The 143,208-nt window shown below is 45.1% G+C and overlaps 3 protein-coding genes across 6 annotated transcripts in view; 2 read left to right on the top strand and 1 right to left on the bottom strand.

The window, feature by feature from the left end:
• Positions 1-44,449: 44,449 nt before the first annotated feature.
• On the bottom strand, positions 44,450-96,768 carry FZD3 (frizzled class receptor 3). 2 transcript variants are annotated; one of them, XM_062489594.1, is made up of 6 exons: positions 96,076-96,768; positions 70,450-70,646; positions 66,732-67,749; positions 46,365-46,513; positions 45,436-45,669; positions 44,450-44,663 (listed from the first exon to the last, which is right to left on the bottom strand). In XM_062489594.1, exons 1-6 carry the CDS (start codon positions 96,280-96,282, stop codon positions 44,450-44,452), a joined length of 2,019 nt encoding a protein of 672 aa, XP_062345578.1. In that variant the 5' UTR covers positions 96,283-96,768. The 2 variants fall into 2 exon arrangements, with proteins under 2 accessions (XP_062345578.1, XP_062345579.1); XM_062489595.1 differs by having other exon boundaries at positions 66,732-66,983; positions 70,515-70,646.
• A 12,706-nt stretch (positions 96,769-109,474) lies between these two features.
• On the top strand, positions 109,475-134,472 carry FBXO16 (F-box protein 16). The gene is made up of 8 exons (XM_062488371.1): positions 109,475-110,209; positions 114,698-114,733; positions 120,923-121,129; positions 122,035-122,199; positions 123,164-123,369; positions 129,273-129,378; positions 132,224-132,422; positions 134,405-134,472. The coding sequence occupies exons 1-8, from the start codon at positions 110,114-110,116 to the stop codon at positions 134,470-134,472; spliced, it is 1,083 nt and encodes a 360-aa protein (XP_062344355.1). The 5' UTR covers positions 109,475-110,113.
• A 7,701-nt stretch (positions 134,473-142,173) lies between these two features.
• ELP3 (elongator acetyltransferase complex subunit 3) overlaps positions 142,174-143,208 on the top strand; it is a 112,472-nt gene continuing 111,437 nt past the window's right edge. For 2 of the 3 annotated variants that reach the window (XM_062489592.1, XM_062489591.1), the window contains exon 1: positions 142,174-142,352. In XM_062489592.1, coding sequence (XP_062345576.1) covers positions 142,325-142,352 — 28 coding nt within the window. In that variant the 5' untranslated portion in view covers positions 142,174-142,324. The remainder of the gene's footprint in view (positions 142,353-143,208) is intronic. The other variant, XM_062489593.1, reaches the window with a different exon arrangement.

Genomic DNA, 143,208 nt, shown 5'->3' with positions numbered 1-143,208 from the left:
CTGAAATCCAGCTGTTGGAAGGCAGCACATCCCAGCAGATCTCGATGCCGTGAGTCAGCGCCGGCTCTCACAGATGTGATCCCTCCCCAAGTGCTGCTTTCCAGAGCAACAGCTCCAGCCCCAGCGCAGCGTCAGCACAAGGCGCCCTCAGAGCTTTCTGCCAGCGCTGCTGAGAGGAAGAAAAACTGCTGAAGCCACCCCACATGCCAGGCTGGGTAATGACATCCCCAAGAAACAGGCTCAGCCCAGATTGGGGCAGCTTTTAAGATGAAGCTGCTCTGAGTTCGAAGATGAGTGTTTTTTGCTTTTCGATAGAAAAAGCCAGAGAAGATGAAAGCAATTCCTTTAACTGTCACTTCAATTTCTCGTGTCACATCTTCCCTCCTCCATCAGACACTGCAGCTCCTGGATGTCTCTAACCCTGTTGTGTGCCCTGGTTCATCCTGCTGGCTGGCAGAGTTTGCTGTGCTTACACAAGGCCTGGGAAATGGTGCCAAAATTGAGGATTAAAGGAATAGGTCAGTGAAAAATTCCAATAAACAGACCATCCCAGGGAGGAAGAGGGGAGTGTTGATCCAAACCTCCCTCTTCCCCAGCCAGCCAAAGTCCCCTCTTGTCAGACAAGAAGCACTAAACAGAGCAGAGCTCCCACCAGCAGAGAAAGTTGCTCGTGTATTTTTTTTTTTTTGGGTGTGTGAAAATTAAGTGTTCCTTCTTTTGTACAAAACTGGGTGGGAGAGGAGAGTCCAAACACCAAGTAAATAATTCACAGGCAGCCCAAAGCAGCTGCAGAACAAGGAGACTCCCACCCAGCAGTGCCCAGGGACCATGCAGGGAGTGAATCTTGCTTGGCCAAAGGAACGTGCCTGCAAAGAGACAAGATCCAAATTCAGAATAAACCCTGTGCTGCAGCTCAAAGGGATGGCTCAGGATTTTAATTCAGTCACAAAGTAAAACTTCAAACCAAAAAGATGCATATCAAGGTTTATAGCAACAAAAGGTTTACAGCAACATTTTCTCTTGCCCCTGGACAAACTCTTTGGCTTCAGAAGCTGAAGGAAACCACACAGTGTGGACACACAAACGTACCCTGCATTTGAAAGCAAAAAGAACAAAGCCCTGGTGAATGTGGGAAATTAGAAAGCCTGACAGATTTCACCCTGGTTTATCCCCTGGCAAATTAGCTACTCTTTAAACATGGAGCTTGGGCATTACATCATCTGTTTGCAGGGGAACGGTTTTTTTTATTTATTTTTTTTTTAAAGCTAAACCATTCTTGTATTCACAGCTTGAGGAGCATTGCTCATTCCAAACAGATTCAACTAAATGAAAGGGTGGATCAAGCTTTTTGCAGGAACCCTGAAAGCAGGGAAGCACACACCTAAACTGCTTTGCAAGTTCAAACAGTAAAAGATCTTATCTGGAATTTAGCAGGAAATATGGATCCCCTCAGGTTTGTCTATTCAGATCCAAGGATGAAAAACCTACTTTTTCAAGTCGGGATGTGCAAAAGCAGCCTGATGAGGAGGCTGAAATCACACAGACTGCTGCTCACTCAGCTCCAGATCACTGTGGCTGAGTCCCATTTGTTTCTTCCAGTGATTTCTGTCCCCTGTGGAAACAACTTCAGGTTTCAGTCCTTCGGGACACCAAGTTGCCTTGAGGGATCAGCCTGAGAGGAAGGGAAACTCCAGACTGAGCTGCTGGACACATTTCTGGCATCTATTGTCTTGTTCCAGCTTGGACACTCATTTTGGAGCCTTCATTTTCCCTTGAGAGAGGCTGATCTCCATCAGTGCAATTTTCTCCAAAGTTGGCAGAAGCTGAATTTTGCAGCACCTGCTCCTTGGCACGGCTCTCACAGAGTTGTTTGGTGGGGTTTTTTTTTATTTTTTTGGTGTGTTTGGAGGACCAGGCTCTCACAGCCTCAACAAGTGCAGCTCCAGAAAGCACACTGAGCAATGGGCTCTCATGTGAAAACTTGAATGCTGAGAGGTTTCACACAATGTGCTTTTTCTCACCTTTCGCTCTCAAGGGTCATCAGATTTTAAAGTGGAAAAATGCCAGAATGTTCAAAAGGGAAAAAGCAAGAACCATTGGTCTCATCCCTGTGAAGAGCAGTTTTCACACAGAGTTGGTGTGGAGCAAGGCCCTCAGATATTGGACCTTTTCCTACAAATCAAACCCACAGTGGGCTCAGACCACAACCCAGTGGCATCGAGGAACCAGAATTCACAAGAGCTCTGCTAAAACATTTTAAAAAAATTAATTTTTTTTTATTTTCCTAAACCTGGCAAGGTTCTATGATCTCATCACATTACAAGCTCTAAAGTTGAAAAAGACAAAAATAAAAAAGCAAACAAAATACCCGAAAACAAAATAACACAAAATCAAAGCAAACCCACAAATAAAACCGACAAAAATCCCACAGATCTTTCATCATCACGTCTCTAGACATTCAAAAACACAGCAAGAATTTTCTTCCTTAAATTAAGAAATAAATAAATAAATATGTATTTTGTAATATTACCCAGGATAAGCAATTCTGGCCTAAAAAAATCCAGGCAAACAACCACACCAAAAAGTTTCAAAAGCTTCATCTGTGGAAGTGCTGTCAAATAGAGCTTAACCTTTAAAAAAAGCATAAACAGTAATGCACACAGAAAAATGGGCTTTGCTGTCAGAATGTAATTAAAAAGCCCAAAACAACTCTATTTTGCTCTATATCGAGATTGCCAGGAGCTGATCTGGGAGAAAGTCAAGCAAACAAATTTTCTCTCCGAGATTCCAAAAGGTCATTTCAAACAATTACTAGAACACAGGACTGCAAACAACATATGCCAATTCTTTTTTTTTTTTTTTTTTTTCAATTTACAAGACATTTTTACTGCTCCAGTTATTACCTGGAAAGAATAATAATCCCAGGGATCGTGCAGCCGATTAAATAATTGCATGAATTACCAAGGAACCATTAAAACTGTGTTTTCAAAGGGAATTGAGAACTGTTTGTTTCTTCTTCCTCTGCTTTTGCACAACTGTTCCCAAAACAGGTTTCATCTGCAGCTCAGCTTGGGCCGGGATGAACACTCCTTCCCATTGGACAGGAAGGAAGGGAGATTATTAATTTCACTTCTCAAAACAGAAAAACAGAATTCATAGCCAGGAGACAACGGAATAAAAAGTCAGGCAATAGAAACAAGCCCTCAAGTCTGAAAAATCTGTACCAAATACACATTTTTCCAGTCATCTCGCTACCAAGAACCTTCAAAACGTGGTATTTTCTTCTCTCAGTGCCACTCCAGCCCCACTGACAGGAACTGCCTGTGTCAGCACAAAGCTCTGCTGCACCCAGCAGCAACGAGGAGCTGAAAAATGAGCATCTGATTCTGGTGACCTTCATAGTCATACACAACAGCCAACTATTCTTGTCCATTCAGCGTGCTCACGTAGAACGAGTCCCTGTGCTTCATTAAATCACCCTCCTTGGTCCTGAGCACGCTGGGGAAGATGAAAGGGTGCTGGGGCAGCTCCCTGACACAGCACAGTGGCTGTGGCACTGTCCCACTGCCCATTTGTCACCTGTCCAAGCTCAGCCATTCCTATGACTGCCAGGGGAAGGGGCTAGAAAGCTGCTGGGTGGAAAAGGACCTGAGGGAAGTGGCCCACAGGCCATGAGCCCAGGTGTGGGTGAAGAGGCCAGCAGCATCTGGTTTGTCCCAGCTCTGGTGTGGCAGCAGGGACAGGGTAGTGCCCATCCCCTGTGCTGGCTCTGCTGGGGCACCTCCAGCCCTGGGGACAGCTCTGGGACAAGAAGGACTCGGAGCAGCTGGAGAGTGTCCAGTGAAGGGAACAGAGCTGGGGAAGGGGCTCAGCCTGGAGAAAAGGAGGCTCATGGGGCAACCTTTCCCTCTCTGGAATTCCCTGACAGGAGGGAGCAGCCAGGTGGGATCCAGCTCTGCTTCCAGAGAACAGGGACAGGATGAGAGGAATGGCCTCAGGCTGGGCCAGGGGAGGTTCAGGTTGGATAACAGGAGGAATTTCTTCACTTACAGGGCTGTCCAGCCCTGGCACAGCTGCCCAGGGCAGTGGTGGAGTCTCCATTCCTGGAGGGATTTCAAAGCCATGTGGATGTGGCACCTGGGGACATGGGTCAGAGGTGGCATTTGGCAGCGCTGGGGGGTGTTTGGACTCCATGATCTCCAAGTGCTTTTCTAATCCAAACTATTCTCTGATCCCCCTCCAAGGATACTCCAGCATGAAACCTCCCAAGGCACCAACCCTTGCCTTGTGCTCCCTACCACTAAGGGGACTCCCCATTTCCTGCCAAAAATCCCTCAAGCAGTTTGCTGTTGGATTTTCAAACTGAATCACTTCGCCAAGGCATCATCTGAAAGACAGGGACTGCAGAGCTGAGAGAGGGAGCAAGGCCACCCCTTCTAGCAGCAGGCTGTGAAATGAGTTCAACCATGTCACAAATCTCAGATTTAGAGGTCAGTGTCAACAAGTACCAGGGAGTACTATCCTGCCTCACAGACACTCTGTGATACACTCAGATATTATGGAAACGTTAACCTGTAATTCCTGAGCAGTTATAAAGCACAGAAGCAGGAGGAGGTGACAAAAAAGCTTGGATGTAATCCCCTCTCTTCTCAAAAGACTCCACATAAACATACAAACAGCCTGAATAGGGAGATCTCTTGATGCACATACAACAGCTTTTGGTAAACAGGCTAAGAATAGGTACAGGGACAGCGAAGTGTCCAAGTGAGACTCCCCTTCATGGGAACACCGAGCTCACAAGAAACATTCCCAATACTGCTCCTGCTTCCATCAGTTTTGAGCAGAGGAAATTTGCTTTGGTTCTTTTTACAACACTTGCTCCATTGCATTTGTCTAACAGCTGCCACTTTCTGTCCCAGGGAGAGCTGCTGGAACCCGGGGCTCGCTTGTCGGCGCACGCAGCAGAGATCAGAGGTGCACATGGAAACAGGCCCCAGATCTGTCTGCAAATTCCAAGTCACTCCTTCCAAGGCAATGGAATTATACAGAGACACAAGTCAGAGCAAAGCCTGGGTCATGCTGGTATAAACTACCCACGAAGATGCTCCTGGCATTGCCACCTGAGCAATGTCACCTGAAACACAAGCTCAGCGAAATATTCAGCGCGTGCAAAAACATCTTCACCCACATCTCGTTTGACAAGGGAGAAATAATTCTGTAGCTTGGCCTTTCTAATCAAAATCATCATCGTCCCAACAATGCAAAAGTCATTTCCAGAGAAAAGAGCAGATCTGATCCTTGAGGGGTGGGGGAAGATCAGCTTGTGTACAAAAACCTTGAGATACCTGCCAGCTGCAGCTCAATTGTTACTCCTAACTAACTGCACGCTTGAGACACAGCAAAAAGGCTTGGTGCTATTCATCATTGCCACCAAGTAAAAACAGAGTCAGAAGACCCTGGAGGCAAATGCAAGAAACCAACTGCAAGATTTCTTTGAATTTTTTTTTTTTTTATTACATCTCGGTTTTTGTTAAAAATTCTCAGATTAACATCAATAATGACACTTTGCAGATGTTACTGATTTACAGCTTTCCCTGTGAAGAATGGCAGCCTCAAACCTGTTCTAAAGGTAAGAAGCATAAGAAGTTTGCAGAATACGACAGAGCCCAGCAGCAAAAACACCCAAAATACTTCGGGATCCATCAAATCCGACCTGCTCTGCTGGAAGGGAGCCACGTCAGAATCAGCTCCACCTTCTGCTTTTAACAACCATCCTACAAGGCCAGCTCTCCCCTTTCTCCAAATCCTTGTTTTTGTTTGGAGATGCACCCTTGAGAACTTGGCAAGGAAAGGCTTAACAGCTAATTGTCAGATGCCACAGTAATTAGCGGCACTTTTCCAAGGCATCCATCTCTGGCTGCTTTTCGGATAGCTGGCTCCTCCTCAATCCCCACATTAAAATGTAGGTACACAAGGTAAATTCATTGACAAGCACCAAGGTCTTCCCAGGAGAGATGCCTAAACAACGCATGGGTTGGTTTTTTTCCTTCCTATTTGCTATGGAAATGCTATTTTTATTCATAATCTACGGTGCTAACATATTCCCCAACATGTATTATTAGATGTACAATGCATTTCTGAGACTCAATGGGCTCCTGTATCACGTGGCCTGCAAACTGCCTCTAAATGAGGAAGACAAGATCATTACTGTCCTGACTCCTGCCCACCTGCTGGTCACACATCACAGCTTAGATGTCACTACTGCACTTGCATCAACGGTTTCCGACCGGTTTTACTTGCAGACCCTCACAAGTTTCCCTGCAGACAGAAAGGCCCTGGTAGGGAATTCAGGACTGCTCTGCTTAGACTTTCCAGACCCCTTAGAAAAAGGCTCACAGCATTGCTCTATATATTTAGGCTCTACTCTCAGCTCGGAGGCTCTCCACTTGTTTGGCAGCTTCTTCTTGTCACAAGCTCCAACGCTTCCACGCCAACCTTTTCCAGGCATCATCTGCGTGTCAGCAGCACTCCCCAGCATATCCTCCACGCCACACCAACACAATCCAGAGCACATCACTTCCCACTAAGCGCCCACACAGAGCAGACCTGCAGCATAATGACTTCCTCGTGCCCGTAATAGAACCACTAAAAGACGTGCACGAATCCCAGCCCGATGTGCTCCTGCCTTACTCACAATGCAGAGGCACTGGATTGCGGGTGGGAAAGATAAAGAAGCCTTTTTCACCTTCAGTGACGTGCTCAGTTCCATCAAACCCAAGCCCAGAAGGTGGGGAAGAATATGGGATGGGGAAAAGGAAAGCTTCTCTTCACGTTGGAAATGGAGATGTGTTGATGACAACATAATGGAGGACGTTGGATGGTTTTAACTGTATTGTTTTTATAAGCGGTTTTTAATTTCCACATTAATGTCGAAACATGAATTCATCATCTCTTTGTCTGCATTTAAAAAGTACCCAACCTGTCAAGAAAGGCTCCCTGAGGAAAGCAATGCACAGGCAGAGCAATGCCTTTCCTGCTCCCTGGCACGGTGGCCTTTACACAAATAGAACTCGCTTCCACCTGAATCCATCGATGCCAAACATTCGGGCACAGATTTGAGATGACTTTGTGACACTGAAGAGTAGCACTGGACAGGAAAACAGCTCATCCAGAGGCAAATGTTGGAATCCACACTTCAGGCAACACTGGTACCAAAACACAACAGGAAGGAAAACAAACCTCAGGCTACCTGCACTGTCACTGTCCCTAAGACTAAAGTCAGATGAGGAGATACCTGTAAGTATTTTGAACCATAAAATAAAGCATTTTATGAGACAAGACAGGCAAAAGACCAAGCACTGTGCAAAGTAGGGGAATAAAAATTCTGCACTGGGAAATATTCTTGACATTGTCTATTATAAGAAATTTGAAAGTGTTTCTTAGAATCCAGTGGGTTAATCCCATGTTCTGATACCACTCTCAGGCAGGCATTTGCATTAGAAAAGTGGTACATTTCCTTAATGCACCAAAATTCCTAGGGAAAGGGGAGGGCAGAGGACAGCAGAGAAAACACAAACCCCTCACTCCAGGCAACATGATTCCAGTCATTTAAGAAGCTGAGTGTAAGAGCAGAAATTCTGACGCTCATTAAGAATACCTGCTTTAAAATAGTCCTTATTAGCGGCTACAGATTAACTGCTGGTTTGGAGGTTTAGGGTTCTGTCCCACCCAAAAAAAACCTACAGGATTGATTTGATTGATTTACATGCCTCAATTTTCTCTGTTTCACTCAATTCCACCCTTGAGGAACAGATCACTCTGTAGTGTTATTGGTTATATCAACATAGCCCTGAGAAACCATTATCCATTTACCACCAATTAGCAGGGACAGATCATCAAATCCCAGAATGGTTTGGGTTAAAGCTCATCCCAATTCCAACCCCTGCCACTGGCAGGGACACCTCCCCCTATCCCAGGTTGCTCCAAGCCCTGTCCATCCTGGCCTTGGACACTTCCAGGGATCCAGGGGCAGCCACAGCTTCTCTGGGCACCCTGTGCCAGGGACTCACCACCCTCCCAGCAAAGAATTCCTTTCCTAAAATCTAACCTAAACCTGCCGTCTTTCATTCGAGATGGATTAGTCAGACCTCTAAACTGCTCTTGCCGGTAACAGGCATCAATTAACAAACAGCAATGACTTCACAGCAACGGGATTTCAATTTGCACTTCAAAACTGGCCCTGCAAGTGCTGTAATAGCATTAATTTACCTGGTGGGCCAGCGCTCGAGGCTTCCTACGCCCAGGCAGCCCGGGGATCGATGAGCTGCAAGCCACGGAGCTGCACATGCTTCTGTCTTTATCCTTCCTGAACAAACCCCAAAACCTCAAACTGGCTTTGCACCTCTTCTCAGGCAGCATCCACCACCACGATTTGCATGTGCTGAGCTGCAAGAGCCAAACTCGACCACGACAAGCCCCAGTAAAAACAGCACTTTCAAGTGTTCTCCGAGAAGAAAATTCTGCTTTTCAGGATTGCAGCCCCACAACTGCAGCTCATAGCCGTGCTAGTTTCAGCCCAGCAAGCACAGCCTGTGTCAGCACGGGTTGTAGGAGACAACTGGAGGCCCCAGCTGCATCCCCCAAATCCCATGGGAATGCTCTCCCCACTGCCAAGCCACACAGCAGCAGAGATAGTTTTTTGTCTTTTCAGTATAGAGGCATATCTAAACAAGCCTGTGAGTTACACTTGTCTTTTTCACATGAAAATAAACAAAAGCCATCAATATTTTGCTTGTTGGGTGGTTAAGACATAGGAATCCTGCTCTGGGTTTCACTCATTAGGAGTAACAGCAAATATTCCACCCCGGGTTAAAATCCCAGAGTTAGGAGCTGCTTCAAAATGTTCACAGTTTGCTCCTTCTCAAAAAATAAACTTATTTAGTACAGATTGCAGGAAAAAATTCTGGTGATGGTCCCTTCCAGTTCACTGCTCCTGTGGGGTCTCCAAAGCAGAAAAATTGTCACTGGACCAGGAACCAATTCACAAAGGGCTGCCATGGTCTTGGCATCAAACAGGTAACATCTGTGGCTAGCTGCAATTCCCAGCCTGCTGAAAACATTACTGCAGGCAGCATGAGGAATGCCCTGGAAAAACAGGCAAGGCAACTGGGAGAGGTGATAGGAGTCACAGAGTAAGGAGGAAAAAAAAAAAACAGGCAACAGAGACTCGAAGGAAAAACACAACAAATACACAGAAAATATACATGGCCAGAAGGAGAGACAAACTAAAAGCTTAAGCTGAAGGTGTCATGACATTTCAAGAAGCAAACAAAACTTGGGAATGCATCAACAACATCCAATTCATCAGCTAAACAGTCCCAGAGATCCACAAATATTCAAGGGAAGATGATGATGATGATCTCTCTCAGCCCATCTGAACAGCACACAAACAACCCTCCAGTTGAGACCCAGCCTAAGTGAAAGCAATTCAACAATCATGTTTTACTTGTTCCCGGCATTTGCTGCTTTTGCTCTGACTTAACAACTGCCAAAATCCATTATCACGTGTAAGCAAACATGAGAGCTAACAGTCCCCACTTGAAAAAATCAGAGAATTCCAGAAAACTGCTCTGGTCTTCCCTTCTGCAGCACAACATCCAGAAGTTCAAGAACTGTCTTTACCACAGCTGAGCTGGTGGAAAAATTTGCTCAATGAAGGCAGGCAATTAACCCAGCTCCAGAGCCCCTGAACCCCGAGCTGAACCCATGCAAATTCCCATTTCTGGAACGAGAAATGGAAAAGCAGAGGCATCCCAAAGGCCTGAGTGGGTACAGATAACACTGCATGATAACAACTGTGCTATCAGATGGTACCTGAAGTTAAGGGATTTGTCAGGGGGACATGAATCTCTCTCCCCACCATCACATAATCAGAATGTGGTTCATTTCTGATGCTATTTCTGCATAGAAACGAGTTTAAGATTACTCAGTACTTGATAAAAGCCGCCAACCCACGTTCCAAGATGCTACTATCTCGGATATCATAGATTTCACCATGAGAACAGAACTATCTAAGATAATCACCTGCATGTGACAATCCTCTAAGGCAACAAAGTTACTTAATCTTCTTGACACACATGAGCACAAGAAACCCAGGCACTTTAAAAGCCAGTTATCGTATCATGGCATCAACACACCCGCTCTATCAGAGTCAGGCAAAAGCAACAACAGGTCAGAAACTGGTCAATATTTGGATTTTAATAACAGCAGAACAGCTTATCTAAGGTGCTTCTCAGCATCTCTGTGAATCCTTAGTACCACCTGAACAATTTCGAGCCCCTTGAGCCTCCAAATCGTTTGGTTTGGACCAGCATTACAGGTCATTAGCCTGTTGGCATTAAGTTATTATTATCACCACACAGGTAAAATTTTTGGTAAAGACCCTGATGTTTCTTGAGCAAGAAGAGACCTCATGTGGGGAAAACAGCTGGGAAAAAAGAACACAGACCTCAGCAAATAACTAGCAAATAACTCACAGCAATAATTACCAAATAACTCACAGGAGGGCAATACCAGCCACGCTAAGAAGCCCAGAGCAAGGGCAGCCTCGTCCTTGCTGTCCTCTCCACCTCACAAGGCAGAACCCCAGCAGGAACCACAGGGACCACAAACCCAGGCACTGACTCAGAGTGAAAAGGGGCTGCACTGGCCAGGGTGGATGTGACGGTCCCTGAAACGCTGAGGATCCACAGGCGGGACAAGGAGGTCTCAGGATCCTTGCTGGATTCAGGAAGGAGGACAGGCAGGAAGGCTGGAGCCTGTCAGCAGCACCCAGGCACCACCGGCCAGCACAGCCCTCCCGCCTGCCATGAGGGTCCCCAGGCTTGTGGGGACCCCTCCACAGTGTCCCTCAGTCTGTGAGGCCCCCCGCAATGCCCCTCAGGGGCTCTCCCAGCCTTATGGGGCTCCCCCCTTGCAGTGTGACCTCCCCACAATGCTTCTCACGCTGTGAGGTGAGGGACTCCCTTCACAGCCTCACCAGCCCTGAAGGAGCTCCCTCCCGCACCGAGCCCCCAGCCCTGAGGGACACCCCTCCCAAAACCCCCCCAGCCCTGAGGGACACCCCTCCCAAAATCCCCCCAGCCCTGAGGGACACCCCTCCCAAAATCCCCCCAGCCCTGAGGGACACCCCTCCCAAAATCCCCCCAGCCCTGAGGGACACCCCTCCCAAAATCCCCCAGCCCTGAGGGACACCCCTCCCAAACCCCCCCCCAGCTCTCAGGAACCTCTCCCCACTGTGCCCCCCAGCCCTGAGGGAACCTCTCTCACAGCTCCCCAGCCCTGAAAGGATCCCTGCTCACAGCTCTCCCCAGCCCTGAGGGACCCCCATCAGATTCCCGCAGCTCTGAAGGACCACCACTCACGGCTCCCCCAGCCTCGAGGGACACCAGCTCAGAGCTCCCCCGGCCCTCAGGGACCCCGCGTCCCCCTCCTGCCCCTCAGGGACGCCCCAGCCGAGCCCCCCCCCCCCCCCCCCACGCCGCCGCTCCAGGGGGCTTCCCCCGGACTGTACCATTCCCGCCTTACCCGGCCCCACGGACTGCCTCTGGGGGGGTTCCGGAGGGGGGGGGTGTTACCGCTCTCCCACCTTCCTCCCCCTCTCCCCGTTCCGTGGTACGGTCCGCTCCTACCTCTCGGCGCCCTCACTGCGCCCTCCCGGCGGAGCCGCGAGTGGCTGGGGGGGGAGCCATAGCCGATGCCTCGTCTTCCCGCTCCGTCCGCCCTCCCCTGCTCCCCCCCCACGGACCGGACACAGTTGGTTTATTCCGAGAAGCCGGCCGGTCTTCTCCCCTTAAACCGCTGGGTCTCGCACGTCTTCGGCCATTTCCGACCGAACCGGCGGAAGTTGCCGAAGTGACGGCGGAACTTAACGAAGAGAGGCGGCGATAGCCGAAGCGGGGGCGGAGATAGGCGAAGCGGGGGCGGAGATACCCGAAAGGTTGAGGGCGGGGAGCAGCGAGACTCTCGTCGCCGGAATCTGCCGGGAACAGCCGAAGCTTCCCCCAGCTCGGCTCTCGCCACTGCGCACGCGCGCCGCGCCCGGGCGCGTTTCCCGCCTAAAAGGCAGGCGCGAGACCCCCGTCCCTCACACCTTCCCCTCCCCTCATAGAGGAGCTGCCATGTTGTCAGTGTCCGATGCCGCCTCGAAGGGGCAACCGCAGCCCGGCCTTGTGGTTAAGTGGCCTTGTGTGTCCCCCTAACACCCTGTCAGTGTCCCCTTGGAGCTCAGTCAGTCCATGCAGTGCTGCGTATTCCCCAAGAACCCTGTGAGAATGCTCCCATGGAGCTCCACCATGCCTCAGCACTATAGTGGTGTGGATGTAATGGTTGCCACTGATCCCCTGAGAGACATCCAGGTGCCTCTGGGCAAAAGGGGTTAGAAAAACAACTGTATTGTGGGAAACTGATCTGCAGATACTAAAACAGCACTATGGTTGGAGTTTGTTACAAAATAACATCCAGATCCAAGCTGGAGGATTGGCGTGAGCGGCATCAGTGCTTAAATGTGAAGTCAGGAGCCACGGAGAAATCAGCGACTAGTACCAAACATAGCATGCAACAGATGGTAACTGAAGGAAAAGAGAGGGGAAAAAGCAATGAATAAATAAAGGTGTGTGGGGGAAGGCGAGTAACAGTGCCAGCATCTTCTCGCAACAAAACCATGTCCCACAGGTCCAGTCCTCTGTTTATGCCTTCAAATTTTATATATTAGGAGCTTCATGAAAGGCATTTGTATCTATGGCAATCAAATCCCACACCAAAACACACAATATAACAAGTCTGGGGGAATTAGGGAATCTTTCTCAGGAGGAAATGGGGGTTTATCTCCAGCAATAAAGAGGGTGGTGCGTTTCTGACCAAAAAGCTCCGGGAATATCAGGTTTAATAAAACATGAGCACTTAAAACGGCAAAAAAACACTTTTCCATCACTCTGCACCTTTTAACAGTCATTTACACATGTGTAAAGAATGCAAGGAAAAACTAACTTTTATTCTGAGATGAAAAACCAGCGAGGGGTGAGGCAGGGGCACAGGTCTGCCCTTTGGTAAGGAATACAAAATCCAACCTCACCGCAGGGAACGTGCTGTACGGAAGGGCAGGAATAGGTCCTGCAGGTTCAAAGGCTCAGAGAAACAATACTTTTTATATTTTATCAGAACAAAAATTTTGAAAAGACTATGACTATGGCACGGTAGAAAGACTAAATTAACATTCGAATCACTGAACACGCCCACGTTGTCCTACCACACACATCTGTTCCCACTGTGCCACGGCTCGGGGGGTTTTGTATTCCACTCTGATCTACTTGGAGCTCTGCAGGAGAAAACAGGGAGACAATCACTCCCTTCAGGTCCTCATGGAGGAAGAAACACCAGTGGAGAATGTGCACTTCAGGGATAACTCAGGAGAACAGTTCTTCTCCCAGCTCCCAAAAGAAAAGAAGCTGTCAGGATCAGCAGCCGGTCTGGCAAGTCTCCCTTTCAGGAAGTGCTGTCAAGGCTATTATAGATTATATTGACAAAGACACCTTTGGATTTAATCCCTTTCTCTGTGTGTTTCCCCTTATTCCTCTAATAGGAATTGGTTTTAAAGAGGAGTTTTCAGCTTCCCTTCTACCAAGTGAAAAATCCACTGCTCTGCTGCCTTCTGCTTATCCCAAAATACTGTATACAAATACCCTCATTTCCCACCTTTTCTGCCATCTGGGCTTTTATTTCTCATATACACATAAAATTTATCAGAAATGGACCCTAAAGGGCAGGGTCTATAAGCATGATTAATAATTATTTAAACAAGAAAATAAGTTGCTGATAAAGTTGCTCAACAGTTTCCTGGCAAGAAAAAGCCTTTTACTCCTATCAGCTTCCAAACCTGTTTTCCCAAAGGAACAGACACAATTCACACTGCCAGTCCTGTTAGAGACTTGGAAACTTCATGGTGACCTTGAGTTGAAGCTGACAGGGTGGAAGACTAAAAAATCACTAATCCTGCTGTAGGGAAATGTAAAGCAAAGCCACCTAAAAATCAGCCACGGTTTAGATCTTGGCCTTCTGATCAACCTTTAGGAAGAAATTCTTCCCTGTGAGGGTGGTGAGGCCCTGGAACAGAATTCCCAGAGAAGCTGTGGCTGCCCCATCCCTGGAAGTGTCCGAGGCCAGGTTGGAGATGGGCCTTGGAGCAACCTGGGATAGTGGAAGGTGTCACTGCCCATGGCAGGGGGTGGCACTGGAGGACCTTTAAGGTCCCTTCCAACCCAAACCAGCGTGGGATTCTGCTCACAGAACAACTTCTTTAGACACCTCTGTATCATTTCAGGCTGGGAGCCTCCCTTATATTTATTACCTTTCAAGTTACTCTACACTTGGCAGCTGCAGCTGAACACAGGGAATGCCATCATACCCCTGTGTCCTCTCCACATAAATGACTTCCCCTCTTTTCCTTATCCACATCACATTCCCTCTTCCTCATCCCATTTCCTCCTGAGCATGTCTTGCAACCCGGTGTCTCCAATCTGCTCTAAATTACACTGAGTCATTGCAAGCAGGTATTAAGGAGTTTCAGAGCCAGCTAATGCACATTTCCATGGCACACTTCCATGACCTGAAATAAACCTCAGAAAAACATGAAGCAATGATGGTGGGGAGGACACCGAGCTTCCATCTTTTCCCTGCTGCATTCCTTTTGGTAGATCTTTTTTAATCTCTTTCTCCTCCCTTCCACAGGAGACGGTACCAAGGTCGGAGCATCTGTGGATTTTGCAAGTTCGGTGGAATGTTTTCAGACCGCACTCTTAACCTCAGACACTCCTATCGGATTTCATAGGATTCAGCCACTCTTTAGCCCCAGGGTGCTGTAGGTGCTAAATAGATTATCTACATCTCTCAGCCACTGTGGAACAACTACACAGCAAAGCTCAGTTTTTAATCCTGCTGAGACTCCGACTGCTTTTGGCCATCAGGTATCCTACAGCTTCACGAGAGGAAATGTTAATCTGGAATGCTGGCCAAACTCCAGTTTAGGTAATTATATTCTGACAATTTACATTTTCCCTGCAGTTTTCTAATGGATACGGAAATTTTTTTTTCTTCCCTTACTTTAGGACATGAAAGCAGCGGCCTGGTCGTTCTCCTGCTGTTGGAGCAGCCGCCAGGCTTTGCAGCTTAAGTAGCTGCATTTCAGTGGTAGGTAAAGGCATCTCAGCACAGTTAAATAAAGCCCTTTGAAGACCCCATGGGCACGAGGAGTTCTGTAACAATATACCCCACCGCTGGCCATAAAGCATGGCAAAGGGCTGGAACATGAAATGAAACACCCAGGAGCAGTATCTCCTGGCAGGAGCAGGAAAGGAAAAGTCAGCACAGGAATGGACACACAGACCCTTCCCTCCCAAATCCTAATTCTGCTTCGCACCTGGTGCAGCCCCAGCTGGGATCCAAAGAGCAAGCACAATGAACTGTCAGCATCCTGCACAGAAGAACCAGTTCCTGATAGCAAAAGAAAATAAGCCTATAAAAGTAGTGGAAGCTTTTGGCAAGGTGCTGGAGGATGCTGCCTGGTGCTTAAATGGGATGAGGAAAAGAAATGCTTGTTCCCTTGTTAATGAGGGCACAGTTACTGGTTTTATTTTACCTGGCTTTGTAAAAGAAAAATCATTGGGCAAGAAATGGAGTAGAAGCTTTTGTTCAGGGTGGAATATTGTGGATCACACTCTGAGTATGTAGAATTGTACTACCACATGCTTGATTAGGGACAAACATTCTAATACATTAATTAAATTACTGTATTTTCACAGAAACACATAGTGGTATGGGTTGGAAGGGACCTTAAAATCATCCTGTTCCAACCTCTTACCACAAAGCTTTGTTTATAAAACCATTCATCACCATTCTGAGTTCTTTTCTTCACCAGAAGCTTTCTAAAAGGCTCATTTTCCTATTTCAGCAACAATTATTTAACTCCTGAGAGATGAAGGCAGTGGTGACAAATAAACCATGAGATACTGGATGAATACAGACACGTGTAGCTTTCCCTCCTTCCCAGTATGTCCCAGATCACTGTCAAACAAAGGCTGTCACCAGTACTAGGTGAGTCTTTTTCACAAGTAGTTTGTTGATCAAAATATGTTTTTTCCCATCCCCAGGCTGACCAAAAATTTAATTTCAGTGTGATGGGTCACTCCTGGCTTTGGTGGAGCTGGATGTGGTGGGAGAGGGTAAAGGTAGAGCAGGTTTCCCTCTGCTTGCTCTGTAACAGCTCACAGTAATTCTACACCAATCCAGCATCAAAAGAAATTATCTAAAACATATCTAAATAGAATTTAACTACAGAAAAAAAAAATAAAATCCCATTAAGAAACTCCCATACTGCAATACTCCTGGAAATTCCATGGACTCTTAAGAAAGATGAGATCCAAAGCAGGAAGCATCAGCCCAGCCTGGTGACAGCCAAGCAAAACTCTGACTGAGTCTTGGCAGTGGCTGAGCAACAGCACAAAATACCAGCACTGCCTCTCTCCTCAAGCCTCCTTCCCCTGCATTTCAAGGGAAAATTCCCTTGAATTCCTGGTGTATTACAGCTAACCATGCTTCCCCTTCATCTCAGCACAGATACTTTGAAGTTTTCCAGAGATACCCAAGGAAGACACATCCAAATACCTAGACTAGCCCCAAACTCCACCCTGGAACAGATGGTGGGGTTCTAAATACAGACACATCTGGTATGTAAAAGCTGGCAGGCACCAGCTTATTTTATTCTGCTCTACTAAATATTCAATCATTTGAACTATATTTAAACAGAAGTTAAAAAAATAGTAATTGTTTTGGTTGTCTATAATATAATCCCCAAACACCTACATATTGTAACTGGCATAGCTCGGGCATTACACCCTTGTCTACCAAAAGCATTTTTATTTTTTTTTTAATTAAGCACTCAGCACTGTCTAAACTTAAATTAAAAGTGACTGCAAACCAAGCATTTGGGTCAAGTACAAAAGCATCGTTTTCAGCGTGTGCTTTGTTGCACCAGGCTACCAGACTCAAGTCTGTGATGCTCCAGCACTTCAGCTCACCCTCAAGTCCACACAATTTGAGGGGCCTTGACAAGCTGCCAGATTGCTGAGAGTGCTTGAAACGACTGGGGGAGCACAGACTCTGCTCACACAGACCTGTGTGCTTAAGACAGCTGTTCCATTTCTCCCTGAGTTCAGCTCCCACAATGTAAACCAGGGATAATTCTTCCTTGTCAGGAAAACAATCTGTTAGGAATTATCATCATCCTGTAGTAAAGGCAGCTGGGAAACACGTCTGCAGGTGGCTGGGGGAAACACCCACCCTCAAACCTCCACGCCAAAGTCACACTTTGAGCCTGCACACTACTCATGGTCACCCCAAGTCCAGTCCCAAAACCCCATTTAAATAATCCTTTGGGACATTGTTCCACGGTTGTTTCTGTGAGCTGAGTGAATCATCTGTGTTTGCTAAAAATCCAAAGCGATAGCAGGCATAAAAAGATCGTTCTGGATTAGAGTCACTTTGGGAAAAGGCTGTAAAAGGCTGTCTGCTGGGATTGTGCTAGAGGTCCACTGGAGACCCCACCGTCGGGTTTGGACACGTGCAGAGAGCTTTTAAAAATGGCTAGAGAGAAAGAGAAATACTCCGAGGAACTGGCTGATACAGGAGTCTTAAATTCCAGATACAGAAGGAAGAACAAATACCAACAGTGGGGCCCTGTAAGTCTGGGATGCAAGAGCCAGCAGACCTCAGAACAAAACAGGCACTGAGCAAACCAGAGGTGATTCTGCAGGAGACTTTTGCTAAATAGTGAGGATGCTGTAATAAAAGCCGCTTGTGATCACTCAATTCAAGCCTATTTCCCACAAATTGACTCAGTTTAAACAAAATAAAAGCAGGCCTGCAAGGTTTTCACTTTCAAAAAGTTGAGGTAATTAAGCGAACTAGTTTGAGAAGCTGAATGGCTGAAAGGCTCCAATGAGAAGACCTTGAAACCAAAAAAGAAAAACCATCTGCCATTTGCATCCTGAATAGAGAAAGTGAATGAGAAGCCAGGAGAACACGCTGGAGACTGGAGATAGTCAGGGTCAAGCCCCCAAGCTGAATAGAGATGCTGCTGCTGAGTGAAGAGAGCGTAGGGGTGGAGGGAGGGTGAGCTCTGACATCCTACAGCCATGTCTGAAAGTGCATCAGAAGTTCTCCTGTAACCACAGACATCCCGTATTTCCAGTTTCCCTCTGGAATCACAAAGACTTCCAGGCAGAATATTCCTGCTTAAGGACAGAGGACGGGGAACACTCAGCTCTCAATGCCAGACAAGGCTGGAGAAGCGAGGCTGAATCAGAACGTAAAAAGCATGGAAATCCTGAGTGCAAAGTGCCCATGAAATCAAAGTTACACCGTGATAAAATAGCCTGGCACCCATCTTTGATAAAATAACCACAGCCTTCTGACAAAAAGGCTCTCGGTCTTATTTATTGGGATTTTAGTAAAGAAACCAGAAATCTGGGGACTGTTTGTAGATGGGGAAAACGGGGATCGATAACGAGAACGCCGAGATCGATAATAAACACTCGTGTGCCTTAAGTGCTGCAGGTTTTTAAAAAAGCACCTTACAATGATAAATAACAATAAATAATTGTCAGCGTTTTGAGCACAATCTATTTCAAGGCCTAACTTTATTATACAAAAGGCTTTAAATTTTAAAAATCAGATATCTAAGTAGCGCAGGCCTGCTGCCAAAACCGGCCTCTAAAATAAGGAAGCAGGTGGCAGCTGCTGCTTTTTCCCAGCTCAGAAGGTACCTCCTCCTTTCCACAGTTCACCCAGTTCAGTTATTAGCACACTTGAACCAGTGAAACCCAGTCCAAGCTGAATCAGAATGAAAATATTTCTTAAAAATGTAAACCTTCCATGTTTTTTTTTTTCATACCTGTAGGATTCTTAAGTGTATTTGCAAAAGTGCAGGACTGGAAATCATGAGTCTGATCCCTTAACACTGAAGCCAACCACATTGCATAATCCCATTAATGCATTTATCAGGCTCCATCTTCACAGCAAACAGGTTTTTAGCCCTTTACACATTTCCCATTAGAAGGCTTTTCAAGCACCTCCCTTGGTCTGAAGCTATTCTGCTCTTTTCCAGTCTAAATTTTTTCAGAGCCTTTTGTTCTTGTGCCAGAATTGTCATTTAACTTATCTTCTCCCTCTGTGTTATTTACACCAGCATATTTATAGAGAAGGAATCTGAGAAGGAATTTTCTCTGCCTTTTTTTGTCACCACCTCACCATCCAGGTTCCTTTAATCATTTTGGGATCCAGATTCTCTGTTCCCCAGACCATTTCCACCAGATGTCCTCTGCTGCACCATTTCCAGCTGGAATCAATCTTTCTCCTATGGACCAGGAATGCAGAATCCATTTTAAGCAATGTCTCACTTAAACCTGTTGCAGTGACATTTGCATTTCCTTGTCACCAGTGGGAATAATTCAGTTGACAAATGTGATCCCAGAATGTATCTTTATCATCAGGATATCACAATTATCCTATGGTTGATTAATACATCCCAATTCCCACACAGAACCCCCAGCTTTCTATCAGAGTTTGCATTACAAGAACTCACATTTGCTTACAGACAAATGGTCCCAAAGTCAGTCATTCTTCTCCTGGGATCTCCTGTTTTTCCTCTTTTGATGACACCTCCAAATCACATTAATTTCTTTTCTATCATTAGTCAATAACTTGATTAACTCCAGGCTTGAGACCAGTCCATGAGGAACACTACTGCTAACTTGCCTGCCAATCCTTCTTCAACCATCCTGCCTTTTCTGCCTTTAATACAGGATTTATTGATGCAAAACAGGAGCAAAATACTTCAATTCTGATTGATTTAAACTCTCTTGCTTTGCATTTTTTGGTTTGGTTGTTTTTTTTTTTTCTTTAATGAAAGGCTGATTTTTGCTGGTGGAGAACAACAAAGGCATATTTCTCTATAAATCATGCCTTTGCCTGAACTGCAAAGCTGTCCTATTTTAACAGTTGGGTATCTGTACAAATTTAAAAACTATGCGAGTCAACACATTTGATGTTAAAAATGGTAAATGAAGTTTTCTTAATGACTAGTCTGACTTTTTCATTGTACTTTGAGTTAATGTCACAAATTTAAAAAACAATTAAAAAGACATGTTGAACTTGTAGTTAAATAAAATTAAGCTAAATGTGCTGAATACATAGTTTAAATTAAAACAAACTGGTTTACTGTACAAAGAAATTCTGCAGCCTATAAATAGAACAAACTTCTACCTATTCAGCATGTCTTCGGGTTTCCAGAACTTGAAACAAAATTAATTTCTATTCTGATGACGCACAAATAAAATGAAAAGTGGCAAAAACCACCTCACTAAACATTTTATTTAACCCACCTGTCAAGGAGAGAACACTCACACAACCCAAACACAGCCACTGTCCTCCTCTCATCCCGTTTTTCCCCTCACCATAAATCCATGCCCACACAGGAACTGCAGAAACACACCACAGCAATCTGAAATCCCACCAGCCCCAGGGCAAGGAAGTTTTTCCTGCTGTAGGTGCGGCCAAACAGAGCTCAGGGAGAGGAGCAAACCAGAGAATGAACATGGGAGTCACTCCTGCTGCTGTGGGGAAGCTTTGACCCAGCTCTGCACATGCACTGCTACAGATCAGCGACTGTCCCAGCAAGCATTACCTCAGTATCAGCCTCACAAAGTTGTCTCAGCTTCCTCATCAGAGAGGAAAGCAGAGGAAGTGATGACGTTGTCCAAATCTTCATTCAGCAGTCCTGAAGCGCTCTGAGATCCTCCAACACGTGGCAATGCTTTTGTTTAATCAATGCCAGTACTGGCTCCCAAGAGTGCAAGAGCAACCAACCATTTGCCCTTCCAATTACAGCACAGTTCCACTACAATCGCTACGTATTTTGAGATTTAAATTCAATCAAATGTAAAGATGAAGAAAAATCCACCCTTTCTCCCACTACCAGTGACAGAACAATACTATGCTCTGCCTTTTTTTAATTTTTTTGTAATTAAAAATAGATTGAACTTCAGAAGTGTTATTGCACTTGAATCAGTGGAATAAAGTGCATCATAAAAAGATGCCACTGGGATCGGTTGAAGCCAAGAAAATTGAAAACGTTTCAAAGGAACGAAGCCAAAAACACAGAACCAGATTTAAACTTGGCGTATGCTGTGGCAGGAGGCCAGGGGGAAGCAGAACCTGCTGGGGGATTGTGGAGAGGGAAGGCTCCATGCTGCAGCCCACGGATCAGGTGTGTTGGGCCAGGTAATGGGGTGGCACAGCTGGGGAAGGTCAGTGAAGCAAAGCCCACTGCAGGCTGCTGGGTTCCATCCCATCCCAGCTGAACTCGGCTGTGAAACATCCTCATCCTATTAAGCCATGGCATTAATAAACATTGAGCTGTTATCCACCACTTGCCATCTTCAAAGAGCTCTAAACCCAATGACTAATTCTCACAACCACCTCCTTAGGTGCAGGAACTGTTTATAAAGATGAGAACAAAGGCAAAACGGTGAAGTCATTTGCCACAGCTCCTAAAAAGCAATTTTTTAAACCAGAGGAGCACAAGGCTCCCAGTGACACAGCCCCCTCAGCAGGTGGAATTTCCCTCGTGTTTCTTCGACAGCAGGACACATCTACAATCTGAAGCATTTGTCCCCAAACCTGAAACTTCCCATATAAAGTTACTTCTCTAGTGTGTGGGAGACTGATTTTATATCTTCTCCATGCAGGCAGAGAGCAGCAGAGGAAGTAAAATGGGTGAAGTGATGCTACAATGGAGATCAACAGGAAGTTTTGGGCACTAAAATTGCATTTCAGCTGATATGGTTTAACCAAGGGGAAAAAAAGCATCTAGCTAAGCCTCAATAAAAGGTTGGTAAATCACAATTTCTAGATTCTCTCTTCATCTCCGTTTTTCCTCCAGCAAATAAAATTACCTTAAAATTTACAAGAAAGCTTTGAAACAGATTCAGTTTTATGGCAAACTCTTGGAGAGAAGATGCACAGAGCATCTCTGTTACAAATGCTCAGCTCAGCGGAGATCTCCAGAGGAGACCAGAACTAAAAAAAATATCTTAACAAAATGCCAGAAACAAGAATAAGTTACTAAAGGGAAAATAAACCCAACACACTTGTGTTTCTAAGCACCTCAACAACGTTATCAATAAACCCAGATGCAGCCTTTCCACAAAAGCTGCAGTGACAATCGATTCAAATGGATGGCACTTCTCTAATGCCCCTATATTTGACTCCCTCGAGCTTAAGCAGATAAAAATTCAAAGATTGGACCTCCTTGGTATTTTTATGTTAATCTGCACAGCTTTAGGGAAATTGTTGCGACTCAACTCCAATTCATTCCGTGCAGTCAGAGCCATTCAAGTACCTACCAGCAATTTTCATACCCCTCAAAGTCTATCTCATAAACTGCCATCAACCCAATGCATTATCTTTCCTGAAAAAATCTGTCAGGAGCACCAGGCAGGCTCCCCCTCGGCTCAGATAAGCAGAGCAGACCTGAGTCATCCTTTTTTTCCCCCCCTTTTTTCATCCTGATTTGTATTGTCTCCTTTACAATTTATTTTCCTGTATAGCACAAGATCAAGCTATGTATATGTATAATGTATGTGCAAGTGACAACAAGAGAAAGAGTGTGTTTTTAATCTCCACCAATCCCTCTTTCTAACAGCTCCTTTTACTTCATCTTTTTGGAGGCATTTCAGCATTAAATTCAAATGAATTCTCCATTTCTCTTGCTTTTGTTGAAAGAAAACAACAGGACATGTGAGAAACCCAGGTAAGAGGAAATGCTTTCCTGATCTGGAGCGCTTGGACTTGCTCAAGCTGTGTTTCTGCAGAAAGCAGACGAGCAGCTACACCTCACTCCAGGCTACGTTTGCCCAAAACTGCCACGGTATTTAAACTCAAAACTCAGTTTTAGTGCAAACAGAGATGGGCATCCACAGGCCTGAGGTCTGTCAGGGCAGCAGAGCGCCCCCGCAGATGGATCCCATGGAACAGCTGGAAGATCTCCCTCCCTCCTGGGGATTGTCTGGTATCCGCTCACGCAGCTGGAGCTCCACCCCTCCCCGAGGCTCTGTGAGTACCTGGGCTATCCCTCGTGCCTGGCTGCCTGTTTTTCATGAACTTACACAACCTTCATTACCCTTCAGCCCAGTGTCTCTTTGGCAGGCATGCCTGAAACAAACAGGCTGGCAGGTTCAGGAGTTGTTGGGGTGGCACAAACACATGGGGTGATCGGGTGAGATCGGGGCTCACTTTGCAAGAAAACAACACGGATGTTGGTTGTTGTGTCATGGATCTGAGCACAGATTCCAAGCAGTGAAACAACCTAAAGATTTAGGTGTAGCCACACAGAAAAGTCAGTATTTGGATGAACTTGGGAACAGCCAGATGTCTAAAATACCACTGTGATAAAGAAACCCCCCAGCCCAGGTTCTTGGCATCAGCCAGCACCAGAATGACACTGCCAAGGTCCCAGGGCAGCTGATGCCAGCCAGGACCCCTCACAGCAGTCAGAGGTTGGACCTAAAGGTCCATCCCTTTACTCTAGGCTGCACAAACTTTCACTTCAGTCATTTTCTTCCATAAGTCCACCCGAGATTCTCCAGGGTTTTTTCAGATCATGATTGTCAGGCCCAGGTCAGTGACAACCCAGGCAGAGCAAAAGCCCTAACTCATCAATCCTTTTAATTCTTTAGGCCTCTCTTTTCTCCAGCACTGTGATTATGTTTTCCTTTTAACAAGGCCTTCAAGGCAACAAGAAACACAAAAGAAGAAGAAGCAAGAAAAGTCCTCAGGTGGTCAAAGATTCATTACAACAGACAGAATCATTCCCTTTATCCTCTCTCCAGCCCCCTCTTAATTGAGTAGCCTGATAAATTGATGAATTACAGTTAAATGATCTTGCTGTGATGCCTCTTGCTGATGAATGAAGAATACCCTGCCAGAGTTCTCCTGGTTTCAGGTGATGGATTTGAGCCTAGGCTGCAACACAATTCCTCGTGACTGACAAGCTCAGCTATTTTCACTCTTAATCTTGATAATATTTGATTGAATAAATCCAAGGTCATCATTTCCCAGGTGGATAAATTGCTCAAAACATCACCAACCCTCCAATTACTTCAAACCGCATTAACAAAAAAAAAGGTGAAGAATATTCACATAAGAGCTGCTGAGGTTTCAGCCTCGTGGCTGGGAAATATCTACAACCCAAAACAAAGCTTTGCTGGAGCATGAACGAACAACTGTGGAGTTCCATTTGTCATCTCACGGCCCACAGCCCTTTTCCTACAGCCCTCAAACCTCAGGGACACGGACCCCTGGGAAGAAACATTGCTCATGTTCAGTCACAGCCCAGCAGATTCTTTCTTTTTTGTGTGAAAGTTTGATAGGAAGCAGCTTGGCTGAACTGGAGTGATTTCAAGATGTGGGAAGCTGGGAAAGGATAATTATTAATTGGCATAATTTTCTTTCAGCACATACAAACACTTTCTAATAGGGGGAAAACTTAAAACTCCCATACCTGATCTTTAGTAAGCACTTCAGGGATGCAACCTGATTTTTCCTTCCCATTTTCTTCAAGAGGCAAAAATGGAAGCAAAAACTTTTGCACCTTGGCTGCACAGAACTTTCACACAGATCTCTGCACAGCATCAGCTGGATCGAAAGATGGTGTGTCATTTGTGAAATATTCCAGTCCTTTATTGTGCAAGCTCCTAATTATTAATGTCTAGGCTCCGTATTTCTGCAGTAAGATTTATGATGTAACTCAATGTGGTGGATTTGATCTGATTTTCCCTCAAATCTACAGATGGGAAACCACAGAAATGTTTTTTATCCCCTCAACTTCAGTAGTCTCTGGTGCAGAAAAACCCCAAGGAACAAATAAGCCCCTCAAAGGAGGAATCTGAGGTGAAAATTGTCCTACTCTGCCTCCACCACCACCACAGTGACATAAATGTCTTTTAAGCAGCTCAACATGTCCCTTGGGGGCAATACAGACAGATTTTAGCAAAATTTATGTGTTGTGCCTGTTTTTTAGGGGATATAAACTGCACTCCTGCAGGTCTCCTTCCATCCCACTGAGGCTTTTCAGACCAGGTTCAGAATGGGGACTGCAGCAGGAACAAGACCCAGCTGGTGCCCTGGAATCAGGAGAAAAGAGACAACTGATGCAAAAGCCAATGGCCACACGTAACCTTTGAGGAGGGAGCCAGAAGCTGTCCCAGAAGCTGGAACAATAGCAGGAAATGCTGTCACAGAGCTGGGCATGGAAAAGTCCTGCAAGGGAGAAGCAGAGAACTTCTGGGGATAAAAGGTTTCAATTCCTCATGTGACTCCCACAGCAAACTGAAGGGGAAAGATTTTAAGCCTGGAAATTAAGATGGTTTTGGAGGTAAAAGCATGGTTGGAGAATCAAACAAAGTGAATCCATTTTTTCTCCAAGGATATGATACACTGGAAAAACATTTAGAGTGAGAAACCAGCACCTGGACTGGTGGCACACACTGCTCTTACTGGTCTAACAGGGCTTAACACAAACAGCTTGTGCTCCAGAAAATACTCATATTTATATATTCATGTACATATATATGTACATATAGACATGCTGGTCACATGTCATGCAAACAGATAATAAACCCACAACATCTCTTGGCTCCAGCATGTGGGATTTAAAAAAAAAAAAACAAAAAAAAAAAAAAAAAAAAACAGTCTGCACGTGCTACAGCATAAGTTGCATTAAAATATGCACTGCTGTTCCCAGTGAGTTATAGGTGCTTGCAAGAGGCAGCATAATGGGATTTCACCATGTTTGGTTCCCTCAGAGGTAACTGCACTCTTATCAGGAGATGCAGGATATGAGGCTGTGCCACTGCTCTGATTCATGCTTGGAATAAAGCAGACATTTGATGGCATCTGCATTGCTGACTCAGTTGCGTATCTTCGCTGCTGATCTTGTTGGTGCTGGGAAAAGGGATGGGGAGGGAGGGAAAAGTGCTCCTGTTGCCTGCATGCCACAGCTTTGCCGTTTGCCTTAGGGCCTCACCGGTGAAAATAGGTAGATAAAGAAAATAAATGTGTTCCTGCCTCCATCCCACACCCACCAAGGCAAGGCTTTCAGCTGGTTTTCTTCACCCAAACTTGGCAAAGCGACTTGAAGGAAAAAAGGGAATTCCAGCTACTCAGCTTCAGGAATATATTTGGAATTAAAAGAAAGTAAACCTTGCCCCATCTCCTCCATGTACTTTAGTCCCAGCCAGTCTCAGAAAAAGGAAGAAGACAAACATTTAATTGTTGAGGCTCATTCTACTTCCAAATGGTTGTTTCCCCAAGTCTGGATTGATGTATTTACTTTTAAAGTTTCAGCTCTAGCACACCTCATTCTCCTCCTTCTGGAGGAATAAACAAGAAAAGCAGCAGCCCAGCAAGTAATGAAACAGATTCTTCTCCAACTCTATAAGTAGAAAGCTGAGACCAAGAAGGTGACAAAGAAGATAAATGAACACCTTAGAGGATGCTAATCACACATGGGAGTGCTGATTTCCAGCAACTTCTGCCTCATCTGGAGCTCTGGCAATCCTTGGTGAACATTCAGAGCCCCACAGTGCCAGACCCAGCATGGAATAGCTGCTCCTGTTCTCTTCTGCCTTCACCACCAGAGCTGTGATGGATGTGGCTCCTCAGCCTCTTCTCACAGAGAGGGGCTATGACACCTTCTGTGCTTTAAAAATAGGTGATTTAGCCAGGAAAAAAAATCTACGGCTTCATTTTTATAGAATCATACAAACACGTAGTGGTTTGTGTTGTAAGGGAACTTAAAAGTTCATCTCATTCCAACCCCCTGTCATGGACAAAGACTCCTTTCACTAGACCAGGTTGCTCCAAGCCCCTCCAAGGTGGTCTTGTGCGGATATTCATCCCCATGGCATGACCCAGCCTGGGTTATCCACGCTGGACAAGGATAATATGAGAGAGGACTCTCTATGCCTCGTGTCCCTCTTGGTGTTTTACTCATCAAAGGTGCAAACAGGACTTCAGAGGGGTCAGGCTGAAGGTCCTCTGCTGTCCTGGTAGTGACACTGTGCAAGAGCCAGAGCCTTCCCCTTGCACCTCCTCCCAGCCTGGCTCACTGCAGCCAACACACTTGGCATACACACCACCCACGCTGCCTCTGGACACCTTTGGGATGATCCAGGAGGAGACATTCCCCACAGGCTGCTGAGCCAGCCCAGCCCAGGCCAATTCCAACTCCCACCTTCCCACGTGTCCTGTGGAAATGGCCCCACCAAACCCAAAACCTGCAATTGCCAGAGGATTTACAGCAAACAAGAACAGGGCTTGTCAGCCTCGATGCCCAGCACCAGGACTAAGCCTCCTTTCCAGGGAAGTCGTGTCTCATCAAGCTTTGGCTCAGCTCTGGCCAGGCTGGGGCTTGCCCAGCTTCCCAGGGCAGCCTGGCTGGTGACTAATTACCCATGACTAATAATCACCTCTTCCCTCCATCATGGCACTTCTGCTGGCATCCACTCATTGAGCACAAAGCCCCTTGGCCACCCCACTGCTCCAACCAAACGTGGTCAGAACTGGCCCAGAGTCATCAGGGATGGGCAATAAGGAGCCTCTCATTAAACCTCCAGGTTTTTGGGAGCTACAACCACCACCAGCTGTGCCTGTCTCCAGGCGTGCCAAGCAGCCAACCCTGCATTCCCGTTTGGAGGTCTGCTGAATTTTCCCCGTCCCAGTTCATCTCTGCTGTTTAATTAATTACAAACAGAAATTCAGGGGAGGGTGGGTGGCTGTTCTAGGACAGCACACAGCCATTAAATAAAATATAAACACCTCATCCATACTTAACAGCAGGTTTGATGGGCACTGTTTTCCTTTCCTTTTTCAAGGTGATTTGCAGTTTCTTTGGTTGCGTTTTGGGAAGGGGAGGGCTGACTTACTGCGTAATCTCATTTTTGATCTATTATTAAATGCCTGCTTTCTTTTTTCTTTTTTTTTACCCTTTCTCTAGGAAGCCAGAAGTCCCAGTAGGAATTACAGCCAGAAAGGAAGGCGAACTGTGAAATGAAAGCTGTGACAGAAAGAATTGCCTGGGCTTTTGTTTGATATTTTCAGTTTTCTGAAATTTTTGGTTGGAAAAAATCTCAGATTGGCCAACCAAGGCCAGAATCAAGACTCAGTGGAAGTCTGGGACATGACCACAGTACACAAGGGCAGTGGCACTCAAGGCATCCAGGAACACTGGATTGGATTTTACAATTTTGATACCATCTGAAGGTGGATCAGTTACTAAGGCCACACTGGAGATGCATCAGGGCTGATGAGTGATTTTCATCACCCTTTTTGCCTCCTTCCAGCCCCTCTACACTGCTGGCCGCAATTCCTCTACCTGCTGTATTTCAGAAATAAGGAGTTTCTCCTCCTTTGGCACGAGGACACGCTCCCACCTCCCAGCCAGATGAGTCGAAAGCAAGCCTGGCTTTGCTGCCAGCTCCTGCTGAGAGCTGGATGCTCCCCTCGCCACGCTGGCCACTTGACTGGCCAGAAAATGGTTCCCTTGTGGAGCCACATGGCCAAACTGGGTCCCCCAGCTCCCCAGTGAAGCCTCTGCTCTGATATCTGGAGCTGACAAAGGCTCGTACAGAGATCATCCACTGGCAGCCCCAGAGAAGGGCAGATGCTCGCTAGCATTTCCTATTAATTGAATTAATTAACAATTTCCTGTTAATTTCCTATTGTAATAATTGCCTTATTAGCTAATAGGAACAAAGATATCATTTGGCCACCAAGAATGTGACTCTGTTGACAGTCACAGTCACCAAAGCTATTTTTTGGGACAGGAATAGTTTTTAAAGTGCCTTTGTTTTTTAAAGTGTGGCCCACGCAAGCAGCTGAGGGTTTTGCAGCAGAGCTGGACAAGTTCAAACTTATTCTGAAGGAAAAAGCATCCCTGGGCCACATTCCATTGAAAACTCGGCTTTTTCCAAGGGAACGCAGAAAGGGCAGGGACGTGACACACAGCCCAGAGAGCAGCTCCATCTCCTTCTGCACCTGGACATGCCAGTACCTCCTCCCTGGAAAATCCAGGGGATGTTTGGGGAAAGAAATCCAAAAAATGCCACATCTGGAAAGAGCCATCCCTGGCTGGGAGCAGTCAGCAGATGGGAACATCCATCTGACAACCACCAGTGCCCACCATTCCTCAAGCACTTGAAGGGCCACAAGGACCTCTCCTGTTCCTGCTACAAGAACCAGAAAACTTCTGCTTGACCATTTCCAGGCAGCTGCTTCCAGGACCCACCAACGGTAGATAAAATAAAATAAAAACAAATGCTGACATGGGACTGGAAACTCCTTTCCTCATTCCTAACGGAGATAGAGAAATAGAAGAAATTAAGGAAGCCATGGTGAACCCTCAATGCCAACTCACCCAACAGTCACAAAATCCTTTTTGGGATCGCCAGTGACCAAATCACAGCTGCCACAAAATCTGACGTCGGTGACATGAGAGCAGATGTTCCCTCACCTTCGTATTTTTGCTGGATACGACCGATTCAAATTTCTGGGCACAGAACCAGTTGGAAAGAGCCTGTTCGTAGAGATGTATGCCTTCTAGAAACACCAGAGGGACACTGTGACACGAGGGATGTATGTGCCACCTCCTTTTTCCACCTCCAGCCTGAATCCCATCCTGCCTTCCCATAAACTCAGCAAAAAGCAGCCAAATCAAAGCAACTGTCTGCATTTGGCTTTATCTGCTACCGAATGTCAAACTCTTCAACTGGGAATTGCAACATTTCCATCCTCCCTCCCTCCAAAGCAGGAAGACTGGTACAGAAAAGCTGAAAACGTATCAGAAAAAAAGAAAGCATCACCTACAGGGGCTACAGACAGACTGAAGTTGGAGGTCCCCTCTTGGGGTCTTGCAGGGGAAAAACCCACTTCAGTTTCTCCTCATTCCCTTGTGTCACCTCTGAATTTGCTTCACATGCATCCACTGACACAAAAATGTGAGTGCACGTGTGGCATGCTGGAAATATTGTGACTAATGGATGGAATCTGTCAACATTTTCCCTCTCTCCTGACGTGACAGCATTTCACACGCACTTGAGACATTGGCACCTACATTTAATCTGTTTTCTTGTAAGAGGATGGAATGCATTTAATGAATTCCAGTGATTTGGAGTCTCACCAGTAGATTCTGCGCTGGCATCGCTGCAGAGAAGCCACAGGTTCCTCCAGCTTATTGCTATGGGATCAACAGGCTTGCATCCCCCCCTTATTTCTTTTGGAAGAGTACAACATATAATTTGATTGTGTTTGTTTTTTCCCTGCTAATACCCAATTTTTTCCATCTCTGGTCTTTGACTGCATCTCCTCATCACTCCTGCACACACACAGAGCTCACCCTGCATTGCTGGGACTGCACAGCTCTCCCAGCAGGGTAAAAGCTCTTGCTCAGGGCTTCTCTGGGACCATTTTTAGTCTCATAACAATAATATGTGCCAGCACCTCCAGCCCTGAAATCCCCTCAGCTCCTGCACTGGACAGGCACATTCTCATGATCAGCGGGACACAGACCCAGACCTGGCCAGGTCTGCAGGGCAGAGAAACAGCTCAGCACCTTTTGCTTTTAGCAGGGATAAAAGCATCCGTGTTTTCCCTCCTTGGAGCATCCTTTCCCTGCTGAGCTGAGCAGCGCTGGCCGCGGAGCCGGCGCATCCCTGGGCAGAGCAGAGCGCAGGGAGGGCTCCGGCTGCCGCACAGCCCTGCCGGGTCAGCCATGCTCACACTTTCCACGTCTGCAGCATCTCAGCCTGGAGCAGAAACCCTGCAAAGCCCCTTCCTGCAGCAACCGAGGCGAGAAACACCCGGAGAAAAAGCCCGAGGGAGGCAGAGGACAGAGCAGCCTCCGCGGGGAGCGAGGTTTGCACGAAAGGAGCAGAAGTTTCTTTGCTCGACCACTGAGGCACGTTTGAAGGTGAAGGCTGGACGGGGCCAGAGGGAGCTCAGACTGCCCAGAGCAGAGCGGAGCACAAAGAAACCCAGCCCCAGCATGATGAAATACAAGTTTATTTGCTTTAGCTCTGGTCCAACTTCCCTCCCTGGCTCAGGGAAAATTTCTTTCATGCTGCTCTTACTGGGGGCTTTCGTGCAAACCAGGTTTTCATCCAACTCAAAACATAACTCGAGAGAGATGGCGAGTCTGGAGCACCCCGAGATCCACGACACGAAGGGAGATGTGACCAAGGAACAGGGACCGGAGCATCCTGACTTCTCCACGTCCTTCTGCTTTGCCCTCACTCTCCTGGTTCACATCCCGGACACGGAGTTAACGCTGAACCATGAGAGGGTACCACGGCACCGGCGCTGCCGAGATGCCTCTCCAAGGGCAGCCCAAACCATTCCTCTGCTCTCGGGGATCGCTGCCCTCCTCTCTGACCATTCCCGCCTCCCTTCCCTGCAGGGATTTCTCCTTGTGCCACCCTTCCAAAGCCTCCAATTTTCCTTGCACTCCCCATGGCCTAAATTGCCAAACTCGAACGCAACTTTGACCGAGGGCAGAGCAGCCCCCGCCCGCTGTTTCATCGCAGCCATCACATTAAACCGAATTTATGTTGCACCATCCCGGCGCAGCGGGAGAGGAGCCGCTGCCACGCCAGGGCCGCCGGAACGAGTTTCCCCCAACTTTGGAGAGCTAGATAAAAACCCCTCCAAGAAGGCAGCTGCCGGCTCAGCCAGGGTTCATCCCACTGGAAAAAACCCCCAGTCCCCAAACACCCCCCAGCCCCAGGGACATGCCCAGCCCCCGGGACATCTCCAGCCCGGGATAAGGAGGGGAAAGAAGGATGAGGATGGGTCCCCTCCAAGAGGGACCCATCCCGGGAGGGGCTGGTGCTGCTCCCCGGTTGAGTCCGGGGCGCCCCTCCTGTGTGGCGGGGAGTGATTATAAAGTAGAATAAAACAAAGAAATAAAATATTAAAATAAATGGACGCGGGCAAAAAAATAAAATAAAAGCTAAATCAATCAACTAAAAATAAAATAAAAAAAAAAAAAATCCCACAACGACAGAAAATAAATCCAATAAAATAGCATACCATAAAATGAAATTAAATAATACCCTGCGGCCCCAAGTGACATGCTTACCTGGCGGAGGGGCCGCGCTGTCCCGCGGAGCTCCGCGCTGTCCCCGCGGCCGCAGCCCCGGCGTGCGGAGCCCGCGGAGCCCCCGGCCCCACTCACTGCATTCTGGGAAGCGGCACCCAAAAACGGGGGCGCGGTGCCCTCTGGTGGCACCTCCTGCGTGTGGGGTCCCCTCGGATGGGAAAGGGCAGGGGGGACACCCTGGGACCCACAGGGTGATTTGGGGTTCCAGTAGGGTCTGTTTGTAAATGCATATCGCTGTATGTCTATGGATGTATACGTGGTGTTAGATGTATATGTGTATGTATAGGTAATGTATATGTATATGTGTATGTGTATGTATATGTGTATGTGTATGTGTATGTGTGTGTGTATGTGTATGTATATGTGTATGTGTATGTATATGTGTATGTATATGTGTATGTGTATGTGTATGTATATGTGTATGTGTATGTATATGTGTATGTGTGTATGTGTATGTATATGTGTATGTGTATGTGTATGTGTATGTGCATGTGTATGTGTATGTATATGTGTATGTGTATGTGCATGTGTATGTGTATGTGTATGTGTATGTGTATGTATATGTATATGTGTATGTATATGTATATGTGTATGTGTATGTATATGTGTATGTGTGTATGTGTATGTGTGTATGTGTATGTATATGTATGTATATGTGTATGTATATGTATGTATATGTGTATGTGTATGTATATGTGTATGTGTATGTGTATGTATATGTATGTATATGTGTATGTATATGTATGTATATGTGTATGTGTATGTATATGTGTATGTGTATGTGTATGTATATGTATATGTGTATGTATATGTGTATGTGTATGTGTATGTATATGTATATGTATATGTATGTATATGTGTATGTATATGTAAATGTGTATGTGTATGTGTATGTATATGTATATGTATATGTATATGTATGTGTGTATGTGTGTATGTGTATGTGTATGTATGTAATTTTATGAATATCTGGCATGCATATATTTTATATGCATGTTTATACATACACGTGAAAAATATGCTTACCAGCTATCCATACTTATTTTTATTTTTGTATGTGTTAAAACTCAGAATTCCAGAATGTTTTGCTTTAGAAGGGATCTTAAATAGCACATTATTTTGTGCTATTTATTCAGTGTTAACCCCCTGCCATGGGCAAGGACACTTTCCACTAGCCCAGGTTGCTCCAAGTCCCATCCAACCTGTCCTTGGACACTGCCAGGGATTGGGAGGCAGCCACAGCTTCTCTGGGAATTCCAGTCCAGTCCCTGCCCAACCTCCCAGGGAACAATTCCTCCGTAATATCCCATCCATCCCTGCCCTCTGGCAGTGGGAAGCCATTCCCTGTGTCCTGTCCCTCCATCCCTTGTCCCCAGTCCCTCTCCAGCTCTCCTGGAGCCCCTTTAGACTCTGGAAGAAGCTCCAAGATCTCTCCAGAATATTCTCTGTGCCCATTCCCAGGGAAAACCCAAAAAGGTGTCTTAAAACACCTCTGGAAAATAAATGGGAAGCCCTGGTTTGGAGAGGAAGGAGCAGATGAGATGTTTGGAGAGATGTTGGGGCATATCAGCTCTTGGGGTGAAACGCATGGCTGGAGGTGTGAGGTTCAGAGTATTCCCCTTGTCAGAAAGAACTTAGACACACTGGTCTGAAGTTATAGAAATGTATGGACTGATGGATTGGGAATGTATGGATTGGAAATATATGGACTGATGGGCTGGATGTACCCCTGGGTGTTGCAGGAGGATTTGGGGCCAGGGTGGGTTTGGGGACTCTTTCTGCCCTGCTTTTCCCCACAGGCATCTCCTCTCCTTTGTGCCCAGGCTGCTTGGAAAGGTAATTAATGCATCTCAGGTGGGTAATTAATTCATCTTGGGTGGATAATTAATGCAGCTCCATGGCAGAATCACCTAAATATTAATGAGACTCTGTGGCTTGACCTTCCTGGGTCTGCTGCGACCAGCACTGGGATCCTGCTCAGAGGCCATCCCATAACTCACCAAAATCCTGAGGAAAAGTAATCCCAGTGGGATGATGATCCTACACCCAGCCACGGTGGGATCACCCCAAAAAATGGGATTAAAGCAATCCCAGCCAAAAACCAAACCTACATTAAACCACGACAGGCCCAAATACTGCTCTGAAAGTGAGACCTCACAAGCCTTGATCCACATTCCCAGTTTAAATTAAGATCCATTGATGTAATTCCTGGTTTGTTTTTCTGACAGAAGAAGCAACTGCAGGTCGTGGACAAGATCTGGCAAAGAGCCACCAGTGACAAGTGAGGAGAATTGCTGAAGGACTCTGAGGAGAACCAGAGGCACAGCAATCAGGTGTGTGCACACCTGGAGCTCCAACTTGTGTCTCTTCCATGGCAAGAAAAGCCTCACAGGAAGGACCTGGCTTTCTGATGCCACCTTGTGTCTGCTGCAGATGTGATGTGACATTTCAGACCCTGCCAGCAGCTCGTTCTGACTCAAAAAGCTTCTTTTTCAACCAAATTTCCCATTCTGCAGCCTCTATTTCCATGATGTCTTTCCACAGGCTCCTGTTTCTTCCCAGGAGCAGGGATGTGGCTCTGTGAAGATCAGGGTCCCTGTCCCAATCAACATTTAGCCAAATTCTAGGGTGGGCAGCAAATATTTCTCAAATCCCAGGAAATCCCATGTTTTCCTGGTGTGTTTGTCAAGTCTCATGTCCAGAGCAGCAATGACTGTTCTGAACAGCTTAAATAAAGTAAAACATTGTGAATGTCCCCGGGGAGTGACCAAGGATGGGGATAAGGGCTCCTTTGTGAGAAATTTTGCCTCTAACTGGTTTTCCTGGCACCATTTCCTCCAGCTTCAGGTGGCAGTTTGGACACAGATGATCCAAAGTCTTCAAAGGACCTCCTGGTGGAGCACAGCAACCAGGAATTTGTGGACGTTTCAAGGGCTGGAAACATTTCTGTTTCCATATCCATATCCAGGCCTGGTCAGACGGACAGGGAAGAGCAAAGCCAGCAAGGAGCATCTGCTCTCCATCACCTGCAGCTCCTGGGGTACCTGGAGGGGGTGAATTTAATCTTTTCACTCGATTTTAATCAGCTCATCAGCGAGGGGCACTGACAGCACACCAGCTAAGAGGTTTATGTCTGTTATTCCCCAAGGATTAGCATTTGGAATCCAAGAGAGGGAAGTGGTTGTGTCTCCAGCTCACAGGTGGTGTCACACGAGAGATTCCTTGCAAAACTGTTTCCCCAAACTGCCCTCTATTATTTATTTGTACAAACCAGAGACCCTTCCCTTCCCTTCCCTTCCCTTCCCTTCCCTTCCCTTCCCTTCCCTTCCCTTCCCTTCCCTTCCCTTCCCTTCCCTTCCCTTCCCTTCCCTTCCCTTCCCTTCCCATGTCCAACAAATCCCTCTTCCAGCCTGGGGATCCCACATGGACCCTATAGGATGGGGGGATTCTTTCCCAACAGTCTTTGTGGAGCCATACAAGGTGTGTGGATTTGCACTTGTGCCCTTAGGTGTGTGTGCACACTTGAGAAGGAACTAAAATACCAGAGCCAGACCCTAAAAATGTCCCAAAAGCTTCTTGTCCCCACTTGACACCCTGAAACAATCTGGGGTACGTGGCCATAGAGGGAGCTGGGATATGATGGGGAATTGAAATCTGCTGTGCTGAGAAATCCTGGGGAGCTGAAACCACAACAGGGCTGTGCTGCCTCCTCCTGAGTGCTCGTTTCACAGCAGCAGAGCTGCAGCTGGAGGTTCCCTCGGGTCCCCGGGGTGTCAGGGGGACACCCACTGGGGTGTTCCTGGTCTCTGGGGCGGTGGGGAGACACCCATCGCCCATGCTTAATTAAAATATTACAATTAATATATTATTTTAAAAATAATTGCTTCCCCCCAGCCCTCCTAGAGGCCACAAGTTGTGACATGTAAATTATCCCAGATATTTCACGGGGGGTTTCTCCCGGCTGCTGCTGCTGCTGCTCCGTCCCGGGGCTCGGAGGAAGGACACGGGACTCCTCCTGCAGGGTCACTGACGGCACATTGCTGTCCCCATCTCCCTCCGGGGCAGGACATGGAGCAGAGGAGGGCACTCTGTGGCCCAGGCACTGCAGGGCTCCAGGAAAGATGGGAAAAGCATAAACCAACACCACACTCCCGTTTGCAGCTCCAGGAAGCTCCAAGGTTGATGCGACATTCCATGATTCTCCAGCTCTCACGGTGTCCCTACAAACCCTTTGTCGGGACATTTTTGGCCCCTGCAGGATCCCAGCTGCAGTGAGATCGAGGGATTCGCAGGGAATGCCACCCTTTTCCTGCCATGGAAGTCTCCCCACCCCTGGGTGTTGATCCCCGGTGCCGCCGCCCCCACCGTCCCGCCTGTCACCCACCCGTGTCGCTCGGGCCGTGGTGTCGCTGGGAGCCCAGGGCTGGCGCGGTGCGCAGGGTGGCACCATTGCCTCAAAAATCCCGGCTGGCCTCTGGGAACGCCGCTTTTCTGGGCTGATTCTCCGCTGCCGTCCTGGCCCCCAAGGAGGGAGTCCCGAGGTGGGCTCCCCAAATCCAGCGGCGATGCCGGGCAGTGTCCCGGACAGTGTCACAGGGGGGGGATTTTCCTCTTTCAGAGCAACGCGGGCGTTTCTGCCCCGCGGTTTGGGTGGAAGAGCTGCGGTGGATTCTGCCGAGCTGCCCCACGGGTGGATGTGAGACATTGCCGGCACTCAGGACCCTGCACTGGATCAACATCGTGGCTTCTCCCATAACATCCTCCCAAATCTTCCAGCTCGGGCCATTCAAGGATTCTGCGAACATCCCAAGCACCACCAATTCCTCCCCACAGGCATCCCTGCGTCCCTGCGCAGCAAGACATCCTCCCTGCACGCCGTGCTGCTCCAAGAGCTCTTTGGAAAGGATCCCAACTCCCCGCTGTCCCAGCATGGAGGAAAAGCATTTAAGGATGGCTTATCCTTGGGAAAACAGGATACAGGGGAAACGAGCTCTGTTGTACAACGAGCTCTGACTACAGCGGGATCGGGGAGGAGGAGAAGGGGCTCTCCCGATGCCGGGAGCTTTTCCTGCTCCTGCACCACCCCTGATCCGAGTACTCTGACTGATGCCAAACCCCGGACGGTCTGGGACAGGAGCAGCACTGGGAATTCGATTTACGGCTGCTCGAGGCGGGAACGGAGACGTCCCTGTGACATCCACTGTCACCGCCGGGGCCGCGGGGCTCCTCCCTCCTGGCCTTCCAGCGAAAAACAAAAGTTTCAGTGCTGCCTGTCACAGCTTTTCCCCCAGCAGCTGCTCCGGACGGGGATGAGAACCCTCCCCAGCAGCTGCCCCGCGGACAGGTCGGGAGGGTGAGTGGCGGTGAGTGACAGGGGTCAGGTTTTTGGGGTGACCCGGCACCTGCTAGCGGCCGCGAAGCTCGGCACCTCCTCATTGTGCCGCTGCTAATTTCTCACAGCTCTGGAGGCCGTCACTCCAATTAGCGCCGTGTCCCTTCTCCCCGCTGCTCACGGACTAATGAGCTCTGGCAGGATTCGGGGCTTTTGCTCACAGTTCGACCCTGCTCCTAAAGACCGGGGTTAACCCTTCACCTGCCCGAGCAGCGCTGCTGCCGAGGTCGGGTGAGCCAGGGCTGCGCCAGGTTCCCTGCTGGAGCAAGCTTTGTGGAACAAGCAAGTTCTTCGGGGTTGCTTTTAGGGAGAAACATTTCGAGTGGAGAAAAGGAGTTGAAAACTAAAGATGGTTTCTGGTTTTCATTGAATCATTTTGGTAGGGAAAGACCTCTGAGATCATCGAGTTTCAAGTTTTGACTGATCACCGCCTTGCACTGAGTGCCACGAGTGGGATGGGGACTCCACCACCTCCCTTCCAGTGTTTTCTGTGAGGAAATTCCTCCTGATGTCCAACCTGAATCTCCCCTGGCACAGCTTGAGGGCGTTTCCTCTCACCTTGTCACTACAAGTCCAAACTCTTGGCTAGCCCCAGAACTTATTGCTCTTCCACGAGCCAGCACATCGATGCTCCCTCCCTCTGTGCATCGCTGCCATCGTCCCCAAGGGCACCTCATCCTCAGATGTCTCATCCTCAGAGTCTGGGGACCACCATGGAAGCCCCAAACCCTCCCTGCAAAGCAGAACTTGGGAGCTGGTTGCCTCCCAAAAAAATTAGAGCTGAGGAACAAGGTTAAGTTTTCCCTAACCTCCCTTTCTGCAGCCCAGCAGATGTTCTGTGTCTTTTGGCAGGGGCTGAGCCTTATCTGATGGTGTCGTTTCCATGGCACAGATCAGAGGGCTTTGAAGGCATCAGCGGGGGGAATGTCGGGGCTCGTCCCTTGTGAGGGATTCCAGGTGGGATTTGGAGCTGGATTATGTTGCAATTCAGGGCCTTAAGGGATCTTTTCAGTTCTCCCAAAGGCAGGAACCCTCTGCACCAGCACTGAACAGGAAGGAGCAGAGAATATGTCTTCACCAAAATATTTATATTTAAAATATTGCATTACAGCAGCTTGGGAAGAGGCTGGCAACCATTTGGCACTGCAGATCCGTTCTTCCTCAGCTTTCCCACCATTTCAGGTATCAGGATATCTCCAATTTGCTGAGCATCCATGCAGCACTTCCGTGGGAGACCCTGGCAATATTTTAAGCCATCTTCTGGGATGCAGAGGTTTTGAAATTCATCAGAGTGCTGCAGGGGGATGTGCGGGGGCAGAAATGGGGGCAGGAAGCAAAGGGGAAGGTGGGATCTCATAAAACCCAAACTCAAGGGGATGGGAGAGGAGAAAGTGGCTGTCCCCACCCGGGATGTCCCTGTGGGCTGGAGGGGGAGCAGGAGGTGCCAGTGGGGTGACAGCAGCAGGATGTGGGTGCAGGGAGAGGTGGCACACAGGTGCAGGCACTGAAACTGGAGACTGAATATCAATCAAAGGTGTCTGGAGTGTTATCATAAAAACCAGTCAGACCGGTAGCCAAGGGAGTTGGAAATGTGCAACCCCGGCCGGTCGTACTCCAGGGCTGGAGGTTTGATCCCACTGGGCTGGAGCTCTGAGCTGGAGAGAACTCCTTAAAAGAAAAGTTGTTGGTTTTTTTTTTTTTTTTTTTAAGATCCTTCTTTTTCCACCTATGTTGTTTCAGCCTTTTGTTACCAATTATTTCTTGGAGTAGGTTCAGATTGGATATTAGGAAAAAATTCTTCCCTGTGAGGGTGGGGAGGCCCTAGCACAGATTCCCAGAGAACCTGTGGCTGCCTCTGGATCCCTGAATATGTCCAAGGAAAGGCTGGACAGGGCTTGGAGTAGCCTGGGATAGTGAAAGGAGTCCCTGCCCATGGCAGGGCAACAGAATTACAAGATAAATTCAAGGTCCCTTCCAACCCAAACCATTCTGTGATTCAATGACTTTGTTGTCTTTAGGATTAGTGCATGGCCAGATGCTCTTCTCCCTTCCAGCTGGAGAAGAAATCACAAGGGCACGAGCTGGCAGAGCTGAGAGACAAAGGTGGCACCAGAACAACAACCGGGGTGTTAAGGTGAGTCAGAAATGTGATCGTGACTAAAATACCCCCACCCCTAATCCCAGCCCGGGGGTCTGAACTGACCTCGGCCTCTGCTCCCGTTTTCCCCGTGCTCCTCCCCGCCTCCCTCACCTGCGCCACCTTGAGAGGGCCAAACAAGCTCCAGGTAACTCCATCTCCTCCCCAAACCCTGCATTAACCCCTTCGGGACCCGGCAATGCAGCACAGAGGGGAGATAAACGCTGTGAGCTCCCATTCCTCATCCTTGAAAGGTTTAGCTGCAGTGGAAATCCTCGGCTGTAGGAGAAGGCTGCTTGACTTCAGAGCTGGGCACTCACAACCCACAACAGTTTAAATTCGGAGAAGATGGAGCAGACCAGCAGCTCCTAAAGTTTCATCCCTGAATTATTTAACGAGATCTAAACTAGCACGACTAATTAGTGAATTATTTTATCACCAGCCCTGCAAGACTCAGCACACAGCTTCCGACCCAAAACCACCACGTATCCGCCCAAATGCCAGACAGCTCCTTCAGATAAATCACTCATCCTGTCCTCGGGTTGGATTTGGCAATAAAAAAACCCCAAACATCCTTGGCATTGCTGCTCCCAAACCCGTTTGCTCTCCTCTCCTCTCTGCCTGTGAAGCGCTGGTGCTGTGAGCGGTCTGTTCTTGTCAAAGGGCGGAGCAACCCAGAGCCCAAATCTGCGGAGAGCTTTGTGTTTGCTGGAAGGGTGCCCGGCCTCCACGAGGGCAGATGCTGGGGGGAGATTAAGTCTAGAAAGTCTTTCTTCAAATTCAGAGAGCTGCTGGCCAGAGTAAAATCGGATCTTTAATTACTTAACCTTTATATCCTTTATATCTCAACTGCTGCTGAACTGTTGTTTTGTTTTGTTTTTAAGGGGGAGAGGGGTAGGATTATAGGTTTACACCCACAGGAGAAGAACTGAAAACCTGTTACCAGTTTTTTTTTTTCCCCATAGTTTTATTAAAAACTTCCAAACGTCTAAAATGAAAATGTACACCAACTACAAGGGAACCAATTTGTACACTCACAGTTAAAGTGCTAAAAATTAAACTTTACAAAACCGACACTGGACTACTGTAAACAAATCTACCAAGAGCTGAGTGCAAGTGGGGTCAGCCCACACATTCCACGACGTAGAGGATTCCTGGGAGCTCCTTCCCCTCTCCTGAGGAGCTGGGCGTTGTCACAGCACGGACACCGGAGTGCCCAGGGAAGGAAGGGCTGGCAGAGGCTTTACATGCACCGAGTTCCCCATGCACAGGCAAAACCCGGGAAAACACTGCGCCTCGGGGGGGGGAAATCAATCCTGAACCCGTTAGAAAAGAAGCACGAGGGGGTCGGGGTAAAGCTTCACATTCAACTGGACATTCTGCTGCTCAAGGTGGACCTGGAGAATCAGCTCCCCTGGAAGGGTGAGCACTGCTCCAAAGCTGGCCCGGCTCTTCTCCTTGTGCCCTTCCTGAGGGATTTTTTTCCCCTTCCATCCTTGCTGGAACAACTCGAGAGCAGTACTGGATTTTGCCGTGGCCGGATTTCAGCCGGAGCTTCCCGTGCTCACCACTGACCCCCCTAGAGCTGGTGGCTTCAAGCTTGCAGCACAAAATCTGGGTTGAAGCTGGAAGAAAAGGGAGAACACAAACACACTGACACCCAAATGTGGCTGTTTGCTGCTGTTGGGTTGTTTATGCTTTAAAAAAGAGGAGCGGCCTCTTCCATGCAATGTGAGCGCAAATCCGGGATATTTCACGGGAGCCATGAATGGATTAAGGAAAAGGGAACACCACAGACTCGGGGATCTGCTCTCAGCACAGTCAAGTTGGTGAAACAGGAGCTGGAGATCCCTGGGAATACTGGGAATACTGGGGATGAGGAGCCGTGCGTTTTGCAGCTTTGACGGAGCAATTTCACCGAGCGCAGTTTTGGGGCTGCGGCCGCCGTGTGCGTGGGAGGGACAGGGATGGAGTTTGGGGTGAGCTGGAGAACCAGGCACTGTCCAGCTTCCCTGCCTGCTTCCTAGGGGAGAGTATCCAGCTTTTGGTGGCTGCTGGGGAGGGACAAAGCACTGCAGGGACACGCAGGGAGCCCAGAGCACCTCAGTGACTGCAGAAACGCCCTCCTGGCCAGGGCTTTCAGCTCGCGGGGAATTCAAAGCTTGGCACCAATCCCACAAACCAGGCACGCAGGTTGGAACTCTCACTAGGCAGGAAAGCACCCCAAAAACACTCCTGGTGACCCTGCCTGAGATGCTGGTGGGGCCACATTCAAACTGGGATGCACTTTAGAGCTCCAGGACGTGATGATTTGGGAACTGAGGGCCTGTGAGCCCCAGCTGGGGAACTGCTCTTCCAGGGAGGAATCCTCTGCCAAGAGAGCACAGCACGCTGTCTCAGGTGTTGAAGGTAGAAGGGAGGGGCCAGGGAGGCAGAAAAACCCAGCCAGAACTCCAGTCAGAGGTTTAATCACCTCTCTGGGGTGGCACGAGCCAGTCCCTTTAGGATCCATGAGCAAGGAATGACTTGGATGTTCCCATCTGGAAGCAGTATGGGGACTGAGCCTCACTAATTAACAATATTTCCAGCAGGATCCTTCTCCAAGCTCCACCAGCATTCCTCTCCCTGTCTCTAAACAAGTCAGAGCATTGCTACAATTTATTAAAAAAAAAAAAATGTACTGGAAATTGAGCCAAGACAATCAACGTAAACCCTTGAGCTTATTTAGTTCAGTTCCAGTGTTTAGGAAAACTCATCTTCCACAGATCCAGATTTCTAGCAGATCACCCCTCTGGTGAGTCAGGAGGAGCTGAATTTGAACACAGCAAAGGTTCCACCCTTGGGGCTTCCAGGGAGTTGCAGCTTCTCCAGTTTAAGTCACTCCAAAGGATTTTCCTCAGCCCTGTGCTCTGGATGTGGGCAGTTGTCCCTGGGCCAGGCCTATCCCTGGGCTGACCCCAGGGCTCTGGGTGCAGCACCTCCCTCCTGGGCTGACAACAAAGAGCTTTGTTACTCCAGGCTGAGCTCCGTTTGTCTCCTGCGACCCGGTGGGAGCAAGAAAGACAATTTGGGATAAATCTGTCTGGGGAGCCTTTGATTCCACAGCACACAGGTTACGAGTTTTGCTGTTGTGTCATCAGCTGCAATTAAAATGAGTTAATTGTGCAGCAGCTCCTGCCCTCGAGGTCGGTGCACAAAGGCTTCTCAACGTGCCTCCAGCAGGTCAGGCAGGGCATTATGGAAGGACAACGCAAAAATAAGGATTCATTTCCCAGCAGTGATCTGCAGCAATTACTGAGGTAGGTCTGCACGCCACCCGCGTCTCCTCCTCGTGCTGAATGAACCTCCAGAAGAGCTCCAGCACCGTCCTCGACTTCTGCCTCCAGAGTATTCCAATGGATCCTGAGAGTTCTCCTACCACTGCAGGGGATGAAAACAGCCCCAGCAGAGGTGGATCCGTAACCAAGATCCCTGAACTGTGGATCCTGTCTCCTCCTCGAGGAATGCTGTGAGCTTCCAGCTGCCACATCCTCCTCCTGCCTCAATTTCCTCCACCCATCCACGAATTCTTGCTCAGCACAGAGAATCCTCCCCAAACCAGCCACGACATTACAGGGAAGGTGGGGCATCCTTGAATAAACTCCTCTGGTCCTTCTGGTCCCAACTTTCCTCACCCAGGCGCTGGGGTTTGTAAACAGGCTCAGCTCTGGCTGTAAGAACGGGCTGTACATTCCTGCTTGGGTGACAAATTCAGCTTTTCTATGACTTTTTTTTTTTTTTTTTTAAATAGATCAGGAACAGGCAATCTCAGCTTTTGTACGTGACTCTAAAAAATAAATGGCTGAATATTATCTAGGTAACTGCTTTTAAAACCCATCTCTTCCTACAGAAATTGTAAACGAGTAGAAAATTTAAATAGTCTTTTGTAAAAAAGCAAGGACAATGCAAGTTATAAAAAAATCGCTCTTGCCTGTCTCTCTCTTCCCCCCACCCTGTGGACAACTGAGCCTGGGCAGCTCTGGGAAGAGCCGGTGATCCTCAGGGGAGTTTTCCTTCTCCAAAATGCTCGAATATTCCTGTGGCGTTTCCAGCGTGACCAAACGTTTCCAGCTCGCACAGGTGTCCCTCAGGCAGTGCTGGACGTTGTCCCCTCGAGGGAGATGCACGGAGAGATTCCTTCAGCCATCAGGAGCTCCCTCAGGTTTCATCAGAACAGCTCCCAGCACGACCCCGACCCCGAGATTTCGGGGCCGGCAGCTCCCGACACGCGGAGCCCACGGGAGGAGGGGCAGAGGGAGGCAGAGAGAAGGAAGGGGAGCAGATCGTTTTCCACAATCAGAGAATCAGAAATTCAGCAGGTGTGTCTGACGAAGAACAGTTATCAAATAAATAATTACCTACAGAGAGGTTTCAGAGGAGACAACCAGCTTTTTACTCAGTGATTCAAGACAGCTCCGAGCCAAGCTCCAGGCAGGGAAACCAACCCCGGCTTCCCAATTCAGCCCAAACCGAGCACCTGAGGAGAGGCCGAGGATGATAATACTGAGCGTGTCACCTCGAGGAAGGCACCACGAGCTCCGCCAGCCCTTCCAGCCCATCAGGCACTGGTGCCATCCTCCTCGATGACGCGGTTCATGCTGGTGCCGTGTGTGATGTGTGTCATTGGGTTGCTGCTGAGGTCCCTGATGCTGCTGTGCCTCGACTGCTCGTTCAGCCGGTGCGAGCTGCTGTGCCTGGAGTGGTCGGTCAGCCGGGACATGCTGCCGTGAGGTAGTCGTTCCTCCACGCCCCTGTAGCTGCAGGGAGTGTACCTAATTTAGGGACAAAAAAAAAAAATAAAAAATACAAAACACGGGGACATTATCACCGCGCTGCTGAAGGAATGGAAATAGAGCTATTGGGAGGGAAGGTATTCCCTGCTCAGCTCCTGCAGCCCGTGGGCAAAGCGTTTTGGCTCCTCGTACCTCGGGTCTCGCTCGGTTCTTACTGCAGCGCTGGCTGGTATTGATAATTAAGGGAGTGAAACGCTCGTTGATTAATTACTCCGGAAACCTGAGCTCTATCTCAACTCAGAGAGGGGAGCTGGTGTCCTTGTTTACTTGGGCAGGGCCAGGAGTATTGACAGACACAAAATGGACTGGCACACGGACAAAAGCAGCCAGCAGAGCGCTGAGCTGACTTTGGGGCAGGCTTGTTTTCCCACGCGGTGGAACACAGATTGCTCCCGGGCAGGAACACCAGCGCTGGCTGGACACGGCCCTGCTGGGTAATTAATCCACCAAGGCCAACATCTAAAAATACCATGGCATTTTTTCCTCTTTCCACTAACGCTGACAGGGAGAGGAGACGCACCAGAACACCCAATTTTAGCAGAATAATGGCTGGAAGGAACCCATCCAATCTTCTGCACAAGGAAAATTGTGAGAGAAAACTCCCCACATCTGCAATTATCTGAGGACAGCTCGGACGGGGTTTGGATCAACCTGGCAGGGTGGGAGGTGGAAGGAGATGATCTTTAAGGTCCCTTCCCACCCAAAGCAGCCAGGATTTATTTATTTGTTATTTTTTTCGGAGCACTCGTACCGTCCGTCCCGCGAGCGGTGCAGGCTGCCGTGGTAGCTGCTGACTTTGCTGTGGATGCTGCCGGCTTTGCTCCTCTGCTCATCCAGCATGGCCAGCTGCGTGGACGAGGCGTGCGTGGAGGTGCCCTGGGTGGAAGTGCCCCTGGATTTTCGGATAATGGGGGTGTTGGGGTCCCTCAGGAGGGACTGGGCGAAGTCTGGCTCTTGCAGCACTTGGCGGCTCTCGTTGACGACTCTGGAGGAGGGTCAGAGCAATTAACGCTAATTACTGCGGTACGGATTTTGGAGCACCTCCCTATCCCGTTATTTTAGTTGAGTTGGATCCTTGAAGGATGGACCAAAAGCCACCGAAAGGCTCCTGTCTTTGTGGATCTGTTTTAAAACATCTTAAACACTGTTGATGAGGAAAGCACCTACCCATGCCGACCACAAAATCACACAGCTCGTCTCAAAATCGATGCCAATTAATCTAAATTAATTCCAACCTTACAGAAGCTCTAAGAAATTCTTGTCACTATCAAACTGCTCTTCAGCACCAATGCATAAGGAAGATTAAAAGCAGAGACAAACGCTTTCGGTGAGAAGAACCTGTATTTAATTTCAATTTAAAGCTCTGGTTCACTTGGCTAGATGCACATTTATAAATAAAAAGTTTCCATTCCACCTCTCAGTAAGAGGGACAGTAGTTGCAGTGTTTATTTGACACTTAATTCTTGTTAAAAACATTTTGAAGACAGACAAATGTCGATTTGGTTCTGGGAGCAAAGAATAATTAGGGAGAAACAAGGAGATTTTTTTGAGCTGTTGCCCGCCTTACCCTTCCTTGCCCCATTCTGAATTGTGACTTTTCCATCCATTCCTGCCTTTGCCTCCATGAAAAACCAACAGGACAGCAAGGGAAGGGTTTCTCTGTAAAATATCCATACTCACTCTTTTTTCCTGCGTCCATGGAAGAAGCTGGCCCACTCAAAGCAGGTCTTCTTGCTTCCAACCCAGAACACCGAGGGGATCCCAACCACCAAGGCCATCAGATACTTCATGAGGAACAAAATCAGGTCTGGACGGCTCATCTGAGTGACCTGGAGAGAGAGAAAAAAAGAGAGGAAAGGAAGACTCCACAACCCATCATTTATTTCACCCATTTAAATCATCCCTCCGTGCCTGGAGCCAAAGCAAACACGGTCAGGATTCCTTTGTTCCCGGGATCCATGGAGCATGACAGAGAGGCTGCAGGGCCCAGGGCTGGCTCAGACAAAAGGCTCAACTGCTGTGAGGTCCTGGCCTTTATTTGGATTTCTGGCCTTTTGTCCCTGCCCTGAATAATTGTGAAATATTTTCTAGTCTGCAAATCAGGAAGAGTCGTTCCTTTGATGGGATTAACTTATATAGGACCAGGTGCTGTGGCTGCTCTTGGGAAAGAATGCCAGGGGAAGCTTCATGGATGGTCAAGGCTGATCCTTTATTCCTTGGAGCGTTTCCGTGTCTCCCTCCCTCGGGAATTCAAGGCTCTGGCCAGGTACAAGTTCCTGGTTCTTATCAACACAGCAAAACTTTCTCTCTTGAGGGAGATCAGCTGAACTTGAAAATGATCACAGGATCTGTTTTCCCAAACGTTTTTGTACACAAGGGCTTTGTTTGGAAAAGAAGACAATTTTTTTTTCCTTCTTTTTTTTTTTTTTTTTCTGGGGAGGTCTGTAGGGGAGCTGCAAAACAAACACCCAGGGCTTTTCTGGAAGTGATAACCTGGCTCAGAAACTGAATCTCCAAGGAGAGAGAACTTCCAGAGCAAGCCTGAAGGAGCTGTGGAGGGAAGGGACAAACTCCTGGTGGTGTGAAGTCCTCTGAGCATTTGTGTGATCCCGTGGAATTCCAACAATTCCGGCAACTGGGAGGACTAGGATAAAGGCTGGGTGTGTTGGGAATGTTCACTGGAGAGGAGAAGGATCCAGGGAGAGCTCAGAGCCCCTTCCAGAGCCTAAAGGGGCTCCAGGAGAGCTGGAGAGGGACTGGGGACAAGGCATGGAGGGACAGGACACAGGGAATGGCTTCCCACTGCCAGAGGGCAGGGTTAAATGGGATTTTGGGCAGGAGTTCCTGGGTGTGAGGGTGGTGAAGGGCTGGGATGGAATTCCCAGAGAATTCCCAGAAAACACCATTTTCCCCAGCATTTCAGCCCCATCCTCCTGAGCTTGCCACAGCTAAAACATCATTTTCACCAAGCAATTTTGCCACATTCTCCTGAGATTTCCAGAGCTAAAACATCATTCCAGCCCCATCCTCCTGAGATTTCCACAGCTAAAACATCATTCCAGCCCCATCCTTCCGAGATTACCAGGGATAAAACATCATTCCAGCCCCATCCTCCAGAGATTACCAGGGATAAAACATCATTCCAGCCCCATTCTCCTGAGATTTCCAGAGCTAAAACATCATTCCAGCCCCATTCTCCTGAGATTTCCACAGCTAAAACATCATTTCATCCCTATTCTCCCGAGATTTCCAGGGATAAAACATCATTCCAGCCCCATCTTCCTGAGATTTCCAGAGCTAAAACATCATTCCAGCCCCATCTTCCTGAGATTTCCAGAGCTAAAATGTAATTTTCCAGGCAATGCATCCTCCCAGCCCAGAGAATCCATGGCTGCCCCTGGATCCCTGGGAGTTTCCCAGGCCAGGTTGGACACTGGGAGCTCCCTGGGATAGTGGGAGGCGTCAGGGTTGGAACTGGAGGAGTTTTGGTCCCTTCCCAAACCACCCAGTGACTCAAACACGCACTGGTCACTAAATGACCTCTTTAACAAGAGGTTCCCTGCCTTTTGTCACAGCCGAGGGAGATCTCCAAACCCCTGGAAATTTTCTACCACGTTTATTTTCTCAGGAGACGAAGACTGAGGAAACAAGAGAGAACAAAAAGCAGATTTATCCTGATCCCAACAGAAGCAGAGTCAGTGCACATCCCCCAGGGACTGGAGTGGCAGCAAGGTTCAGTCGTGGGGAGATGCCCCTGAAACCTTTCTGAGACAGGGAATGGTGCTCTGTGAGGTCAGGGTGAGGCTGGAATCCTCTGGGAATTCCCAAGGAACATCCAGCCCCCCTTGCAAGAAGCTGCTCTTGGCCTAGAGGGACACAAAACGTGTGAAGAAAAAGAATGGCTGAACACTGAAACGTGGGGCTGGCGGGGGGAGAACCCACTTAAAAACTGTTTAATTAATTAAGAGATACTGCAGCAGCCATGAAGGAATTTCATCCTTAGAAAAGAGAAGGATTTTGGAGTAGCTCCACATAGGAATTGTGGGGACAGGCACGTTCTGAGTCCGTGACAGAGGCTGACAGACAATCAGAGCTCCTTTCAGACCCTGCAACTGATGCACAAACACAGGTCCAACCTCCTAGGACAACACCCAGAACCAAGTTTTGCCCCCACTTTGAAAATCCAAATTCCAATCATGCCCTGTGCCAGAAATCAGCTCCCACCCTGCGATATTCCAGGTAATGCTGAGGGTCCAAACAGCTTCCACTGGTTAAATCCAGCAATCCCTGGTTTCATATTTTCTATTACTGCACATGTTTTAGTCCTGTCACCGCTGGAGATGGAAAATAAAAGTGCAGAAGTGTAATGAGCATAATTAGGAGATGTTCCTTAGGAGTTCTGCATCCACCTCTGCCCCCAGGAAATCCACGGATGCTGAAGGGTCTTGGACACCACGGGGAGTTCCTGCACCATTTATCAGAACAGATCCGAGGTGGGTTTGGAGCCAACCTGTGACATTCTATCCAGGAATCAAAAATGTTAACCATTACCCAATTAAAAAATGACCCAGCAGAACGAAGCTCCCAAAAATCCATTTCATCACGAGCTCGTTTGGCACTAAGTGGAGTAAGTGGTGGAATTCATGATTTCCTAATGAAGGTGACATTCAGGTGCATTCTCATATTGAATTATTAATATTTACATTTAATGTCTGTCCACGGGGCCAGGTCTCCCCTAGCAGAACTTCTGGCCTGAAGGGAATTGAATTTTGAATTTATTTTTTTTTTTTTCGTAAAGAATAAACCACCAGTTCTAGTGCTGAAGCTCTCAGCTGCTCCCTGGATTACATCCGCCAAAATATCACAGTAAATCACTCAAAAAAAAAAAAAGCAAAAAACTCCTGGCTCAACTGAGCTCCTGCTGAGGGCTACAGATAATTCCAAGTGAAAAAAAAAAAAAAAATAAATAAAATAAACACATCCAACAAATCCTTGAGGTGAAAGGAAGCACATCCTCCTCTTTGGAAAAATGAGTTATTAAACATCACTGCACACTTTTCTCCAAATTAAGCCTCAAAGCAGCAACACCCATTAAACTCCCATTAACACTGAGTGACTGCACCTGTTTGAAACGATATTAATCTGCAGATGCGAGGCATTCAGAATAATCAACACCGTGTAGAATAATTAACAGCGGAAAAAAATGAAACTTGAAATTCCTTTTCCAGGCACCAAAACTCAGGTGTTTGAGCCCAAAGGCACCGGGGCACCTCCAACCCCACAACACTGGGACAGAGACCAGTTCTAAAACCAGCAAAATTAGGCAAAAAAACTCACTCGTGCTCATCATCACTACTTAAGCTTTTTTACTGCCCAGCTATTTAGGAAAAAAAACAAAAAAAAAAAAACAACAAAAAAAAAAAAACAACCCCAAACTTTAAAGAGTGCAGATTTGCATAGGGCTGGGTTTATTCACCACCCACGAAATGATGAATTCACCTGGAATATTCGAACTCGGCCAAAATGCAAAACATTTTCCATAAAGAACCTGCGGTCGGGGTCTGCTCTGGGTCCTTATTTATAATTAAATTGTCCCTGACAGGAGATGTAACCTTGAAAGGGCATCAGAACCACTCCTGGGAAGCGAGAATGGGACAGGATCCAATTTTATCCCTTCGTCTTGGAGAGAGGAGACGATGCAGGGAACAATCAACAAATGACCCTTGGAGATGTCCGAGTTCATGGAACAAATTCACCTGGTGCACTTCCCCACCTGTGCTTTTGAAAATCAAACCCTTTGGGTTTAAAAGCAAATTTCTTCGAGCGTTACCCGACTCTGTTTCTATTTACACCTGAATAAAATGTTGGTTTATTTTTTTTTTTTTAAAAAAAAAAAACCTCCCTGAAAGCTGAAGGTAAGGAAAAGGAACTGAAATGAACTTCAGGAGAATTTAAAACGTATTTTTTTACAGAATATAAAATTTTCAGAGGCGCTGTCACGTCTCAGATGCCGCAGTAACAAGGAGCAGGAATTGTAGAATTTCACAGAAGGGTTTGGGTTGGAAGGGCACTCGAAACTCATCTCACTTCAACCCCCCCTGCCTGGTTTATCTTCCTGGGAGGGGAAAAAAAAAAATCAGAGGGGAAAAAAAAAAATCACAGTAAAAATCACAGAAAAAAATCACAGAAAAAATCACTGGAAAAAAAAAAATCACTGAAAAAAAATCACTGAAAAAAATCACAGGAGAAAAATCACAGGAAAAATCACTGAAAAAATCACTGAAAAAAATCACAGGAAAAAAATCACTGAAAAAATCACAGGAAAAAAATCACAGGAAAAAAATCACAGGAAAAATCACAGTAAAAATCACAGTAAAAATCACTGAAAAAAATCACTGAAAAAAATCACAGGGAAAAAATCACAGGAAAAAAAATCACAGGAAAAAAATCACAGGAAAAATCACAGAAAAAAATCACTGAAAAAAAAAATCACTGAAAAAAAATCACAGGAAAAAAATCACAGGAAAAATCACAGGAAAAAATAATGGGAAAATTCACAGAAAGAAACAATGGGAAGAATCACAGAAAAATCACAGGAAAACCACAGGAAAAAAACACAGAAAAATCACAGAAAAAAAAAATCACAAAAAAATCACAGGAAAAAAAAACACAGAAAAAAATATTACAGAAAAATCAGAGAAAATATCACAGAAAAAAAATCAGAAAAAATCACAAGAAAAATCACAGAAAATAAATCATGGTGAAAAAAATCACAGAAAGAAACAGAAGAAAAAATCATAGAAAAAATCACAAGAAAAATCACAGAAAATAAATCATGGTGAAAAAATCACAGAAAGAAACAGAAGAAAAAATCATAGAAAAAAATCACAGAAAAAATCAGAGAAAAATCACAGAAAGAAACAGAAAAAAAATCACAGGAAAAAAAAAATCACAGGAAAAAAAAAATCAGAGAAAAAAAATCAGAGAAAAGAGATCACAAAATAACCCCATAGAAAAATCATGGGAAAAAAAAAATCACAGAAAAAAATCAGAGGAAAAATCACAGAAAAATCACAGGAAAAATCACAGGAAAAAAAAAAACAGAAAAAAGAAATTACACAAAAAATCACATTAATAAAGGCACAGAAAAAAAATCACCGAAAAAAAAATCAGTGAAAAAATTTACAAAAAAAAAAAACCCACAGAAAAAATCATGGAAAAAAAAATCACAGAAAAAAAATCAGAGAAAAAAAAAAAATCACGAGAAAAATCAGAAAAAAATTCATAGAAAAATCACATTAAAAAAATCACATTCAAAAATCACATTAAAAAGTCAAGTCACAAAAATCACATTAAAAATCAGATTAAAAAATCACGTTATAAAATCACGTTATAAAAATCACATTAAAAATCACATTAAAAATCAGATTAAAAAATCACGTTATAAAATCACATTCAAAAATCACATTAAAAATCACATTAAAAATCATGTTACAAAAATCACATAGAAAAATCACATTAAAAATCACGTTATAAAAATCACATTGAAAAATCGCATTAAAAAATCACGTTACAAAAATCACATTAAAAATCACATAAAAAAATCACATTCAAAAATCACATTCAAAAAATCACACAGAAAAATCACATTAAAAGTCACGTTTCAAAAATCACCAAAAAAATCACACCAAAAAAATCACGTAAAAAATCACATTAAAAATCAGATTAAAAAATCACGTTATAAAATCACGTTATAAAAATCACATTAAAAATCACATTAAAAATCACATTTAAAAAATCACGTTATAAAATCACGTTATAAAAATCACATTCAAAAATCACATCAAAAATTATGTTACAAAAATCACATTGAAAAATCACATCAAAAATCACGTTACAAAAATCACATTGAAAAATCACATTAAAAATCACGTTACAAAAATCACATTGAAAAATCACATCAAAAATCACGTTACAAAAATCACATTGAAAAATCACATTAAAAATCACGTTACAAAAATCACATTGAAAAATCACATCAAAAATCACGTTACAAAAATCACATTGAAAAATCACATCAAAAATCACGTTACAAAAATCACGTTACAAAAATCACATTGAAAAATCGCATTAAAAATCACGTTACAAAAATCACGTTACAAAAATCACATTGAAAAATCGCATTAAAAATCACATTCAAAAATCACATTCAAAATCACACCAAAAAAAAAAAATCACGTAAAAAAAATCACATTAAAAAAATCACTTTACAAAAAAATCACACCAAAAAAAAAAAAAAAAAATCATCCCAACAAAGAAACCACCAAAACAAAAAAAAAAAAAAAAAACCAAACCAAAAAAAACCCCAAAATAAAAAACAACCTCCCATAAATTCGTGAGTGTAAGGGATGTGTCGGTTATCAGTTTGAACTGGAAATATGAATTACGTGAGAGAGGGGTTGGAATGAAGTGTTGGAAATCAGGTTTTGGTTTTTATGAGTATAAATGATATATCGATTATCAATTTAAATTAGAAATATAAATTATATAAGAGAGGGTTTTTAATATAAATTTTTAGAAATTTTTATTAAGGAAAATAAAATCCCTCTGTTGTCGCGGAGAAATGTGGGAATTCCTCATTTCCCACCAGTGAACAATTAATTTTTATTAGGGAAAATGAAATCAGTTTTTATGAGTATAAATGATATATCAATTATCAATTTAAATTAGAAATATAAATTACATTATATAGTTTTTAAATAAATTTTTAGAAATTGATTTTTATGAGTATAAAGGATATATCCGTTATCAATTTAAATTAGAAATATAAGTTATATAAGACAGGGGTTTTTTTATAAATTTTTAGAAATTAATTTTTATTAAGGAAAAATGAAATCCCTCTGTTATCCCGTAGAAATGTGGGATTTCCTCATCATCCCTGCAGGAATTCACCTTCCAGCTCTGCCCTGCAAGAACTCTTTGGGTTGTGAATCACCAATAAACTTCCCAAAAATTCCTCTAAAAAACAGAGCCTGAGTTTCAGCTCTGAATTAACAATTAATAACAATTATTTTTTTTTTAATAGAGTTGGGGGGTGTGGAAAATGCCATCGGAACGGCGATCCCTCGTTGTCGGAGAGTGAATTCCACTGCTGGTGCAGCCAGGGAGGGGGGGGGGAAAAAAAACCAAAACAAACCAACCCTGAACTCAATTTTAGCCTCTGCATTCCTGCCACCAGCTGGAACAATAACCAGGAATATCCACGAAGGAATTGAATTCTGTCGTTTCTTCCGTTTCCCACCGGGAACCTTCTTAACGTCTCAACGTTCCCCTCGTGATCCTGCGCCAAAAACCTTCCAAATTCCTCCTTTACCATGGAAAGCTCAAATCCAGAGCTCCTCCCGGCCTTAAAAAATTGGGATAATGTCCTTTTTTAAGAGAAAAGAACCGTTCTGAACACCAGGAGATGCGTTTCTGGGAGGAGTGGAAAAACCCATTTATCCCCTCCCATCTGGAGAGCATCCAAGAGAAAAGTTTTATCCCTCAGTGAATCCAAGAATCCTCAGCACGGGTCCAGAGGAATCACCTCCCTCATGGAACACCATCGGGAAGTTGCTCAGAAAGGAGGATAAAACCAAATATTTCCTAATAAATGCATTTCTGCACCCATTTCCCCCCTCCCATTGGCAGAACATCCAACAGAAAAGTTGGATGAATCCAATTTTATTGAAATTTGGTGGATCCAAGGATCCTCAGCCCTGCTTTGGAGGAATCATTTCCCCATGGAACAGCCCTGGCAAGAGCTCAGAAAAGAGGATAAAAACACGAATTTCCAAATAAATGCATTTCTGCACCCATTTCCCCCCTCCCATCAGCTGAACATCCAACAGAAACATTTTTTTTTTTTCCTCACTGAATCCAAGAATTCTCAGCACTGATTCAGGGCCGTCGCTTCCGTCACTAAACACCACTGGGCAGGAGCTCAGAAAGGAGATTAAAACAAAAAATTCCAAATAAATGCATTTCTGCACCCATTTTCCCCCTCCCATTGGCAGAACATCCAAGATAAAAGTTGGATGAATCCAATTTTATTGAAATTTGGTCAATCCAAGAATCCTCAGTACTGCTTTGGAGGAATCATTTCCCCATGGAACAGCCCTGGCAGGAGCTCAGAAAAGAGGATAAAAACACGAATTTCCAAATAAATGCATTTCTGCACCCATTTCTCCCCTCCCATCTGCTGAACATCCAACAGAAACATTTTTTTTTTCCTCACCAAATCCAAAATCCTCAGTACTGCTTTGGAGGAATCATTTCCCCTCACTAAACACCACTGGGCAGGAGCTCAGAAAGGAGATTAAAAACACAAAATTCCAAATAAATGCATTTCTGCACCCATTTTCCCCCTGCCATCTGCAGAGCATCCAACAGAAAAGTTGGATGAATCCAATTTTATTGAAATTTGGTCAATCCAAGAATCCTCAGTACTGGTTTGGAGGAATCATTTCCCCATGGAACAGCCCTGGCAGGCGCTCAGAAAAGAGGATAAAAACACGAATTTCCTAATAAATGCATTTCTGCACCCATTTATCCCCCTCCCATCAGCTGAACATCCAACAAAAAAGTTGGATTTATTTCGCTCTGAAATTTGGTCAATCCAAGAATCCTCAGCACTGGTTTGGAGGAACCATTTCCCCATGGAACACCCCTGGGAAGTTGCTCAGAAAGGAGATTAAAACACAAATTTCCCATTCCTCCGGGGGAAATCCATCACTGCTCATTGAAATGCTGTTATAACTCATTCCTGAATTTTTCCCCTCCTGCCCCCGAATGCTCCATCCCAGCTGGTTTTTTATTTCCTGACAGAGACCGCCCGCCTTTCCCCACTAAAATGCGTGAAAATCCAAATTAACGAGCACACGGTTTGGAAAATCCCAAACACAACACCTGTCCCCTCCTCTGGGGCAATAATGTCCATTATTTGATATTTCCCTCGGGATAAAAAAGCAATGAAATTCAAATTAACCCATCCTTTTGGTGGAAGATGGGGAAAGACCAAAAGGGAATCTGATTTTAATTTCAAAGATGTTTCCGTCGCTGCTCTGAAATTCGGGATTGCACTCACAGTTTGTTTTCCAGTCAAGTGTAGTGGGATTTGTCACTGGAAAGGAAATTATTATTAAAATCTTGATTGTTTGGCTTTTGTCAAAAACCATTGTCGCTATTCTGCCAAGAATTGGGTTGGAAACAGATTAAAAAAGATCTTCAACCCCAAGATAAAAAAAAAAAATAAATAAGACATTGTAATTCAATTTTATAAAATTACCATCTTTGTAGGGAACAGTTATTCTGGGGGGGGAAAAAAAAAAATCTAACCTAAAAATTAATTAATTAAATAAAACATTGTAATATAAATTCATGAAATTGTCATCTTCGTGGTGAACAGTTATTCTGAGGGGAAAAAAAAAACAAATCCACCCCAAAAATTAAATAAATAAAACATTGTAATAAAATTTTATAAAATTACCATCTTCATGGTGAACAGATATTCTGGGGGAGAAAAATAAATCCACCCCAAAAATTAATTAATTAAATAAAACATTGTAATATAAATTTATAAAATTACCATCTTCATGGTGAACAGATATTCTGAGGGAAAAAGAAAAAAAATCCACCCTAAAAAATTAAATAAATAAAAAGTAGTAATAAAATTTTATAAAATTATCATCTTTGTGGGGAACAGTTATTCTGGGGGGAAGAAAAAAAAAAATCATCCACCCTAAAAATTAATAAATTAAATAAGACATTGTAATATATTTCTAAAATTACCAACTTTGTGGGGGAAAAAACCCACCCTGGAAATTAAGAGATAAACCAGATTCACCTCACCACACCAAACCCATCAGAAACCCATTTTATCCCCCCTCCAAAAAAAAAAAATAAAATAAAATAACTGTGTAAATGCCTAAAAAAACACACCCCCGAGTCTCTGAAGGAGAATTTGGTGTCAGGGTTATTCCATTGACACAGAAAATTTGACAGCCTAATATATATATATTTTTTTTTAATATATATATATATTTATATATATTAATATATATATATTAATAAATTTATATCAGCTGCGCTGATATAAATTCAAATACAACTACGAGAGCTCTTATTACTCATGAGTTATTTCCACTTAAAACTCCTCTAGGTTCCCTCTATGGAAAAAAAAAAAAAAAAACCAAACAAACCCCCCCCCAAAAAAAAAAAAAAAAAAAAAACAAAACGAAATTTAATATTTTCACACGTGAAAGTCAGCTTGTTAAACCTACAGAACAACGCAAAATAACGCAATTCCCAAAATTCGGACACGAGGAGTGACGTAAGTTGGCCCTGATTTGGACACAGCTCATCAATTCTGATATTTCTTATCAGTTTTGACGTTCCTTATCAGTTTTTGATGCTCCTCAGTTTTGTTTCACTCTGGTGAAGATGAGAAATGGGCCCCGGGCCCTGCTCATTTTTTGGGCACGGCAGATATTTTAAAAACAATTTCGGGTTGCACGCAGCGACTTCAGAAGCGCTATTTTGAAAAAGGCAAAAATAAACGAACGGATAAAAATAAGTAACGGAATAAAAGAAATAAATGGAAAGACAAATCTGGGTTTTTTTTTTTTTTTTGGGGGGGATGGATTTCCCCTCGCAGGAGCTGCGAAATTCAGTTCTGAGGGTAAAGAATGATTTCACTCAGCTTTTTTTTTTTGTTGTTTTAATCACAATTAAAGAGTGGGGAAAGTTCTTCTTTATCAACCAGAATTCAAGGATGCTCCTCGAATATATTTTTTATATATTTTTTTTTTTTTTCTAATCACCTATAGGAGAAATTCCCTATATTATTGCTAGGAAACGCTGCAAAAAAATTCTGTGATCAATAACATAATATTTATTATTTTTTATTTTATTATAATGGAGGTAAATTCCACTTGTGAATGGAACCCAGCTCCAAATTCAGATTGTGATTACCATGGGAAAATCTGGTTTTTATCTCCACCTTTCTTTTGGATTTATTTATTTTTTACTCATTTAATTATTTGAGGCGGAATAATTCCATCCAACAAAAAGCAATTCCTTAGGGCAGATTTAAACAAATCCATGACCTCTCCTGAAAGGAATTCTAAACAATAACTAATGAAGAATTTATGGACAAACCTATATTTATTTATTTATATGGATTTTATATGGATTTTATATGGATTATATATGGATTATATATGGATTTTATATGGATTATATATGGATTTTATATGGATTTTATATGGATTATATATGGATTATATATGGATTTTATATGGATTATATATGGATTTTATATGGATTTTATATGGATTATATATGGATTATATATGGATTTTATATGGATTATATATGGATTATATATGGATTTTATATGGATTATATATGGATTTTATATGGATTATATATGGATTATATATGGATTATATATGGATTTTATATGGATTATATATGGATTTTATATGGATTATATATGGATTTTATATGGATTTTATATGGATTTTATATGGATTATATATGGATTTTATATGGATTTTATATGGATTTTATATGGATTATATATGGATTTTATAGGGATTTTATAGGGATTTTATAGGGATTTTATAGGGATTTTATAGGGATTTTATACGGATTTTATTTTATATGGATTTTATATGGATTTTATATGGATTATATATGGATTTTATAGGTATTTTATAGGTATTTTATAGGGATTTTATAGGTATTTTATAGGGATTTTATATGGATTTTATACGGATTTTATTTTATATGGATTTTATATGGATTTTATATGGATTATATATGGATTTTATATGGATTATATATGGATTTTATACGGATTTTATATGGATTTTATATGGATTTTATACGGATTTTATTTTATATGGATTTTATACGGATTTTATTTTATATGGATTTTATATGGGTGGTGCTGAGGATTTCCTGACAAAACCTCTTTTCTCCAGCCAGCCCCGAGCCCTCTTGGAACCCCACAGATGGAAAAACAGCTCAGACAGCCTGGGTGGGACAAAAAAAAAAAAAAAAACAAACAAAAAACCAAAAAAGCAGCGGCAACACCCGCGAGGAGAGGAGAAAATGGGGGGGAAATGGAAAAAAATGGGGGAAAATGGGAGAAAAGGGGGGAAAAATTGGGGAAAATGGGACAAAAGGGGGGGGGGGGAAGGAAAAATGGAAAAAAATGGAAAAAAATGGAAAAAAATGGGGGAAATGGGGAAAATGGAAAAAATGGGGGGAAATGGGCAAAAATGGGAAAAAAGGGGGGGAAATGGGGAAAAATGGGGAAAAATGGGAGAAAAGGGGGGAAATGGGGAAAATGGAAAAAAATGGAAAAGAATGGGGGAAATGGGGAAAATGGAAAAAATGGGGGAAAATGGGCAAAAATGGGAAAAAAAGGGGGGGAATGGGGAAAAATGGGAAAAAATGGAAGAAAATGGGGGAAATGGGGAAAATGGAAAAAAATGGGGGAAATGGGGAAAACGGAAAAAATGGGGGAAAATGGGCAAAAATGGGAAAAAAGGGGGGGAAATGGGGAAAAATGTGAAAAAATGGAAGAAAATGGGGGAAATGGGGAAAATGGAAAAAAATGGAAAAAATGGGGGAAATGGGGAAAATGGAAAAAATGGGGGGAAATGGGCAAAAATGGGAAAAAAGGGGGGAAAATGGGGGGAAATGGGAAAAAATGGGAAAAAAAGGGGGGGAAATGGGGAAAATGGGAAAAATGGGGGGAAATGGGGAAAAATGGGAAAAAATGGAAAAAAATGGGGGAAAATGGGGGAAAATGGAAAAAAATGGGGGGAAATGGGGAAAAATGGGAAAAGAAGGGGGAATGGAGAAAAATGGGGAAAAATGAGGAAAAAGGGGGAAAAATGGGAGGAAAATGGGGGAAAATTAAAAAATGGGGGAATGGGGAAAAAGAGGGAAAATGGGAAAAAAATGGGGAAAAGGGGGGAAATGGGGAAAATGGGGGAAAACTGGGGAAAATGAAAAAAATGGGGGAAGTGGGGAAAATGGGGAGAAACTGGGAAAAATGGGGGAAAAGGGGGGGAATGGGAGGAAAATGGAAAAAATTGGGGCAAATGGGAAAAAGGGGAAAAATTGGGGAGAAATGGGGAAAATGGGAAAAAAATGGGAGGGAAATGGGAAAAAAATGGGAGGGAAATGGGAAAATGGGGGAAATGGAAAAATGGGGGAAATGGAGAAAATAGGAAAAATGGGGAAGAATGAGGAAAAATGGGGAAAAAATAGAAAAAATGGGGGAAAATTTGGGGAAAATGGGGAAAGATGGGGGAAATGATAAAAAAAGGAGGGGAAATGGGAAAAAGAGGGAAAATGGGATAAAGGGGAGGAAATGGTGAAAAAAAGGGGGAAAATGGGAAAATGGAGGGGGAATGGGAAAAATGGAAAAAATGGGGGGAAAATTGGGAAAAATGGGGAAAAAAGGGGAGAAATGGGAAAAATGGGGGGAATAGGGAAAAGAAGATGAAAACGGAGGGAAAAAAAAGGGGAAATGAAAAAAAAAAGGGGGGGGGGGGCAAATTTGAATTTTCTCCATGAAAACAGAGAAATTCCAACTCAAGCAGCACTGCAAAGCCATGGGGTCAAGGATTAATTTTTTTTAAAAAAAGCTGGAAAACAAAGCAAATTTGGGATGTTAGTGAGAAAAAAGAGCCTGAAACGAAGAGGTTTTGGTCACACAAAAATTTGGGGACACAAAAAAAAAAAAAAAAAAATCACAGAATGATTTGGAGAATCATTTTTCTGTGGGGGAAAAAAAAAAAAAAAATTGGTTTGGGAATTACTTTAAGCTCATCCCATTCCAGCCCCACATCTAAAAGGATCTTGGAAATGTAAAGAAAAAAATAAAAAATCAACCTTTATCTGCTCAAAAAGTGCATTTGTGGAAATGGGAGACGACAAAACTGCTGAATTCTTGAGGCAAAATTCCCAGCGGGTGACAGGATTTTAATCCTATTAAGATTTTAATCCTAATTTTAAAACCCCTTGGTCCAATGTTGTCAGATAATTAAAATTTGCGTTAAAATTTGCGTCAAAACGGCATTAAAACGGAGTTAAAGTTTCATTATCAGCAGGAATAAATCGATAAATGTGTGCTTTTATTCCCTTTGTGCCACAGCAGCCAGGGATGGGAGTGAGTGGGTGAAACTCCAGTAAAATCCAATTTAATTTTATCCCACAACAAGGCCTCGACTCGGAATGAAACGCAAAAAAAAAAAGGGAGGGGGAAAAAAATGGGATTGTCTATTTTTGTTGCTGATAAAAAAGATATTTGCTATGACATCATCTCACAGCTCAGAATAATTAAGTTCTTCAAAACATCAAGGCAGTTTTAATTTATTTTTTTTTTTTTTAAAGAGGAGATCAGAAGGAAAATAGAAAAGATTTAGAGATAAGCACAGGAACTGCTTCAAAGAACTTGGTGAAAATTACTTTTGAGAGAGTTGTGCTGATTGTTCCTGCAGAAAAACTCCTTTCTGTCAGCAGAAAAGTGAAATAATCTCTCCACGGGATTCCCAAATTCCAGAAATTTCCATCTTAGGTCTTTAGTTACATTCAGTCCTCCAAAAAGAAAAAAAAAAAAAAAAAAATGAGCAGAAAAGCTCTTCCCTCATTTTCTTTCTGGAATGATTATAAAGATTCAAGCAAGGCTGGTGGGGATCTAGAAAGTGAGTTTAAAAGAGTTTATTCTGATTTTTGAAGGGGACTGATTGCAAAAATAAAATAAAAAAAGAAAAAAACAACAAAAAAACCCCACAAAAAGCCAAAGAACCCAAAAAAACCAACCAAAAAACCCCAACATCACTTTTCCTACCTCTTTTCCCCAGAAACGTCCCCAGAATTTTGTAGCAAAAATCCCCAAATTAAAAATACCCAGTAAGAACCAAATTCCCGGTGCTCAGTTCCCCTTCCCGAGGACTCCCTTTGCACCTTTTAATTGGTTTCTTTTCCTTTTTTTTTTTTTTAATTTCTCTTCATTATCTGAATTTGTAGCCTCTTCCCTGCAGCTCAGTGCTGAGTCTGGCCCTGGAGGATTTGTGGAAACTCTGGAATCTGTTCAGGTTTGGATTGGACATAAATTAATCCTAAAATTTCCTTCACTTTGCAGAAAATCCGATTTTTCTTGACTTTGGAACTCGTGCTTTTCAGAAGAGAAAAGAACATTACAAGCAGCTTCGGGGACAGACTTTCCCGAGTTTTTATTTCACTTTTCAGCCAAATTCCTCCCAGTTTTGAGACTTTTTTTTTTTTTTTTTTTTTTTCACAAACTGGGGCAGGTCACTGTGGCCCAGTTTGGATTTTCTTTGTAATTCCAAGAGGAATAAACGACGGTGCAGGATGGAGGATGTGGACCAGCAGATAAATGAACTTCAAAGGGGTTTATTTTGTTTTTGTTTGGGTTTTTTGTTGTTGTTGTTGTTGGTTTTGTTTGCTTTGCTATTTTTTGTTTTGTTCATTTTTTTGTTTTGTTTTTTTGTTCTGTTTTGTTCTTTTTTTTTGTTTTTGTTTTTTTTTTTTTTTTTTGTGTGTGTGGTTTTTTTTTTTTTTCCTCCCTTTCCCCCTGCTTTTCCCTTTACTTCTGGGATCAGATAAAAAAGAAATCACAGGTTTTTATGGCAACAGGAATTCAAAACCTGACTGGAACCTTTTCCTAAAATCCAACCCGACCCTCCCCGTCAACCTGAGCCATTCTGGGCTTCTCCAGAGCGACCAAAATTTTATCCCAGTGCACCTGCACTGGATCTGATTTAATCCCCACTCCATCAACATCTGGGAATAAGAGAGGAAGGAGACAAACTTTGAGAGCTGGACATTGGGGCAGGATTTAAAAAACCCAAGACAACACCAAGAATTGATCAGGAATTGTGAAATTCTGCCCTGTGCAGCAGGAGGTGACCTTGGGTTAATTCCTGTTTTAAGGCCATGGGTGAAAAGCAGGATTTCAAAGAAAAACTCGGCTCCTTGGTTGAATATTCCTGCGCTGAAAGCAGATTCCAGGAAAAGAAAAATATCCCAGCCTTGGGAAGAAGAGAGGTGGGTGGGCCAGGATGGTTTTAGGCCAGCCAAAGAAATTTCCTTTCCTGTTCCCTCCTGGATTTTGGAGCACTGAGGACAGGACAAGGCACCACAAATTCCTTCTGTCCTTGTACATCAGGAGAGGGAAAAATGAGACATTGATTCCCTGTCCTTGTGGCAAAGAAGTTTTTATTTCGCGAGGAAAGCAATGGATTCTTCCTAGATTTTACAAAAAAAACAAAACAAAACAAAACAAAACAAAACAAACAAAAAAAAACAAACGCAAAAAAAACCCCAAAAACCAGGAGAATAATCCATACAGGAATCATCCAGGTAGGCAGGAATCACGGCGGGTGATTTCCCACATTTTCCCATATCCTTCTCCACATGGGAACGTTTCTAATTTTGGGAAATATTTCTGATTTTAGGCAGCCAAATCGACAAGAGTTTCTGGTTTTTATCTGAACCCCAGCCTGGTGAATCCACAGCCTTGACCCCACGATCCCTCCTGCAGGAGCAGCTGCAATTCCCAGCCCCCTCCTCACTGCCAATTTTCCAGAAGGAGTTTCTGTGGCATCGTGATGATGTCACTCTCCAATGGATTTATTTATTTATTTATTTATTTATTTTAACCTTGGATTTGCTGGGATTTTTTTTTTTTTTTTTTTTGTTGGGGAAAAAGCCCCTGACCACCACAACCCCAAGGAAACTTCACACAAAATCCTTTTACGGACTCCAGCTCTCCGTTTAGGATGGTCTGCTCTCAGAAACATTAAAAGTTAATTAAATAACATATTACAGCTTTGTAAAAATATCCTCATTTCTCCACTGAGGGATATTCCCCACAAAACTCCACATTTCCCCCTAATTTAAGGCTGTATTTCACCAGCATGCGCTAAGGATAAAATAATTTTTCCCCCCAACAGCTTCAGTTATAAATCTGGATTGTTTAATATAAGAAAGCGTGTTTAGTTTGAGGGGGGAAAGAAAAATACAAATGGATGGGTTAAAAGACAAGAAAAAAAAAACCCCACAAACCCAACCCCTCGAATTCTCCCTGGGGTCTGCAGGTCCTTCAACCCAATTTGAGGTGAATGAAACCATTCTTGTTCTTTTTGACTCCCGCTGGGAGCGTTTTCCTACGTGTTTTCATTATTCCAACCCTCCGTTTCCAGCTTCTTAAAACCAAGTTTTTGCTCCGAATTTTGCCCTCTCCACCCAAAAAAACAAAACGAAAAAAAAACCCAAAAAAACCAACAACCAAACCAAACCAAAACAAAACAAAAAACAAAACAAAACAAACAAACAAAAAACCAAAAAGAAACACAGAAAAAAACAAACTAAAAACCAAACCAAAACAAAAAAAAAAGAAAAACAATAAAAAGAAAAAAAAAAAACCTCTTGATTTTATAGAGCCTTAAATTTAGACTGGCACATGGCAGTGTTGCAAATTAACCAAGAGAAAGCCACGTGCCCTCTCTATTTTATTTTATTTTTTTTTCCTCTTTGTTTTTAAACCAGTTTGAACAGATTAAAACCTGCAGCAGTGAAGACTCAATCAATGGAACTACAACTCACTGCCAGAGATTTCCTGCCACAAAAATGCTCCCACATAGGATGGGAGGGAAGAGTCCCACCCTAATGAAACCTAATTAAAAACAAAACAATCAGAAAGGGTTAAAAGGTAATAAAAGGATTATTATGAAGCCTAAGACAAACCTTTTAGTGGCATTTTATTGCATTAAAATGTAAGCTTTGATGACTCAGCTGGTGTTTTAACTGCTTCAGAGCCAAAATGTTAATTTTTAAATATCCCTCTGCATGCAGCTGTTAAATAGAGGTTTGCTGCAAAACCCTCTGGAAATAAAGTTCCTTTTAAAACAAGTTGCAGAAAATATCTGAGGAATGTCATTCCAAAACCAATCTGCCATTTTGGCCCAAAAGCAGGCAATTAATCCCTGAAATGCTTTCTTTTCAACTGCATCTGAATAAAGCACTGGAGAATTTGATCTTAGGGCTCTTAGAGGCTTCTGTTCCTGTGATAACTCAATTAAACCGAGCAGATAAGCCTTAATTCCTAGGGGAAAATCCCAAACCCGATGAGTTGCAAGCTCTGGTTTTCTTCAGAAGACACTTCAAACCAGATTTTATATAGATGTTCCTGGCACAAAATGTGCACAAAACCTCCAGGCCACCAAAGCCCCAAAAACTGCTGGAGATGAACAAGAATTACAGAAAGCAAACCTGATGACAACTCAGCTTAAACGCCAGAATTCCTCAATTCCAGCCAAACTTCTGACGACCAAAAATAAATTCACTACGCCCTGGTCTTGAGGTTGGTTTAAAAATAAAATCTTTACATCCTGTATAGGTGCCACACAGCCCAGAAATTCCAGGAAAAATCACCAAGCAGCTTCCAGTTTCCCAACAGCACCCGGCCTGGGGCATTATCCCCAAAATTTTGTATATGGCAACAACTTTATAGGAACAGCAGAGCTTTGAGTGAGGAACGACGAGTAACTCTCCCCTGCCACCCAGCTGAGCTTCCACACCACCTGCAGGAATTCCTTCCCATTCTGAGGAAGTTTTTCTCCTCCCACCCATCCCACAAACCCTCCCTGAGACCCCCCCCAAGCTGCTCAGCCCAACCAGGCCAGGACCAAAGGGCAGCCACAGCCCCTTCCTGCCTTGGGCTTCTCAAAATCACCCCTGGGCTCAATTAATTCCACATCTTCTGGTTTTATCACCCAGTGGCCCCAGGGTCTGCTCCCTGCAGACCTTCAGCTGCTGAGCAAGACTGTCATTGTTGGGCTGGGACTCGGGGCCCTTCCTGAGGCTCCAGGAGCCTGGAAGGGGAGGTTCCCATCCAGAGGGAAGGGCACCATCTCCGAGGACACATCTTTGTACCACCAGCACTTCCACCTGTGACAAAGGAGGCAAAACTCCAAAACTTCCTCAGGCAAAGGAGGGAAAACTCCACTCTCAACATCTGCTTTGAGTGGAAAGAGCCCCAGAAGAATCAGCCCTGGGCTCAAATCCCAAGTGATTCCACTGCTTCAAATCCACCATCATCGTGTCCAACACCTTCCAGAGGGGGAGGGCACAAAGAAATCATTTTCCCCCAAACAAATCCAAATTTTCTACGTTCGCTTTGTTCTCAGCACACGTTTGAGGTGTGACAGCACAAAAAAAGACAATGGAAGAGAAGGGTGGGCGTGGCACTGCTCACCTGGCAGGGACAGGGGATGTGGCACTGCTCACCTGGCAGGGACAGGGGATGTGGTACTGCTCACCTGGCAGGGACAGGGGATGTGGCACTGCTCACCTGGCAGGGACAGGGGATGTGGTACTGCTCACCTGGCAGGGACAGGGGATGTGGCACTGCTCACCTGGTAGGGACAGGGGATGTGGTACTGCTCACCTGGCAGGGACAGGGGATGTGGCACTGCTCACCTGGCAGGGACAGGGGATGTGGCACTGCTCACCTGGCAGGGACAGGGGATGTGGCACTGCTCACCTGGCAGGGACAGGGGATGTGGCACTGCTCACCTGGCAGGGACAGGGGATGTGGTACTGCTCACCTGGCAGGGACAGGGGATGTGGCACTGCTCACCTGGTAGGGACAGGGGATGTGGTACTGCTCACCTGGCAGGGACAGGGGATGTGGTACTGCTCACCTGGCAGGGACAGGGGATGTGGTACTGCTCACCTGGTAGGGACAGGGGATGTGGTACTGCTCACCTGGTAGGGACAGGGGATGTGGTACTGCTCACCTGGTAGGGACAGGGGATGTGGTACTGCTCACCTGGCAGGGACAGGGGATGTGGCACTGCTCACCTGGCAGGGACAGGGGATGTGGCACTGCTCACCTGGCAGGGACAGGGGATGTGGTACTGCTCACCTGGCAGGGACAGGGGATGTGGCACTGCTCACCTGGTAGGGACAGGGGATGTGGTACTCCCTGCAGCGCTCCTGGACCCACGTTGTCTCCCACATGCCCCGGTACGCCTGCTCGTAGAAGTAGCAGCCGATGACCACCAGCAGGGGCACGAGGTACAGCACGCTGAAGACGCCGATGCGGATCATGAACTTGACCAGCTTGTCCTGGTTCTCCTTCTCCAGCGGGATCTCGATGCGGACGCGGTTGAGGGAGATGATTCCGGCCAGCAGGAGGGAGACTCCCACCACCACGTACAGGCAGAGAGGAGCCAGCACGAAATATCTCAGCGCGTCCACGTCGTAGAGGCCGACGAAGCACACGCCGCTGATGTTGTCACCCTCGATCTTGTTCATGGCCAGGAGGATGATGGTCAGAGTGCCCGGGATGCCCCAGGCGCTGGCGTGGAAGAGCAGGGCTTTCTTCTCGATGGCCTCGCTGCCCCACTTGGGCACGGCGGCCAGGAACCAGGTGATGGTGAGGATGACCCACCAGACGCTGCCGGCCATGGTGAAGAAGTAGAGCACCATGAAGAGCATGGTGCAGGCTTTGTTGTGGGAGCCCTGGGTCACCGTGGAGGCTTTGTACTGGGAAGGGCTGGAGGCGTTGCAGGCCACCCTGTCCTCCAGCAGGAAACCGATGAAGAAGATGAGGGACACCATCATGTAGCAGACGGCGTAGAAGATGATGGGCCGCTCCGGGTAGCGGAACCGCGTGACGTCGATGAGGAAGGTAAGGAAGGTGAACAAGGTGGCCGAGAGGCAGACGATGGAGATGACTCCGATGAAGTAGCGGGCGAAGGACAGCTCCTCCCGACGGAAATACATGTTGGGGCAAGGAGGGGAGCAATCCCGGACCCTCAGGAAGGAGTAACCCAGGTCCGGGTCGATTTTCAGCTCCCGAGGGCACCAAAATCCGTAATCCCTCTGGACGGCCATCGGGGCCTCCTCAGTGGGCTCTCCGGCCAAGTTGAGGTCAACCAGGCGAGGATAGGGCTCGTCACAATCTGGGAACCTACAAAGAGGCATTTTCAAGAAATGTACTCGCAGTTTACAAGGACTGCTAAGGTCATTTCTAGGTGTGGCTTCAGGCAAACCAGCTGGAGCAAAACCAGGCGATCCAAAAAAATGGGGAATCCACAAAATTCTGCACTGTTTAGTCACAAAATCACCGCACAGAGCAATGTTTTAATTACTGTGTTAAAATAAGTTTAAAAATTAAACAGATGAGGACCCCATTCAGGCTTTAAGAATGAAGGTAAAGATGTAAAATCCATCCCAGGAAATCTGTGAATTCAAGCCCACGGCAGCAGGTTTTTAAAAACATTTGAAAGCCTTTCCTAAGGAACTGCACTCGCTGCCGTCAGACAAGGCAGTGAGGCAGCGACACCAAAATTCCACCTAGCACTGCCACCAGTTTTAATAAATGGAATTACGATGGAGACATTTGTGTAGCTGACACCAGTTTTAATAAATGGAATTATGATGGAGATATTTGTGTAAATTAATCTCTGACTGGAAGCTGAGGACTGCTGGAATTCCAAAGGAGAGATTGGAGCAATCTCAATAACCTAGAAACATCCTCTGACTTATTTAACTAAAAAAAGTTAAATAGTTTAACTGAAAAGTTAAAAAGTTTAACCAAATAACTAACTTATTTAAATAAAATAATTTAAATTGCTTTTCATTCTCTCCAATCCAACTGTAAATTATTTCTTCCTGTTTCTGCTCCTCAGTTTCATTAACTGTTAAGAGTCACTTACAAAAAACAATAAAGCATGAAGATAGTGCTTTTAATTTCATGCATATTCAATCTCAAACAGCTTGGAATACCATTGGATCATTTTTTCCATGAATTTATTCGGGCAATGTAAAGCTGAACACAGCTGTTTGCAGCTCTGCAATGGGTACACGCTCTGCAAACAGCTTTGAGATTTCAGGATCTTTATCAAACCCAGCCAATTTTCAGCTGACCTCTTGGGCAGAAATAGGAGCTTGGTTCTCACCTGAGGAAAAGCTGCTGGAAACTGGGAAGGAAAACACAGTTTTGTGATGGAAAATGTTTAAAACCTGCTTGTTACTGCTGTCTTAGGTTCCAATACAGGATGTGACCAGAAGTATGGATTCTATCACCATATTTTAAAATCCAGGTGATGCACTGATCCTTATCTCAGTGGAGATATCTCCTGTTAATGGACAGCTGTTAAACCAGGTGATGCAGTGATCCTTATCTCTGTGGAGATATCTCCTGTTAATGGCTCAGCTGTTAAACCAGGTGATGCAGTGATCCTTATCTCTGTGGAGATATCTCCTGTTAATGGCTCAGCTGTTAAACCAGGTGATGCACTGATCCTTATCTCTGTGAAGATATCTCCTGTTAATGGACAGCTGTTAAACCAGGTGATGCACTAATCCTTATCTCAGTGGAGATATCTCCTGTTAATGGACAGCTGTTAGACCAGGTGATGCAGTGATCCTTATCTCTGTGGAGATATCTCCTGTTAATGGCTCAGCTGTTAAACCAGGTGATGCACTGATCCTTATCTCTGTGGAGATATCTCCTGTTAATGGCTCAGCTGTTAAACCAGGTGATGCACTGATCCTTATCTCTGTGGAGATATCTCCTGTTAATGGCTCAGCTGTTAAACCAGGTGATGCACTGATCCTTATCTCAGTGGAGATATCTCCTGTTAATGGACAGCTGTTAAACCAGGTGATGCAGTGATCCTTATCTCAGTGGAGATATCTCCTGTTAATGGACAGCTGTTAAACCAGGTGATGCAGTGATCCTTATCTCTGTGGAGATATCTCCTGTTAATGGCTCAGCTGTTAAACCAGGTGATGCACTGATCCTTATCTCTGTGGAGATATCTCCTGTTAATGGCTCAGCTGTTAAACCAGGTGATGCAGTGATCCTTATCTCTGTGGAGATATCTCCTGTTAATGGCTCAGCTGTTAAACCAGGTGATGCACTGATCCTTATCTCAGTGGAGATATCTCCTGTTAATGGTCCAGCTGTTAAAAAACATGTGGGGGACTGTTCTTTCTCCTTCCCACAACTCATCGTCCTTCCATGAGATATCTCCTGTTAATGGGCCATTGAGTCCCAGTGCATAACTGATAAAATTCCACCATCTCATTGGGAGATGTTCTACCCAGGGGCAGGAGCCAAGCATTTCCTACTCTGATAAAATCTGAGATTTGGAACATCCCAGCAGCCTTTTTCCACTGTATTCCAGAGGAAAAGCAGACCCTTCTCCATCATCACAGGACCTTCTGAGGAAACCTGCACCTTCCCCAGGAGCACTGCTCCAAGAGAACCACATCTGTCACTGCAAGAGGATGCAGCCACCATTTAATGGAACTGCTCCCAGCAGCCTGAACGACTGATGGGGTGTCAGGTTGTGTTCTCACTCTGTCAGTGTTTTTGGGTTTGTTCTTTGTAATACTGTATTTCTATTTTAATTTTTCCTACCAAAAAACTGTTGTTGCTATTCCCATATGTGTGCCTGAGAGCCCCTTAATTTCAAAATGATAATTTGGAGGGAGGGTGTTTACATTTTGCATTTCAAAGAGAGGCTCCTGCCTTTCTTAGCACACACCTGTCCTTCAAACCGAGACAATGGGCCATGAAATATCCTGGATGGGAGTAAAATTTTATCCTGAAATAAATTAAAGAAAAAAAAAGGGGGGAGAAGACTGGGAATGTTCTCACCTGGTGCACTCCATATCCTCGGGCCAGGAGACACCGAACATCTCCATGAGCTTGGAGCACTCGCTGTGGGCGCGCTGGCAGAGGCGGCGGCAGGGCAGCGTCACCCGCCCGTACTCCATGCACACCGGGGCGTACAGGGCACACAGGAAGGGCCGGAAATCCCGGGAGCATTCCAGGTTCACCATGGGATGGAAGGGCTGGCCAAAACAAAAAAAAAAAGATTAAAAATTTAAAAATTTAAAAAATTGTAAAAAAAAATTAAACCCCCCCCAAAAGACTTATAAAGCCCCCAAAAATGAAATTAAAAATAAATAAATAAATAAAAAAGAAAAAAGAAAAAATAAAGAAAAAAATTAAAAAACATTTAAAATTAAGGAAATAAATTTAAAAAAAAGGAAAATAATTAAAAAAAAGAAATAAGGGAATAAAAAATAAAATTTTACAAAATAGAAAAAAACAAATTTAAATAAATAAATAAAAATAATTTAATATTCCAAATTCAATATTCTGCTTTTGTGGACGTGGCGGTTTTGGTTTACTGATTTTGGAATTTTTTTTGGGGGGGGGACAGGGTTAGGAGGAAGGTAAAACGGTTTTAATTTTAAATGGTACGAAGAAAAACTTTATTATTAGAAATCGTAAGAGAAGAAAAATTCAGATTAAAACTTTAGATTATTTTTTCTTTTTTTACACACTTTTTTCTTTTATACTGAAAACACACAGAAAATAGTTTAGTTTATTATCTTTAAAATATTTTTTTAATAATTTATTTGGGAGAGACTCTTTAGTTTATGGCAATTTTTTTTTAATAAAAAACAGGTTTTTTGTGGTTTTGATATTACAGCGGTTGGTCGTTCGCGATAAAGGAATTCCGATTACTATGTAAAAATGCCCTTTTTAACTAACAGGTTTTTTGCAACTATTCTTGAGGACTGTATTAATTATGGGGTAGATTTTAAGGATTTTAACAGTTTAAACAAAGGGGGGGGGTTATTTTTGCAAAAACAGACATTTTTAAAAAATTTATGTGTTTTTTTTTCTTTTCTTTGTTTACAAACCACCACATTGGAATATGTCACTTTCGTGGTGCCGCAACCGTTACCATGACCTGTCGGGAGAAATGATCATTGGGACAGAATTTGGGGGGTGATTGTGGGGACAATGAAAATATCCCCAAGGGATATTTATGTCCTCCATTCTCCATCAAAATCAGTGGGAATCAGATGAATAAATTCCCCTGAGGATGGATTTCAGCTCTTCCACGGAGGCGTATCCATGGAAGGAAAACATTCCCAGCCCACACGTTATCCCAGTTATTTAAAATTCCCACACAGCCACAAAACTTCCAGGGCTGTAATCACAGTGAAGGCACCGCCACGATGTCATTTCTTGCCTAAGCTTCCGAAGGCACCGTGAAATCAAAACCTGAAGAAATAAAAAAATCTAAATAAATAACCGGTGTCTCGTGCTCCTGAGGTGTTTTATAACAGGTTTGGGTGTCAATGAGAGCGACACTCCTTGGAAGCTTTCAGAGAAAAAAATCTATCAGGGTTAGGAAATTACAGCTGGGCTGGAGTGTTCCTGAAGGATAACAAAGGAAAAATAAAGAGGACGGGGATTTCTGTCTCAGAAGAAGTTGGTGCACGGTGATAATCCACATTATTGTCCAGCGTGGCTTCATTCTGCTCCTGGTTTTAGTGGTTTGTCCTTAAGACTCTCCAAGAATTAATCAGTGTTTTACTCCAAATCTCTGGGGCACCTACCGCCACCCAAAGCCTCCCCATCTCTTTGGATATCAATGTGGGATCAATGATCTTCCCATGAGAGTGGAATCAGAGAATACTGGAATACATGAGGACTTCCAATTCTGGAATAAAACAAACCCCAGACTGGACAAACACCTCCATGAGGCACTCCTTCTCCTGATTTATATTTCAAACCACAGCTCAAAGGGAAAAGGTGACAGCGGCTCCATCAATAGCTTTGTTCCACACGGATTTTTAGAAAAAGTCCATTATTTGGGTACCAGGGTTTTCCCCACAGCCCAGCGGGATTAAAGAGCAGGAAACTCTGATCCCTGGAATTTGCAGTGCACAATGAAGCACAAATGAACCTGCCGTATATAAATACATAGAAATCCTAAATCTTGTTACAAGTGCAGCGGAAGAGGAGCTGCAGAAAGATTAAATTCTCAAGCAGCAATTTCCTGAGAAGTGTTTTAAACCAATTCAGCGTTTTCTTTCCTCAAACTGCAGAGCAGAAGTGATCTAACAGGAAAAAGGAGGTCATTTTTCTGTGACCAGAAAATGGTAAATACTGGGAACGACAAGAAAAGTTTCACTTCTCCCTTATCACCTCTTTACTCTTCCAATCATTCCCAGAAGTCTCCTTCCCTCTATAAAAGGTTAATTTTGGGGATACAAAACACGACCATGCTATGATTTTAAAGCATTCTTTTTAAAATCCATCATTACTATTTACCAAGTTGATTAAATTCCCTTAATTTCTCAAACATCCCATGAAACTCAGCAATAACTTGCGGGAAGAGCACGATGAGGCTCCAGAGTTAGCAACCAGGAAAAAGGCAGCAGCAGTTGGGAAATATTTCCATTTACTCAAGGAACTCCTTCTGTTAGGCTGGACATGTGCTTCAGATTTATTTTTAGTTGTATATTGATTTGTGAGTATTTATGTCTACAGCAGAGTTAAAGCCATTGTTTGAGCACACGGATCCAAGAAATTGATTCCAGGGAGTTACAACACCTGCCTGTAAAAGCTGGAGATAAAAGTCTTTACTTGATGGAAAGGGAAAATAAAACAAGAACACCACTTTGATTCTGGTAAAAGTTTAACTCCCCTTCTTTTTTAAAAAAGCCAAGTTACAATTTTATGAAAAAGAATTCCTGTTTTCACGCTTGCCCCAATCCCAAAGTTTTGCCTCCTGCCACTGCAAATTTTCACAAACCCACACCCAAATTTCAAGTCGTCTGGACAATTCCTCCCCTACTTTCATCTGATACACCTCCCATTTAGAAAAGATCTTCCCAAAGTTCCTCTCTTCCTGTTTGTTTTTTGCCTTTGCTAAAAGATGTGGTTGGTTTTGGTGGAGTTGCAGAGGTTGAACCGTTTGGGAAGAGATCTCAGGGTGTGCCAACACCTGCAGGTGAAGGGGCAGGACAGGAGGAAACGGACTCAAGCTGTGCCAGGGGAGCTCCAGGTGGGCACCAGAGGGGATTTCCTCACGGAAAATTTTATTGTTAAATAAACACCAGAAGGGGATGCCCAGGGAGGTCTGGAGTCCCCATCCTCGGAGGCGTCCAAGGGACAACACTCAGAGCTCTGGGCTGGTGACAAGGTGAGGTTGGACTCCATGATCCCAAAGATCTTTTCCAGCCTAAGTGACCCTGGGATCCCGTGAATTTTAACATCATGAACAGGCTGAGCTGGAGAAAAGAGGAAAAATCCCTCCAACTCCTGATAAAACAGAAAAAGAGATTTACTTGTCCTAAGCCAGCATTTGTGCCTGTGGGCAGTTCCCTCTGTAAGCACCCCAAAAATTATCTCCAAATTGTCCTCCCCCCTTTGCAGCTCCTGAGATGAAAGGTCACCCCCACCTACCGATTATGGTGTTCTCTATTAAAAATAAACACAGGGAGATTAAAAGGCTCTTTTCATGCTCTCGCCCAAGGACGCGGTGCAAGTCGTGACATCGAGCCGAACAAAAGGCTCTCTGTTAAATGGGATGTGCTGCACAAAAAACGCCTGGTGAGCAACTCCGGGAGGAAAAAGGGAAGGGGATGAGGGCAAGAGGAGGCGTGGCAGCAGCCAGATTGATTTCAGTGATTTGGGAAATCCAAGAGAAGGGAGAGATAAATGCTAAGGAAGAGATAAACTCTGCCCGTCCTTCGCTTTGGCACTCAGGTGTTGAGTGAAGGGACCTTAGAAATGATCGCGTTCCAACCCCCAGCTTTCATCCTCCAAGGGATGGAAGCCAAAGCAGAGATGGAATGTGCAGATTTTCCCCCACTCCAAATCATTTTCTTAACCAATCCTCACTTCTGGTTACAAAGCAAGAGCAGTAACTCAAATTATAAACACGCCACGGAACAGAGTTCCAATTTCAGACCTCGCGGCACTGAGAGATAATAAACCAAATTATTTTGGTTTCTTATGTCTCATTCTTTTCTTTTAAGCAGACATTTGGCTGCTGTTTGGGAAGTGGTTTTGCAAGATTCAAACCGAATTACTTGGGCGATCTTTCCCCATTCTGTTTATTTATACATTTTATTCTTTGATCACAGAACTCAGGAGGAAGCATCCTCATAAACTCAGAGAGGGAAGGAGGGAACTTTTCTCCCCTCGGGCTCCTGGGAAGAGAGTGATGCTATGACTCTCAATTGCTGTTGCTGGAAGCAGCTGCCTCGGGGCACATCCCGGCTCACAGCAGCCACATGAGCTGCTCTTTGTCCTCAATATCCCGGCCTTTGATGGAGCTCGCTGTTCATTAGGAAAAAAAAAATAAATAAATAAAAATCGGGAATAGTGTCTCAAAGGGCAATGCCCTCCAGGCTTCCTCCAGTGGAGAACCGGATCTGGTTTGGATTTAACTCTGCACACAGCTCCTGCTTCCACTGAGCACCTCCAGCCTCCTGCTCTTAAAAGCAGAATCGGTTTTCTCGAGGCTCTGAAAATTTATTTTCCATCGCTCCAGACTCCTGTGAACCCTCCTGGATTCACTGGACCCTGCAGCCCCATGCTCCACCTGGAAATGTTCGTTCCAGGTTCACACCCGAGCTGAAGAACTGCTGGAGTAAAAACAGGGTCCTGCCTCAACACAGCTGCTGCTTCCTAAAAAAAAAATATATAAATCAGGGAATGTTCACCCAGGCACAGCAGAGCAAAAAGCAGAGATTTGGGGCACGAACTCGGCAGAAAATCAGGACCATTTCTACTTTTTTTCCGTCCCAGTTTGGCTGGGAAATCAAAGTGGCCAAGAAATCAAAGGTGGCAGCAAGGGCCATGAACAGAGCCAGGTGTGCAGGAGTGAGTTTGTTCAACTGTCCTGGAACCAGCCCAGTTCTGGTGGAACCAACCCAGTTCTGGTGGAACCAACCCAGTTCTGGTGGAACCAGCCCAGTTCAACTGGAACCAGCCCTGTTCTCCTGGAACCAGCCCAGTTCGGGTAGAACCAACCCAGTTCTGGTAGAACCGGCCTGGTTCTCCTGGACCCAGCCTGGTTCTCCTGGAACCAGCCCGGTTCTGGTAGAACCATCCTGGTTCTGGTAGAACCAACCCAGTTCTGCCAGAACCAGCCCGGTTCTCCTGGAACCAGCCCTGTTCTGCAGGAACCAACCCAGTTCTGGTGGAACCAACCCAGTTCTGGTGGAACCAACCCAGTTCTCCTGGAACCAACCCAGTTCTGCTGTAACTAGCCCACTTCCGGTAGAACCAACCCAGTTCTGCTGGAACCAGCCCACTTCTGGTAGAACCAACCCAGTTCTCCTGGAACCGGCCTGGTTCGCCTGGAACCAGCCCAGTTCTGGTAGAACCAACCCAGTTCTGATAGAACCAGTCCAGTTCTCCTGGAACCAGCCTGGTTCTCCTGGAACCAGCCCAGTTCTGGTAGAACCAGCCCAGTTCTGGTAGAACCAGCCTAGAACCAGTTCTTTATTCTGCTCTCTGAAGGCCAAGGGTGACTCTGCCCCAGCCTGCTCCGGGTTCTCGGTGCCAGGACGCGTTCGGTGAGAATTCCTGGCACGGAGCACATCCCAGATTTCCTTGCCACCACTTCCCTGTCCAGAAACCGAGGTGTACTTTTAATTTTTTGAAATTATTTCTGGTTTCTCGCAGTGCTACGTGTATGAAAAGCCAAACGGGGCACAGCTCTGGGTGCCTGTTGAGCTTTTCCCCTTCAGCATGGAATAAAGCTATTCCCAATTATCCATCCTAATTTGATGGCAGCTGGAAAAATCCTGATTGCAATGAGGATTAGACTGGCACTGCACTGCTTCAAGGGCTGGGAAGGGGAAAAAAATCGAATTGTTTTTAATTTAGCACTAAAAACAAACATCTGCATTTAAATAGTTATTTAGGAAACTCCAACAATAAAAAAAGACAAGTAATTACTGCGGGTTTAAATGATATTTTTCCGCGCTATTGCGTGAACTAGGCACTCACCCTTTTATTCACTTTAAAACCCAAGGCCAATTATTTTACCTGCCTTGCCCTGAGAGGGCAGCAAGCATGAAAAACCATCCCAAGCTTTCTGTCTGCAGACAGAAGGTTAATTTACCAAGGTTAATTTATGCAGGGAAAAAAAAATAAAACAAAAACAAAAAAAAAAAAAAAAAAAAGAGGCTAAAGATGGGAGCAGTTAAAAGACAGCAAATGACATTAATAATCTGCCCGTAGGTGCAAAAAGCAAACCCATCTGCTCTTGTTCTTTAAAGATGTCTCCTGCTGCATTTTAAACTGCAAAGTTGCTCTGGAAGCCGGCATCCATCTGTCAAGCTGCACTTTTCCTGGCTGTGGGATTTGCGTTTTGGGGATGGGGGACGCACACGGGTGGTCCTGGTAACCATTTCTCCTTTTGGGTTGGGGGGCGGCTGGGAGGGTTTGGGCTTCCTCGTGCCTGTGCACGTGCCTGCTGTGATGGGCTGGGGAGAATTCCAGAGGGATGCGATCAGGGAAATAAATCCACCAACAGATCCAGCGTGCTCCGGACGGTATTTCAGATACTGCTCGGTAAAGACGCTTCGCCTGGGGGAGGGAGGGGAGCTGCGGGCCTTGTCGAGATCCTGTTTTCCGTGGAGGTGGCACGGGGCCATCTCCTGCAGGGATGCCAATCCCAGCGGCCGCGAGAGCGCAGAAACCAGGGCTGCTGGGAAGAGCTGCAGGGCCCTTCTCACCCTGCCAGGGGAAGGACACTCGCAGCGACAAGTGGAGCAGCAACAACCTCCTCCTCCTCCTTCTCCATCTTCCTCCTTCCTCCTTCTCCTTCTCCTTCCTCCTCCTCCTCCTTCTCCTTCTTCCTCCTTCCTCCTTCTCCTTCTCCTTCTCCTTCTCCTTCTCCTTCTCCTTCTCCTTCTCCTTCTCCTTCTCCTTCTCCTTCTCCTTCTCCTTCTCCTTCTCCTTCTCCTTCCTCCTCCTCCTCCTTCTCCATCTTCCTCCTTCCTCCTTCTCCTTCTCCTTCTCCTTCTCCTTCCTCCTCCTTCTCCTTCTTCCTCCTTCCTTCTTCTCCTTCTCCTTCTCCTTCTCCTTCTCCTTCTCCTTCTCCTTCTCCTTCTCCTTCTCCTTCTCCTTCTCCTTCTCCTTCTCCTTCTCCTTCTCCTTCTCCTTCTCCTTCTCCTTCCTCCTCCTCCTCCTTCTCCATCTTCCTCCTTCCTCCTTCTCCTTCTCCTTCTCCTTCTCCTTCTCCTTCTCCTTCTCCTTCCTCCTCCTTCTCCTTCTTCCTCCTTCCTCCTTCTCCTTCTCCTTCTCCTTCTCCTTCTCCTTCTCCTTCTCCTTCTCCTTCTCCTTCTCCTTCTCCTTCTCCTTCTCCTTCTCCTTCCTCCTCCTCCTCCTTCTCCATCTTCCTCCTTCCTCCTTCTCCTTCTCCTTCTCCTTCTCCTTCTCCTTCTCCTTCTCCTTCTCCTTCTCCTTCTCCTTCTCCTTCTCCTTCTCCTTCTCCTTCTCCTCTCTCCTTCCTCCTTCTCCTTCCTTCTTCCTTCTCTCCTCTTCCTCCTCCTCTTCCTCCTCCTACTCCTTCTCCTTCTTTCTCCTCGTCCCTCTCTCCTCTTCCTCCTCTCCTCCTTCTCTTTCTTCTTCTTCTCCTCCTCATTCTTCTCCTCCTCCTCCTTCTCCTCATCCTCCTCTTTCTCCTTCTCCCCTTTCTCCTTCTTCCCTCTTTCCCTTTCTCTCTCTTCCTTCTCCTTCTCCTTCTCCTTCTCCTTCTCCTTCTCCTTCTCCTTCTCCTTCTCCTTCTCCTTCTCCTTCTCCTTCTCCTTCTCCTTCTCCTTCTCCTTCTCCTTCTCCTTCTCCTTCTCCTTCTCCTTCTCCTTCTCCTCCTCCTTCTCCTTCTTCCTCCTTCTTCTCCTTCCTCTTCCTCCTCTTTCTTCCTTCTCCTTTATCCCTTCTCCTTCTCCTTCTCCTTCTCCTTCTCGTTCTCCTCCTCCTCCCCCTCCTCCTTCTCCTTCTTCCTCCTTCTTCTCCTTCCTCCTCCTCCTCTTTCTTCCTCCTTCTTCTCCTTCCTCCTCCTCCTCTTTCTTCTTTCTCCTTTCTCCTTTCTCCTTCTCCTCTCTCCTTCCTCCTTCTCCTTCCTTCTTCCTTCTCTCCTCTTCCTCCTCCTCCTCCTTCTCCTTCTTTCTCCTCGTCCCTCTCTCCTCTTCCTCCTCTCCTCCTTCTCTTTCTTCTTCTCCTCCTCATTCTCCTCCTCCTTCTCCTCATCCTCCTCTTTCTCCTTCTCCCCTTTCTCCTTCTTCCCTCTTTCCCTTTCTCTCTTCCTTCTCCTTCTCCTTCTCCTTCTCCTTCTCCTTCTCCTTCTCCTTCTCCTTCTCCTTCTCCTTCTCCTTCTCCTTCTCCTTCTCCTTCTCCTTCTCCTTCTCCTTCTCCTCCATCCTCCTCCTCCTTCCCTGATCCACAATGGCAGGGTCACACAATTCCTGCCAGCTCCAGGGAGCTCTCTTTGGGAAAAAAACAACAAAATGAAACAGGAGAGAGGAGCGTGGCTGTTGACTGCTCAGAAATTTCTCTTGCTGAGCAAAGGAACAAAAGCTTTTGGTGGGATTTGTTACAAGATTTGACACTGACCAGATGGAATTCACAGCCAGATCAGGTTCTTCTGTGCTAAAAATAAAATAAAATAAAAAAGGGGTTTCTGTAAATGCTGTTTCCAGACACGAGGCTGTTAGAGCAGGATTTTGGCAGCTGGGAATGCTGAATCCTGTTCTCCAAGAAGGAATCACCATCCAGCAGCTCTCCTGTCTTCCCTGGCTACAGTCAGGAGCAGCAACTCCTTGGGAAGAGGTTAAATTTTAAATTTCAGTGAATTTTGCTCCTATGAGAAGAAATCTCACCTAAATCCTTCAATATCCACAATCCTGCAATATCCACAAAGCTTCTGCCCAAATTAAACCCCAAAAAGTACTCAGGGGATAAAATGATGCATCTCCATGGAAAAGTCCTCGAAAAGGGGGTTTTTTTTTTGGTGTTGGGAAGGAGCCCTGATCCATTACAACAGCCACAAACAACATGGTGCAAACTGAAATAAGAACATAACCAGCTGGAATAAAGTTATGAAAATTATTCTGGACAGAGAACAAAACACGTCTGGAACGTGAATGCTGATATTTTAGCATCTGTGTCTCAGTCTAACACTGCAGACTGCTAAATCTGCTACATTTATATCCCAGCACAGAATTTAAATAATAAAATAATTAAATAATACATTTAAAACCACACGCACGCACACACACACACACACACGTTGGATGGCAGAGAAAATTTTACATCTTTGGGCATCAAAATTAAGGATATTTCACAGAGAAATAATTAAAATAGATTCTAATAAATTCTAATGATTCTAATAAAGATGTTGTATTCTTTTCCCCCCCTCATGTTGGCTTTCCTTGCAGGCTGCATTTCCAGTCCAGGACACCGAGCTGGTTGTTTTTTTTTGTTTTTTTTGTTTTAATTTTTTTGGAAGTAATTGAAAAAAAAATCAGCGGGTTGCTCCATGGGCATAAATAATTCAGGATGGTTTTCTGTTCTCCACGAACCCTGCTGTCCCCTGAATTAGGGAATCACGGAATCCTGGAACGGTTTGGGTTGGGAATGGATGTTAAAGCTCCTCCATTTCCACCCCCCACTACCCCAGGTTGTTCCAAGCTGTCCTTGGACACTTCCAGGGATGGAGCAGACGTGAAATTTTTATTTATTTATTTATTTATTTTATTTTTTTTTGGGAATTCCATCCCAGCCCCTCCTGAGGAATTCCTTCCTCGTTTCTCTGCATTCCCTGGAGTAGGATCCCCCCCAAACCGAGCTGCTCCACCCCCAAATCTCAATTCGGCAGCACAGCACCTCCCGTTTCGTTCCGTATTTCCTCCGGCACGGCTGCTCCTGCTTCTCTCCTCTCTCCTGCCCCAAGAACAGGCTTTTCACAATTTTTAACTGCAAAATGGTTTCGTTTGTGAGGATCCCCAGGGCCTGTGGGGATTCTTGTAGCTGATTTCCAACACCAGGAAGGTAAAGCTGTAGCGCTCGGCGCTCTCCCCGCGCATTAATTGGGAAATTTTACGGCACGATCCAGATTTTGTTTGGATTTACCTGGAAGTCTGGCTGAGAAACCAAAAGCGTTTCCCTCAGTGTCCCCTGCGGCTCCACACAAAACCATCCTGCGCTGCGAGCAAGCCAATAAAAATAAAAATAAAAATAAAAATAAAAATAAAAATAAAAATAAAAATAAAAATAAAAATATTAAAAAATATTAAAAAATATTAAAAAATATTAAAAATAATACAAATAAAAATAAATAAATGCAAAGTGAGCTTTAGCTGAATCTCAGGAACAACTTCCCATATTTTGGTGTTAGCCATGGAATTCTTCCATGGTGCCACCTGCACAGCTGGACACAAACAAGGGAACGAGGTGGGTTTGGGGGAAAACTTTGTTCTTTTTGGAAACAAATTTTCCTTTTCTCTCATGTTTCTACATCTGGCCTGTAAGCTCTGTACAAACACTGACTTTTGGGGGATTTTTGGTTGTTTTTTTTTTTTTTTTTTTAATTTTTTTCAAAGAAATTGCCCCGTCCCAATCTGAACTTCTCTTACCCAATTAAAGAATTACAACCAAAAAAAAAATTCCTCTCTATTCACCAGACAATAACGCGGGAAAGCTGAGACTGAGAACACCTCCGTTTAATCCCAGGGACTCAACAAAAATTAATTTACGCTTCTAACCAGATAATTAAGATAATTAGGGGGCGACGTCAGTTCTGTAGGCGTTGTTAACCTGCGAGCCGCTCGCGGAAAATTAAAATTTCAGCAGCACTCTGCCTCCCATTCAGTGCTGAGTTAGTGAGGTCACAGCTGAACGCTCCAGGGGGGAAAGAATTAAAAATAATTCCAATTGTATCCCGCTCTCCCACTGGCCAGGCAGCTGTGACCCACCTCAGTCCCCAAATCCTCACCAAAAACACCAAACTCGGGACAAATCCAAACCCCTGAGTTGATTTTTCTTTTTTTTTTTTTTTTTTGGTTCAGTTAATAATTCACCGGATAAATATTTGACAGGAATTCCCACTTTGTTCGTTTCCGCGGCACCCTAATTTTTTTTTTTTTGCGCGTGTGTGTTTTTTTTTTTTTTTTGTTCTCAAAAACAAATTAAAGAACGCTTTGCCCTCCAAAGAATTGGATTTTCTCCCCGTTGAGGGCTGAAGTTTTCTGTACAACAGAGTTTTGGGGAAAGATCTCTGGAATTTCTCACAAGGCCAAACAATAATGGGATTTATAAGAGAGAAGGGACACGGGTGAGGGAAACAAGGAAATAATAAAATAAAAGATTACACCACTACTCTGCAGAGGATGATTCCATTTTTTTTTTTTTTTTTTTTTTCCCCCCAAGTTGGACAGGATAAAGAAAAGCAAATTTCTGTGGATGCTGTGGAAGAACCCCTTGAAAGGTTTTAAACAGTAAATAAATGTGAGACAGGATCAAGGTTCTGGAGTGTCGTCTCCTTCAGGATTTCAGGGAGCAGTTTTTTGGGTAAATAGTTCAATTATTGGTTTTTAAGTCAAAAGTATAAATAATATAGACGCCAGCTCTTTATAGTAGATAATTTAGTTTTAAAAGATTTTGGAGCTACTGAATTTCATCTCCATTTCGCTCACTTTTAGACAATAGCTGGAAGTGTTTTTACTTGAAATAAAATTTTAATAAACGACTGAGCCCAAACGCGAGAAAAATCGTGGGTTTTTTATCCTAATTCAGAGTAAAAGCAAAAAAAAAAAAAAAAAAAATAAAAATTAAAAAGCCACTAACTAAGAAGGTAAAAGGGCTGGAAGCAGCGGGACGGGGCAGTGTGAAAAACGAGGTTTGCTTTTTTTTGGGTAGATTTTAAAAAAGCGTAATGAAAAATAAAAAGAGACACATAATAAAGCAAAAAAGTTATAAAAGCCGGGTGCTTGGCTCCCAGCTAAGAGCACATTTGTGGAAATTTCATTACATAATTACGGAGTTCTCCTGTATTTTTGAACTTTTTTACAAGCTATTTTTGTATTTCAGGAATTGTTTCACGTGGTTACTTTTTGAGTCTGCTCTTTTAGAGCACGTGTGGTTTTTTTTTTGGCTGTGGTTTTAATAGATTTTTTTTTTTACAACTACTTTTAATTTGGGTTGTGGTTTTCAATTTTTACAGGTGGTTGCAGTAGGTGTTTTTTATTGGGTGTTATCTAACTAAGCAGGTGGTTTATTTATTAAAAATATATTTTATTAATTTATGCTGTTCTTAAAACTCTATCTTACAAACCATTTTAACACTCCACATATAATATTTACTCTGTGTTGAAGTGGTTTTTTAATATAGAATTTTCTTTAAGGGTAACACAAATTAATAAAGCGTCTTCGTAGCAATTAAACTACCTGCTTAATTAGATAACACCCAATAAAAACTACTACTAATACACTAAGTAAAAAACACCACCCATCTGTAAAAATTAAAAAAAAAAAAACCATCTGTAAAAATTAAAACCACCACCCATCTTTAAAAATTTAAAAAAAAAAAAAAATCTTTAAAAATTAAAAACCGCAGCCCAAATTAAGACCAATTAAAAAAAAAAAAAAAAGAAATTAAAACCACAGCCGAAAAACACGCGTACTCTAAAAAAAAAAAAAAAAAGGCTCAAAAAGTAGCTGTTTGAAACAGTTCTTAAAATATAGAAAATAGTTTATAAAAAATTTTGAAAATGTGTAATAATCTATGAATATGCAACAAGCTAAGAAATTTAAGAAGTCTCCAAAACAAATGAGTTTTTAACTAAATGCCAGTCCCGGCCCTTATAACCTTTTATTTTATTATTTCTCTGTTTTTATCTTTTATTAAACCTTTTAAAATCCACCAAGAAAGCAAACCTCGTTTCTCACGTGGGGAATGATTTGCAAAGGGAAGAGGAAAGAGGAAAGAAAAAAAATCCGAGCGTTCTGCAGGTGGTTTAGCCATAAAATTTGGAGTTATTCCCAAATAATTCCTTTTTTTGTTTTTGTGTTTTTTGTTTTTCTTTTTGTTTGTTTGTTTGTTTGTTTGTTTGTTTGTTGTGGGTTTTCTTTTTTTTTGTTTTTGGTTTTGGTTTTTTTTTTTTTTTTTTGTTTTTGGTTTTGTTTTTTTTTTTTTTGGACATGAGGTAAAGACCTTTTCTGGAAGAATTGGAGAATCTGCCAAAAAAACCAAAACAAACAAACAAACAACAACAACAATAAAAAAAACCACAAAAAAAAAACCACAGAGAAAAACCTGGAGGCAAAACGACTTCCCTGCCCTTTCACACATTTATATCAAACTGTATAATTTAAAACAGGTTGCAGAAAAAATGTCGCCACTCCACGATATTTTTTTTTTTGTTTCTTCGCCTTTTTAATTTTTTTTTTTTTTTAAATTTTCCTTCATTGTTGAGCAGCAAACCTGAAATCCAAGGTGAAAACTTCATTATCCCCTGCAGCGACATCTCCTTGTTACGCCTGCACAGCGAGGGTTAAAAATGTGGAATGAGGAGGGAAAAAGAATTTTCGGGAGCAGGGGGGAAAAAAATGAATTTTCAGGGGCAGGGATTCAGGCTCTCTGCTGATTCTCAAGGACTCACAATTCCCCTCACAAATACAGGACGCAGATAATTGACAATATGATTGAATCCTTCTGGAGTGGAAAATATGAAATATTGAGTTTTCAGCCAGAAATTTAAAAAAAAAAAAAAAAATTAATTAAAAAATGAGTGATGTTTTCAGAGCTCTTAAGGAGGGAGAAGAAAATTAATTGCTTGGCCAGAGTTGTCTCCCTGAATTTATTATAAAGATGTTTTTCCTTGCTCGGAACCGCGGGCGTGACAACTTGTTGTCCTACAAATCAAGAAACGGGGGAGTATAAAACAAAGTTTACAAATTGAAAGCAACTTTTTGGGAAGGTAAAAACTGGGGGTTTTCTACGCGGCGCAAAGAGGAACGACAAGGAGCCTTCCTCCCCTCGTTCAAATTTAAATTAAGCAGATCTTTGTGCTTCTTTTCTCTTTTCAAATTTCCTTCCCCGTTTCCATGGGAACTTCCACAAATGAGAAGCTTGGGTGTGAAAAAAGGAGAGGGAGTCAAAAGGGCAAAATTTGGCTCGGGAGGATGGAGATGCCAAACTTTGTCCACACCCCCATCCCCCCCCCCAAAAAAAAAAAAAAAAAAAAGAGAGGGGGTAACCATAGGAACAACTCCATGGGAAATGGGAGGAGCTGGGAAAAAAGCCAAAATCAGCAGGAAAATGGGAAGAAAATGAAAGGAGAGAGGCAAAATCAGCAGGAAAATGGGAAATGGGAAGAAAATAAATGAGAGAGGCAAAATCAGCAGGAAAATGGGAAATGGGAAGAAAATAAATGAGAGAGGCAAAATCAGCAGGAAAATGGGAAATGGGAAGAAAATGAACGGAGAGAGGTAAAATCAGCAGGAAAATGGGAAATGGGAAGGAAATGAACGGAGAGAGCCAAAATCAGCAGGAAAATGGGAAATGGGAAGGAAATAAATGAGGCAAAATCAGCAGGAAAATGGGAAATGGGAAATGGGAAGAAAATGAACGGAGAGAGCCAAAATCAGCAGGAAAATGGGAAATGGGAAGGAAATAAAAGGAGAGAGCCAAAATCAGCAGGAAAATGGGAAATTAGAAGGAAATAAAAGGAGAGAGCCAAAATCAGCGGGAAAATGGGAAATTAGAAGGAAATAAAAGGAGAGAGGCAAAATCAGCAGGAAAATGGGAAATGGGAAATGGGAAGAAAATGAACGGAGAGAGCCAAAATCAGCAGGAAAATGGGAAATGGGAAGGAAATAAAAGGAGAGAGCCAAAATCAGCAGGAAAATGGGAAATTAGAAGGAAATGAAAGGAGAGAGACAAAATCAGCGGGAAAATGGGAAATTAGAAGGAAATAAAAGGAGAGAGGCAAAATCAGCAGGAAAATTGGAAATGGGAAATGGGAAGAAAATGAACGGAGAGAGCCAAAATCAGCAGGAAAATGGGAAATGGGAAGGAAATAAAAGGAGAGAGCCAAAATCAGCAGGAAAATGGGAAGGAAATAAATGAGAGAGGCAAAATCAGCAGGAAAATGGGAACTTAGAAGGAAATAAAAGGAGAGAGGCAAAATCAGCAGGAAAATGGGAAATGGGAAATGGGAAGAAAATGGACGGAGAGAGCCAAAATCAGCAGGAAAATGGGAAATGGGAAGGAAATAAAAGGAGAGAGCCAAAATCAGCAGGAAAATGGGAAAAGGGAAATGGGAAGAAAATGAACAGAGAGGCAAAATCAGCAGGAAAATGGGAAATGGGAAATGGGAAGAAAATGAACGGAGAGAGCCAAAATCAGCAGGAAAATGGGAAATGGGAAGGAAATAAAAGGAGAGAGCCAAAATCAGCAGGAAAATGGGAAATGGGAAGGAAATAAAAGGAGAGAGCCAAAATCAGCAGGAAAATGGGAAATGGGAAGGAAATAAAAGGAGAGAGGCAAAATCAGCAGGAAAATTGGAAAATGGGAAATGGGAAGAAAATGAACGGAGAGAGGTAATATCAGCGGGAAAATGGGAAGAAAATAAAAATCACGATGCCTCCAATCCCTAAAAAACCATCTGAACTTCCTCTAAACTCGCTGACGTCTCCCAAAACAAAAAAAAAACCAAACAAAAAAAAAAAAAAAAAAAAAAAAAAACCTGCAGCCATGCCAGCAAGGCAAAGCAATATTTCTGACAGCTGAATTTATCCCAGGTTTATTCCTCCTCTTCCCACCCTGGTGAGGTTTTTTTTCTCCAGATCCATCCACCCCATAACCTGTATGTATAATTATAAATATATACAATTGTATATAATTATAAATAATCCACCATCACACAGCAGAAAAAGCAGGGAAAATGCAATTTCCAGCACAAAAAAGCACATCCCGGCCAAAGCACCCTGCTTTTAATCAGCCAGACATTCTTTATTTCTTTTTATTGGCACAAGAGTCGTGCGAAGACAGGAAGGAATCGCTGTGACCTCGAGTGGTAAAAAAGGAAACCAAATATTCCCAAAATTCTCCCAACATCCTCTGGCATCTACAACTGAGTGTGCAGTGCTTTGTTATTTTGGCGTTCCGGGTAAATTTGTGCGTGTTCCACCTTCCCTAATAATAATAATAATAATAATAATAATAATCATCATCATCATCATAATTTTTATCATTTCCTAATTCCTCCTTCAGGCTCCAGCAGCTGCTGCAGATCCATCTGCTTCCCTGACCCCACAAAAATCCCCCTGGGAATACATCTTGATTAAGATGTGCAGCCTTGACTTCACACCGAATCTTTACATAAAAGTCTTTTTTTTTATTTATTTAATTTTTTTTATATTTTTTTTTCCCCCTTTCCCCAGTGTTTGCAATAAGCCGTTGAGGCTTAGCTTCCTTCTCCCATTTCCGCTGGAATCCGGGATTAATCTTGGATTCGAGGAAATGTGGCGACAGAGTTCATGTCCACTGTCTGTCATTTCAACAAAAAACCCCCAAACCTTCCTCCTCTCCCTTTTTCCTCTCACAGCCAGCATTTTTAAAAAATACTCACGCGGCATCACGTTAACGCAAAACACCAAAAAAAAAATCACTGTTTTTTTGAATTATTCTTCGGGGAACACGTCTTAATCAGGGAGGAGAAAAAACCCAGAAATCAGCGTTTCTCACCCCCGTGATTTTGATATTTGGGATTTGGGAACGGGTGATTTCCAGGCAGGAGTTTGACCCCCTGTGTGCTTTGTGTTGGTTTCAGAACAAAAAAAAAAATAAAAAATAAATAAAATAAATAAAATAAAATAAATATTCTTTTTGGTGCTGGTTGTTTGAGGCTGCCCTGTGAGGATCAGCCCTGGGGGGGGCCTTTCCCTGATTTCCTGGAGCGCAGGGATAGGGAAGGAATTTGGTTTTAATGTTCAGAGAGACTGCTCCATCCAGGAAGGATCCATCCCACCTGGAAAAGGCACTTGGGGACAGCTCCCACTGTCCCAGGCGGCTCCAGCCTGGCCTTGGACATGTCCAGGGATCCAGGGACAGCCACAAATTCTCTGGGAATTCCATCCCGGAGCCGCAGGCAGGAATTCTCTGGGAATTCCGTTCCAGAGCCGCAGGCAGGAATTCTCTGGGAATTCCGTTCCAGAGCCACAGGCAGGAATTCTCTGGGAAATCCACTCCAGAGCCGCAGGCAGAAATTCTCTGGGAATTCCGTTCCAGAGCCACAGGGAGGAATTCTCTGGGAATTCTGTTCCAGAGCCACAGGGAGGAATTCTCTGGGAATTCCATTCCAGAGCCTCGCCACCTCCACAGGCAGGAATTCTCTGGGAATTCCGTTCCAGAGCCACAGGGAGGAATTCTCTGGGAATTCCATTCCAGAGCCTCGCCAGAGCCACAGGCAGGAATTCTCTGGGAATTCCGTTCCAGAGCCACAGGCAGGAATTCTCTGGGAATTCCGTTCCAGAGCCACAGGGAGGAATTCTCTGGGAATTCCGTTCCAGAGCCGCAGGCAGGAATTCTCTGGGAATTCCATTCCAGAGCCTCGCCACCTCCACAGGCAGGAATTCCTTCCCACTGTCCCACCCGACCCATTCCTCTGGCAGTGGGAAGCCATTCCCTGTGTCCTGTTAATTTTCTGAATTACCACATTCCTCCAAAACACAAATCACTGCACGCAGCAGCCCAAAATTCCCAAATTTCTTCCTGGACTTTACTTTGCATGTGGATTAACCGCTCCCAGAGATTTCCAGCCAAAAATTCCTTCCCTTTCTCCCTCCAGCCTCCTTCAAACACGGAGCCCCCTGAATGCAAAATATCTCCTCCCGTGACTGTTCCTTCCATCCAGAAAACCAACATCATTCCCTAGTCATGGAATTTGCAATGATTAGCTCGGAGCCCACTGGATTTTCCTGTGGAAAAGGATCCAGCTGATGGCTCTAACAGGAGCAGATCCAAGGCTCTGCTCCCTCAGAAACCTTATTTTACAAAATTTATCAGGTCACGCTCCTTTTTTTCCTGTTCCAAACCTGCTGGGGGATGTAACAGCTCTGGTTCTTCCCGGATTTTTCTTTCCCGCTGAGGATTTCACCTTTGCACGACACTTTGCAGATCAAGCCTGAACCAGAGGCTGCTGCATTTCAAACACTTGGAGCCTCAGGTATTCCCAAAGCAGGAATTCCTTGGGAATTTCTGGGAATTCCTCGGCCCTGCCGAATCATCCTAGCTTTGCTTTAAATGATAAATGTAAAAGTGGTTGCTTCAAAAGCAAAAAAAAAAAAAAAAAAAAAAAAAAAGACTCCAGCTGGAGATAAAGGGAATATAAAATTAATGAAATGAATCCCTGTGATCCTGCACAGCTCCATTGTTCCGAGGGGATCGCAATCGCCCGCGCTAACGAGAAAATTAATCCTTGCTGCTAATTAGTGCCTGAGATCAGGGGTGCTTACCAAACAGCAGCTGATTAAAAAAACAACTTTTCCACTAGCTTTATGTGCCTGTGCTTGCAGGAGCCTGGGAAGGCAGAACTGAGGATACAGCGAGCCAAGGAGAAGTGTGAAATTTGGGATTTGGTGATCAGGGAAGGCAGAAAAAAGAAAAGGAATAAAGGTGGAATCGAGGATTTCCCACTCTACATTCTCCCCACCCTTGGTGATTATTAGGAAACAAACACCGATAAATGAGCTGCTTAATACCTGACCTACCTCTGCTGGAAAAACATTCCTTTTATCCCAGATAAGAGATTGGGCTGGGAATAAATGTAGCTATGCCTTCTGTTGATGCCGTTTTAAACACATTCTGGTTCTTTTCTAATTTAAAAAAGAAAAAAAAAAAAAGGTGGAAAAAATGGACTAAGACTCCAAAGGTGATAAAAACAGGGCTGGAAAAGGCACACAGACCTGTGGCAGGGCGGTGGAATTGTCCTCTGTGAGCACCAAACCTGAAATAGGGTATGAAGAATCAGATGTCCTCACATCCGTAGTTGGTAAATTAGCTCTAAATATTCCAAAAACGGGGGTTTTCTTTGTATCAGTGCCCTGATTTCCTGGTGGGATCAGCACAGGACAGGACACGGCTCCCCTGCTCTTCCACCTTGTCCCCTCACCCTCAAACCCCAAATCAACTCCAGGGAAACCCAATTCCTCCATTTCCCCCTTTTCCCATCTCCTGGCCAGGCCAGCTGCATCCCCGAGTCCCAACCGCTGCTCTTTTTCCACAGGGAAAATGGGAATGGAGTGCAAAGGAAGAGCCATTATCTCCCTGGCCATATGGTGAGTGCACCAGCTCCCTCTGAGAGCCTTTGACCTCCAGTTTAATCCCAAAAGAAAACCCAGACTCAGCCTCAGCTGTGTCCTTTTAAAGCCTCTTTGATCCCCACCGTCACTCGTGGGGTGCCATAAAAAAATCAGGGTGAGGAAAAAGAAGTGGTGACAGCTTATTTAATTCAAAAAAAAGCTTGGCAGGCAGCAAATTAAATTGATTTTCTTCATCGGCGGTGACAAAAAGCTGTGGCTGAATGGACACAGGTTTCAGCAGGCCACGAAAATTCCACATTTTCTGATCCAAATATTCTCCCAAAAAAATCTGCATTAAGGCAGATAAATCCCACTGTTCCCCCGAGTCAGCAAATCCTTCAAGGAATATCACACAGAAAAATGGAGGCCACAGTATCCAACAGGCCGCCGAAATCCACATTTTCTCATCCAAATGTTTGCCCACAAAATCTGCATTAAGGCAGACAAATCCCACTGCTCCCATGTGTCAGCAAATCCCTCAAGGAATATCGCATGGGAAAAGGGAGGCCACAGGATCCAGCAGGCCACCAAAATTCCACATTTTCTGATCCAAATATTCCCCCAAAAAATCTGCAGTAAGGCAGATAAACCCCACTGCTCACTGCTTCCACAAATCAGCAAATCCTTCAAGGAATATCACATGGATAAAGGGAGGCCACAGGATCCAGCAGGCCACCAAAATTCCACATTTTCTGATCCAAATATTCTCCCAAAAAATCTGCAATAAGGCAGACAAACCCCACTGCTCACTGCTTCCACAAATCAGCAAATTCTTCAAGGAATATCACATGGGAAAAGGGAGGCCACAGGATCCAGCAGGCCACCAAAATTCCACATTTTCTGATCCAAATATTCTCCCAAAAAATCTGCAATAAGGCAGACAAACCCCACTGCTCACTGCTTCCACAAATCAGCAAATCCTTCAAGGAATATCACATGGATAAAGGGAGGCCACAGGATCCAGCAGGCCACCAAAATTCCACATTTTCTGATCCAAATATTCTCCCAAAAAATCTGCAGTAAGGCAGACAAACCCCACTGCTCACTGCTTCCACAAATCAGCAAATCCTTCAAGGAATATCGCATGGGAAAAGGGGACAGGAGATCATTCTTTGGAGCAATAATAACCCAAAGAGATTGGAAAACAAGGGCAGGCCCCTGGAGGGGAGAGGGAGAATTTGACTTCTGCAGCAGCCCAGGATTTACGGATTTATGGATTTATGGAACGCACGGAGCCGTGGGAGCAGCTCCGTCCCGACTTCCTCAGGAACACTCGGGAGGAAAGTTTTGCTCTTTTTTTTTTTTTTTTCCTAAAACCAGCTGTTCCTGATGGATCTTGGCCAAATCCAGCCCGTCAGGAGGTCACAGGAAATACCGGAGACACCTCAGAGCGCGCGACAGCACCGCGGGGAAGAGGGAATCGCTGGACAGCTCCCGGCTCTGGACAGCTCATCCCAAAAAAAATCTCAGAGGAGCTGGGAAGTTCCTGCCCTGGACACCAGCTGCTCATCCCTGGGGCTCACAGCAGAGTCCCCGCTCCTTTGGAGCAGATTCCACAAGAGCGCAGGGAGATAATTCCCAACTCAGTGCTCGGGCTGGGCTGGTGTCCGTCCTCTGCCGAGAGCACCGACAACCTTCGGGAATCTTTGGGAATACAACAACGATCCCAGCCACACCTCCAACCATCCTGGACTAAAGCACAAAACATGAAGGAATTCTCTTTCCTCCAAGGAGCAGGAGCTGATTCCAGCAGAGTACCCTGATGGAATATTCCTGATGGGATATTCCCTGATGGAATTCCTGTTGGAATATTCCCTGATGGAATATTCCTGATGGAATATTCTCTGATGGAATATTCCTGATGGAATTCCTGATAGGATACTCCCTGATGGAATTCCTGTTGGAATTCCTGTTGGAATATTCCCTGATGGAATTCCTGATGGAATATTGATGGAATATTCCTAATGGAGTACCCCTGATGGAGTTCCTGATGGAATATTCCTGTTGGAATACTCCCTGATGGAATATTGATGGAATATTCCTGATGGAATTCCTGATGGGATATTCCCTGATGGGATATTCCTGATGGAATTCCTGATGGAATATTGATGGAATATTCCTAATGGAATTCCTGATGGAATATCCCTGATGGAGTTCCTGATGGAATATTCCCTGATGGAATTTCTGATGGAATATCCCTGATGGAATTCCTGATGGGATATTCCTGATGGAATATTCCTGTTGGAACTCCTGTTGGAATATTCCCTGATGGAATTCCTGATGGAATTCCTGACGGAATTCCTGACGGAATATTCCTGATGGAATTCCTAATGGAATTCCTGATGGAATATTCCCTGATGGAGTTCCTGATGGAACATTCCCTGATGGAATTCAACGATCCCAGCCCCTGGATGCAGCAGCCCCACCTCCAACCTTCCTGGATTAAAGCACAAAACATGAAGGAATTCTCTTTCCCTCAAGGAGCAGCAGCTGATTCCAGCCAGGGACCGGAACGGAATATTCCCGATATTCCCTGATGGAATATTACGCGTTCAAAGGCGAAAAGAGAGAAATTTAGCGAGGGAAAAAAAAAAAAAAAAAATCCTTCCACCTTCGGTGGGGAGGCTGTGGAAGAGAATTCCCAAAGAATTTGGGGTGCCCCATCCCGGGAAGTTGGGGCTGGAGTATCCCGAACCGTCCCGGCATTCCCTGATCCTCGTGCCGATTCTCCAACCTGGCGATGTGACTTCAATTAAATTATGAAGGAATTCCATCGGCTCAAAGCCTCAAAAAGGCAGCCTGACCGATTTTTTATTTCTTTTTTTTTTTTTTTTAATTTGGAAGAAATAATAAATAAGATTTTAAGCGATCATCAGCGCTGGGAAGAGAAATCCACGGAATTTATCGACAACGGGACAGCAGCTGCAGGAATTCTCATTTTTGTTTCGCCTCCGCTTTGTTTTATTGCACGAAAAGCTGAATTTTTTTTTATTTTTTTTTTTTTTTCCTTCCCTTCCCTTCGGAAGTGCTGTGAAAAAAGAGGTTCTGGAAAGGAGAGATTTAAAAAAAAATTAATTAATCCCCAAAATTCCGCTCCTCCGCCATTTTTCATGTTCACAGCAACCACGGAAAGAGGGGCTTGGTGACCAGGGAAATATTCCCAAAAAAAAAAAAAAAAAAGCCAAAATGTAACGTTTAACAACCTGAGTCATTAAATAATGCCTGAAAATAAAAATAAATAAAACTTTAAAATTTCCATCTTAAGTCTATATCAAACTGCGATCTAAATTAACGCAAAAAAATGGGAATATATTTATTTTCAGTCTTGTTTTTTTATTTTCTTTTTTTGGCTGCTGAAAACTCTGAAGTGGGAGAATTTAACCTTGATAAATATATATATATATATATATTTTTTTTTTTTTTTCCCCTTCACAGCATTCACCTTCATTAAAAAGCATCCCATAATCCATCCCCAGACTGGAATTATGGAATTACCATTAAATCCTGATTTTATTGGTAAATTCCTAAAGGATGGATTTGGGGTGAATTCCAGCATTTTGTGCCAGGTAATTTCTGCTTTTAACTCGGATTTTTTTTTTTTTTTTTGTTTGTTTGTTTTTTTTGTTTTGTTTTTTTTTTCTTTTTTGGCACCACGGAGGGCAGAGAGGAAAAGCTCAGAGAGCAGGGAGAAATACTCCAAAAAATAAAAAATAAAAATTAAAAAAAAAAATCAGGATAATGGCACCAGGATTGGCTCTGGCTCAGGAATTGTTCCTCTGCTTCCAGAAAATGGAATTTAAGTGTAAAATTATGGAATTGATATCTCTCTGAAAGCAGGGGTTTAATGGGTTTTATAATAAAATTCATTCATTTTTGCTGTGTTTTACAATAAAATTCACTCCTTTTGTTGTATTTTCCAATAAAATTCTCCCATTTTGCTCTAATTCACAGTAAAATTCATTAATTTTGCTCAATTTTATCGTAAAATTCACTCTTTTTTGCTCTATTTTCTAATAAAATTCACACTTTTTGCTCCGTTTTGCAACAAAATTCATTTTCTTCTCTATTTTCTAATAAAATTCACTCGTTTTTGCTGTACTTCACAGTAAAACTCACTCCTTTTGCTGCATTTCACAACAAAATCCACTCTTTTTTCTCTATATTGAAATAAAATTCACTCATTTTTGCTTTATTTTCCAGTAAAATTCACTCTTTTTGCTGCATTTCACAATAAAATTCACTCTTTTTTCTCTCTTTTATAATAAAATTCACTCATTTTGCTGTATTTTATAAAAAAATTCACTCATTTTGCTGTATTTTCCAGTAAAACTCACTCCTTTCTACTCTAATTCACAACAAAATTCACACATTTTGCTCTATTTTCTAATAAAATTCATTTTTTGTTCCATTTCACAATAAAACTCATTCATTTTGCTCCGTTTTGCAACAAAATTCATTCCTTTTCCTCTATTTCACAATAAAATTCACTCTTTTTGCTCTGTTTTCCAAAAAAATCACACTTTTTGCTCCATTTTGCAACAAAATTCACTCATTTTTTGCTCTATTTTTTAATAAAATTCACACATTTTTCTCCATTTTATAATAAAATACACTCATTTTGCTGTATTTTTAAATAAAATTCACTCATTTTACTCTATTTTCCAAGCAAATTCACTCCTTTTTAATCTAATTCACAACAAAATCCACTCATTTTTCTCTATTTTGAAATAAAAGTCACTCATTTTTGCTTTATTTTCCAATAAAATTCACTCCTTTTTCTCTATTTTTTAATAAAATTCACTCCTTCTGCTCTACACCCAGGACAAGCAGAACCTGCAGACCCACCCAAATTTAACGGATTTTTAAATTTTTTTTCAATTTTTAAAAAAATCCACCAACTTTGATTTCCAAACTCCTCTGCAGACAAAGATTTACCCACAAGGGTTCACCAAGTGCTTAAAAAAAAATAAATAAATAATATACAAGAAAATAGAAAAAAAATAGAAAAATAGGAAAAAAAAAAAACAGAAAAAAATACAAAAAAAATACAAAAAACCCCCAAAATTAGAAGAAAATACAAAAATATTACCAAAAAAGTTACCAAAAAACCCAAAAAACCCCAAAAACAAAATTACAAAAAATACAATACAAAAAACCACAAAAAATGAAAAAATACAAAAAATACAAGAAAATACAAAAAAAATGCAAAAAATTACAAAAGAACCCCCAAAAAAATGAAAAATACAAAAAGCCACACAAAATACAAAAAACACATAAAAATTTAAAAAAAATTACATAACCTCCCCCCAAAAATATAAAACCCCACACAAATTACAAAAAAAATACAAAAATACAAAAAATACAAAAAATTACAAAAATGCATAAAAACCCCCCAAAAAATAAAAAATACAAAAAATACAAAAACCCACAAAAATTACAGAAAAAACCCAAAAAATTAAAAAATACAAAAAAACACAAAAAAATAAATAAAATTTAAAAATTACAAAAAGTACCAAAAAAATTACAAAAAGTACCAAAAAAATTACAAAAAATACCAAACTCCCCCCCCCCCAAAATTACAAAAAAATTACAAAAAACAAATAACAAAAAAATACCAAAAACCCCAAGAAAACCACACAAAAAACAAACAAACAAAGAAAACAAACAAAAAAAAAAAAAAATCCCAAAAAAAATCCCCCTCCAAAAAAAAACCCCAAAACCACACCAAACCCGCATGAATCCCTGGTGGAATTTTGACCAACACCCTGAAAGCAAGACCTCGACCAATATTCTGAATTTTGACCCGTTTTAGTCTCACCACAGAACACCGAGCGCGGAAACTCCTCGGGCGGGGACGGAAAATTAAAAAAAAATCCCACATTTAAACCAACAACCACCTCGGAATAATCTGATTATTTAAACCACAATATTTGGGTTATATTTGATTTACTCGATTTTTTATTTTTTTTTTTCCCCCCCCCTCCGCGCGACGGGTTTTATCGATTCCCGGCGAACTGAAGGCCGAAAGGAAACGGATAAAGCTACCAAAAAAAAAAAAAAAAAAAAAAATTGGAAAATAATTAAGTTTACCTCCATTGCCAGAGCTGCTGTCTGCTGGTCGTAGTGGTTGAGGAGGTTGGGCATGAAGGTGGCGTTGTAGGGCAGGTCCTGGCACATCCGGAGCACGATGGGCTCGCAGGAGAACAGGCTGTGCCCCGCCGTGGGCAGCACCCAGACCCCCCAAATCCCCAGGGAGCACAGCAGCCAGCCCAGAGCCATCCTTCCAGCCCGGCACATCCTCCTGGAAACGGAATCGTCGCCGCGATCGTCGCCGAAATCGTCGCCGAAATCGTCGCCGAGATCGTCGCCGAAATCGTCGCCGAGATCGTCACCGGAATATTCCCGGCGCTCGCTTGAGGTTCCTCCCCGCCTGAAGAGGTTTTTTCAGCATCCTCGGATGGATCTGGATGCGCCAAAAAAAAAAAAAAAAAAATCTTCCTCCTTTTATTTTTATTCTTATTTTTATTCCTTTCTCCGCGGTGTAAATAAATTATTGGAATTTTTCAATTTTCAACCGTATTCCCAAACCACGGAAGTCATGGTGGTGACAGAGCTCCGGGCAAGATTCCTGCTTATTTTTTTCTCCTGGAAAACCTGGAGCACAAAAAACAACAGAGAGAACACGGTGAAAAAAAAACCAAAAAAACCCAACCTGGTAAACCACAGGAAATATTAAAATATTTTATCTCTCAACACCTAAGCTGGATGACAAAACTGCTTCGAGGTCACTCTGCAAGTTTTGATTGTGATTTATTTTAAAATTTGTGGAGGAAATGAATGGAAGATGGAGGGATTGTATGGAAGAATCAAATGGAAGAATCCAATGGAAAAACTGGATGGAAGAATTTGATGGAAGAATCAAATGGAAAAACCAAGTGGAAGAATTGGATGGAAGCTCTCCCGTGCAAGGTTACAAGGTCATTCTGCAAGTTTTAATCCTGATTTATTTTTAATTTCTGGAGGAAATGAATGGAAGATGGAGGGATTGAATGGAAGAAACTAATGGAAGAAACAAATGGAAGAATTGGATGAAAGCTCTCCCGCGCAAGGCTGAAAGGTCATTCTGCAAGTTTTAATCCTGACTTTTTAAACATTTCTGGAGGAAAAGAATGGAAGATGGAGGGATTGGATGGAAGATTTTGATGGCAGAACCAAATGGAAGAACTGGATGGAAGTTCTCCCATGCAAGGTTACAGCGTCACTCTGCAAGTTTTAATCCTGATTTAGATTAAAATTTGTGGAGGAAATGAATGGAAGATGGAGGGATCGAATGGAAGAAACAAATGGAAGAATCAAGTGGAAAAATTTGGTGGAAGAACCAAATGGAAGAATTGGATGGAAGTTCTCCCGTGCAAGGTTACAAGGTCACTCTGCAAGTTTTAATCCCGATTTTTTTTTTTAAAATTCTGAAGGAAATGAATGGAAGATGGAGGGACTGAATGGAAGAATTTGATGGAAGAATTGGGTGGAAGAATCAAGTGGAAAAATTGGATAAAAGTTCTCCCGTGCAACGCTACACGGTCATTCTGCAAGTTTTAATCGTGACTTTAAAAAAATTTCTGGAGGAAATGAATGGAAGATGGAGGAACTGAATGGAAGATTTTGATGGAAGAATCAAATGGAAGAACTGGATGAAAATTCACCTGTGTAAGGCTACACGGTCATTCTGCAAGTTTTAATTGTGATTTATTTTAAAATTTGTGAAGGAAATGAATGGAAAATGGAGGGATTGTATGGAAGAATCAAATGGAAGAATCCAATGGAAAAACTGGATGGAAGAATTTGATGAAAGAATCAAATGGAAGAATCCAATGGAAAAACTGGATGGAAGCTCTCCCATGCAAGGTTACAAGGTCATTCTGCAAGTTTTAATCCTGATTTATTTTTAATTTCTGGAGGAAATGAATGGAAGATGGAGGGATTGAATGGAAGAATCAAATGGAAGAATCAAATGGAAGAACTGGATGAAAATTCACCTGTGCAACGCTACACGGTCATTCTGCAAGTTTTAATCCTGACTTTTTAAACATTTCTGGAGGAAAAGAATGGAAGATGGAGGGATTGGACGGAAGAAACTATGGAAGAATCAGATGGAAGATTTTGATGGAAGAATCAAATAGAAGAATTGGAGGAAAGTTCTCCCATGAAAGGTTACAAGGTCACTCTGCAAGTTTTAATCCTGCTTTTTATTTTAATTTTTTTTTTTTTTTACATTTCTGGAGGAAATGAATGGAAGATGGAGGGATTGGATGGAAGAAACAAATGGAAAAACTGGATGGAAGATGGAAGAATTGGCCAGAGGAAAAGCACCCAAAACACGACAAAACCCCCGGAGATTTCAGACTGGTTCTGACAGAATATTTTTAGAAAACCCCAGACTCTGAGCTTGGCCACACTGAAACCAGGCTGTGACTCACTCGCGCCGATAGCATCTCGTTCCCGCCACATAACTCCCGAGGAATAATTAGAAATTATAATTATAAAACAAAAACACAATCCCAGTCACCAGCGCCGCCAACCCCGCAAGTTCCAGCTCGCCAGGAAGGTTTGGCTACCTGAGCTCAAATGTGGCATCTTAATCTGATTTTTTTTTAAATATTTTTTATTTTTGCTGTTGTTCCCAAACCCATTTCAATCGCACGCATCCATCCTTGTTCCATTCACGAAGCCCCAAGAGGAGAAAATAAACTCAATTTTTAATATTTGTAAAGTTTTTAATAACAATTTTGTAATGGTAAAACGTGCAAAAGCCGGTCTCTATCCTGCTGCTGTGAATTATTGTTTTAAAAGTCAAACACTCCATCAACATTCCCAAAATCTGAACAGATTCCCAAGCTTTAGAGAACTAAGTCTTTCCTGGGAAATTGTTTTCTTTTCCTCTCTGCCAATACTGTGAGATAGGAAGAATTTAATTAGCAGACGTGTGCTGTTGTGCACGTTTTTATTTACACAGGCCTATCTTATGGCCAGGAAAATGAAGGTTTTAAATCCTTGGTGCAGTTTGTGGGTTGGACTGGAAAATCTCGAGAGGTTCCTTCCAACCTAAACAATTTCTGGGTTTTTCTGTGGGAGGGGAAAAGGGTTTGGCTGCAGATTTTCGGAGACGGGCTGGTTAAAAAACAAACATGCAAAGAGAGGGGAAAAAATAAAAATAAAAATTAAAAAAAAATAGATAACCACGTAAATTCAGATTATTGACAATTTTTCTTTCACATTCTGCTTCTCCCTCTTGCAGGGATTGGTGGGGAAGCTGCGGCAGCACTGAAATAAGGGGAAAAAACTGAAATTCCAAAGCCAGGAAAAACAAAACGTGAGCCAAAGGGGGGAAAAAAATAAAATAAAATGGAAAAAGAACTTCCTACACACCTGAAGTGGGAAAAGAAACACAGCTCAAACCTCAGCTGGCATTCTGAAAAATGCTGAGTTTAAAAAGGCCCAAACCAAGACAAATTTTTAACACGTGTTCCACGTGGCCACAGCTGATTTTAGGCCAATTTCAGGATGATGTGAGCTTGAAAAGTTGTGTCCTTCTGGTTTAAGGAATGTGATGAAAGAATTAAAGGTTCTTTTCCAACCCAAATCTGTGATCCCACGTTGGACAAGGCGTTTAATCCCCCTTGGAGTCGATTCCCTTGGGATTGAATATTTTAATTACAGTTCCCCAGAACTCAGGGAAAAAAAACAAAAAACAAGCAAAACAGCTTTTTGAGTTTGTTGGCATTTCCGGAAGTCTGGATTCACATTTTGTTGTTGTTGTTTCTCCTGAACCAATGCCGAAGGATTTTATTCCCCAGTTTGAGTGAGGTCACCTTGAAATGCGGATGAGCAAGGGACCTCTTTTTTTTGTTGTTTTTTTTTTTTCCCCCTCACTGTAATTGAGTGTAATTGCAGTGATCTGTAAAAAAAAAAAAAAAAACAAAAAAAACCAAACCTTCACAAAAAAGGTTCAGAAGCAAGATAAGGTGAACTGTGTTCACACCAGTTAGAGTCTGCACCGCAAAAATTGGGCAAATCCCAAGGTCAAGATTTGGAGTTTTGGGGGAAAAGCCCAAGAATGCTCCACGGAAATCATATTAATAACACACAGAACAGCAGGATCCGAACAGATCCACCTCTCCTCTGCCTTCCCCACAGCCTCAAGCTGAAGATTCAATGAGAATCAATTCAAAGATTCAATGAGCCACCAAAAAAAAAAAAAAAAGAAAAAAAAGTTTTAACTACACGAAAAGCAGAAAAAAAAAAAATCATCGTGTCCCTTCAGGACTTTTCCATCCGGCATTCAAGTTAATAATTAGAGTATCATAAAGAAAATGAAGAATGTATTTACAGGAGGTGGGAAAAGCGCATCAAAACAACCTGGCCCTGGGAAAACTGAAATAATTCCGGGTGAAATGAAGGAAAAGAGAAAGGATCCCATTGCGAAAGGAGCCGCGGGTTTTTTTGCAAACCATCCCATGGACGATCCATGAATTGCTGCAGACAGACCAGACGGGTGCTGCAATGAGCACCCGGAGTGTCAGGAGAGCTCCTTACCACAGATCCAGTTGGTGCACTCTTTGTCAATCCTCTGCATGGGAGGACTTTTTTATTTTTTTTTTTTGGTGTGTGCGTGGTTATTTTTATTATGCGTATGAAAACAAAACACTTTCGATGACACCAGGGATAAAAAGGAAAAAAAAAAAAAAGAGGGGAGCCTTCCCCTTCCCCGCCAAAACCTCTGGGAATAAAACGCAGGCGAAAGGAGCAGTTTGTTTGTGTTGTTGTGGATTTTTTACATCGTTTATCTGTGGGAGAAGCCCATGCAATTCTTGCTGGGAAAGGTTAATTAAGACATGCACAATTGTTATAAAGAGTGAAAAATCGCGAGGAGAAAGGGTTTGATTTCCCACAAGGATTTTTTTTTTTTTTTTCCCCCAAAATCTAAATTTCCAGGTCCCTAAGGGAGCAGCGAGGAAGAAGAAGGAACTCAGAGTTCAGAAAGAAAGGGTGGGATTAATTCCCAGAGAAACGGGGAGATAAAACAACAAACCAGGCTCCTCCTGGAGGAGAGGAAAATGTCCTGTCAGCCATTCCCCACCCAATCCTGACCCTGCAGAAAGGAGGGGAACTCATTCTCTACATTTCCCCAGCCCTCTCCCACCCACAGCAAGGCACAAAAAGAGAATTAATTATTCTCCCAACTCCATTCCAATTAATTACTCAGACACTCCAGCGCTGTTGCAATCCCGCTCTGTCTTGAGGGGCATCCTCCCACATCCCCCATTTCAATCAGGAGCAAACAGGGAGCATGGAAAGGCAGAAACAATCCTGGAAAGGTTTTCCACTGTTGCCATGGGATCATGGAATGGTTTGGGCCGGAGGGGTTTGAAGCTCATCTAATTCCCAGGCCAGCATGGGCAGGGGTGCCACTCGTCAGGTCTTAGAGGGACAGGTCTGTCACCTCTCCCCGCGAGTTCCTACTCCATGGAGAGGGAAATCCTGCAGCTCCTTGGAATGGGAAGCAGGCGGGATGCGGGCTGAGGCAGCATCGCTTCGCCAAAGGCACAAGGAACAAGCGCGCAGCAGGAGCAGCATCGCTGCAGCACGGCCGAGGAGAGGGGAGCAGCGGGTCCGAGCCTGGAAAACCCGCACCGCATTCCCGCAGGGATCCGGGGAGAGCACGGACAGCGCCGGCATCCCTGGAACCCTCGGTGGGGATCCAGCATCCCTGGAACCCTCGGTGAGGATCCAACATCCCCTGGGTGAGGATCCAGGATCCCCTCGGTGAGGATCCAACATCCCCTGGGTGAGGATCCAACATCCCCTCGGTGAGGATCCAGCATCCCCTCGGTGAGGATCCAACATCCCCTCGGTGAGGATCCAACATCCCCTCGGTGAGGATCCAACATCCCCTCGGTGAGGATCCAGGATCCCCTCGGGGACGATCCAACATCCCCCGGGTGAGGATCCAACATCCCCCGGGTGAGGATCCAGCATCCCCTCGGTGAGGATCCAACATCCCCTCGGTGAGGATCCAGGATCCCCTCGGTGAGGATCCAACATCCCCCGGGTGAGGATCCAACATCCCCCGGGTGAGGATCCAGCATCCCCTCGGTGAGGATCCAACATCCCCTCGGTGAGGATCCAACATCCCCCGGGTGAGGATCCAACATCCCCTCGGTGAGGATCCAACATCCCCCGGGTGAGGATCCAACATCCCTTGGGTGAGGATCCAACATCCCCTCGGTGAGGATCCAACATCCCCTGGGTGAGGATCCAACATCCCCCGGGTGAGGATCCAGCATCCCCTCGGTGAGGATCCGGCATCCTCGGAACCCTCGCCAGGGCACGGTTGAGGCTCCATCACCCCCTCCCCGGTACAGCCGTACCGCACTACGGCACGCCGAGCCCGCTCCATCATCCCCGGCCTCACGGGGATCGGATCCCGCCCGTTCCCGGCGCTCAGGGCCGGCATCCTCCCCCCCTCGTCCTCCACCCACCCGCCGAGCTCCGCACCGGCATCCCCCCGTCCCCTCGCTGCTCTGCGCTTCACGGCCGCCCATCCCCGCCGCCCGCTGTCCCCGGGCCGGGCAGGCCGAGCCCCTGAGGGCGGCGCCGCGGTCCCGCCGTGTCCCCGGTACCTGCTCGGCTCCCGCCGCCCTCACGGTCCCGCGCGCTCCCCTCGGCCGGCGGCGGCGGCAGCGCCGGGCCACGCCCCCCAAGCGGGCACGCCCCCCGCGTGACCACGCCCCTCAGCGTCATAGAGCCCCGCCCGCTCCCCTCCTCCCAACCAATCAGAGCGCGCCCGTCTGGTTGCTAGGTAGATCGGAACCCCCGGCCGTTCTAACCCCGCTGGGGGGGGCTCTGATTGGCTGGCGCGCCCTGGGGTTGCTATGGAGACGGGATGCGGACGGGAGGGAGGAGGAGGCGGGAGCTGATTGGCTGGCGCCGCTTCCCCCCCCGCCCACCCCCGGGGTTGCCATAGCGACGGGATGCGGACGGGGGGGAGGAGGAAGAGGAGGAGGCGACGTCCGCAGGAGGGAGGAGGAAGGTGAGACGACACGGGGGGACACGGGGGGACACGGGGGGACACGGGGGGACACGGGGGGACACGGGAGGGAGCGGGTGTTGCTGCGGTGGGGCAGGAGCGGACACATCCCAGCGGACACTGGGGGCGGAGATCGCCGTCACAGGGGGACAACCGCAGCCATGCACGGCCGGGCGGGGACGCAAAATGCGCTGGGACACGGTGGGGAGGCGGCACAAACTCCGCCGGGAACGCGGAGGGGATACCGGATTCGGGGTGAGCACAGGAAGGTGGGAAACATCCCGGCAGTGCAAGGTGGATCCCTATGGATGGGGGTGCCCAGGCGGGCAAGAGGCCGGTGGCACCCGCGCGGTGCCAGCTCTGGCGTGGCAGCAGGGACGGGACAGTGTCCATCCCCTGTGCTGGCTCTGCCGGGGAACCTCCAGAGCTGGGGACAGCTCCGGGAGCAGCTGGAGCGTGTCCAGGGAAGGGAACGGAGCTGGGGAAGGGGCTGGAGCACCAGGAGAGGCTGAGGGAGCTGGGAAAGGGGCTCAGCCTGGAGAAAAGGAGGCTCAGGGGGGACCTTGTGGCTCTGCACAACTCCCTGACAGGAGGGGACAGCCAGGGGGGTCAGGGCTCTGCTCCCAGGGAACAGGGACAGGAGGAGAGGGAGCGGCCTCAAGCTGGGCCAGGGTAGGGTCAGGTTGGATATTTGGGTGGTCAAGCATTGGATCAGAGTGCTCAGGGCAGTGGTGGAATCCTCCTCCCTGGAAGTGTCCAAAATCCACGAGGATGTGGCACTTGGGGACATGGATTAGTGCTGGGTTTGTGTTTGCATTTCCTCATCTGGGGCGTTTTTCACCACCCTGGACAATCCATGACTCCGTGAAGGAGTCTCCAGTGCTGGGGGTTTAAAGGCGTCACACGAACAAAACAAGCTCGGGGAATGCTTGGAGAACACGCTGGGATCCACGGACAGATCCCGGCCTTGCTGCGTTATTGATTATTTATTGATTATTGATTATTGATCTCAGCCCCCGGTCCTTCCTAACCCACCCCCTGCCCTGCCTGTACCCGTGCTTGGTGCTGCTGCTTAAAACCTTCCTCCCATCACTGCACTGTTTGTTTTGATACAGTAATTTACAAACAAAAATTACTCTCCTGCTTTGAGACCGATTCGGTTAAATCCCCAAATTTTTACATTTATTCCCAGCTGAGCTTTCCCGTCGCTCCGTCGGTGCCACGTGGATTGATGGGATCAGGGGAATAAATCCTTAAAGCTCGGCATGGAGCAGGCTCTGTGCACCACAGAGGTTTTATTTCTGCAGAGATGTGGTCAAAAATCATTAACGAAGTGGTTCCGCTTCTGCAGGAGTTGTTTTTAATATGGTTAAGCAGAGGTTGGCCCAGGTAAAGGAAATTCCTCCCACAGCCCTGGATAATGGGATAAGACCTTGATGGATTGTTGAACTTTCTTCAATGGAATCACTTCCTTTTTGAACCAATTTTTAGTCCCAGCTCGTACTGGAATGAGCGGAGGTGTTTCCAGTGGTTTCCAAGGGACATTTTCCTGCTGGTAGAAGGCACCATTCCCATCTCCTGCCCCATGAAACTTTGTGTGTCCTTCATATCCAAATTTCTTGGATCCTCCCATCCCGAGTGTGAGCCGTTCCAAGGGACTCTGGCAATTTTGCTCTTTTTAACCCTGTATAAACTCATAAAACTTGGTTTTGTTTTGGTTTTGGTTTGTTTTTTTCTCCCAAATCTCTTTCACACTGATCTTTACCATACCTGCCACCTTCTCCTACATTACCATTTAAATTTTTATTTTAGAATGACAATAGATTTTTTTTTTTTATCATCACGTGTCAATGGCTTTTCCTCTTTGGGCACTGAGCCAACATTTTCCTGATGTCCATTTAAGGCCTGGTCCTTGTTCACCTCCCCCCCTTTGGGACAGACCTGAGCCTGATGGATTCCATCAGGATGTGGGAAAAACGAGCTGGAGCAATCTCTGGAATGTTTTTTTGGGCAGCCAATCCAAAGATAATGAATCTTGCAGGAAGAAAAGCGAGGCCTTGGCTGAGCAGCCTCTCGATCCCAGCCCTGCTGAGCATTCCAGCTGCTTTTCCATGGGGCTGCTGGAGCCAGGCTGGGAGAGCTGGGAACGTTCACTGGAGAAGGGAAGGATCCAGGGAGAGCTTCCAGCACATTCCAGAGCCCAAAGGAGCTCCAGGAGAGCTGGGAATGTTCACTGGAGAAAGGAAGGATCCAGGGAGAGCTTCCAGCACATTCCAGAGCCCAAAGGGGCTCCAGGAGAGCTGGGAACGTTCACTGGAGAAGGGAAGGATCCAGGGAGAGCTCCCAGCACATTCCAGAGCCCAAAGGAGCTCCAGGAGAGCTGGGAATGTTCACTGGAGAAGGGAAGGATCCAGGGAGAGCTTCCAGCACATTCCAGAGCCCAAAGGGGCTCCAGGAGAGCTGGGAATGTTCACTGGAGAAGGGAAGGATCCAGGGAGAGCTTCCAGCCCATTCCAGAGCCCAAAGGGGCTCCAGGAGAGCTGGGAATGTTCACTGGAGAAGGGAAGGATCCAGGGAGAGCTCCCAGCACATTCCAGAGCCCAAAGGAGCTCCAGGAGAGCTGGGAACGTTCACTGGAGAAGGGAAGGATCCAGGGAGAGCTCCCAGCACATTCCAGAGCCCAAAGGAGCTCCAGGAGAGCTGGGAATGTTCACTGGAGAAGGGAAGGATCCAGGGAGAGCTTCCAGCACATTCCAGAGCCCAAAGGAGCTCCAGGAGAGCTGGGAACGTTCACTGGAGAAGGGAAGGATCCAGGGAGAGCTTCCAGCACATTCCAGAGCCCAAAGGAGCTCCAGGAGAGCTGGGAATGTTCACTGGAGAAGGGAAGGATCCAGGGAGAGCTTCCAGCACATTCCAGAGCCCAAAGGAGCTCCAGGAGAGCTGGGAATGTTCACTGGAGAAGGGAAGGATCCAGGGAGAGCTTCCAGCACATTCCAGAGCCCAAAGGAGCTCCAGGAGAGCTGGGAATGATCACTGGAGAAGGGAAGGATCCAGGGAGAGCTTCCAGCACATTCCAGAGCCCAAAGGGGCTCCAGGAGAGCTGGAGAGGGACTGGGGACAAGGGATAGCGGGACTTGGGACAGGGAATGGCTTCCTACTGCCAGAGGGCAGGATTTTGGGAAGGAATCCTTCCCTGTGAGGGTGGTGAGGCACTGGAAAAGCTTTCCCAGAGAAGCTGTGGCTGCCCCTGGATCCCTGGAATTGTCCCAGGCCAGGCTGGATGGGGCTTGGAGCAATTAGGGACAGGGGGAGGTGTCCTTGCCCATGGCAGGGGGTGGCACTGGATGATTTTTAAGGTCCCTTCCCACCCAAACCCTTCCATAGATGAACTCCTGAGTTGTGAGGAATTTCAGTAAATACTCAAATATCCAGTCCAACCCAGGCAGCTTTTGTGGCTTGTGCAGCTTTGTGGAATTATGGAATTATGGAATTGTGGAATGCGACTTCTCCACGCGACCCACCCGGATCACATCCAACCCCTGCCCTGCACAGAAACCCCAGAATTCCCACCCTGTACATCCATGTTGTCCTGGAGCTCTGGCGGCCTCGGGAATGTCACCATTCCCTGGGGAGCTCCTGGAGCACCCCAACAGCCTCTGGGCAAGGAACCTTTCCTAAAATTCCAACCTGAATCCCTTGAGACATCTCCAACCTTACCCTGGGGTCCTGCATCCGGAGAGAGAAGAGATCCAGGCCTGCCCCTCCACTACTCCCCAGGAGGAATTTTCAGACTTTTCCCAAATCCTGAATTTTCAGACAGACTTTCCCACATCCTGAGCCTTCAGATCTTCCCCTAATCCTGAAGTTTCAAACGCTTTCCCCAATTCCTGATTTTTCAGACAAGCTTTTCCAAGATCCTAAAGTTTCAGAATTTTCCCAGATCCTGAATTTCAGACTTTCCCCAGATCCTGAATCTTCAGGCAGACTTTCCCCAAATCTGGAATTTTCAGAATTTTCCCAAATCCTGAATTTTCAGTATTTCCCCAGATCCTGAATTTTCAGACAGACTTTTCCCAAGATCCTGAAATTTCAGACTTTCCCGGATCCTGAATTTTCAAACACTTTCCCCAATTCCTGATTTTTCAGACTGGCTTTTCCAAGATCCCAAAGGTTCAAAATTTCCCCAGACCCTGAATTTTCAGGCAACTTCTCCCAAATCCTGAATTTTCAGACAGACTTTCCCAAAATCCTGAATTTTCAGACAGAATTTCCCCAGATCCTTCAGTTTCTGAGAGATTTTCTCCACATCCTGAATTTTCAGAATTTTCCCAAATCCTGAATTTTCAGAAATTCCCCAAATCCTGGTTTTTCAGACAGACTTTTCCCAAAATCCGGAAGTTTCAAACAGACTTTTCCAGATCCTGAATTTTTTTGAGAGACTTTCCCCAAATCCTGAAGTTTCAGACACTTTCCCAAAATCCTGAATTTTCAGACAGACTTTCCCACATCCTGAACCTTCAGATTTCCCCCAAATCCTGAATTTTCAAACCCTTTCCCCAAACCCTGAATTTTCAGACAAGCTTTTCCAAGATCCTAAAGTTTCAGAATTTTCCCAGATCCTGAATCTTCAGGCAGACTTTCCCCAAATCTGGAATTTTCAGAATTTTCCCAAATCCTGAATTTTCAGACTTTCCCCCAAATCCTGATTTTTCAGACTGGCTTTTCCCAAGATCCTGAAATTTCAGAATTTTCCCAGATCCTGAATTTTCAGACAGGATTTCCCCAGATCCAGCCCCAATTCCTCCTGCTTGGTTGAGCTGTGGAACCTCGGCGAGTCCTTCAGCTTTTGGTGGGAAGGAAAAATCGGAGAGATAATTTTTTATTTAAGGATCCTTATCTCTCCCCCCCCCCCCCCTTAAAAATAAGAAAAAAAGATTAAAAAAAAATTAGATTTTTGTAATGAATTTATTTCCTGAGCACAGAGAGGAAAATGCAACGGATTTTTTTTAATTTTTTTTTTTTTTGGGGGGGGGGGGGGGGTTGTTTTTTGTTTTTTTCTTTTTTGCTCGGTTGATTTTTGTTTGCTTGGTTGCTTTTTGGTTTTTTGGTTGGTTTTTTTTTTTTTGCTTTGTTTTGGGTTTTTTTTTGTTTTTTTTGTTTTTTTTGCAGATGTTTTATGTGTGTGTGGTTTTTTTTTGTTGGGTTTTTTTTTCTCATTTTATTTTTTCTGTTCGTTTGGGTTATTTTGTTTTATTTTCTTTTGTCCTTTTTTTCTTTTTTTTTTTTGTTGTTGTTGTTGTTTTGGGTTTATTTTGTTGGGTTTTTTTAATATATCTATTTATTTGACTCCGTAATAACATAAGAAAGGAAGAAAAAAATTAAAAAGAAAATTGATGTGCCCGGACAAGATCCCGCAGGGAATTTTGAAGATTAATCCATTAAAATAAAGAGGAGTTTTGTCTGGATAAAAAGGTGTCTGAGAGAAGCTACAAAAATCCTTTTTTCTTGGTGGGTTTTGACGTGTTTGGGTTCAGCACAAAATGGGATTTAATTCATGGATTTGCCTTCCTTTTGTCCCCCAAAAATCCCATTATCCATCCTGCCTCCAGGAAGATTTAGAGATCTGAGATATTTACAGAAAAAAAAAATAAATTGCTGAATAAATAGGGAAGGGAGATTTTTTTTCTTTTTTTTTTTTCAGATGTTTGGTGTCCCCAAAAATGGGATTTTTTTTGGTAAATGTCTGATTTACTCGATGTGGAAATTCCTGCAAAAATGACGGAATTAAGGTTGGGGAAAAACCTTTGAGGTCATCAAGTCCAGCCATCAACCACGGTCACCCTCAAAAGACAGAATTTCAAATTATTTTCACATTTTGTGTCATTGCTGTGCTGTGAAATCATTGGATTCCTTGTTAAAAATCTTAATTTTTTTTCCAAAAAAAAGGAATGGCACAGGGATAACGCCCATCTTTGTCCAATAGAATCATTAAATTCCTTGTTAAAAATCTCTTTTTTTTCCCATGAAAAAGAAGGATTTGATAACACCCATCATTGTCCAATAAAATCACTGGATTCCTTGTGAAAAATCTCATTTTTTTTCCAAGAAAAAGCAGGAATGGCACAGGGAGAGTGTCCCTCTTTTTTTTTTTTCAGTGAAATCATTAAAATCCTTGTTAAAAATCTCATTTTTTTCCACAAAAAAAACCAAGGATGGCACAGGGATAACGCCCATCTTTGTTCTGTGAAATAATTAAATTCCTTGTTGAAATTGTTTTGCTTTTTTTTTCATAAAAAAGTAGGAATGGCCAAGGGATAATGCCCATTTTTGTCCAATGAAATAATTGAATTCCTTGTTAAAAATCTCTCTTTTTTTTCCATGAAAAAAAAAGGGATTGATAACACCCATCATTGTCCAATAAAATCATTGGATTCCTTGTTAAAAATCTCATGTTTTTCCATAAAAACAAAGGAATGGCCCAGGGATAACGTCCATCTTTGTCCAATGAAATAATTAAATTCCTTGTTAAAAATCTAATTTTTTTCCACCAAAAAAAAAAAAAGAAAAAGCAAGAGAGGCACAGGGAGAGTGCCCATCATTTTTTTTTTGTGAAACCATTAAATTCCTTATTAAAAATCTCATTTTTTTCCCCATAAAAATCAGGAATGGCCCAGCGGGTAGCGTCCATATTTTTTTTTTTTTTTTGTGAAATCATTAAATTCCTGATTAAAAATCTCATTTATTTTTTCCCATAAAAATCAGGAATGGCCAAGCGGGTGGCGTCCATCTTTTTTTTTTTTTTTGTGAAACCATTAAATTCCTGATTAAAAATCTCATTTATTTTTTCCCATAAAAATCAGGAATGGCCCAGCGGGTGGCGTCCATCTTTTTTTTTTTTTTTTTCTGTGAAACCATTAAATTCCTTATTAAAAATCTCATTTATTTTTTTTTTCCCATAAAAATCAGGAATGGCCCAGGGATAACTCCCACCATTGTTCTTTCTCGTAGCCATCCGTGGTGCCAGGAGGATCCGCCCTCTCCATGGCGTTTGCGCCTCCCAAAAACGCGGCTGGTTCCAAGCTCCAGCTCCAGCTGAGCGCTTGGACTCCCCTGAACCACCAGCTCATGAACGACCAGGCAAGTTCCCACCAAAAAAAAAAAAAAGGTTAAGATCCTGAAAAATCTGGGAATCCCGGAATTGTTGGGTTGGGAAAGGACTCACAGAGATCATCCAGTTGATCCAGGATTGATTTCCTCGGGATCGCGTCCAGTCGGTTTGGAATAGAATCAAATCCCTCCGTTTCCCAAATTCCCAAGCCTGAGAAAAATTTAATTGATTTAATCTTCCCCTGTGGAGGTGGTGGGAAATGGAATAAAGAGATTTTGTTCCCTGTTGGAAGGACGGAGATGTCTTTACGGCACATAAATACATTAAAATTTTATCATTAAAAGGTGGGAAATTCCGATTTATTACTCTGTTCTATTTGATTGAAACGCTGCTATTTTGCCAATTTTTTTTTTTTTTTTTAAAGCGGATTTGTTTCATGCTGAAAGTCACAAAAATGCGATTTTTTTTTTTTTTTTTTTTTTGCACCAAAAGCTTCCAGTTTCACCCCAGAGCAAGCTGAGTGTGAGTCAGAGGTGGTCATGAGTAACGGAATAAGAACTTGGAGTTTTGTTCCCTGTTGGAAATACAGAGATATTAGACACATAAATTCTTTACATTATAATATCTAATATGAAAAGATGGAGAAATTCCGATTTACCTATTTAAAGCAAACAACTATTTAATTTAAGTTCTGCTATTTTACCAAATAATTTGTTTTGTTTTTGGTTTTTTTTTTTTTCTGAAAGTCACAAAATTGTGGGTTTTTTTGGAGGGGGGGAACTGCCATTCCTTAAAAAATTAAAATTTTCCTAATAATTTTCTTGTGTTGAATCCCTTATCCCATAAAAAGATGAAGCTTTGTCTCCTGTCTGGATACCTCTGACATCAAAATTAATTTGATTTTCCCCTTGCTCCCTAATTAAACTCCTCTGTATCCAGCTTTTAATTTTTTTTTTCCCCCTGTGTAAGGACTTTTACCCCACTTCAAGCCAACACTTGAATTTATTTTATTTCTGATAAACTCAAGAGATTGAGCTCTTTGAAGTCTTTTCGATCTGGCAAATTCTCCAGCCTTTGAATCGTTTTATTTTTGCAGATACGCATCTCTGTGCAATAAAGTATGACCTAACCAGAAATTAAAAAAAAAAAAAAAAAACCCACACATTTTCCCACATTTTCCCACATTTTCCCACCTTTTTTTTTTTGTTGTTGTTGTTGTTTGTTTTTTAACTCCTCTGCTGCTTATGCAGTCGGATGGAGCTGCAGCAAAACTTTTAGGGATTAATATTGGATTGTTGAATAATCCAGTGCTGGGTGATGCTCCAGGTAGGGAGGAATATACAAGAATATCCCAAAAAATGCCAGAAATGAATATTCAAAAATGAAAAAAGACCAGGGATGGACTGGAAATGCCTTTGGCACGCAGGGAGTGTGGTGGTGCTGGATTAAATCGTTGCACTTGACGACCTTAGAGATCTTTTCCAACCTTGGAAGATTCTGGGAAGTTCATAATAAAATCGATTTTCTTGTTTCTGATCCAGGTTTTAAACCACTGACCTGGCCAAAAAAAAAAAAAAAAACCCACTTTATTTTTTAATTTTTTTTTTTTAATCCCTACGCTGCTCTGTAACCAAAAAAAAAAAAAAAACCCAAAAATAAATAAAAATAGCTGCAGCAAAATTAGTTGTGACGTTTGGAATCAGGAGATGTTCCGTGAGGTATTTTTATACATTCACAGGTTCTGCTCCTCTCTGCACTCCTGGGAGGAGGCAGCGTGAGGAGGAATTTATAGATGGAAGGAACGGGAATTTACGGATGGAAGGAACGGGAATTTATGGATGGGAGGGATGGGAATTTATGGATGGGGGGGATGGAGAAAGCAGGGAGGGATGGGATGTGTGAGAAATGGACTCGGAACGGGGAATGAGGGGCAGCAGAGGTGGGAATTCAGAGCTGGTCCCAGGCAGAAGCACCAAAATTCCAAGGTTAGGAGCAGACCCGGGAATTTATGGTGTCATAAATTTGGAATTTGACAAATTCTGGTTTATTCTGGGGTTGTGCCATTCTAGATTTCCCTGGGTTTTCAAATGTTGTGGGAGGGCACTTGTCACAGAATTCCAGAATGGTTTGGGTTGGGAGAAACCTAAATCCCATCTCGTTCCACCCCTGCCACGGGCAGGGACACCTCCCACCGCCCCAGGCTGCTCCAGGCTGGCCTTGGACGCTTCCAGGCATCCAGGGACAGCCACAGCTTCTCTGGGAATTCTATCCCTGGTCCTCACCAGCCTCACAGGGAAGAATTTCTTCCTAACATTGGACATCTTCTCAGGGGGTTGGAAAGAGATGATCCCTGAGGTCTTGTCCATCCCAAACCATTCTGTGATTCCTGAAACCTCCTGGATTCAACGCCCCCTGCATCCCTGCAAGTGTCCAAGGCCAGGCTGGATTGGAACAATCTGGGATAGTGGAAGGTGTTGGGGTTGAACTGGATGAGCTGTAAGGTCCCTTCCAACCCAAACCATTCCACGATTCCAGGATTGCTTTAAAGGCAGGATCACCACCAGGAACAGGCCAAAAGCCAAAGAGGCAGAATCAGGAAATCCCAAAATGTTCACAAAACCAGGGATGAAATCCCAGATACTCCAGGGCGGTGCTGCAGGTGAGGACGCAGCAACGGCAGGAGAGGGAGCATCCTGCAGACTCCGTCCTGGCAAGGACTGGAATCGGGGAGAGGATTTCCCTTCTGCTGGGCAGAAGGAATTCAGCTCCGAGGCAGAAGAGCCTCCAGTGTCATTTGCAGCAAAGGATGGAGAGATTTTTCCGTTTTAAACCCCCTGAAGCCACGGATGTGACTCAGCAGATCCCAAAATCATCCCGCGCCTCCGGCTGCATCCGAGGCGCTCCACGTGCGCGGAGTCCACAAAGCCTTGGAGGAGAGGACGTGGGCTGGGTTATTACACCCAATTTGGGCCGTTCCGTTGCTAATTAACACTCCCAAGTACCCGGAGAGGCAGAACTTTGTGAGAGCCTCAGCTCAGATGTGTCTCCAAGAACGCTGAAAGCAAATCCACGTCTGCCTTTGATCAAAGACCATAAACAGCTCCTTCCCCCCGGAATTAATTCTCCAACCCAAAACTCAGATCTTTGACTATTCATCCCTTCCTTGGGGCAAATCCTTTTCCAAGTTCAGCTTTTTTGTTTGTTTGGTTGGTTGGTTGGTTGGGTTTTTTTGTTTTGTTTTTTTAAATCTGCTTTACCAGTGTGTCCCCCCTGCAAATAAACAAACAACAAAAAAAAAAAAAAATTCCCAGCATTCCTTCACTCCCCAGGTCACCATCCTGAGGGTTTGAAGGTAGTTTGGTGGTTTGGTGGTGGTGGCGCTTCGGGGTCCAGCTCCCTACGGATAAAGGTCAACAGCAGAATTCCTCCTCTGGATTTTGGTAGGGAATCGTCCTCGGTGGGAGTTGTCGCTGCAAAGTGAGCAAAGGCTGCTCTTGTTATCCCGCTCCTGAAGGTTCCTGCTGAGCTGGGACGGAATCCGTGCAGGATTTCAGGACCCCGGCACCTCCAGTCGGGATTAGTGGAATTTCTGAAATAAAGAGGTGGGAAGTTCAGCTTCTTGGGGCACGTCCCGTCACTGTGTGTCCAGGAGAGGAGAATTCCCATGGAGCCAGGCTGGGAGAGCTGGGGGTGTTCACCTGGAGCAGAGAAGGATCCAGGGAGAGCTCAGAGCCCCTGGCAGAGCCTGAAGGGGCTCCAGGAGAGCTGGAGAGGGACTGGGGACAAGGCATGGAGGGACTTGGGACAGGAAATGGCTTCCCACTGGGAAAGGGGAGATTTGGATGGGATTTGGGAAGGAATTCTTGGCTGTTGAGGGTGTGGAAGCCCTGGCTGAGATTTCCCAGAGAGGTCCCTGGATATTTTGTTTTGGAAGGGACCTTAAAGCTCATCCAATTCCAACCCCGACACCTCCCACTGTCCCAGGCTGCTCCAAGCCCCATCCAGCCTGGCCTTGTACACTTCCCGGGATGCGGCATCGAATCCAGGAGGTTCCAGGAGTGCAGGGATGATAAATTCCCAACAGGATCAGCCAGGAACAGTCAAGGGAAGAGCGTAGGTGGCAGGAGAAGGGATGTCGGTTCTTTCCCTCTTCACAGGAAAAGTCGGGAATTTCCGGGCTCCTCAGTACAAGAAATACATGGATTTATGGAATCAGTCCAGCACGGGGCCTGGAGAATGATGGAGGAATTGGAGAACCTGATGTTTAGGGAGGTTCTGGAACCTCCATCCAATGAAATTCCCAAAACTCATGGGTATTTTGGACATTCCTTTAGCTGATCCCATCAGGGAGTTTGGATTAAAGGATATCCGTAATTTTTTTTCCAAAATTGTCCATTCAGTGATTCCATTTATGTTTTGTGGACTGTTTTTCAAGCTGGATTTTTTTCTCAGCACTTATTGAGTCTCCTTTAAATACTCAAATTTTTTTTTTTTTTTTTTTTTTTGGTGTTTTATAGGTATTTGAAGAAAGAAGATCCCTGCTTGGAAAATGGGTAAACTTTTCTCTTTAAATAAATATTTGCTACAGGCAGATTTTGGAATTGCTCAGGAGTTTATCTCGTGGGAATGTAAAACTTCTTCTTTTTTTTGGAAAAAGAGATTCACTTCCTTGATGTGACTGCTCTGCTTTTGAGGACAGTAAAGTTATAAATTCCCTCAGTTCCCACATTCTGTAAGTTTTGAAGTTGGGAAATCAGATTCCATCATTGGAATGAGCTGAAAGGAGACGAAAAAAACCCGGGAAATGTCTGTGAAGTCTTCAAAGGAGATGCTGGATGTTCAGATGTTGCCATGGCCTGCTGGAGGGTCTTTGAAATCTGTAAATGATATTTTATCTACCAAGTGCACACACAGATTGGTTTGGGTTGGAACTGATGATTCTTTATACTTAATAAGTCAATCATGAATATTTTTTTGCATCTCAGATGGTGTTTACAGGCAAATATTTTGATTTTAAGGATTATTTGTCTTTATAGGAAACAATAATTCGGTAATTTGTTGTGCTTTGATAATGAGAAAGTTCAGGGACAGCCAAGGGAATTAAATATTTGAGTGATTACTGTTCAAAAACCAGCTTTTAATGGGATAGGCAGCAAGTGGAAAACATAAAACCTGTCTCTTGGAAATCGCTGGATGCCTAAAAATGCCAAAATCTGGGAAGAGCCTTCCTCCAACCACTCTCACAAGTGCTGAATCATCTCTGAATGGTCACGTATCCGACCTTTCCCAAGGCATTGGATCAGCAGCTCTCGGAAGGCTCCTTCAGAGCTGGCTCTCCTCGTGCTCCTGCCACCCGGCATTCCAAGGAAAAAAAGCACAAAAGCTCCTCTGAAATCCCTACCACGCCTGAGGCTGTGTGAGAGGAGCCACGAGGAGAAACCTCAGCAGGATTTCCCACGTTGAGTTCCCATGACCTTCTCCAAGTGGAAACGTGGACTGAGCGGAGCTGCTGGAGCTCGGATTTCACGGCTGGGATCGCGCTCAGGGCGGCTGTAAAGGAATTATCCTGAAACTGGAAAGCTGGAGCCCACCCTAACTCCTGTTGAGCATTTTCAGTGATACCCACATGATGGAATGGGAAACAAATCCTCGTTTAATGGTTGGACTCGGTGATCTGAGAGCTTTCCCAAGTGTGATGATTCCCTGATTCCATCTGCGGATAACGCCAGGCTTGGAGGGGTTTCCTTAACTTTGGGGGTTAGAAATCAGGCTGGAAAAGCCTGCAGCCAGAGAAGGGCGAGGGAAAAGTGCTGCACGAAGGAGTGACACCCAAAAATCTTCACACCTGAGAGAATCCAAGGATGCAGCAGTTCTGCAGGGAAAAAAAAAAAAAATACTGGGAATGAGGTTGGGTCGCAAAGTGAATATAAGCTGATTTCCAATAAAGGGAAATATCCTAAAGGCAGAGTCATTCCCGGTTCTGCTCCCTGCGTTTTGGGAAAGCTGGGAACAAGTCAGAGGTGAGAGCAGGTCCTGAAAAACATGGAAAACATCCCTGTGCTGCAGGGAAGATGGAGGAGTGAAAGTGAAACACAGAAGGTGTCAAGAAAGAGGAAGGGGGTGATCCCTCCTGATCCCTGTGCTCCCTTTGGAGAGGGCAGGAAATCCTGGGCTGGCATTGCAGCTGTGGAGACACGATTTAAACCCGAGCAAATCCCAGTGCTGCAGAAAATTCCCTGCTGGAATGGCGTGCCTGGGGATTAGCAGTGGAATCTGGAGACTTTTGAGGTTACACAAACGCTGCCAGGAATGGTTTAGGGAGAGCAGATCCTGCCTTGTGGCAGGAGGGGAACCAGATCAGCGTCCCTCAACTTTTTCCACGGAAGGAGCATCCAACCTCCTGGAAAAGCGGGACGAGAAACACCTCGCGCGGCTTTGCCACAGCGGTTTTCCTTTATTTGGTCTTCCAAATAAAGAGTGGATTAAACTTGGGATGCTCATTTATTTAATTCTTCCTTGATTTTACTTGCATGCATCCAGGGATTTGTATTTTCATTTTGTTATTTTTTTTCCCGCTGGTGCCACAAGACACCTCTGATGTTGTCCAGGGTGTTGTGATCCATAAGACACAGGTTGAGAAACGGGGAATGAGGTGATCCGAGGGATTTAATTTCTGTTTCTGTGCACCGGCGGGATTTGGGCTTTGCTTCCAGGGAATGAAGGACAGGACAAGGGGGAACGGCCTCAAGCTGTGCCAGGGGAGGCTCAGGTTGGGCACCAGGAGGAATTTCCTCATGGAAAGGGTGGTCAGGCCTTGGAAGGGGCTGCCCAGGCAGGTTTGGAGTCCCCATCCCTGGAGGTGTCCAAGGAAGGGCTGGATGTGGCACTCAGAGCTCTGGGCTGGGAGGACTTTTCCAACCTGAGGGATTCTGTGATCCCGTGATTTAACCTGTTGTTTTTCCTTCTGTCACCTCTCTGGGTGGAATTGGGTCGTCCCAGGTGGGGCACACCCTTCCAGGACAGCGGCCACAGGCCACGTTCTTGGGGCCATCTCTGCTCACGTTGCAGTAGAAGCACAAGAATTAAATCTGCTGATAATAATTGCCCTTCAATTTGCTGATAATAATCGGTCTTCCCGTGGCAGGATTGTCCCTGGCCCAGTTTTCACTTTTACTGCTGTATCAAACAAATAAACCTGACATTTTACAAGGGAATCACAGAAAGATTTGGGTTGGAAGGGACCATCTCGTTCCGCCTCCTGCCAGGGGCAGGGACACCTTCCGCTACCCCAGGCTGCTCCAAGCCTCATTTCCAAGAGGAGATTCCTGGGAAGACTCTGAGGAAGGGAAGGTGGCCTGCTGACAAGGAGGAGCCATTGCATTTTCACCTGCCATGGGGTCAGCTCCTGGATGAAGGCCAGGCTGGACAGGCCTTGAAGCTTTAAGGTCCTCCCAACCCAAGTCTTTTCCGTGATTCTCCCGTAAAATGTCAGGGTCCTTTGTGTAAACACAGAGGGAAAAGTGAAACCAAACAGATGCTGAGGGGAGAGTTCCCAATTGCTGACAAGGAGCTGCTTGGCAGCCGGGACATTTGGGATTTGGTTGGGTGGATTCAGGTATTTCACAGATGTCAGGTGCCTTGTCTGCTTCTCACCTTCTCCCCCAGCTCCTGGGTGTCCAACAAATCCTTTCAGCAGGACTGGGAGAGGATGGCTGGGGAGGGAGGTTTGTCTCCTGGAGAATCCATTCCTACTCTTGCCGAGCACAGGGATCCCAGCCTGGGCTGGAGATGAGGGTCGTGTCCTTCTCCAGTTGGAGCCAGTAAAACCAGCAGCATCCTGTAGCAGTGGGGCCTCTCCGGGCTCTCCCTCCGTGTCAGGCTTGGTTATTTGTGTGTGTGCACTCATGGATTAATTGTAAACCGATCCAGCACGGCCTGGTGTCACACAATCCCTGCGGTGACATTGTTCTGGAGAAGGCCCTGGCAGGGGAAAAGCTGTGGGGAGAGGGAAGGAGAAGCAAGGGGAATCCAGTCCGACTGGTTGTGCTGCTGTAATCACATCCAAGGGGAGGATCTGTGGACGAAGCAGCCAAATGTGGGATGGGGACGTCCTGGGTGATGCTGGAAACGAGACAAATCCTGCCAGCTTAACTCCTTGGCTGCTGCTGCTGGGTGTTCCCAGTGCTCCCGATGCTGTGGCACTGGTTTAAATGGAGTGTAAAGGATGATGGAAGGAATTCCCCCACTGGGATACTCACGGCAGGGTGGGAAGGGTTAAAAAAGGAGCAACTCGTCCTTCTGCTGGGAAGTGAAGCTAGATTTGTTTTGACTGATTCACTTAATCTCTTGATGTGGAAGAGGCTGAGCCTGTTCCTGCCTTGTCTCCGGGGCTCACACAGAAATTTATCAGTGCAAATTGGCGGTCGGGGATTGTTTTAACGAGCAGAGGATGGGGCTGGGATCATGGATGGGGAGCAGAAGTTTTCCCTCTTCGTGTGACAGAGAAAATGTCTGATTTCAAACCGAGGGCGAGAAGGGCTGAACCTCCTCTGTCCTTCTCTGCTACATCTTTGTCTGATTTTATTCTCAGGGAACATTTCTAAGTCCTAAATCCCCAGGTTCTACTTTCAGCTTTCCCTTAATACCCTGCTAAGCATCATTAGAATTGAAAGTTGTAGGAAAAACAGGGATTAAAAAAAGAGAATATTCTTTAATTCACTGTGTCTGAAAAGACAGGGAGCTTTTTCTGTTTGGCTTTTCATCTCTCCAGGATCTCAGGAATGCCAAACCCACACTTTCTTCATGCTGACCTTCTTGAAGGTCTTGCAGAGGTGTTTGTGAGAAGAAGAGCTATTTTCTTCCTGGAGTTTATTCTCCAGCACTGGAATTCATCCAAAGGAAAATAAATAAAAAAAGAAGGAGTTCTTCAAAATGATCAGAAAGAAAATGCTTCTTAATTACCTTCATCTGCACAGTGCATTTTAAGCTATTATTCTATTTTAAACTATTATTCTATTTTAAACTATTATTCTATTTTAAACTATTATTCTGCCAGCCCTCCATTTGAGCACAGATTTGGGGTGGGGAGAAAGCAGAGGAAAAAAAGAAGATAATTTCTAATCCATTTCATTCTGACAGGAAAAAGAAGGGACACTGGACATTAAATTATTTATTTACCCATAATAACAATAAAAAAACCCACTGGAAGAACTTTTTTCTTATTTTTATTATTAATTATATATATATTTGTATTTGTATTTATAGAGTTATATTTAATTTTTGAAAGTCACATTTAACGAAGGACTTAAATGTCCCTGAGGATAAATGCAGACAAAGATGTGCAGAGATGTGACTTGCAGGGAGCCAGTTGGGAGCTGTGGAAAGGTGACTCCAGGGTGACTGGGGATGGCCAACCCCGAGAAGGGAACAAACTGGGAAGAGCAGCATTCCCCACTGAGGGGAATTCCCCAAACTTTTCAGTTTTCCCTTTGAAAAGGAGAGGAGTTCGGGCTGCTCCTGCTGCGCCCAGGAGGAGTTTCATGGAGTTACTGGGATTGGGTTAGAAGGGGATTTAAATCTCATCCCATTCCATGGGCAGGGACACCTTCCATGATCCCAGCTTGTTCCTTGGACATTCCAGGGATGGAGCAGCCACAACTTCTCTGGGAATTCCATTCCAGGGCCTCCCCACCCTCCCAGGGAAGGATTTCTCCCTAATATCCCATCTAAATCTCTCCCCTTTCAGTTTAAAGCCCTATCACCATCACACCCTCTAGTAAAACACAAAATCCACATTTCCCCCCCTCAGGAAAGGCTTCTCCAACCATCCCACCCTACTGCCTGCCATTCCCACTGGGAATTCCTGCTGCTCCTGCCCAAAAAAAAAAAAAAAAAAATTAAAAAAAAAATCAGCTTTTCCTCCCCGCTGGCATGTTTGGAACTGCAGGTTTGGAGCCAGATGGCAGCGATTTGTGGGGATGGGGATGGGGATGGGGATGGGGATGGGGATGGGGATGGGGATGGGGATGGGGATGGGGATGGGGATGAGGATGGGGATGGGGATGAGGTCGGTCTTGTCCTGGGCGATGGCTGCTGACAGGGCCCTTCCTACCCCGTTTGCCAAGCTCTGCAAAGCCATCTCTGCTTCCCTGAGTTCCTCCCACACGGATTCCATCCTCCTCCTCAGGTACCTGCCATCAGCTGTGGAAAAGCCTTCATGACTCTGCTGCCGCCGCTGATTTTTTCCTGGCCAGGCCCAGGTGGGCCTTGGTTTGGTTTCCCTCAGCTCTGCTTCTCCCTGTGGGCCCATGCAGTGGGATCATGAGGGAAAAAATGCTTTATAAACTTGAGGCACTCTGAGATTGCAGCGGTGGGGGCCATGGAAGTGTCAGGGGAGAAGGGATTAGCAATGAATTCATCACTGGGGCCTGCTCCTGTAAAAACCCGTGCGAGCCTCCTCCATTCCGTGAGGGAAGCCAGGCCTCACGGCCTGTCCCGGCAGCATCAGGGAATCCTGGCCTAGGCCATCCTGCATCCTTTCAGGATTAAAAATCATTCTGTGGCTTCAGAGTTTCTTTTCATGTGGCCTCTCCATTTGTTCCCAGAGCTCTCTTCTCTCAGAATGAGTCACCAGAAGCTGCTGCTCCTGCTCTTTCCCTCGCGTTTTATTTTAACAAGCTGAATCTCTGCTTTCTCTGCACCTGAAACTTCTATTTTTTTTTATTTTTTTTTTTTTTTTTCAGTTTGACAAGTGGACAGATGGCCAGAGGAGGAAGATCCTGGTGGACCTGCTGGAACGCTGCTCCCTGTCCCAGCAGAAATTCTGTGCCAAGCAGCTCCAGGCTCGAGTCCCCACCGAGGCCGTGGATTTCACCACGAGGCTCCCTCGGGTCCTGTCCTTGTACATCTTTTCTTTCCTGGACCCACGGAGCCTCTGTCGATGTGCACAGGTAAAAAAACAAAACAAACAAACAAACAAATGCCAACACCTGCCTGAGGATCAGAAAGCCAGTACAAAGTAAAAAGGGATAACACTGATTATTAATGAAGACAAAAGGTCTTCTGACTTGGCAGCCTGTGCCAAATGTTTAGTGATGCTCATTCCTTGGGTCCTAAATTAAGCCAGATTGGCTAAGATTCACAGAAGTAAAGAGTAATTTTGAATTCTCAGTTCTAAAGCATTTTAAAAGTGAGATTTTCAAGGCTGATTATTCCCAGAAAGGAACCCTGGTACTTCCTGAAAACCACATTCCTTTGAAACACCTTGAACTTAATTCTTTGAGAAATATTGGCTTTGTAAAGAACAGCACTTGATCCTTTAAGGAAAACAGATCCTCTAAAATGCCTGACAGTCAAGTGTTGGATGTGGAGAAGCAGAAAATTACCGATGGGCTTTGGAGCAAAATGATTTAGACTCCAAAAATCTGTTTGCTGTGAGATGCTGCCCAAAGTGGTTTTAAATTAATGAGTTTAATAGGTTTAGTTTGCAGTGACATTATTACTGCACTAATGTAATATTCCATGTTATTTAAGAATATATTATAATCTCAGCTTGGCTAAGTCTCGCTTTAGTAACTTTCTCTAGCACTTCATGTGGACGCAACTCAAACTCTCCATACTCAGGCAGGGAGACAATGGGTTAGAAAATGATTTAGAATCACAGAATATCTTGAGTTGGAAGGGCCCCACATCATGAAGGCCTTGAAATGGTTTCATCAAAGGTTTAAACAGAGCATTAACCGCATAGAAAAATTGAATTCACTTAAGGATACGTGGGAATTACATCCCTGGCACAGAAATCCAAAATCTCGGATGCTTTAAGCCCCAAGGTTTTCAACTAGCTGGGAATTCACAGGTGAGCTGGCATTGGAAGTACCTGTCGGAGCTGGACCAGCTGTGGATGCTGAAGTGCCTGCGTTTTGGGTGGCTCATCAACTTCTGCCCCACGCCCTTCGAGCAGGGAGTGTGGAAAAAGCACTACATCGAGATGGTGAGGGAGCTGCGCCTCACCAGGCCCAAGGTACACACCCACCTGACGCCTTAAATTTTGGCTATTGCGTTTCCCAGATCCTCTACTGCGTTAGCATCTAACTCTGTGCTTCGTGTAAAGGGCTAGCAAGTTCTCCTCACAGTTTTTGGTTAGACAAAACAATCCTTTCCCAGCCCCAGACCCGAGGACACCGTCGCGGCTTCAGGCCCCGCAAAAAAAAAAAAAAATGAATATACAAATAACTCCGAATTGATGGGGGCAAACTGGGGGAATGTGACTTCGTTACCTGAAGCTGCAATTGGACAATTAACCTCAATATGGAAATGCACCAAAATTTATAAAAGTGTGAAAAATCATGACTAGTCCATCTTGGGTAAATGTGAGTTTATTACCTGAATCTGTAATGGGACAATTAACCCCAATAGGGAAATGCACCAAAATTTATAAAAGTGTGAGTCATCCATCTCGGGTGGAGCCTCGGCCAGGCTCTCGTACTGCCCAAGGTGTGTCCTTTGAAAGCCTTTTCAATAAATACCCATTTGATTTCTCTAATTCTGTCTAGCCTCTGTTCCAGGTAGCCTCTCCAGGCATCACACCTCCTCCACGGGTGTTTGATCCCACTGGGAAAACTGAGGGGTCTGGCTTCTGGCCCCTCTGCCTCTTGATATTTTTGGGATCCCCCTGCCCCAAATTCAAAGCTCAGCCCTTTAATTAAAGCGAAGTCACCCGCAGGCTCTCTGTAGTTGATAGAGAGAAGCTGATGTATCTCAACAACAGCTCTGCTCATTTTAATATGGATTATAGGGCTTGGGTGGTGACAAGCACTGACAAGGTGCCTCTTTCTCTCCATCAACCATAATGGAGACCAATTTTGAGTCAATCCCCAATTGTTATAACTCTAAGTTTAATTTAGAGTTATCTAATCTGATTTTCTGAGCTCCATCAGTCTGATTTTCACCATAGGCTAAAAACTTCTTTCCATCTCTCCAATTAGACTCCTTCCAAGGACGAGTTCATAGTTATCGACGTGCAGCCAGTAAAAAGCAACGTCCCAGAGAGGAAACTTCCCATGGCAGGGCGGGGGACAACCAGGGGGAAAAAAGAGCTCCCTCCTTGGCGTTCCTCCGACAGGAACCCCACAGACACCATCCGCTACAACTACCTGGACAACTCTGACCCCATCGAGCAGGCCACGCAGGCGTAAGAGATTTTCACCTCTTTTCCTTTCACAAGAATTTTGATGTCTCCTCTGTCCTTTGCGTGTCTTCCTGCTCTTTTGGGTTTTTTTTTTTGGTTTTTTTTTTTTTTTTTTTTTTTTTTTTTTGTTGTTGGTTTTTTTTTGGATCGGTTTCGGTCTCCAAAGCTGCCACTGCTTTGTGTCCTCGTCAGTCTGGAACTCCTGGGGGAATGTTACAGAGCTGGAATGGGAGGAATTAGGACGAGGGTTTGTTGGAGAGTTTTTTCAGTCAAGCTTGCCAGGCTGAGAGGAATGTGTGAGTTTCGCAGGGCAGAGGAAGAATGAACTAATGGTGATGAAATGTAATTCTATCACTCAGAGGATCTGCTGGCTGAGAGGAGGCTGGGATGATTGAATTGCAGGGCAGGTGTAAGAGGATGTCAGGGCACGGAAGTGATGAATGGTGTTTGTGTCTGCTCTGCCTGGATCCATCACTTCCTGGAATCTCAGGAGTATCCACATGGGAAAAAAAAAAAAAAAAGGCATTTCCCTGCCAGAGCAGAGATTTGCACACGGATCTGTGCTAGAGCTGCCGCACGTTTTCCTCTGCCATCTCTGGCATCAAAGATTTTCCAAATCTTACATCCAGGGTCAGTTTTCTGTGCGTCAACAAGCCCAGGGAGGGTGTGGCAGTGACTTGTGAGAAGAGTTCCCCTTTTTCTTGTGTAAATCCCTGGAAAATCCACCTCTGACACTTCCCCGGGGTCACCTCAGCCCAGCTGCTGTTGAAAGGGTGAGGCTGGGAAAGAGGCAATGGATCCTCTGGACCACCCCCTGGTTCCTGTGGGAATCCACAGACTCGCCACGCAGAGCAGGAGATTCCTCTCCGCCGTGCCAACAAAAACCTTGGGAACCGACGGGAGCCACGACGAAAAGCACCCGGGTTGCGTTTAAGTAAATATCCAACAGAGCCAAGATTATCCCTGCACCCGGGAACAACCAACCCAGGAATTACCCCAGCCAGGGATTGTTTGGCCAAGCGCTCCCGGAGCTCTTTCCCAACGTGATTAACTCTGCCGGACCTAGCGCTCCTCCGGGGTGTTCCGCAGAGCTCCCTGAGCAAAAAAGCCTTTTATGAATCACGTTTTAATCCGCGTCCCCTGGTCCTTGGGTATTGCACTACTTCAAAGGGATTCCCAGTTTCCACCTCACCCTCTTTCTGTGGGATGTTTCCCAACTCCGACACCACTTTTGGGTCGAGTTCTTTGAGGTTTTTTTTTTTTTTTTTTTTTTTAGCTGAGTGTTTTCACCAAACTCTTCCTTGCTGCAAACGAACGTCCTGATATTATTTCCCAGCCGCACTCGATGGTTTTGTGTAGCAGCTCCCAAAGGTTTCTGTGAGGTTTAGGATTCTTTTGTGCCATTTCCGTGAGGTTTAGGATTCTCCTCTGCCATGAAAAAAGTAGGACAAGCCTTGTTTAAAGAGTTTAAAGTCGCCTGTCCCAACGCTGAGCTGCGGATGAAGCCCAGAACCAGCTGAAAAACAATTCACTTGAAATAATGAAACAGCAAATGATAAATACACTCCCTGCTTGCCTCTCCTGAGTGAGATCCCGGCCTCCCTCCATTTGTGGAGAATGTTTTAATGGCGAGAGTTCCTGCAAATCTGCCATTTATCCGCAATTACAGGGGATTATTGCGAGGAGAGAGAGGAATTCTGTGAGATTTGCCTGTTTATCAAGGATCTGCCTTTAATATCACTTAAGCTGCAGGTAATTGCTGGTGCTCAGGCTCATCCGTGCTGATTATTCAGCAGCACAGGTGCCACGTTTCAGGTGCTGACCCAGCCTCCCGCTCCCACGAAAATGTTCTGGTGCTTCTTTTCCATGGACACTTTGCTGTCCCTTCCCAAAAATCCTCCCACTGAGGCTCTGTTCTCCACCTTTTAGGAATGGGAATTCAGCTCTTCAGCTGGATCCCTGGAGGAGGGGGACACCACCTTGAGTGTCCCCCAGGTTTTGGTGGGGGTGGCAGGAAAACGTCGCCGTGGTCCTCTGGGATGCCAAGCCAAGCCTGGGTTTGGAGTCTCCCAGAAATCCACCCCAATTCAGGCAGACCCTGCCTGAGCAGGGCTCAGCTTGGAAAGCAGAACAGAATCCCAAGATAAAAATCTCTGACCCCGCCAGCAATTCCAGGTTCTCCTTCAGATGAGCCGGATTCCAGGAGCTCAAGGGCAAAACAACCTCTCCTCATGTAAAATGGATGTCAGGAGGGATGAGTGAGGGTGTGAAACGCGATCCTGAAACAATAGGAGTGATTTCCCGGGGTTTGCCAAAGGGAACCCGGGAGAGGAAATGGGTTTTGCTGCAGTCTGAGCGCACGTGGAAAGGAACAGGGGTGAGGGTTTCCTTCAGGCCACGGCAGAAAACCAAAGTGATGGTGGAGAGAAAAGGACTGGAGAGAGTTCTTCCAGCCCAGCACCTTGACTGAGAATCCCTGAGCCAACAAAACCCTTTTTCCCCCATTTGAGTGCTAGAGCTGTGGAGAATTCCTTGTGAACAGACAGGATCACATCAAAGAAATACCTGACGCCACCATCAAAGCCAAGTGCAAGAAGAGTCACTGGCTGCTACCTTGACTCCAAGTTAATCTCCCTAATTCCAGGTTGGATTTTCCAGAATTTAAGAGGCAATCAACCAAAAATAAGTTTTTCCTGACTCTTGGGCCTGGTTAAAATCTCTTCGGAGCTTGACCTCACTCTGCAGTTGTTTTCTGGTCCAAGGGGAGGGGAGGACTCTGCTGCTCATCACATCAAGGTGAAATGTTGTCATTTAAATGGCAGAGTTCATGGAATTCCAGGATAGTTCCAGGATATAGCTCCATGGAATTCCAGGGTGGAAAGAGACATTAAAATTCATCCAGTTCCAACCCTGACACCTTCCACTATCCCAGCCTGCTCCAAACCCCAGTGTCCAACTTGGCCTTGGACACTTCCAGGGATCCGAGAGCAGCCACAGCTTCTCTGGGAATTCCAGCCCAGCCCCTCCCCACCCTCACAGGGATGTATTTCTGCCTAATATTTAACCTAAACCTCTCCTTTTTTAGTTCAAAACTGTTCCTTGCTTGGCCTTTTGAGTCATCAGCTGCCTTCTCCCTTCCACAGCAGCACCAAAACACCATTGAGAATTCCTAGCAGAGAACTCACCCGTGTTTAGGGAAAACAAAAAGGGAAATGTGGGAAGCAGAACGAGCTACAGACAATTCTTAATTAGGCAATGCAGTCGAAATGGAGTCCTCTAAGTGGAAATATAAAACATATTCTGCAGGCTACGAGACCATAATTGACTCTTTAGCTTTGAAAAACAGATCAATACATTTCCAGACAGCAGCTGGGTGAGTTTTTGACCTGGCCAGTGCTCACTGGGGAGAACAAAAACACTGGGCCACAGCTGGGGAGTGCCCAAAAATGGGGTTCATTTGCAATCTGGATGATCATTGAAAACAATTTTTTGTTTCTGCTGGATTTCTTTGCTGGCTGCTCAGAAAGGCAGGAGTTTGTACCCTAAAAACTGTGCCCAGGAGCTCAGGGTGAAGGAGATGGGACAGAGATCCCTCAGCAAGTTCCCTGGGAGGTTTTGGGTTTAGTTGGGACAGTGTGGGAAAAGCTGCGCAGTCACTGAGCAGAGAAATTAAGAATAGCAATGATCAGATGTGCAGCCAAGGGAGGGGTGAGCTGATAGAGAAGAGATAGAGACAGGCTTGAATTACAAATTGCCTGGAAGGGGTTATCAAAATCCCTCCATAGAATTATAGCTGTGACTGTCCGCGTTGTAATTTATCACAACCACGATTTCTGGTAGGTCTGGTTTGTTTTCTTGCCTGAATTGTCCGAGCAGCTTTTTGTCACAGACAGAAAAAAAAAAAAACAAAAACAACCAAACAAACAAACAAAAAAAAACCTCCAGAAATCAGCAAGGAAGGATTTGCCTCTCCGGGCACAAAGAAATATCGCAAAGGGGAAGTGAAAGATTTTTATCTGAAGCGCGGAGTCGAGTTAGGAAATTTTTCTGCGGGGCTCTGATCTGCCTCCAGAGAGGCCCAGGAGGGCGTTTCCGTCAGGCCTTGCGTGCACAGCTCTGCTGGAAGGCATCTGCTGTTTGTGCTGCTGCTTGCCAATAAATCAAAAGCCTTTGCCTCCCACTTGACCATGAACAATGAATTCCCATTCCATCCGAGCGCTGGAGCCTCGCCAGCGCCGCGGCCTTGCGCCTCAAGACAGGGCCCTGCTACTTCTCACGGCCAAAACGTTGGGTCCTTCCCCCCCCTGCCCGGCCTTGGGTAATTGATGTCCGTGGGCTGGCTCTAAAAAACAGTTGCATATTGTCCCCAGAGTGTTTACCCGACGGGAAAATAATTACTTTCAGTAATTGTTCTGCCAGCGGCTCAGGCCCCGTTTCTGACAAAGAAACGCTCACGTGAGAAGGGCTCGGAGCAGCCCCACGCTCATCTCTCCCTTTTCCTGCTGCTGAAAAGCCAGCCCAGCTCCCCACTGTGGAAATAAAAAAAAAAAAATAAAATAAAAAAATCCTTAAGGGTGCAAAACAGTGTGAGAAACTCAGCACTGGGAGTGAGAGCTGCCGTGCTTTTTCCTGGTTCTCACTCCTTCAGCTTTCCTGGCCTGGAGCTGGGGCTGTGGGGCTGACCCGACGCCACGATTTGGACACCAGAGTGCAGCAGCAGATACCCAAATCTACAATAATAATTTGCAATTAAATTTTATTATAATAATTACAGTCACAAGGCAAGGGCTGCTTTCTCCCCGAAGGTCACAGCATCATTTAGGATGGAAAACACCTTTAAAATCACCGCGTCCAACACTGCCAGGTCCACCAAAATGACCAATTCATTCCCAACTGGAATGCTTTGGATTGAATTTTCTCCCTTGGCTTTTTTTTTGTATTTATAAACAGGTTGAAGTTTTTCCTCAACTTCCTCTTTGAAATACTGGTTTATTTCAAATAAAGGTTTGACTTTACGGTCCTGGGCTGCCATGAGGGAATACCGGGCACGTGCTGGTGCTGTGTGTGTGTGTTATGTGGTGTGATCCTGGCTTTTTGAAGGATAAAATCTGCTTTTAGAACCCACTTCCACCCTTTATATCCATGGTTTTGTGTCCCTACTGTGCTTTTTTCGCTGCCCAGAGACACTCAGAGCTTCTGCTTTAAATTCCCAGATTCCACATCACAGAATCTGAATGCGGAATGAACGCCTTCGGATAACAAACCTGCCTGAGTGCTTAGAAATACTGCCTCAGAGTCTGGATTTTACTCCCGATATTAAGGGGGAAAAAAAAAAAAAAAAAAAAAGTGGCAGCTGGCCATATTCCAGTGCAATTCACTTAATTTGCACACTCTGGAATATCCCTGTTCTGCCAGTTAATTGTGTCGAATTTAATAGCAGCTGCATGTAGTACCAGAAGTACGCAGATACATGTATGGAATTATTTGGCTACAAAACCACCGAATAAACACCTTGTTGGAGGGGAAGCCCCCAGACTTTTTTTTCACACTTCAGGTCACGCAGACTTCACTGAAAACTCCCAAATCGATTCAGCTCGACTTCTTTTCTGCGAGTTTCCCTAAGGAGCTGTAACAACTTAGCTTAAATCACTGAGTCCTGAGCTTGCTTTTGAGTGCCAGAATTTATCACAACTTGCCAAAATTAAAAAAAAAAAAAAAAAAAAAAAATCAAGTTCCCACCTTCCCCCGAGCCCTGGCAGCTGACTGTGCTCTTTGGGGCAAGATAAAAATGTGTTATCTCAAGCCACGTCTTTTCCGACGGCGATATCCCAAAGGATTTGATTTTTATTACCACCAAGGCGGCGAGTGCAGAGCATTTATTGATATTATTGTGTTCTGCTCCACAGGAGGAGGAAGGGAGGAGGGCACACCCCAGACCTGAGCAGGCAGGAGGCTGAGAGGAAGAAGAGAGGGGGTCGTGGATCCGCTCGTCTCCGCAAGGTGAAATCCCTGGCAAGTGTCACCAGTGTGTGTGATCCCAGCACCTGGGGAGGTGTCAGGCACCTGCTATCCCAAAAAATCCCTGCTTTTTTACAAAGTGCTGCCATGGTTCTTTTACAACCCTTGCATCTCTTCCCAAAATTTCACGACTTTGGGTTGCCGCGGTTCAACGTTCGTTCATTCCCCGAGCATTCTGCAAACCTTAACGCTGAGGGCTCTCTGTGCTCAGGGCTGCTAAAATAGGGCATCCTCCCGTGAAAGGAGCTCAGGGAAGTCATTCCAGAAAGCTCCGTGGGTTTTGTGGGTCGGGAAAACAAACGAGTGCCAGGAGAAGGCCACGCTGACGGGAGCGTTGGGGTTCTGGGAGCACACGCGGCGTTCCCTGAGCCACGGAAGGCAGGAACGTCCTGGGAGTTGTGATAAAAAAAAAAAAAAAAAAAAAAAAAGGGTGGCACCAAAGAGAGGCTTTGTGTCCCAGATGGAGAGGCATCCTCCTGACCCAAATACAGCCCCTGTGTGCAGGGAAATTGGTTCTGGCACCGTTGGAGAGCAGAAAAGATCATGGTTCAGCCCTCTTGTCTTAAGAGTTTGCGCTCTCTGGAGGATCCGTGTCCTCACACGGGTTCAGCCCACCACTACTTCCCAGTTTCAAATTGTTTTATTGCCAGGCCAGAAGTGAAAGGATCTCAGCTCAGAGTTTTTTGTTTTGTTTTGTTTTGTTTTTAAAAAAAGTTAATTTGGTTTTCTTTCCCTGGATTTTAGGAAAGTTATATGATCTTCAAAGCTAATTAAACTGCAACCGCAATCAGGAAGCATTTGAATGATTAAAAAATAGGGGAATCACATAATTGCTGATGTTGGAAAAGATCTTTAAGATCATCCAGTGCAACCATTCCCAGCACTGCCGAGGCCACCACTGATCCGTGTCCCCAAGTGTCACTTCCACGGAGATTTTGAATCCCTCCAGGGATGGGGACTCCATGGGAGCCCTGGGCAGCTGTGCCAGGGCTGGACAGCCATAAATGAGCGCAGCACTAGAAACAGTAAAGCCAAGCTTAAACCAGGCTGAAGCACAAGAAAAAGTGAAATGCATAAAAATATAATTTTCTAGGAATAATCCAAAATTAATTTCCATTTCTTATTAAAGGTAGCGTTGGGAAACCTGGTTGAAATGAAAGACCTTTGAAAAGGCTCCTATTTAATCAAGTCTAAATAAAGAGGCTTAATGTGCAAATCATTCAGCAAATCCTTAGAAGGAGAATAGCCCAGGATGAAAGAATAAACGCCCGAGGCGAGCAAACACCGAGTCAAATTAAAATGAAACCCTCAAACAGATCAATGATCCCAAGCGCAGAGTGTAGGTGAGAATAAAGAATATTACAGCCAACAATGAAGATGTAAAAAAGGGGTTTTTAGGTGGAGCTCCCAGCTCAGGAGACTCAAACAAAATAAGAATAAATAAACCTAATTAAGGGGACGTCCACTGGCTCCATGGTTCCACGTGGTGAATGAGAAAACCTGGGAGGGTTCGGAGTTTTTTTACTCATCATGGAAAGCAGAAAATGTGACCAGGCTCGCTCTTGGTTTGGAATAAATTAAAGTCAATTGGCCCAATTAGAATAAAGAGTAAATTACAGCCAGTGAAGTTAATTAGGTTTTGAATGAAGGGCCACATTCTGCACGGGGGGGCTGGGCATTCCTGCCCCCTCTGCATCCAGGGAAAGGCCTTGGGGATACTCCAAGATTTCTGATCCCAGCACCCTTCCCATGAGTCCTTCCCAGCAAATTCCCAGATATTTTATGGGGCAGGTCAAACTGGGTGGATCAACGTCAGCAACGAGGGGCTGGGTCTGCCTTCGTCTGCTCCAGACCTCACAGCTGCTCCCAAATTAGTTTCAGTCCTCTAAAAATTATTTTTAGTCCTTAAATAACATCTTTTTGACAGGGTCAGTCGTCGGTGCCTCCCTGCCTGTGTCCCAAGGTAATGAGATTGCAGGATCTGAAGGCAGGATTACATTCTTTCCACAGTATTTTGATGGGGGATTGATGTCCTGAGTCAAAATCCCGTTTCCAGGAGGTGGGAATAGCTGACAGGAAAATCCAGGATTCCCAGCACATGCTCCTGTGTGATGTGTATTTATATTTTATAAACCCTACTTCGAATTTTCTTTATTCAACATAATGTTTGTTCTTTACTCTTACCAAATGATTCAGATAAATTAAAAAAAAAAAAAAAATCCCAAGCTGTTCTTTTCCAGAATCTGTTTTCCGTTTTTGTTTTTGTGGGTTTTTTTTTTAATTTTTGAGATCTTTCTCAAGGAATAAACCGGATTGTTGAGATTTTTGGGGGTTTTTTGCTATATTTTTATACTAAATAGTAGTTAAAATAAGCTTCATCCTTTACACTTTTGAGTCTTCAAACACTGAGCAGACTGAGGACGTGCACAGGGGAGAATCCGAGCATTAACATATTAATTGGTTTGGAGAATTAATTAATGTGGGTTTAGCTTTACTGGCACCAATTTCTAATTGGATCTTTTTGTCCTTGAGGTAGATTTGCACTGCAGCACACCTCAAATAAAGCAGATTATGGCTGTACCTTTTAGGAATGTCATTTAAGGGATATCACTTGGGAACAAAATTGATAAAATCAACAATTATTGATATTATTCTATAGAATCAGTAGGATAGATTTAGAGAATAAAATCTATAGGATTTCTCAGTGGATTGCAATGTTTTCAGACCCTCTGAAGCTGTTGGGATGATAATTTCTCTTCCCTTCCCGTTCCCCTCTCCCGTTCCCCTCTCCCGTTCCCCTCTCCCGTTCCCCTCTCCCGTTCCCCTCTCCCGTTCCCAGTTGTCACTTCCTGCAGACCTGGATCCTGTCCCAAAGCCCCCAGTCCGTCCCAGCTGGGCCTCACCTCACCAGACAGAGGCCAAGGCTCTGGCCCGGAGCTCCCTCTGGAACGCCGGGATTCGGCCGGGACCTGTCCGAGCTCCAAAGCGGCGGCAGAGAGGACCCGGAGATGTCCCCAGGGGGGACGCCAGGTCCCCGTGTGAGTGTGGTGTCCTGTCCTCGGGGAGGCTGTTCTGGAGACAACATCCAAATCACGGAGTCATAAAATCATGGAATGGTTCGGGTGGGAAGGGACCTTCAATCCCATCCCGTTCCACCTCCTGCGACACCTCCCACTGTCCCAGGCTGCTCCAAGCCCTGTCCGGCCTTTCCTTGGACACTTCCAGGGGTCCAGGGGCAGCCACAGCTTCTCTGGGAATTCCAGCCCAGCCCCTCCGCACTGGCCCAGCCAGGAATTCCTTCCCAAATCTCCCCTTTCCCAGTGGGAAGCTGTTCCCTGTGTCCTGTCCCTCCATCCCTTGTCCCCAAGTCCCTCTCCAGCTCTCCTGGAGCCCCTCTTGGGAGGTGAAGGACAAGGAAGTGCTCTGGATGGTGGGAATCCAGGGAATCCAGAGGACAAGGTTACCAAAAACAAGGAGGCAGAGCGACACGATCCCAAACAATTTGATGCCATTTCAGTCTGGGCTTGGCTTTGGAAGCTCTTCCTGGTGCATCCTGAAGCTGCTTGGGATCTGGACCCTGCTGGGAAAGCCTTTTTGGGGTTTTTGGGAAGTCCTGGTGGCTCACCCAGGGGTTGCCACCACGAGGGTTTCAATCTGTGACCCCTGGTGGTTTTTTTGTGTAAAAATGGTGAAGAACCCAGAGAGAGCAAAGGAAAAGAGGATTTTGATGGAATATTGTTGGGATTTTAGGGAAGACACAGGGGTAGAGTGATGGGAGATCCTACAGGTCAATGATTATCCGGTAATTATTGGTGATCCCACCTGGATGGGAGATGATGGGGCACGTGGAGACCTCCAGCATCCCAAAATCCTTGTGATGAGAGGAAGGATCTGACCACGGACGAGGGATGAGACATCAGGAAAGCACTGGAATGCTTGGATTGGGTTGGATTAGGGACAGGATTTAAACTGATGTTAGGAAAAATTCCTTCACTGGAAGGGTTATCCAGCCCTGGCACAGCTGCCCAGGGCAGTGGTGGAGTTCCCATTCCTGGAGGGATTGAAAATCCATGTGGATGTGGCACCTGGGGACACGGATCCGTGGTGGCCGTGATGGGGGAACGATTTGACTCTATGGTCTCGGAGAACTTCTCCAACCTTAACAATTCCCTGATCCCATCAACGAGGCCTAAGGAAACCACAAATAGGGAGCAGAGCATAAACACATCCTGGCCATGAAAACACCAGGATCAGGCTGGAAAATCCCATTCCTTCGTGGTGCTGAAGCCATACCAGGTTTCCATAAACAGGATCCTGGAATCCCACAGCCTGGAATGAGGAGAAGGTGTTGAAGTCTCCCTGAACTTCTCCCTGAGGAGAATTCCAGTGCTGTCAGAGAGGATGTGGGAGAACAGGGAATTCCTGCAGGGATGGGATCTCCCCCATCTGTTCATGGGGTGATACTGGTGGAGGATACTGGGACAGACCGGGATGTGCCAAATCCCATCCCGGCTGCATCCAGGGAAATTAAAAATTCTGGAAGAGGGAGGGGTTAGGAGGGAAAGAGTCGACCCACGCCATGCTGAGGTAAATGATCCCCGAGGGATTGCACCTGGATTAGGGGCAGTTTTGCAAGGAAAAAAGTTTTGGGGTTTTTTTGTACCTGAGAGAGACAAATCCTATCGCGATTCCTTCCTTCAGTGACCTCTCCCAGACCTCAGGCTCGTCCCAAAGGAAACATCCCAGTTTTGGATCCTGCTCCAGCTGGGCTTTGCCAGGCCGTGGTTGCAGGTTGTCAGGAAGGGACAGAAAAAGGGAAAATGTTCTGATTGATGATTATTTTCCCTATAATGAGATCACGAGCAGGAATAATCTTCCCACTCAATCCCGATTTGGAAAGGTGTTTGAGGTATTAAATGCCCCAAAAATCCCAAGGATTGGCTGAGCATTTTGATAGGTTTAGAATCTGAATTCTCTGAGTTCTCTGAGTTAATCTGATTTTTATTTCTCTCTCGTGCAGCACCTCCTCTGTTTGAAGTTCAGCCCTGGCCCATTCCTTCATCCAACCAAGGATCCGACACGGAATAAGGGAGGATCGAGAGGATCCTTCATCCAAGCAGAACAGAAATTTATCCACCTGGCACTGGGGAAACGACAGGAAAGTTCCTGTTGGGTTTGGGATCCAAACCTGTTTTCCTGTAGCTGCTGCTACATTTCCTTTTCCTTCTGGATACATCCAGAATTTCCCGATTTTTGACCATGGAGATGCTTCCTTAGATCCTTGCCAGAGCTGTTGGACCTCGTGGGAGGTTGGCTGTGAATCATTTGGACATCCTGGAGCACATCCCACAGAAAACCTGGAAGAAAATTCCTTTCTCACATTAAAGCAATTCCATCTTTTCCATCGTGGTAGCGAGAAGGAAATCAAATCCCACACTCTGGATTTGCACCTGGATCCACCAGGAGCTGAAATTTGCCATTTAAGAGATTGGGAATCCTGTGCTCTCTCTCTCTCATTGTTTTTTTGGGTGCAATTTGGGAAATTCCCAGAAAATGTAACAAAGGATAAGGGGATTGAAAGCACGGTGACTTTAATTCATCCCAGAGAGTTGGGCCAAAACTGAACCTTCCCACATTTTGGGAAAAACCATGGCAAGCACAAGAATCCTCAGTGTTCAGGGACAAAAATCACATCTTGGAGGAAATTCCAAGCACCAATCACAGAATCACGGAATTACGAAGGATGGAAGAGCCCTTTTAGATCACCAAACCCAGCACCAGGCCCCCATTCCTTACACCACATCCACAGGTTTCCTAGGCACTCCCAGGAGCCGCGATTCCATTCAGTGGAATGAAGATTCCATTCTTTCCATGAAGAAATTGCTCCTAATATCCCAACCCAATCCTCCCCCATGTGCAACTCGAGGCCGTTTCAATGTGGATCAGGGAAAAATTCCTGCTCTGTGAGCAGATTAATCCCTGTCACTTCAGGGTTTCACGGGTTTTGGCAACACCAGGCACCAAACTTTGGGGTTTTTTTCTGGTTTTCTTGGGTTGTCTTGGAAGGACAAGTGTATCCCAACCAGCACGAACGCCTAAAACCCGATAAATCTGAGCTGCCACCTCCCAGAGAAAATCAGCCAGGAGCTTGCAGATGGGAGTGAGCTCCTGTATCTTCACATCTGTTAATTGTGCAGCAGAGCAGACTGATGGACTTTGATCAAGAAAGTGAAATTTTGAGAATTCAAAGTGAGGTGGAACAAGCCAAAACAATTGCAGATCTCTCCTCACCAGCTTTTTTTTTTAACTTTTTTTTTAAACTTTTTTTTTTTTAAACGTAGGAAACCAAGTTAAACCAATCGCTCCATGGGTGCTTCCTTGGCTTCCTAAATCCAAGCTTGCTTTTTTGGTTTTTTTTTTTCTTTTTTTTTGGTTTCCATTAGGCAGCAGTTAAGGGTCAGATCCATGTTCGAAACATGGAAATTATGTCAGTGGTTTCTCTTCTCCCATCAGTATTCCCTGGAATTGTACAATTCCCAGGATCTGAGTGGTCTCGGACAGCCTCTGTGCCTTTGCTGCAGCTTAAGTGCTCACTGCACATTTTAAAGCTTAAACCATCTCTGATTTATAATTTTCTTTTTTCATTTATGATGCTGTAAAATAATAAACGGAAATGCCCAGGAATGCGTTGAGCCAATTCAATTATCCTTGGAATACCTGCAGACCTAGAGAAACCCTTTTAATCACAATAAAATCACATGTACTTACACTGTCTGTAAACATACTCCACATCATTCCTTAGGTCAAGAAAGGGGCTGGAATTTGAAATGGAGAGGGGGAAAAAAAGCAAAAATAAAAATCTTCATCAGCTGCCTGGGGGTGAAACACATCAAAACACAGCCCAGAGTGCCTGGGGCTGCAGATGGTCCTTGCCCCACCTAGAGGAGTCCCCAGATAAGAAATTGCCAATCTGCAGATCCAGGAGGAGCTTGTGCCTTTGGAGATGCGCATTTCCCTGCCCTGCTCCGAGTTTCCAGGTCCTGCCCGACTGGAATCTGGCCCCAGCCTGTGATTAAAAGGCACCTCTGGAAGCCCAGGGGCCACTGAATAGGCAGCAGCTGAATTCCAGCAGAGATCAGAATTCCAGCCCTGGGCTACAGCCCCGCTCAGATGTGGGGAACAAACCCAAACACGCCAGGCTCCCTCTGACTCCAGCTTTGCCATCCCAAATCTCCACCTGCACCTTCCATTCCCGGGTGTTCCTTGCCCCGGAGGAATGGCAGACTTCGGTACTTGGGAGCCAAAACGAAGTTTTCCTGATTATTCTGAACTAAAGAAGCAGAAATACGGGGGAAAAAAAAAAAAAAAAAAAAAAGTGTAATTTGTGCAGACGGGAGACAGCGGGGTGGGAGGATTTTTGGAAATGCCCAGCTCAGTGTGGAGAGGTGGGAGATGAGCAGGAGGGCAGCAAAGTCTCAGCAGCAGCAGCAGCAGCGTCGGAGGGATGAAGGGTTAATGGATGGTTCTGGAAGAGCCTGGAGACCTCGTGGCAAAGGGAGAGCAGCCAGAGAGGAAAGAAATGCAAGATGAAAAGCTGCTGTGATGAGGGGATGAAGCTGACAAGGAGCAGGGAGCACAGCTCAGCGCCAGGGCGGTGAGGAGCTGTTTTTAGGGAGGCATAAACACGTGGGAATGGGTTTGAAATCCATCACCTCGCGCCTGCTGGAGGAGGCAGCGGTGGCAGCGGATGATTTAAACTCGACTTCAACCTGTCCCACGCCAGGATCTGATTTCCAAACACCCTCGTGCCAACCTCGGGCACTGGAGCAGGCTCTGGCTGCCTTTCAGATCATCCCCCCGTGGGAAGAGCTCCTTCCCCGTGCCCTTTTCCCTCCCCGCGAGCCACTCCGACCCTTCGGCCCCCAGGCACACCCCAGTCGTGAGAGCGGTGCCAAAAATCCTCAGAACAACCCCTGCACCTGGAGATTTTCCAAGAAAATTTTTAACCATCCCACAAACCCCCAGAGCAGGTCACGTAGCCATGGCCAGCATCTCCCTTCAGTTTTATCTGTAATTTAGCCTTCTTTGTTTTATTTTTTTTTTTTTCCCCCTTGCTGCCTGTCTTCTCCTCCTCCTCCACAGTCCTGTTTTATCATCCAGGCAGCATTTCCTCTCTGCTCACAGGTGGTTCGTGATCCACCAAAATCCAGGGATTGACCAGGATGCCACCAGGAAGGAGATTTGGGAACCTGGTGGCAATCACCAAACCCTGGCAAACAGCAACAACCAAACAGTTGCCAATTCCCCAAACAAGAGCTGAGGAAATCCCTGTCTCCCGAAGCTGAAGCTCACTTGAGTTTCAGAAGTCACTGGATGTTCACAGAAGAGTCCCGAGCTGATTTTGTAGGATTGCTGCAGAATTTGGGATGCAAGAGACCCCAGGAGACAGACCTCTGATCCAGGCTCCAGCTTTAAGCAGGGTCAGAGCTGGGATCATCCCAGCTTTAGGGGATGCAAAAAAAGGAGGAGAGGGGCACAACTGCTGTGTGTGGGACATTGTGACACTTGGGGAAATCATGGAAAATCCTGAGTTGGAAGCATCATCAAATCTGTGCTAACTGATAAAAGATTCGTGTTAATCATAAAAGTATTGGGGTTTGTATAAACCAGAACACTAAGGTCTGAAGCGAAGCATGGACACTAGATAGAGGAAAATACATGATTAAATCATTCTGTTTTAAATCCCCCTGTCATGAATATTGTGTTTTCTAAATAAGTTGTATCTACTACCAGTTTGCAAAAATCAGACTTTCCCACGGATTTTGCAAAATCAGACTTCCTGCCCTCGTTTGATCAATGCTGCCTATCTACAAACACCAGAATTCCCGATTTTTGCTGTTTTTATCTACCAAGACCAGATGGTTATCTAGGAGACGATCGAAAACTGACAAACAAAATTACTTTACGGATGTTTATTCGACCACCAATGCTTACCTGGCGAAGTTACGACAGCAGAAAAAACCCAAAAATTATTGATTAAGAAGAAGCTGCAAACCAAGGTTGGATGGAGCATGGAATGGGCGCTCACATTCCCCAGAGCTGCGTGCTCTGTCTATATCAAATGAAACAATCTAAATTTTGCTAAATATCGAGACTTTTGGTCAAAAATCGGGAATTCTGGTGTTTGTAGATAGGCAGCATTGATCAAACGAGCGCAGGAAGTCTGATTTTGCAAAATCCGTGGGAAAGTCTGATTTTTGCAAACTGGTAGTAGATACAACTTATTTAGAAAATATAATATTCATAACAGGGGGATTTAAAACAGAATGATCTAATCATATATTTATCTTTTATTTAATGTCCATGCTTCGCTTCAGACCTTAGTGTTCTGGTTTGTACAAACCCCAATACTTTTATGATTAACACAAATATTTTATCAATTATCACAGGGGGAGGAACCTTTTCCCAACAAACCTTTTCCCAACAAACCTTTTCCTGATATCCAGCCTCGCCGTGCTGGATTTGCTTCCAGGGACCCCCTCAGGCTCTTCCCCCCTGCCATTAAAAACCCCATTCCCTTTCCCTGCTGCCCTCTCTGTGCACTCCCCGGGAACCTGCAGGTCTCCAGGAGGGATTTTTTTAATTTTTGTCAGGAAAACCCAGCACGTTTTTCCCTCCCTGAGCCAAGGCTTTGCTTCCATCTAGCGCTGAGGGGCCGCGACCTCCACAAGCCCTGTGGGAGCCGAGCGGGAATTTGGGAATTTGGGGAGAACACCCTTGGGAAAAACAGGATTTTAACGGGGAAATAGGGTGATCCCGTTAATGGGGATTAATTAATGTAAGAGCAGCCACAAGGATGTTTTGAATGCTGTGTCCATTTCTGGGATCATCGGGACAGGAGGGACACGGAGCAGGCCCAGCAATAAAGATGAGGAAGGGCCTGGAGCATCTCCCTGCCCAGGAAAGGCGGAGGGAGCTGGGGCTGTGTGAGAGAGGAGATAAATGAGAGGGAATCTCCTTCCGGGTGTCCCTGTCTGTCCCTGGGTGTCCCTGTCTGTCCCTGTGTATCCCTGAGTGTCCCTGTCTGTCTGTCCCTGTCTGTCTGTCCCTGTGTATCCCTGAGTGTCCCTGTGTGTCCCTGTCTGTCTGTCCCTTGTATCCCTGAGTGTCCCTGTCTGTCTGTCCCTGTGTGTCCCTGCGTATCCCTCTGTGTCCCTGTCTGTCCCTGTTTGTCTCTCCCTGTCTGTCCCTGTCTGTCTGTCCTGGTCTGTCTGTCCCTGTCTGTCCCTGAGTGTCCCTGTCTGTCCCTGTGTGTCTTGGTGTGTCCCTGTGTGTCCCTGAGTGTCCCGGGCTGTCTGTCCCTGAGTGTCCCTGTGTATCCCTCTGTGTCCCTGAGTGTCCCTGAGTGTCCCTGTCTGTCCCTGAGTGTCCCCGTCTGTCCCTGTCTATCCCTGAGTGTCCCGGTCTGTCTGTCCCTGTCTGTCCCTGTCTGTCTGTCCCTGAGTGTCCCGGTCTGTCTGTCCCTGTCTGTCCCTGAGTGTCCCTGAGTGTCCCTGAGTGTCCCCGTCTGTCCCTGTCTATCCCTGAGTGTCCCGGTCTGTCTGTCCCTGTCTGTCCCTGTCTGTCCCTGAGTGTCCCTGAGTGTCCCCGTCTGTCCCTGTCTATCCCTGAGTGTCCCAGTCTGTCTGTCCCTGTCTGTCCCTGAGTGTCCCCGTCTGTCCCTGTCTATCCCTGAGTGTCCCGGTCTGTCTGTCCCTGTCTGTCCCTGTCTGTCTGTCCCTGAGTGTCCCGGTCTGTCTGTCCCTGTCTGTCCCTGAGTGTCCCTGAGTGTCCCTGAGTGTCCCCGTCTGTCCCTGTCTATCCCTGAGTGTCCCGGTCTGTCTGTCCCTGTCTGTCCCTGTCTGTCCCTGAGTGTCCCTGAGTGTCCCCGTCTGTCCCTGTCTATCCCTGAGTGTCCCAGTCTGTCTGTCCCTGTCTGTCCCTGAGTGTCCCCGTCTGTCCCTGTCTATCCCTGAGTGTCCCGGTCTGTCTGTCCCTGTCTGTCCCTGTCTGTCTGTCCCTGAGTGTCCCGGTCTGTCTGTCCCTGTCTGTCCCTGAGTGTCCCTGAGTGTCCCTGTCTGTCCCTGAGTGTCCCTGAGTGTCCCTGAGTGTCCCTGAGTGTCCCTGTGTGCAGGGAGGGCTCAGAGCAGGGCCCAGGCTCTGCTCCAGGGCCCAGCAATGGCACCAGGGGAACGGGCAGGAACTGATCCCAGCAAGTTCCACCTGGACAGGAGACAGAACTTCTTCCCTGTGCAGTGACTGAGCACTGAACAGATTGTCCAGAGAGGGTCTGGAGTCTCCTCACTGGGATATTCCAGAATGATCTGGACACAATCCTGTGCCCTGAGCTCTGGGATGGCCCTGCTGGAGCAGGGAGGTGGCACCAGGGATGTCACTGATGGTGGCACTGTGATCCTTTCCAGCCTGACCCATCCTGGGGTTCTGGGAATCTGCAAATCTGGGGTTCTGTGAGTCTGAGATTCTGTGATTGAGTGAGTCTGTGACTTTGTGATTTTATGAGTCTGTGATTCCTTGATTCTGTAATGCTACAATTCTCTGATCCCTTTATTCTCTGATTCTGCAGTCCTGTCGTTTTGTGAGACTGTGATTTCATGATCCTGTGAATCTGTGATTCCATGATCCTGTGATTCCGTGATTCTCTAATTCTGTAGTTCTGTGGGATCTGCAATTCCATGATTCTGTGATTCTGTAATCCTTTGAGTCTGTAAATCAGTGATTCTGTAATTCTGTGAATCTGTAATTCTCTGAATCTGTAATTCCATGATTCTCTGGTCCTGTGATTTTGTGAGACTGTGATCCTCTGATTCTGTGATTCTGTAATTCCATGATTCTATGATTCTGCAGCTCTGTGACTCTGTGATTCCATAATTCCACGATTCTGTGGTTCTGTAATTCCACGATTCTGTAATTCTGTGATTCCATGATGCTCTGATTCTGTGATTCCATTAGTCCATGACTGATTCTGCAGCTCTGTGATTCTGTGTGTCCGATATTCTGTGATTCCATGGCTCTGTGGTTCTGGGATTCTGGGAGTCTGTGAATCCCTGACTTTGTGGTTCCGTGATTTTGTGATTCTGTGATTGAGTCTGAGACTCTGTAATTCCGTGATTCCATCACTCTACGATTCCGAGATTCTGTGACTCTCTGACACTGTGATTCTGTGATTCCATAATTTTACAGTTCTGGGATTCTGGGAGTCTGTGATTCCATGATTTTGTGATTCTCACTCTGCGGCTCTGAGATTCCATGACTCTGTGATTCCACAATTCCATCATTCTGCACTTCTCAGATTCTGTGACTCTCTGACACTGATTTAGTGATTCTGCCATTCCCAGATGCCTTGATCCCATAATTCCATGATTCTTTGATTGATTCCTTGATCCAGGCGACCCTGCGTTCACCTGACACCTTGATTCCCTAATTCCATGATTCTTTGATTGATTCCTTGATTGATTCTTTGATTGATTCCTTGATTGATTCTTTGATTGATTCCTCAATCCAGGAGACTCTGCATTCACCTGACACCGCGACTTTCTACAAATACCATCCAACCGAGCGTCTCAACGGGGGTGACACGGGCAGGGGGACCGGGGGAACCCCAATCCCCCTCCCCAAATCCCGGGGGGGGGGAACCCTCAAAAATCCCAAATTCCCGGGATTTCCCCCCCACCCCCCCCCCCCCCAAAAAAAAAAAAAATCCGGGGGTGTGTTCCGTGAGGTCCTGGCGCCCCCAGGTGGTTGGTGGCGGAACTGCACCCCTTGTGCTGCGCTGCGCTTTACGGCGCTTTCGCGACGGTGCAGGGCGGTGTTGTTGCTTTACGGCAGCGCGGAGGTGCTGCTTTACGGCAGCGCGACGGGCTAGGCCGCGACATCCGCCGGGATGAAGCAGAAAAGGAAAAGCGGGAAAGGTAAAAAAAAAAAAACAAAAACAAAAAACAAAATAGCACCTGAGGGGCTGGAGCGTGTCCGGGACAGAGAATGGAGCGGCTGAGGGAGCTGGGGGTGTTCAGCCTGGAGGAAAGGAGGCTCAGGGTGGGACCTTGTGCACAACTCCCTGACAGGAGGGGACAGCCTGAGGGGGTGGGGGGGGTCCCAGGGAGCAGGGACAACGTGAGGGAAAACGGCTTCAAATCGTACCAGGGCAGCTTCAGGCGGGATAACGGGAGGAATTCCTTCCCTTCAAGGGCTCTCCAGCCCCGGCACAGCTGCCCGGGGCAGTGCTGGAGCCTCCATCCCTGCGGGTGCATTTAAAATCCCCGGGGATGTGGCACTTGGGGACATGGCGGGGACTCGGCAGGAATTTCAGACCAGCCCTGGGCTGTGACAAGCTGGAAAAAATCTCTGACTCTTCTCTATTTTCCTCTCCACCTTTCCCCCCCCATTTTTACCCCTTTTTCCCCCTCTTTCCCCCTGCTTTTTCTCCCATTTCCCCCCCCCCTTTTTTTCCCCTTCCCCCCGTTTTCCCTGTTTCCCCCTTCGATTTTCCTGTGGTTTCCCCCCATTTCCCCCCTGTTTTCCCCTTTTTTCCCCCCATTTTTTCCCGGTATTTTTCTGTTTCCTCCTGTTCTTCCTGTCCCCCCCCCCTCCCCCGTTTTTCCCTTTTTTTTCCTGTTTATTTTCTGTTTCCCCCTGTTCTCCCCCCCCCCATCTCCCCCCCTCTTTTTCCCCTTTTTTTTCTGTTTCCCCTCATTTCCCCCCTGTTCTCTCCCGTTTTTTTCCCGTGTTCCTCTCCCATTTTCCTTTGGTTTTCCTGGTTTTTTTTCC

The sequence above is a fragment of the Cinclus cinclus genome, chromosome 3 (genome assembly GCF_963662255.1).
Source record: "Cinclus cinclus chromosome 3, bCinCin1.1, whole genome shotgun sequence".
Taxonomy (NCBI): domain Eukaryota; kingdom Metazoa; phylum Chordata; class Aves; order Passeriformes; family Cinclidae; genus Cinclus; species Cinclus cinclus.
This window is presented reverse-complemented; position numbering and strand designations above follow the sequence as displayed.

Excerpts from the sequence above, each read along its gene's own strand:
- FBXO16 (XM_062488371.1), top strand. The coding sequence starts at position 110,114 with ATGGCGTTTGCGCCTCCCAAAAACGCGGCTGGTTCCAAGCTCCAGCTC. Across the intron at positions 121,130-122,034 it reads GCCTCTGTCGATGTGCACAG|GTGAGCTGGCATTGGAAGTA; the intron begins GTAAAAAAACAA and ends GGGAATTCACAG. Across the intron at positions 122,200-123,163 it reads TGCGCCTCACCAGGCCCAAG|ACTCCTTCCAAGGACGAGTT; the intron begins GTACACACCCAC and ends CTCTCCAATTAG.
- FZD3 (XM_062489594.1), bottom strand. The coding sequence starts at position 96,282 with ATGTGCCGGGCTGGAAGGATGGCTCTGGGCTGGCTGCTGTGCTCCCTG. Across the intron at positions 70,647-96,075 it reads CAGCAGCTCTGGCAATGGAG|CCCTTCCATCCCATGGTGAA; the intron begins GTAAACTTAATT and ends TGTTTTGGCCAG. Across the intron at positions 44,664-45,435 it reads CACCGCTCGCGGGACGGACG|GTACACTCCCTGCAGCTACA; the intron begins GTACGAGTGCTC and ends TCCCTAAATTAG.